General features: G+C 35.2%; 1 protein-coding gene across 2 annotated transcripts; it reads left to right on the top strand.

Annotated features, from left to right (window-relative positions):
• The first annotated feature begins 50,178 nt into the window (after positions 1 to 50,178).
• HGF (hepatocyte growth factor) lies at positions 50,179 to 130,598 on the top strand. 2 transcript variants are annotated; one of them, XM_007076781.3, is made up of 19 exons: positions 50,179 to 50,864; positions 51,098 to 51,253; positions 57,915 to 58,080; positions 62,563 to 62,675; positions 64,159 to 64,273; positions 69,171 to 69,298; positions 74,955 to 75,075; positions 76,462 to 76,580; positions 92,398 to 92,572; positions 95,160 to 95,287; positions 104,068 to 104,170; positions 107,227 to 107,360; positions 113,112 to 113,150; positions 114,372 to 114,468; positions 117,255 to 117,329; positions 118,181 to 118,327; positions 118,830 to 118,936; positions 119,057 to 119,202; positions 126,788 to 130,598. In XM_007076781.3, exons 2-19 carry the CDS (start codon positions 51,172 to 51,174, stop codon positions 126,962 to 126,964), a joined length of 2,172 nt encoding a protein of 723 aa, XP_007076843.2. In that variant the 5' UTR covers positions 50,179 to 50,864; positions 51,098 to 51,171; the 3' UTR covers positions 126,965 to 130,598. The 2 variants fall into 2 exon arrangements, with proteins under 2 accessions (XP_007076843.2, XP_007076842.2); XM_007076780.3 differs by having other exon boundaries at positions 50,180 to 50,864; positions 69,156 to 69,298.
• The last annotated feature ends 13,581 nt before the right edge of the window (positions 130,599 to 144,179 follow it).

The following is a 144,179-nucleotide window of genomic DNA, read 5'->3' as shown; positions in this document are numbered from 1 at the left end:
ATAAAACCTTTGATTAAAAAAAAGATCAGAGACCAAATCCACAAATACATCAATACACAGCCTCTACTGATGAACCCATGGTTCCCATTTAAAGTAAGAGCCCCCCCCCCCCCCCCCCCCCCGCAATGGGGCGCCTGAGTGGCTCAGTTGGTTGAGCGACTGACTTCGGCTCAGGTCATGATCTCACGGTTTGCGAGTTCTAGCCCTGAGTCGGGCTCTGTGCTGACAGCTCAGAGCCTGGAACCTGCTTCCGATCCTGTGTCTCCCTCTCTCTCTGCCGCTCCCCCGCTCATGCTCTGTCTCTCTCTGTCTCAGAAATAAATGAACATTAATTTTTTTTTTTTTAAATAAGAGCCCCTCGTCTGGGGGTGGGGGTTAGCTGGTTAAGCAGCTTCTAAATCTTGATTTTGGCTCAGGTCATGATTTTGTGGTTCATGAGTTGGAGCTCCAAGTGGAGCTCTGTGCTGACAGCACAGAGCCTGCTGGGATTTTGTCTCTCTCTCTCTCTCTCTCTCTCTCTCTCTCTCTCTGTCTCTCTCTCTCTCTCTGTCCCTGTCTCTCTCTCTCTCAATAAATGAAAAAAAAAGAGCCTCAAAATACAGACAGAACACAAACCAGCAATTTCATGATAATCTGAGGCAAACACTAAGAAATTTTAGGTATGAAAGTAAAAGAATCATGAGGGGATGCATATCAACTGTACACGGGGGAAAATATTCAGATAAAACTATTTGCATTAAATATGAGAAAGATGAAAAGAAAGCCTCTGACCACTATAAAAAGAAACACCACCACAATTTTAAGAACATAAAATGCAATATAAGATTAAATCCCCTTATAGAATTTACACAAGATACTGAAAAATATTTTCTTAAAAATACTTTCACACCCAGAACAAATGTTAAGAAACATGAAATCAGTGAAACAAAAAATATATCACAGGAGATCAAGGATGAGATAATGAAACATCAGAGTCAATTAAATATTAGAGATTGTACAACCAAGGAAACAAATTGAGAATCAAAAGCATATCATCACAGAATTAACAAATAAGGAACTATTAGGAAATAATAAAGTATTCATATTTAAAACCTAAAATCATGTCATAACAAGACAATGTTTTTAAGGTAGTTAGATAAATAATGGTTTATTTTGGGTACAGAATTCACACTAAACTTACAGAAAACTGTTTCTGAGAGAGAAAATAAATCATTCTGCAACAAATCACCAATAATTGAATATATAAAACAAGAATGACAGATTCTCAAGGATAAATCTCTAGAAACTCAGTAGAATTAAGAAGGTGACTCAAGAAATCCTAGATCTCAAGATAAATCAAGTAGACAAACAAAAAGATATAGATGCACATGGTAATTAATGTTGAACCAAATATATGTGTGAATAAATACCATGGTGCTAGAACAAAACGTCTTCTAAAATGTTCTAAAATAACATTAAAAAAATAGTATATTTTAGGCACATTCCAAAATACGATGTTAAATAAATAACACCAATGAAATAAAGAGTATCCAGCACAAATACGCAAACACACACAAGCACACACACACACGTATTTACATAAATATGTGTGCGCATATGTATATGTATGTAAATATATTTAATATTCAAGATAGAAAATATCAAAACTGAAGCCATTACTTGTGAAATACTATATGAGATAAAGCTAAACTTGGGCTCAGATGAAAAATTCAGTCTTATACATTAATGCTGCTTAATTTGATACAAAATAAACATACAAGATTAAATTAAGCATTTAATAGAACAAGACACAAACCACAAAATAAACCTAAGGAAAGAATAATGAAGGGTATAAATACAGTTAAAAGCAGTCATAAATTAATGAAAAAAAGAAAAAAAAAGAAAATGAAAGACACTTTTTAGATACATTAAAAAATTTTTTTTGAAGTTTTACTTATTTTTGAGAGAGAGTGGGGGGGGGGGGGCAGAGAGAGGGTGACACAGAATCTGAAGCAGGCTCCATGCTCTGAGCTGTCAGAACAGAGTCCCTTGCGGGGCTCGAACTCACAGACCATGAAAGCCACAGTCAGACACTTAACTGACTGAGCTACCCAGACACCTCTATTTTTTTTTTAAGTTTTTTTTTTGACGTTTTATTTATTTTTGAGAGAGAGACAGACAGACAGACCGACCTTGAGTGGGGGAGGGGCAGAGAGAGAAGGAGACACAGAATCTGAAGCAGGTTCCAGGCTGTCAGCTGTCACCACAGAGCACGTAGATAAATTTAAAATAAAGAAATGAAATAAAATAAAACAATTACAAAAAAACAAAAGTAACAAGGTATAGACATAGGGAAAATTTAAACAGCTTTCCGTGTGTACTTTGCAAAAGGGTAGGTAAACGCAAAAAAAAAAAAAAAAACAAAACAAAACTACAAAAAAAAAAAAAAGAAAAGATCCTCGAATAGAAAGAAATACTGAACAAACCACTGACAATGGAAACAGTGGCCACAGAATCATAAGTCAACACTCTTTGTAAAGTGTCAGGCTTAGACAATTTCCCAAGTAGTCTTTTTTTTCTTCAATTCTTTAAGAAACAGCCAGTGATGTTCTTATTTAGTGTGTTCCATAATATAAAGACAAAAAAGTAACTCAGCATAACTCTGACCATAAATCCAAACACAAAAAGTAAGATTAAAAAAAAATTAAAGAAAATTTGGGATGTATGACAGCATGTTATATAATTTCTCCTGTAATCCTCTATCAGTTTTCAAATAACAGAACCATTTCTAAAGTATCCCTTAAGTTCATTTTTCCTAATTCTTGACTTTAAGGTACAGGAGTAATCCAGGAGCTCAAATTATTTTTCACAGCCTATGACATTTTTTTCCAACCCAACCAAGTTCAAATTTGTATAATATCAAAAAAGTATATAAAAAGTCCCAAATAAGTCCTTTTTCCTTCCAGTAGTTTGCATTTGGAAATTACACACACACCCCACTATATATGAATATGGGAAACTGATAATTAGTGCATCAAGTTCCAAAGTCAGCAAGTCAAATCAACAAATGCTTCTTCAATACTCATCCCTCCTTGTCTGAGTAGTTTACAATCGGTTAGGAACTGGAGAACTTTTAAAAACAGTACATCCTCAGAAGTTATTTCTACATTAGAGATTATAAATGACATAGGAATTGAGATGAAAGAAATAACTGAATTATTAAAAGAGGTCAATATCTTTATTAGGAGGAAATAATAAATTTCCAAATTTTTAAATAACTGTCCCAAAGTAGCTTTATTTTGATCAGGTAGTAAATCACACCTGCAGAACAGCACAGTGGTAAGAAAAGCAAAAACTGTTCATGGGAAATAATTCCCAATTTTTGAAATGCGGTTATATTTTTCTCAATAAATGAGTTAAGCAGATACCATTTGTTGATAAGCATCATATGGGAGAATGGAGTGGTTTGCCATAGTCAGAAAGTAAATCAATCATAGGTTTGAAAATAGAATCCACATGTGCAGACTTGTGGAGCTGGTTGAGCCACAGGCCAACACTCTCTCATCACACCAGATTAGCTCTGCTCCTGTCCAGGAGAAGACTGTTAATGGTGAGTCTGATTAGACCATGAAACCCAATCCCAAGGGAACCGACAGAGACGCCACTTCATGTGCCATTTAAAATAACTTTAGGACCCAGAGGATATCACTTGGTGTTAAGAAGTAAATAAAGAGTTGATTATCCTGAGATATTTACTAAATCCATCCAACCCGAGTAAGCCATGTTACGGATTGTTTTGAGCAATCATGACTATTTTGACCCAGCATATGCAGTACAATAATTTGATAATAGTTACGTTTTTATTTGGGAGACTTTCGTTTTGTTTTATTTTGGTAGAAGGCATCAAAATACCGATATACTGGGACTCTAGCAAGAGACGTCTTTTTCCTTGTATTAGGCTATACTTCGTTTATTTTTTTGTTTTCCTTCATTCATTCTTTATTTCTTTAATCAGTGAATAAGCTGAGTGCCCATTTTGTTCAAGTTCTGTCATAAAGTGAGGCGATTTCTACATCACAGTATAGTGACAGAGACAAATGGGGCACATTGATGCAGACTCTTCCAGTTGCAAATGATGAGAACACAACCCAAACAAAAATGTCCATTACCAAGAATTGCTGAAATATCTGGCGGTATGAATGGCTTCAGCCAAAGCTAAATCTAGGCGCTGAAATAATAGTTTTAGAGTCCGTCCTCTTTCTCTTGACTTCTTGGTCGTTCTTACTCCTTAATGGCTTCACTCACACATTTACATGATGTTTAGCAATTGTGATCTTAGAAAAGAGATACTTTCTTGTCAAGTATCCATATCAGTTTCATAGTGGAATATGGTTTTTACCACTCAGGTCATTTGTTTTCCCTAAGTTACTCAGTGTAGACAGAGAAATTTAGTATTATGTTTGATAGGCTTTGATCTGGGTTGTGTTTGTCTACCCTGCAAACAAGAAAGTGGAGGCAGTTCCCTCTGAAACTCAGGGACTAAAATGGGGAGAAATGATTTTTCAAAAGTTGATTAGAAAGATAAAATATGTTCACTATGGATATTTAAAAGGATATATAGGTATCATAGGAATCATCATAGAAACAGAGGTGAGCTTAATTAAAGCACAAAGGAAGTGATCAATACTCTACAGGGTTGGGAATGGTCAAGGGATGCTTAAGAGAGTAGGTAAACTTTGGCCTACATTTTAAAATATAAACAAGATGTTTAATTTTTGGACCATAATAGTAAGACATGACAGCAAGAAGGGAGAACTTGAGTGAAAGTATAAAGACTCTAACTGCCCTGGGAAGTTACTTGTTATGAACCCATCGAGTGGTAATCATTAATCTACAGGTGGATGTGTCACTATACAACTGTGTCTAGATCACAGTAGTTGTTCAATAAGAGTTTGTTGAGTGAATAAAAGTTGAACAATCTCCAAATCAAATAGGGAAGAAGAATGGCGTGTGGAATTAGGGAGGAGTAGAATAAACATTTTTCCCTTTGGGGCATCTGTCGAGTATATTGATGCTTTCTGCAAAATTAGATGGTAGGACTTGACAGAATTTAATGTTCAGTGATACTAGTTTAATTGCTGGACAAGTTTCTAGAAGAATATGTGAATAACAAGTTAATCTCTTGTGTCTTCAACATCTAGCAAGAAATTTAGCTTTGTGTTCTACTTTAAAGAAAATAATCATTTTAGATGACACCAAATGCTAGTAAAGTCTAGAGGCTGTTTAATGCTGTCAAACATTTATTTACTTTTCCTACAGAGTTAATTTTTGGCCCCATTAGAATATTTTTGCCAATGTTCTGAAGTCATTTGATCATAGCCTTTTAATGTCTTATCTCTTTTTTCCCATCATCTCCTCAACTTCTTTCCAATTCTCTGTCAAGTCCCCAAACTCATGATGTGGTCCTTAGGAGAAATATCCTTGCAATAATGGAGAATCTAGGTCATGCTCCTTGCAAGCAGGTGGCAAAGGCCTACTTTTCACCGCTGGAAGAGATTTTAAATAATTAATATGCTTCCAATTGTCCATAAAAACTAAGTCAATGTTGTCTTTGGTTGTATTTTTCTCCTATTTCCAAAGATATTCTGTCCTAAACTTACCTTACCATCATGGGCGAGGAAGGGAAGGAACAAAAATAAGGAGGAGCCTATTCTGACATCTTGCATTTCAAGATTAAGAAATTTATGTTTTTCTGAGAATACTGTGATGAATTAAGAACAAATTTTCTTCAATTATTAGTCATTTCCTTTTCCATCACATGTGTGTGTATTCCCAATAAAATTAAATTATTATTTAATCTCTGTTTCAAAAACAACTTATTTTAATGTTGTTTCCTCGGGGCGCCTGAGTGGCTCAGCTGGTTAAGCATCCAGCTTTGGCTCAGGTCATGATCTCACGGCTCGTGAGTTCGAGACCCACGAGGGGCTCTGTGCTCACAGCTCAGAGCCTGGAGCCGCCTTCAGATTCTGTGTCTCCCTCTCTCTGCCCCTCCCCTGCTCTCACTCTCTTTTTCTTTCTCTCAAAAATTAACAGACATTAAAAAATTTTTTAAAAATAAAATAAAAGTGTCCTATATTCAACATTTCCCAATATTCTATTAAAACTAATGTGTGCTTAGTATAACAAGTATGTTCTCATTGAGCCTATGCATAGAATGAGGAAATGGACAAAATAAATACATAAATAAAATTCCTGAATCATTTGTCTGGAGCAGTCAAATGCTCTGGTAGACAACTGGCTCTCTCAAGTCTCTAAGCAGGCAATCCATGAAGAGAAAGAGGAACAGCAAAAGGACACACATGTGTTTGGAATTAATAGTGTCCTTCACAAGTTGAAGTATGAAACCAGTGTACAAGGCAATATGCCTTGTGGTGATGGCACTGGGATTTAAATTAATCCAACATATAGTTGATTTCCAGTTTCACCAGTTTTTTTTTACAAGTTTTACTTTGGGAAAATCAGTTAACTTGGTTGAAAGTCATTTTCTTTATCAGTAAAATAGAAATAAATCATCAGGGAATTGTGAGGATTAAATGAGAGAATGCAGGAAATACATTGTAATTACACGTTATTCACATGTAGTACATGTAAAATACATTGCCTCTGTCCTTACAGTATAAATAGGTGCCCCATAAATAATATTATTATCTGAGATTTCTGTGAGGAACAGGTTAGACTTCTGGTTATAGCAAAATCAAATGAAGTGAATGATGTATATAAATAAAGTACTGGTTGGAAGAACAGTTACTCAACTGTAGAGATTTTGAGAAGGAACTTCCCTTGAAGTGTTCTTTTACTTAGGTCCAGGGGACAGGAGATAAGGTATGAACTGTTTAGTTAAGAGGCTGGTATGTGTTTGATGTGGAGGTAAGTACATTTCATTGTCCTAGAACAAGTCTAGTACCCATTGGATCATTCCTCAATCATTCCCAAGTGCAGCAGAATTATCTGAGATCCTTTTAAACAACAGTCCCCATGCTCCACCCAGAATCTCCAGAGTAGAGCTAGATAATCTATATTTATAGCTTGTGATCCTCATTGAGATGATATGGGTGATTTTCTCTGTTCTGATTTTGTGCTTATCACTTCAAGTTATGGTTTGGATCCCCAGCCCAGTCTACCACGGAAAGAGAATGAGCTGGTCAGATGGGCAGTGCTTTCAGTTTCCAATGCAACTGCATTTCTTGTAGTAAACTGATAATTATTCTGGCTTGTCCAGAGTTTACTGTAAGCTAGATGAATATATTTGCTACAGACCACGTGTGGTATGTTGATCAAATGAAGTTTTTACACTTCTCAATTACAAAGATCAGATAATTCCCTTAGGGAACTGTCAGACTGTGAAGACTTGTAACAAGTCATATAACTGGCAGAACCCAGGTGCTTTCTTTTCAAGGATCAATAGCGCTGGCCATAGTGACTTTATGTCCTGTGTTTCTGTTCACACGTCGTACTTTCAGAGTCACCCATGTTATAGTCTACGGGACTGATCTTCATTCAGTGACTAATTTCCTTCACAAATATTGTAAGGGAATTTCAGAAATGAATGCTCTTGGATGCATATTACATGATTTTCTGCCTTCTCTTTGTTCCTAAAGTGGTTCCTGTGTGGTATCGGAGCGGTCAGCTGAGACATAGCACTTTGTTTTACTGCATCAGGTCTCAGTGATGTGGTCAGAGCCTCCAGATATACATTGCCTTACTTAGAAGAAAAAGAGGAATTATTTTCTCACTTGCTTTTTTTTTTTCCAACAAGGGACTCAAGACCATTAAATAATACTTAAAAATAATCCTGCCGCATCAGCAAGCAATCCATGTGTTGTCAGCGCAAGGCTTTGGTGGACACATGATCATATCGCCCGGTGGGGTAAGTTCAGCATGTTGCACTGACCACTGTAAGCAAGTCTCACAGTGTGCCTTCACTCCCGAATCCTGAGAGACTCAGTTCATTCTGAGGACGGGATCACTTGCTTCTCTTTTCCCCTACAAAAAGTTTAATCAAAACCAGGCTCTTTTTAGCATGGCAAAGCCAACTCCAGAAGATAACAAAATGTAAAGATGATACCACTGGAAATATATTTTTGCCATAATGCCTTGCTAAGTTCCCTAAATTAACTTTGGTAATTTCTGCTCTGACAACATATGAAGTTAAACTTCCCCCACCCCATGCTTATTGCTGAAGGGGTCAAGTCTCAGTTCAGTTATGGATGAAACTATTTTGAAAAAGTCTAAGAAGACCTCTCTCCAGAGCACGCAAGGTGCCTACCGGCAGGCTGCCAACAAGCCCAGAGCAACACAGCAAAGCAGCATTCAAGCTGGGCTTCTAAAATTTCTTTTCCTTTCCAAACTTCTTCTAATGTTCAGTTTAATATGTTTTGGGAATGATCCCAAACAGAACGGCTTTCCCTTGGATCTGCACTCTTCTGAGACCCGAGTGGAGGTTGTTGTAAGCCAGCTGATAGGAAGGGGAGATGATGCCTCTTGCCCACTGCAGAGAGTACACTTTGTCCCTGCTTTGCTGTCTGAGGGCCTGCAGTTTCTGTTGTGATTGGTGGAGTGAGGTATAGGAGTTCTGAAGAGAAAATTAATTTAAATAGGTTGCATTTTATGTGACTGTGCCCAGAGTCTGCATTTATAAACTGTTGTTTCTTGAGAAGGAAAGAAAGGCTTTTCAGACCAGTAGTGTGGCATCTTTCAGCCCTAAGGAGGAGAGTTGTGTGTGTGTGTGTGTGTGTGTGTGTGTGTGTGTGTGTTCTGTGCACATATGCTTATGCCCTTAACCTCCTGTTCCCAGGTAAATGCCAAGCATGGTAAGGGTGTTTAACAGTTTTCCTAGGTCATGTGTTGTCTTCATATGCTACATTGATTGCTCCTAACGACCTAGTAAGAAAGGCATTATTAGCCCTATCTCACAGATTAAGCAGAGGGAAATGAAATAACTTGTCCTGGAAGCTGAGATGACATGTGACTAACTGTCTTACTCGGTTGTATATCTACTTTCTATGTTATCTCTTTGGTAAAGACCAGACCTCTAAAATTAATAAATATTTTACAAAGAGAATTCTATGTGCCAAACTATGGAATAGAGGACATCTAATTTTTTCCCTTCAAGGTTGTTGAGAGTAGGATGTTTGCAAACAGTTTGCACAATATCTTTATGATAGATATTACAACCAAAACACGATTGTTTCCCTCAGAATGTGAATGAATAGAGGAAAATGATATAACTAATTTTCAGATGAATAAACATACATTTATACATCTTATTGGTTAAATATGGAAATGCCTGCAGGAAGGTCATAGGTTTAGAAAAATTTCTTACAATGGGGTATCTATTACTCTACTATTAAAATATTTATCTAAGTGTCAATTGAATACAGATGCAGTTTATAATTCCTCTATTCATAAAGTGAACTTGGTACTCGAATACACTGGTATATAGTGAAAGAAAAGAGCATTTTGTAAATCTTTCAAACTATTTCTAGTATTGAATTATTTTTCATATAATTACAATTTTGTGGTTCTATTTTTAATCTTCATGATTCTAATAATCAACAAAAATTAAAGGGGCGCCTGGGTGGCTCAGTCGGTTGAGCATCCGACTTCAGCTCAGGTCATGATCTCATGGCTCGTGAGTTTGAGACCCATGTTGGGCTCTGTGCTGACAGCTCAAAGCCTGGAGCCTGCTTCAGATTCTGTGACTCCCTCTCTCTGTGCCCCTCCCCTGCTCATGCTTTGTCTCTCCCTCTCAAAAATAAATAAACATTAAAACAAAACAAAAATTAAAGCTAAAGTTAAAAATATATTTACAAGTACATTCACAACAATATTAAGACTATCTAATTATTTTCTATTATATCTGCAAAAGCAGGCATCTGGTGTTTTCCTACCTATCTGTTTCTGTGATACTGCCTTGATCATGGGCTCAAATACCACTTACATACAGAGCAGGTGACAACTGGGAAAAGCAAAAGTTCTGCCTGTGGCAAGCCGATGGTAGATCAGGACCAGCAGGTCTTATTTCCAAGAAGACAGAGGTGTTTATCTACTTGTTTGAGGCTCTAGACATCCGTTAACTCCATTTTTATCCAACTTTCTTTTGTCTCAGAATACAACCTTTCTGTTTGAAAACGATTTTTAAATCTTTATAAAATCAAGAGTGTTTGAATTAAAAATGTTTAATTCAGAATACAGCTTGATTTCTTAATTTCATTATCCATTCTACTAATGAATTCATCCCATATTGCAAAACACATTTGTGATTCTCTCATTAAAAAGTAATAGGAGATAGAGCTTTAAAGCTATTATTAAATAATAATAGTCACCAAATGCTCTAGGTACATTACCTAATTTAAGGTCACAAGAGCCCAGTAAGACAAATACTTTCATCACAAGTTTACACTGGGGGAACTGAATTTCAGAGATGACATACGCTTAAAAAGACAACATCAGTGTGATTTGCCCAAGGCCACTGAGGCAGAGTTGTGATAAAACTAACCTAAAAAAAACCAAAAACTGATTCTGTGCTTTCTTTCATATAGAATTACAGAGAGAAGGTCTAAAATATTTAACTAAAAGTTAAGAAATTAGAAAATATTAATAACTGGATTTAGCCTAGAGATTAAGAAAATGGAATAAACACTCTACGAGCAGAGCAATATAAAATGAAATTCTCAAGGCTTAAATGGTAAATACAAATCTTTGAAGATGAATCACATATAGTGGAGAGGAAAAGGACAATAAAATCTTCACATTTTCAGTGACACCAATTTCTTTTATAACAGTGACCTTCAAGGTGAGGAAGTTCTCTGTTGTGATTGTACCACAGTTCCAAAGGCTGAAAAGTGCCCCTCTCTTCTCTTTCTCACTGTTCCATCTCTGTGTCCTCCTAGATGTTGATGAATGATGATAAACAGGACTATGTCCAACTCTAGACTAATGATCCTGTCTTCAGGGCCCTGGACCTGAGGATTGTGGAATGCAAGGAGTCCAGATAGAGGAGGGAAGAGACACAACAGAATGCAAGTATCAGAAATGAGGGGACAAGGAATAGAGGTGGAATAGGGGTAAAGAGGAGCTCTAGAATGCTTTGCTGGGGGTTGAGAAGGACTTCATCTTGTTCTTTCCCCATGATTTATTCTCCCTCTCAACTTTGCTCTTGGTCTCTTTCTTCTTTTCTTTTCTTTTTTTAAATGTTTACTTATCTTTGAGAGAGAGAGAGAGAAAGAGAGAAGAGTGTGAGCAGGGAGAGGAACAGAGAGAGAGGGAGACACAGAACCCGAAGCAGGCTCCAGGCTCTGAGCTGTCAGCACACAGCGCGACGTGAGGCTCGGACTCATGAACCACGAGATCATGATCTGAGCCAAAGTCGGACGCTTAACCGACTGAGCCACCCAGGCGCCCCTGTTCTTTTCATTCCACTACCGAAACAGGAGACTTGTGGGATGTTATGGCCGCTCACAGCCTGATGGTATCTGGGAACCGTGTGCGCTCTTCTCAGAACCTGCCCCTCCTCACACCACTGTCTGTGATGCCATGTTCCTGTTCCCCAGAGGCCTCTTTTGGGGAAGCAGGAGGAAATGGTGCTAGGCAGATGGTGGTTAGTTGCAGGAGACTTATTAGACATTGGTTGGATCATGTTACCCATCAGTTGGGGTAGGTAAGTGATACACTCTACAGTAACCGGCAGGTAAGCCCCATAGTTGGCTAGTTAGGTAGCTGAGAGTAAGTAACAAATGTGTGCATGTTAGTCAGAAATCACCACATATAGTTTATACATTACATAAATATCTTTTTTTACATATATATATCTTTATATCACTAAGAGATAATACAAAATACGAACACACAAAAAGACTTTTTACTTATAGGCTAATTGACTAAGAAGGCGTTTTTTTGCGTTTTTTTGTGTTTTTTTTTTGTTTTTGTTTTTGTTTTTTATAAGTGTAAAGCATAACTCAAGTGAAAAGCTTCAGAAACTTTATTTCGAGCTGAGAAAGGCCAAGGTTGTTAACTCCAGCTTATGGATAAAGAGACTGGTTTTTAAAGTGGCTGAGATACTTATCTGGGGTCACCAGATACTATGTTTGAAAACATGGATTTCTTACTATGGCATTTTATGTTTACTTCTATCAAAATTGAAATGAGTTTAGGTTTGCCAGTGCCCTGTTTATTAATGTCTATGGCACTCATCCAAGTGTCATAGTGTCATAGAAATACTTCTATCTCAAGATATATATATATATATATATATATATATATATATATATATATACACACACACACACACACACACATACTGGATCTTTCAGCAGTTCTCTTGAGTCATATTTCCAACTGCTTGTAGGGTGTTGCCACTGAACTGTCTTGCCACTACATTCAATTTATCAAGGCCTAACTGCATCCTATCTCTCACAGACACTGTTATTCTTCTAGTCATCTGAAAGAGACTAGAAATTTTGGAGTCATCTTTTACTCCTTCTGCTCCTTCATCGTCTAATTATGATCTGTCCCCAAGAGTTATCATCCCTTCATCTTTGCCTCCCCTGCTTGATTCCCACAGCTACCTCACTACTCAGGGCTTTCATCACCTCAGACTTAAATTACTGAAAGGCTCCCTGGCCTACACTCCATCATCCACCACTCTGGCCTCAGATCAGTGGCCCGTTAATATTCTCAGCCACTAGCTAGTCCAAACACTTCTGGGATTCCAAGTCTTTCTAATCTGTCTACTTTCTACCATAGTCTAACATTTACTCTCAGCTTGAGGGAGGCCATTTTCCATCCACTTTCCTACACAAGTCACTTTATTTCTGCTTCCAAACTTTGTCCGGAATAATTTTCTCTTCCCTCCTTCTTCCCTCTCTCCTTTCATTCAAACTATAACCATACTTGGAAACTCAGCTCAAAATCATTGTCCCCCATCTTCTATGATTCAAAAGTTCATAATAATTTCTCTTCTGGCTGAATTCATATGATTTTCATCAGTATTATATGCTTTGGGCCTTCATTGTCTTCTAATGGGTGTGATGGATTTATCTCATCAGAAAGACTATAATACTTATTGTGTAGAACTAATATCACTTGCACCTTTCACAGCATCAAAACAGTTGAAGACACATAAAAGTAATATTTTAGGAACTGACTCATTAAACATGCATTATTATTTTTTTATATGCAGATAGTGCAAGCGAACAAGACATCCCTCAGTATCAAATATCTTAAGGAGATGAATAACTTCTTTAGATTTTACAAGTCTAATAATTTAGGCTTATGTATATATTTATCCTGAGACAAATATTCTGAATATTCTTCTGATGGGGGAAGCATCAGAATAGGAAACATTTTTTACTTTAAGGGCTAGAGATTTACATGCAGAATTATATATTGAAATTCTATCCTATTTTAAAATGTAACTCTGCTGCCTAAGCTGCATCTTCTTGTCTAATTGTCATATCAAAAATAATGAGCCTCTGAATACACACACATGCCTGAATTTCTGCATTTTTTTCACGTCAGCAGCATAATTTCATGAACTAAAAAAGCTAAAAGACACATAGATCCCAGTTAGGTATCCAAATATCTAATTTAAGTTTTTGCCATTTCTGTGATTTATTCAAAATCTTTGTAGGCAAAGGCAGAAGAGAAACAAGTTTTTCTAGTAAAATGAAACTGCATAAAATCCCCAGCAGTTCAAAACTTGGCTTTCTGGACTTTTTCACGAATTACAACTGCAAGTTTAACAGCCAGACTTTGGGGCTTCAATGCACCAGGTAGGGGATATTGTTCCATAGAATAATTGCTCTCCAGGGAAAAGGCATTTCGGTGACTTTCATGTTATAAGGCAGCACGAGCCAGTGGGTCATTAATCATTAGTGAGTGTCACTGAAGAGTTTAAATATAACGAAAAGAGTCCAATGACATTAAATATCAGAGGAAAAAAAAACTGCACAAATTTTCATGATAATCTGACTTACTGACACTAAAGTTCATGCCTATGCATATATGCAAATATCAGGCTTAAAAGAAATCTGATAAAAGAAACCTAAAGACTAATTTATTACATTGAATAAAAATTTATGTCTTCACAGCTGATTCTTTTAGGGTATGTGTAGGAGAACAGCAAGAGGGAAAGGGGCCAACAGGTTCATAATCTGAAATAAAAATGTACCATCTCTATCTTTGAGTTGGTAATTCCTTTTAAGTTGAGTTTTTAATTTATTCATCTATCTAAGCATAGGAAAACACCTGGTGATAAAAAGCAAATGTAGTTAAAATGAAAATAAGGTAAAATGTAATTAAAATAAGGCAAATAAGTACTAACAGGAGAAAAAGAGAGCATTATTTTTTTCTCCCATGATCCTACCTTAAAAATAGCTGCGGCAGTTATGAACTATTTCTAGCTCTACACTCTGTAGCATCTAAGCAGAAAGAGAAAGAGTAGAGTCTCTCGTGGGAAGCAATAGAATGCCAGGAGAACAAGGTTTCTCGTCGCACTAATTTTCAGGAGCTTATCTCATAAGTGACATTGTACAGCATTGATTCAGTTAGTCTTCAGTTTCAAACAGCAGAAACCACCTCTGGGTAACTTGAGGAAATTTACTGAAAAGATACAAGGGAGCTCTCAGAATCAAAGGGAAGGTTGAAAAACCAGGCTTGGACCCAAGAGGAATCAGGCTTTTTAGAGTCTTAGCAGTTAGAACAGTGTGACAGCCTTTCCCAGGCAATGGTACTTCAATGAGTCCACTTCCTTGCTGTCCCTGTGTCTATAACTATCGCAAGGTGACTTGTGAGTTTGACGGCTTCTCCCAGGCACTACTCTAATAGATCAGTCCAATGTTTCCATTGCCCCTGTTTCTTTAACAAGTATTTACTCTGGTCACTTGAGATGTAGAACTGCTTTCCTTCTCTTGCCATATCGTCTACCCCCACCTCTTCCCACTATGTCAATAGCTAGTAGAACTTAGCAGTTCAAAATTAGTATGATCAAGCAAAATATTTTGAGGGGGGGAGAGAATATTGAACTGAAATGATCGTGTAATCTATTAATCCGGTAAGACCACAAATCACTGCACTTAGAGAAAGAATTTTTCAGGAGAAAATGAAACACTTTGAATGGGAATCTCAGCCTTCTCTCCTCCTCACCTCTAACTCCAGGCCAGAGTGCAGGAGTATGGAGGAGAGAGTCAACCTATCGCCTTCAGGGAGGAGTGCTGGGAAGGGCCACCCCTAAAAAAGCAAATGGTGTATCAGACATTCTGAAAAACAGCTCCATATCTGTAAATGTTCAGGATGTGAAGTCCAGTGAGAGACTGACTGTTAAGCTTGGGTGTTGCACGAGTCCCTACCACTGCTGTGTGGGGCAGTGAGAGCATGGCAGGGACATAGGGAACCTCCAGGGACCTCACTGGCTTCCCTGGTGGGGAAGGGAGGCATCTTAACTTACACTCCCTGGAAGGCTACATAAAGTGGCAATTCCGAAAAAGGAAATCAGTGTTGTCTTAAATGAGGGGAAATGGATTGCTGGGCAATCAGTCCAAATGGATCCCTTCCAATACAAGGGAGGCAGCAGTGCCAACAGTAGCAATATCTTATCTGACAATTAGTGGGTGCTTATTATCTGCTAGACGTTGTTCTGTGTGCTTTACATTTGTCCGTCCTCACAGTCTTCCTACGAAGCCAGTACTAAGTTACAACGGGGATCTTAATAAATCAGTTGGACTAATTTACAAACACCTTCACTAGCTGTTATAAAATAAACGTAGAAACTCTTCCTACAGCTGCTTCTCATGAAGATAAAAGCAAAATCAGAGCTCCTTGAATACACTGTGTATGCAATCAAATATATTCTGAAAATATATAGTAAACATATTATTTACAAAACCATCTAGTATCAAGTTCATACCAAAAACAAACCTAAGTACATGAGGCTGCAGTTGAAAATCAGTAACGTTTTAGGAAAAATAAAGATGATTCTTGTTGTTGTTTGTTATTTAGATAGTTTATAATTGCTTTCTCCGTGTATTTTGATAAATGTGTCTTTCTAGTCTAGATAGGATATTTTTATTATTATTATTATTGTGAATTTAAAAAACAAAAACAATAAAAAATCTGTTGCTAATGATTTTATAAAACTTCAGGTATTACCAATTTAAAAGGAAAAGTTCCTTGTCACTGATGCCCAAGTCCTCTGCCAGTCCCATTCCCTAGATGAAAATAGTTTAAGGTGTAATTTCTTAAAATGCCCTTCTTCACAAAGAGCAAGCAGACTGTTCAGCTTCTATCAGATATTTCTAGCCAACAATTACAGCCAAATAAAAGAGAAAGCTATCAATTGATTGAAATTTCATAGCACCAAATCCTAAGTGTCTTTTATATTTTTCTCCAAGATAATGATCATGAAATTATTTACAAATGGCAAGGATAAGAAATTGAAGAAATATATCCCTCTACTATATCCCAATTTCTGTCACTTCTCTGTATTTTTAGTTTTTTTTTTTCCTTAAAGTTAGTTGAAGTTAAGAACCATGTGGGAATTTGATAGTAACTCTGAGTCTTTTTTGCTTTCCTCCTCTCAGGGGAAAAAAAAGTATACGTATATAAATACACCTGCACATACATATGTACCTCCCACACACAAGTCTATAAATAATTTGGGGAGTTCACTGAACCAAAAAGCCATTCAAGTGACAATAGTTTTGTGGTAAGACCTCTCATTTTAATTTGGTATTTTTTTATTCATGAATTTACTTATGGGAATGTGTACTGAGAGATTAAACCAGGAAATATGGCCATCATACGCCATAATGTCCATGATATACGTATAATAATATAACATACAACATTATATGTTTTTTGCTACAAATTTAAATTGTGTCTCTGTTGCACAAATTGTGGTATTATAGTGAATTTCTATTATTGTGAGCACCATTTGAAAAAGGAATTACTGACTACTAGAAAGATTACAGTTCTGAGGTATTCTTCAGTTTTAAAATATGAACTCTTTGAGTAAGGAAATGGGTAAGAATAAGATAGATTAAATGAGACTAAATTAAATTTACTAAATTTTCTCAGCATCCCCAGGCTTCTCTGCACATCACCCACTCTCCTCAATTCATCTACTTTCTATTATTAAAAAGATGCAGGTGTGTGCATGGGGACATAGAGGGGTTCACATTTTCTCATGTCCACAAAAACACCAAAGTATCTTATCCTGAAGTTTCCTCAGTATTTTCTATGCCTGAACCACCTTACTTAAAAAGTGGCTTTCTTTTAGCTACCCAAAACGCATATCTCCCACTAAATCAATCCCACTACTTTATATTGCTTAATTCTTGAAACAAATTATTTGTCAGATGTTTGATGATAAAATAACAAGCAGATCATCCTAAAAAATATTTTATCCAATGTATTCTGCTGGATGGGGCAGATAAGGAGGGGTCGGTTTTCCTTTGTACGTTGGAGCGATCCTAACTTGAAAGGTGACTGTATCAGTAATGCATTTCATTAGAAATTTGTTCCCTGTCTCCACGGAATGTGGAGTTGAATGTCGAGAACAAGCTTTAAGTCCCTGCAGGGAGGGGAGAGCTCCGTAGGCAAAACCCTGCCTGTATACACACGTATATCAAAAATATTTTTAATTGGCTCACCTTAAAAAAATGAATAGATGACCAAAGATGACTAGAGAGAGGCAGAGAAGAAATGACATCGAACAAAGAGAACAGGGTGAACGATGAGGAGAATAAAACCGACCCAAGAAGAAAGCATGAACTTAGAACCAAGAACAGTCACATAATTTGTGGGGCTCAGTGAAAAAAATGTAGGTCCCCTTGTTCAAAATTATTAAAGATTTCAAGATGACCACAGCCGAGTATTAAACCAAGAGAGAGATGTTTTGAACACAGAGGCTATGAGGCTGCACAGATCTCACACCGTGTAGCAGGCCTTCTGTGCTTGGAACAAGGAAGCAAGTTTGAATACATCTTTACAAATTACACTTGGAGAGATTTGAAATGATAATCATTTCCACAGCATACGAATGAGACAAAGAAAAGAACATAAGGAAAACAAGAAAGAACTCGCGAAGCTTAAATACCTTTAAAGACCCATCAAAGCTCTCCTTCAGTCCTTAAACTTTGTCCAAATGTGCTAATTGGCTTTATCTTGGGTGCTGACCTCTGGGAAGCCAGAAAGGTGAATATCTGCTTCCATGTCATTTTTGGCACTTCTGAGTTCATATATGAAAAGTGATTGGATTCCCGTGAAAGCTAATCGCCATATCAATGTCAATACAAGAAACAGGCCACGTCATGACACTGATTTTTCATATCTGAATACGCATCTCCCCTGGAGGCAAAGATGCCTTTGTGTTTCATATGTTGCAGTTCTATTAGGAATTAAAGTATAAATATATTTATTATTGCAAGTGTAAAATTCTGCAATATTACTGATGACTATAAACTGGTATTTTTATGCAAAAAGTAGTTATTTTCAAAGATTGAAAGAGAAAAGTGAACTAGCAATCAATTTGAATATTGAACAAAAATTTATAAGCAGCATCTGTGGAAATCTGTGATTATAGTACAGAATGTGAATGTTATAGATATTACAAGCAATTTTGTATATTTATCTTACTGGAAGCTCATAACAATATTTTGGGGTAAGTAGAAATCATCGTGTACATTAGATATTTGAGAATACGGAGACTCATGGAAGTTAGATTTGACCAAGGTCACCCAGACTGTAAATGGATACAGATGGAACCAAACCAAATTTTGTCGCTCCCAACCTGCTGTTACTTTAAAAAATTTTTTTGTTAATGTTTATTTATTTTTGAGAGAGAGAGAGAGAGACAGAGAGAGCATGTGCATGGGAAAGGCAGAGAGCGAGGAAGACAGAGGATCCCAAGCAAGCTCTGCACTAACAGCAGAGAGCCTGTTGTGGGGCTCAAAACCACGAACCGTGAAATGACGACCTGAGCTGAAGCTGGACGCTTAGCTGGCTGAGCCACCCAGGTGCCACCCCCTCCCCCAAACCCACTGTTACTTGCTTTATACCATCCTATCTTTTCGGGATAACTGTGTATAACTCACGCCAAAATGCTATCTTTATAAATAAATGAGAAAGGGCAATTATTCTTCTTTGAATAATCACAAAGGGAAATATATTCTTAAGGAAATTATAACACTTGTTGTAAGTGAAACACTGGCCCAAACATTTTTACTGTTAAAAGACTCCTGAAAAGATTGTTTCAAACCGCGCTCCTTGCATGGTACACTGAAATGGTTAGGGTATGCAGACGAATCTGGAAGCTGGAAGAATGCTAGGGTACCATCTCTGTTTCAGTCAGAGAACATGGAGTTTTGTCTGCCTTAAATACCAGGCGTATAAGTAAACTTTCTTCTGAAGGAAGAAATTCATGGCTAAACAAAAACATTAGGAAAGGAAAGGAAGGGAAGGGAAGAGAAGGGAAGGGAAGGGAAGGGAAGGGAAGGGAAGGGGGGGGGGAAGAAAGGAAGAGAAAAAAAAGAAAAGGAAAGGAAAGGAAAGGAAAGGAAAGGAAAGGAAAGGAAAGGAAAGGAAAGGAAAACTAATGATACACTAACCATTTTGTTAGTAAAACTAAAGTCCAGTGTTTTATCTATGGTCCCATAGTTAGCAAGTGAACAACCAAATTTTTACCCTGGGTTTAATGATTCCCCTCCATATAGATCTTTCTGTGATAGCAAACTGCCTATGATTTTAATTATAAACTCTTTTTCTCTCAACTAGTTACCTGAAGAATATTATTTCTTATATACTGATGCTGATTATAGTGTGTTAGATACCAGAATTATTATTTTTTTAAGTAAACCATAACCATGGGCTTGGGTATAACAGCATTAAAAAAATGCATTTTCAAACATCTCAGCATTCCCTACCATCGTCATTTCCACAATTCCTATTGTTAGGAATTCCCAACAATTGCACTTTCTTTTATACACAGATACATCATGATCACAAATCCCCAGGAAAAAAAGAAAGTCCCATTTTACATAGTCAACTCTGTGTAAAGCCAGATTTATTTATAAGTGCATAAATCATGCATTCGCACCTGCATAAAAAAAATGCTGCATCGTACAAATGATTTGTTCTTGCCAAGATGATGTTTAATAGAGCCAAACCCAGTAAAATTGTAGTGTTTTCTATTCCTTTCCTCTGTCTGGAGTTTCTTGCATGCATTGCTGGGCCTGTGTGCTCCTATGACATTAATAACACCAGGTCTCATTTATTATATTCTTCTTCTGCACCAGGCATTTTACATATATTATTTGTGAAACTCAACACGACTCTGCAAGGCATTTATTAGTTTCCATATTTTTCAGACGAGGAAAGTGTGCTTTAAGAAATTGGAGCAGTGAGTCACATCGATAATCTCGATGATTTCATAGCTACTTTATCACTGCACCTTCTCCAAGACCTTCTCTTCAGACCTTGAAGGGGAACCAGAGGTGAAATTTGATATTCTCCCTTTCAAGGTGACTTTTGTCTCAAAAATAAAAGTAACTACACTTATTTTAGAAATTAGTTTGATCAGGGGCCCCTGGGTGGCTCAGTCAGTTGGGCGTCCGACTTCAGCCCAGGTCATGATCTTATGGTTCGTGGGTTTGAGCCCCGCGTTGGAGCCTGCTTTGAATTCTGTGTCTCCCTCTCTCTCTGCCCCTTCTCTACTCACGCTCTGTCTCTCAAAAATAAAAATAAACATTGAAAGAAAAAAAGAAATTAGTTTGATCATATATGAAGGAGTTGCCAAATAGTGTTTTTACTCACATTGGATATCTTTGTGGATTTTTGATACTTTTCAGAATCACATCTCCATGAGTAAAATTTTGTCAATAGTATGTCAAAATTTCCTGACCAGAAAGTAACATTTTCTAATATTTTTACTTTGTAGTTTTGTAAAAGAATATATATATATTTTTGTAAAAATATCCATCATAGATACTGATGGGTTTATGTATAGGGATTATTAACTTTATTAGTGATATTGTTTTAAGTCCTTCAAATAAATGCTCATCTCCCTCCCCGTGTTAAAGACCTGCATTTCAACCAAATTGTTCACATTTTTAGTGTCACATCTGTTGTTGAAGTTTATTTTGAATATATTATAAAAATCAAGAATGATTTTAGTGCAACAATACTTATAGTTTTAGGCTTTAATGGCATTATGAGTTATGTTTCCGTATTTAACATTTACATGGAGGAAATAAATGAGTTATCTACTTTTCCACAGATGGATAAGCCAAGAAAAAAACACCGGAAGGCACAGGAGGCAGGGCAGTCACTGGGGAAAGGGTGCTGCAGGGCTACAGGGCAAATGTAAGTGACTAAAATGATCAATAAATTACTTATTCTGGATAATTACATATACTGTTCTCTATTATTTTATAGACAAATCTTCTATTTTATTGTCATATACATTAAAATTCTGTCAGTTTCCATTTTTAATTTAACTTAATTTTGCTGTTTTAGCTTGGTATGTGGTTCTATTACATGGTCTCTTAAGTAGCAGAGGTAGAAAAGGAAATATTCCACGGATTTCAACTGATCCTATTATGCAGGGATGAACAACACTGAAATTCATAGGGTACTGGAGAAACATGTACCTCCCTATTCTATCTAGTTGAAGCACTTTGTTCCAGATAGTCAACGTGTAACTAAAGTAATTCTTTAATATTTTTTTAAGTTTAATGTTTATTTATATTTGAGAGAAAGAGAGAGTGAGGCAGAATCTGAGGTAGGCTCCAGGCTCTGAGCTGTCAGCACAGAGCTCAACACGGTGCTTGAACCCATGAGCCTTGAGATAATGACCTGAGCTGCAGTCAGACACTTAACCGACTGAGCCACCCAGGTGCCCCTGAAGTAATTCTTTAAACTATTGGTAAGTCTTAAATGTTTCAGGTTAGATTTCTTCATTAAAAAAAAAGAAGAAGAAAAAAGTAAATACATGATTTCCTTTAATTAGAAAATCACTCTCTTTGCCACCTCCATTAAAGAATATTCTAAAAAAGAAGTTTTTTTTATACAAGAATTTATTTAAATTTGTCACCAAGTTTTATATGCTTCCATTTTAACCCTCTAGTTAAGTCTAGCCACATTTTATCAATTACAGTGATAGATGCAGAATATTTTATGAGAGACACTATGGTATTGTAAAAAAGTGTTCTGGACTTTGAATCAGGAAAACAGACTTCTAGCTCATGTTTGCCAGTAACTGGCTGTGCACACACAGCAATCACTCCAGTGATCTGTTTTAGTTTTCTGATCTATGAAGTACAGTGGTTAAATTACATAATTGCCAGTGCTTTGTGCTCCAATATTCTAATGAGTCTATCCTTTCCCTCTACCCCACTAGGAAATCAAAACGATGGAGAATGTTGGAAGAAGACCTTCAAATATAAAGTTTTATTTCTCTCTTTTAAAATTGTTTTAATAAACACAGATATAGTGGTCTTCAGAAGGAATCTTTCTCTCATATCTATCTATAAACTTGAGACATTAAATAAATTCACTGTGTGTGTTCTTTGGCAAACTGGTAACTATTAAGTTAATGTGACATTTCCTTCTTATTTTGCTTTTTAGAAAAAAAAGAAATCAGATTTAAAATTAAACATTATAACCCTTATTATTTCATTCTCTGTAACTGCATAAAATGGTTTACAAATGAGATTAGTATGTATTTGAGAGAGAAATTTGCAGGTTAACCTTCTTGATATTAGTTAATTGCAACCTTCTGTGAGTCTATAGTAACCTTATTTCCAGGGTTAGAGCCAGTTTTTTGCATTAGTTCTTCCAAAGGGACCACATGTCAAATATCCTTGGAACAGGGTACAATTTAAATTACTGGTGGTCTACTAGTTATTTTCAGTCTAGGAGAACAAACACCAGATGTATTATAGACAGACTTTAAAGGGCATTATAAAGGGAAGGGGAAAATGTTCTCTTTCTCAAGTTGAGGGATCCACCCATTGTTGCTCTGTATAATAATCTCATTCTGGAAGAATTCAATTCATGTTTATCACCATGTTCTTTGAAATTATTCCATGAATGAAGCCTCTGTGCATAAAGCAACCTCATATAAGCAAGATATAATTCAATCTTGATTCCTAGCAAGTGACTTGGAATTTGCATGCCTAATTTAAACAGAGCCATCGATGATGCATCGTGTGTCAAATCTTATTTAAGGTTGCTTGATAATGTCCTATGGTTTTGTTTGAAAATAAAATGTTTACAGATTCAAAAAGCAGTTTAGAACAAATGTTTGCAAGACGAATCCGCAAAATAAGTTTTAAAGCCCAAGTCATTTTTATTTTTATTTTTATTCTCTGTGGGGCAAAGTTTTCCTCGGGGATTTTGCTGATATTTTCAGCTTCTCTTCTTTATAATCCCTTGTCCATTTTCCTTCCCTGATCTCCGGCCATACACTGCTTGCAGGGTGACACTGACACTCAGCACAGCCATTAACCATGATTTTGCTAACTGCTCAGCGAAGCCTGGTGTGAATTGATGGCCACCATGGCCAGCTGTGCAAGGCCTTTGATCTTTATTTACATTTTGATTTCGTGTTTTGGTGCTGGTGGAGGTTTTCTAACCAACACTGGCTAAAGGGATTTAAAATTCTGTACGGGGGTTCTTTTTAGTCACTGTCTAATTAGTGGAAGTCTGTTCTGAACCTTTTTGATACAGGGCTATATAGCACAATGCAGGTAAGTAACTTCCACTTATTCTTCCCACCCATAAAGAAATACACACACTACATTTTAAGGCAAACACATTTCTTATTGCACCTTGACTATTTCTAACCTATGTCGACATTTCCATTGGGGTAATTTAAATACAAGTTCTTACTATTTGTACCATCTCATGAGCTTCACTGAATAATGCACATTATACACTTCACCTGAAATTTTTTTTTTTGCGTTTTTTCATATAACAAAGAAATGCAGTTCTTTAAAGCATTACTTAAGGAGATAAAGATCAATCAGAAATTTTACTAAAAGTATTTATCTATTGATATGTATGTTTTAAACTTTTAAAAATCAGGAGTAGGGCTTATAGAAAGTATCTTAGAGGCATGGCCAGAAGTGTTATCATTTAAATATGGAAATTTTAAGCTTTCTCATGTATTTTGATTTAGCAAAGCATGTCTATAAATATTGCAATCAATATTTATAGAGCAATTTGTACATCTATATTTTATATGAGATCAAAGACTTACATGGAGCCAAAGGAAATTTAGAAGCAAAAGATCTTCTCTTAGACATAAATAAACATCTACAATATTGAACCTGTTTTGATTTTTTTTTTATGTTTATATTTGAGAGAGAGGGAGAGACAGAATCCAAAGCAGGCTCCAGGGTCTAAGCTGTCAGCACGAGCCCGACGTGGGACTGGAACTCAGAAACTGTGAGATCATGACGTGAGCCAAAGTCAGACGCTCAGCTGACTGAGCCACCAAGGCGCCCTGAACCTGTTTTTTTTTTTTTTTTAAGTTTATTTACTTATTTTGAGAGAGAGACAGAGAGAGCCAGCAGGGGAGGGGCAGAGAGAGAGTGGGAGAGAGAATTCCAGCAGGCTCCACACTGTTAGCGCATAGCCTGAAGCAGGGACTCGAACTCACTAACCACGAGTTCATGACCAGAGCTGAAACCAAGAGTCAGACACTTAACCAACCGAGTCACCCAGGTGCCCCAATGTTTAAGCTGTTTCTTAATGAAAAATTATTGTTTCATGAGATGAGATGATAAGATATTTAATCCAAAATTTATTTACAATAAATCTAGAAACAGCCAAATCTGTAGCAACCTGGTGGTCACCTAATGGAATATTTTGAATGATTCAGTCTGATGTGATTATTAGTTACTGAAAATTCTGGAGATGTAAGTATTCTTTTTTGGTCATTTGAAAGATTACTATATGACATTTTCATTAACATTTTAAGTGGATGAGCAGTGTTTACTGAAATGTGGACTTAGAGCTTTCTCAAAAAAGAATGCGTTTGTTCAAATATAATAGAAAAATCTTTTCTCCCAGAAATGGCCTTTCAATGGGCACTCTCTCAAAGGTTATCGCTTTTCTTGCTGTTACTCCTTAGTGCCAATGGTAATATCTGCATTTGTAAAAGCTGATTAACATCTTGAGTTTTGTTGTTGTTGTTGATTTTATATATTATGTGTGAGGTAGATATAATTATCCCCATTTGCAGACAAGGAAATGAAACTCAGAATATTGTGTCCAAGCACATTGTAAGTGAACCATATGTATTAGGGACACTGTTAATGGCCTTCTTGGAATTGGGATGTGGGCTGGACAACTTCTGAATTCAACAAAGTAATTCAGCAGAGTTCTAGAAGTTTAGACCTCAGAATTAGTAGAAAACTTTAAAAACGTGTACTTCTCTTCATTCATAAAATCTATCATTTGTTTTTTTAACATTCACGTTTTGTTCAACTATTATGTGTCCCCAACTGAAAATACACAGATGATTAATACAGTCCTAACCCTTAAGACTCCAAGAGTCCACGCTATATGCTAACTAATTTGGATGTAAATTTTAAAAAATAAAAAATAAAGTTAAAAAACAAAACAGAATCCAAGAGTCCAAAGTGAGAGAGAGAGACACACTATAGATAAAACCATGTGACAAATATCATAATCAGCTCATTGTACACACAAGGAGGGAAGAACTACTTTTGTCTGGTGAAGGCAGAGAAGATAATTCAGTGGAGGCGTTGGGTTGTACAACAGAATGATTAAGGACTTATAAGCATAAGCCAGAGAAACTGGGAAAAGTGTTCCAGGCAGAAGGGACACCCGACGACGCTAGCATGCAAGGTGCAAGTGCACTTACAAAGCTTGTCAGTAGTTTTGACTCCTTTTGGCATTGCATTGAATAGAAGAATCTGTCTGCAATGAGACTGGAGATTTTGATTAGAGCTGGGTGGGAAAGGGGCTTGTATCCCAGACTCTGGAAAGTCATCAGTTCCTCAGGCAAACAAATAACATGGTCATATTTCAAGGTTGTTCTGTGTGGGATAGACTGGAGGATACCTAATGAAGACAACCAAGAAATGTAGACTATTATTAGAGTAGTATAAGACGAGACTAAAGAGGATGTAAACTAAGTAGTAATGAAAAAAAAGTAATAAAAATTATTTGACAAAATGCATGAACAGGTAGGTATTGGGCACTGATTTAACATAAGACTATTTTTTAAAAAATTAAAATGACTGATGTTTCTTCCTTAGCAACTTTCCACTAGTAGAGATAAGTAGGAGAGGCAGTAAGAATGCATGAAGATCTGCAGTCTCTTTTGGACATTCGGAGGACTTTCAAAATATATACACAGATAGTGTTCAGTGTGGCCAGCCTAAATCTGGATTTCAGAAGTGGTAGGAAGGTGTCATAAGAGTGTAGTAGTCAATGGGACTACAAACTCTATGGTACAAAAAGCAAAATCTCAGTTATTAATGACAATAATAACAACATTGATAATAATAAACAAATGCCGTGTCTGAGATTAAGTTCCTCAGAGGCAGACTCTGAGACAAGGACACAGGTATGAGTGATTTATTAAGGAAGCACCCTGGGGGAAAGTGGCAAGAGAAGGGGGAAGCAGGACAGGGAGGGTAAATAAGCCAAACAACAGAGTGATCACAGGCAAAATCCTACAAAGGGCTGCTTTGGCCTGATGCCTGATGTTTTATTTATTATCATCATTATTTAAAAAAAAAATTTTTTTAACATTTATTTATTTTTGAGACAGAGAGAGACAGAGCATGAACAGGGGAGGGGCAGAGAGAGAGAGAGACACAGAATCTGAAACGGGCTCCAGGCTCTGAGCTGTCAGCAGAGAACCCGATGCGGGGCTCGAACTCTCGAACTCACGACCCCGAGATCAAAAGTTACACTCTCTATCGATTGAGCTAGGCAGGAGCCCCCCCCCCCCGCAAAGGGGCCTCTAAAGTTGCAATTGTGCTTCACGGTTGTTTTCTCAGGCAAGGAAGCCTGAGAACTCTGAGGACTGCTTAGAGGGCTACAAATTCACAAGCCCTCACGGTCACCTTCAGAAGAAGAGTCAGAGGAACTGGATACTGAAAATGAAATCACAGTGGATGGGAAGATGGGAAGGGAGAACACTAAAGGAGACGACATCATCCACTACCATCTAACCCAGTGCTTATATCATGATTTCTTTCTAGAATATGAGGCACTATTTGATGTGAGAAGATAGTATGCAGTGGCTGAAAACTCTGGGGTAGGAATGAAGAAACTTGGCTTTTAGTCTCATCTTGGTCCGATGTAAAGGGATTGGCAAGTTTCCTGACCTCTTTAAACTATGGTTTTCAATCCGATGAACGGATAAAACGACATCAGCCTTGCTGCCTGGGAAGTTATTTGGTGCAATGATAAAAAGTAAGAAAAATTTCAAACCTGAGCTGAAGAATCTTTTTCAAAAGTTTCTTTTTTGGAATGTTATGACTGTTAATAAACAGCAATCTTCAGGGTACCTGGCTGGCTCAGTCAGTTAAACATCCGATTTAGGCTCAGGCCATGATCTCATGGTTTGTGAGTTCGAGCCCCGCATCGGGCTGTACACTGACAATGCGGAGCTGCTTGGGATTCTCTCTCTCTCTCTCTCTCTCTCTCTTCCCCTCTCCCACTTACCTTCTCCCTCCCTCTCTCAAAATAAATAAACTTCAGGGGAAAAACCAGCAATCTTTAATAAAACATATACAAATGGCAAGTGTTGTGATCAAGACCTCTCCCAAATACACGATCAATGCAAGAGTGATTTCAGAACTGGAGAAAGGGGCTCCTGGGTGGCTCAATTGGTTAAGCGTCCGACTTCAGCTCAGGTCATGATCTCGCGGTCCGTGAGTTCGAGCCCCACGTCGGGCTCTGTGCTGACAGCTCAGAGCCTGGAGCCTGTTTCAGATTCTGTCTCCCTCTCACTGTGACCCTCCCCCGTTCATGCTCTGTCTCTCCCTGTCTCAAAAATAAATAAACGTTAAAAAAAATTAAAAAAAAAAACTGGAGAGAAATCAGCTTTATAAGTAATGATTAAAATGTTTCTCCTGAACATATACTCCTGTTGTTCAAACTCAGAAGAATGGAAATTTATTTTCTTCCATAAAATAGCTAAGGACTTCACAAAAGCAAATGCAATGTTCTATTGTTTTCATGATTAAAAGTTCTTTTCATGGTTATAATTCTTCTTTTCATCCATCTTCTGTTGGTTGCAGGTTGGCTAGTTTTGTAGATACTTAATGCTGTGCGACTTTAGGGAATTCAACTCTGGGTCTCAGTTTACTCATCAGCAAAATGGGAGATAATACATTTCACTGGGTCATTTCAATTGTTAAATGAGTAAAATGTCTTAAGCAATATATGGCACAGGAAAAAAGCTCTATAGTTGTGTGTGTATACAATATACACACATACCTATATACACATATAGATACAGCTATAATAAAAGATATATAATTTTTTGTATATTAGGAATTATAACTGTTCAGGGCCATAGAAGGGGTTCAATAAATATATGTTAAATGAATGGCTTAATTCTATCCTATGATTCTTTGGCTTTAAAATAAGAACAGGGTGCCTGGGTGGCTCAGTTGGTTAAGCATCTGACTCTTGAGCTTGGCTCAGGTCATGATCTCATGGCTCGTGGCTCATGAGTTCAAGCCCCATGTTGAGCTGCCCCTGTGTCTGCCTCTCCCCCACTCTCATGCATGCTTTCTCTCAAAAGTAAATAAACTTTAAAAAATATATAAATAAAATAAAATAAAATAAGAATAATTAAAGAATTAAAACTACTATCTCTTCACTTCTCCGCAAAATGACCACTATAGATTGGGTCTGGGTGTGTGATCATAAACGTCTCCTATGGATTATACAATTTATACAGTTTATTTTTTAAAAATTAGATTCAGTATTTTGCTTTTATTTTATGTGTCACATACAGGATACAATAGTTAAAATTTCAGTTATTTATAAAGTAGCTTCTTTTACACATAAGATGGTGCTGGGCCAATGGTCACCATAATTTAGTTAACAAGATGGCTCAGAGAATGCTAACCAAATTGGAAACATTTACAAAACTTAAAAGTTTACACGAGGCACCCCTGGGTGGCTCAGTTGGTTAAATGACTGACTCTTGATTTTGGCTCAGGTAATGATCTCATGGTTGTAGAATCAAGCTCCGCATGGGGCTCTGAGCTGAGCTTGGAGCCTGCTCAGGATTCTCTCTCTCCTCTCTCTGCCCCTCCCTGACACACGCTCACGTGTGCGTGCACTCTCTATCTCCCTCTTTCAAAATAAATAGACATTCTATTTTATTTTATTTTACTTTATTTTATTTTATTTTATTTTATTTTATTTTATTTTATTTTACTTTGTTTTGTTTTGTTTCATTTTGTTTTATTTTATTTTATGTTTATTTTTTGAGAGAGAGAGAGAGAGAGAAACTCCCAAGCAGACTCTGTCGTGTCATTGTCAGTGCAGAGACTGGCATGGGGCTCTCTCTCACAGACCATGAGATCATGACCCGAGTTGAAATCAAGAGTCAGACAATTAACCAACCAAAGCCACCCAGGCACCCCTCAAAATAAATAAACATTAAAAAAGTTTACATGAACTTAGCTAAAGGAAATCTTTTTAAGGTGCTTCACTGCATAATATCCTATTTATGAAATATTTCATTTTGTAAATGTCATATTTTTTTGTATTTGATAGAACCTAAAGTTTTGTTCAGCATTTCATGGTTCCCTGTCTCTATCACTAGGTAAGACACACAGAGGAACTGGTGGTCCAGCCTTACGCTGAGAGTAGTTGGCTATCTGTGTCTCCCAAAACATCGAAGTTTTGCATTTGCTTCTAGACCAATTAAATTCTGGCAGCTATAATTAATTTTACAAAGTCTACTAAAGATCTTTGAGAATTATTTAATCATAAAATGGGACAGAATACCTAAAGTTAGAATTAAATACTATTGGTATTACGCCTATCATAAAAAAAATGCTTGTGACATGGAAGAAGCATAAAGACAGCTGGGCCACATCACAGTTCTGCTCATCCAACTTGACCATGGGTTACCAGGGATTTCAAAGCCAATGCTTTCTTATAAATGCCTTATTCCCCTACATCACCGACCTCATTGTTTAGTCTAATATACTTTCTGCTTAGCCAGTTCCATTCAGGATTTGCTAGTTGCCTCCCATTTGGCTTTGGCAATGCATTCTTGTGAATGGGTGGCATTCTGAAACGTTTCCACTTTTCTCCTGAGAAAGAATGTGAATCAGACCTAATCTAATTTTTACTCAACAGAATTCCATTTTAGTAAGCATTTAAGAAAATAACATAATACTGATAGCAATAATAGTGGCTGAAATCTATTGAGTACTTACTATGTGCCAGGCACTATGATAAACACTGTACATTCATTATTTTACTTAATAGCCATAAAAGAAAAATACTAATATTATCATCATTTTATAGATGAAGAATTGAAGCATGGAAATGGTAAGTAGTTTACTTATAGGTAATGGCAATTGGTAGAGCCAAGATTCATTCCTTCGAAAGCTGACTCCAAAAGATGTAGATAGTTATGTCATGAACTTTTGGGGGTTTAAGATAAACTCATACACTGAGTGAGTAATACTGTACAACTAAATACTGTATTTTTAGTAGTCGCTACAGGCAAATTGGGGAATCAAAAGATAAATGCAAATCTGGGAAACTTCAGAGAAGATGGTCAAGATTTTGCTTCTTTTAGAATTAAAAAAGATCAAGATTTAAAGGTAAGAACATTTGTGTGAAAGAATAAGATAGAAGAAGGCTGAAGCACTTCAAAGACACCAGGAAAATAGCCTGGATCTTTCTGAAGGGCCAAAGCATCAATAGCAGACAGAAATGAATGAATACTTTCTTCTAGCCCAGTGGGTTTCAAATGATTTCCTAGGCCTCTAAAATTCTTGGAGTCAAGTGCTCCCATGCCTGCTTCAACTGAAACTGCTTTGCGTCTATCTGTGCATATGTGTATACAGAGGTCCATCCCGGCAGATAGAGAGCAAGCTTAATCTGGCATCATAGCTAGTCACTTTCCTCTAATTACTTTTCTTGAAAAGTTAATAGCCATACTGGGTGTTATATGTAAGTGATGAGTCACTAAATTCTACTCCTGAAACCAATGTTTTAGGAGTTATATGTTAACTAACTATAATTTAAATAAAAATTTGAAAAAAAATTACATCTGTAATGACCTTTTCTTATAGGTTTATGATTCACAGGAATAGTTTTCATGACATCATATCTTTTGATCTTCCAACTCGGAGCATAGTAGGTGTTCAGTAAATAAATAAAAGGGACCTTGCTTTCTTATTCCCCAGGAACAAGATTTCCAAACTTTCGAAACTTTATTTTCTACTATTGCCTTCCTTCTCCCAGATTAGATCTGAAAATAAGGAAATGTAGAGTACTGGGTCTCTTTCTCCCTGCTTGTAATTATTTCCTCCAATCAAGATGTAGTTTCAAGGGTGGCCAACACTGTCAATCACCCTCTACCCTCCTTTGAAACTCCTTGATTATGGGAAAGTGCTTTGCATGTAATCACTTCAATTACTCAGTAAAACTTCCTGTGTTCCTTCTGCTGTGTTTTGAATTTAGGTTTTTAAAGAGGCTTTGCTACTTTCTCCTTAGATTCTTCTAAAAGTATATTTGGAAGGAATAAAACAAAATGGTTTTTAAGTATGAGCACAGATCTAGTTGTCCAAATTAGCTTGCCCAGCCTAGAGAGTCCATAGGATTGGAGCAGACATTAGGGATGGCAGAAGCATCAGAATGAGGGGCTCTTTTTGCTTCGGGTTAATCCAAGACTTCAGATTCCAGGGAGATTGCAAGCTGGGAACTTGGTAGCAGGCTGTTGCATTCGAAACCATTCATTTTGTTAGAAATTCCTCTGGCATGGACGTCTGGGGTGACTTTATGGGCGATACACTTCTCTGGCCTTGAACTTGGTTTAAAAAAAAAAGAAAAACAAAACCAAAAATGAAAACAAATATAACAACCACAACAAAAGACCCTCTTTGCTGGACCTCCCAGTGTAGGGAACGACAACTTCAAAAAGAGATTCTCTGTTGATCTTTGAGGGCTAGGGCCTGCTCTATGATATTATAGTCACTACGTTGGCAAAGTCTGCAAAGGAAACTGTGAAGGTCCCGCTCACGGTGGTGGTGGTGGTGGTGGTGGTGGTGGTGGTGGTGGTGGGGTTTACAGGATGGGGTGAGGACTCCCTTCCCAACTGGCTCGTTGACTGTGGTCCTTTCAGAATAACCAGTCACTCACATCACACAGTGCCAGGAGTCAAAGATTTCTTCATGTAAACCTCTGCACCCTTAGAAACTCAATCATTGGCAGTGTGATGAAGTCTTGGTTTCACATTCAGTATTATATCCTCCTCTCATTTGAAGATTCACTCGACTACGCTAGCATCATGTGAAAATAAATACATGCATTTATTAAGCACCTATCATATTCTAAGAAGTGTGCTATGCACTGGTGAGACTGAAATGCATGAGATCTGGCTTTGACCTCCAGAAGATCACAGTTTAATGGAGAAGATTCTTCTAATAATATGCTTTGAATCCTCCTTCTACCTTACCCTGAACTTAGACTCTCATTCCCAAGGAGCCCTGTGGTGGAGCAAGAATCACATGGTACTTGAACTGCCAAGACTCTGTTCTCATGACAGTTTCTGTCTCCTCTAACCTTCTCTACACTAAATCTCCAGGCTTTATGCTCCAATATCCCAATTGTAACTTGCTTGATGTGAGACAGCTAAAGGCAGAAGAATTCTGAGTTTTCCAATTAGCATCCAAAGATTGGTGCAAAATTCAAGTGGGAAGAGATGAGAATTTGTGTCAGATGATGACATGGGGAATATGAGGGGGAAAATATTGGCAAAATGTTTTATATCACCTGTACTCTCCTATATTAATTACTTTAGTTCCATAATCAAAAGGGCACAGAAAGGTTACTTAACACTCATTAATTATTTGTTAATTTCTTTTTATGTGATATCTTCCCCTTATTCTTTACAAAAACCTTGTGAAGCGAATACCTTTTTATTTTATGGATTCTCCTTTTATATGGTGGAGGATATTAAAATAGGCTGTCATATTTCTGATACTCTAGTGATTAAGTAGTGGGCCACATTTTAAATTTGTTTTTCTCCTTCTCAAACCCATGCTATATCCATTAGATAAAAATTATCCAGAGATAATTTCTGCTCTGTTTCTCACCTGTTTTACAGGCGAGAAATTATGTTTTAAGGAAATCATATAACTGGTGTAGGTTGACATACCCAGGAAGGTAAGAAGAAAGAGACAGGAGAGCATCTTAGAATAATGGCCAATGCTTCCTGAAAAGGACATAAGTCTCAGCTAATTCAAGATTCTGAATCTGGTGATCTGAAACTGGTAATGTCAATGAAAACATTGTAAAGTTAAAAGGGACAGCAGGTTTAAAGAAGAAGTTAATATGGTGATCTGTTAAACTGACTCTGAATTGATACCCAAATATTCATTGAGATGACCAAAAGGTGACTGAAAATAATTGAGAGGGTAGGTCAGGTGATGGGCTTATTCTGGAAACATAGCTTTAAAATCATGCCTCCTGCTTCCTGTGCCTGAAATTCCCTGTCCCAGATTTTTCAGAACTATTTCCTTAGGATATTCTGGTCTTGTCACCCCTCCCACTTAGTCTTCCCTAGCCCAAACTAAATTTTCCATCCCTACGTACCCCACCATTCTAATGTATCATTGTGCTTGATGTTCTTTATAGCCCTTTTATTTGAAATAAACTTAGTCATTATTTATTTGTTTGCTGTCCTCTCCCACTAAAATGTCATCTCCAGATCACCAGAGACCTTTGTCTATCTTGTCACCAATGTATCTTCAGAGCCTAGAACTATTATTGGCAGAAAGTAGGCGCTCGATGAAGTTTTTTTATGTTAATTTTTTTTTCATTTTGAGAGAGAGAGAGAGAGAAGGAGAGAGAGCACGAGTGGAGAAAGGGCAGAGAGAGGGGGAGAGAGAATCCCAAGCAATCTTCATTGTCAGTGCAGAACCCAATGCAGGGCTTGACCTCACTACCCCGAGATCATGACCTCAGCTGATATCAAGAGTTGCCTGCTTAACTGAGCCGCCCAGGTGCCCTGACACTTGATAAGTGTTTATAGAAAAAAAAAATGTAAGAGAAAGAAGAAATGAATGTACATAATTCAACTGAAATGTTGAGTTACATACTGAGGATTCATAATTTAATGGAGCATATTGCTCATCATTAAGGAGGTAAGGCCTGACAATTGAACAATTTTCTGAGGGAAGGTATTTAGGCATAAGAACAGAATGAAGGACTAAACCCTAGAGAGCAGCCAAAGGTACTATGTGCAATGGAAGAGAAAAATGGAAGCAATGGTAAAATTATCATGGACCCCTAAGTGAGAAAAATGCTTGTGCTATAAGAAAATTTTCTGGCTACTTGCAGACATCATAAAAAATATGCAGGACCTACTTAGATGCTAATTTGTTAACTGTACTTTTGGTTCCAATCAAAGATGAGTAATAAGTTAAAAATTTACAGTATTTTTGCTTTTGACTTCAAACATTCCTAATGTGTTTCTATGGTGATATTTTTAATACAAATTTGCATGTGCTTTTTATATCATATTTGTATAACATGATGAATATATAGTAACAATAGAAAAGAGTATAATACTATGTGCAACTTCTGAACAGTTAAGTGGAATTGTCCTTCTCTCTATCAGAACACAGTATTTGGTCTGTTATACATTACCATCGTCCTCTGAAATCAGTGGCCTTATTTGGAGTTAAGTGTAACATTAGTGGTAGTTCGATAGCTGGAAAAGATTAGCAAAAATGAAAACAATATTTCTCTTGGCAGAAAATTAAAATTACATTTTAATTATTACCATTTAAATTTTATTTTAGTGAAACCTATACTCAATCTGTAACTCATGGGGTAATTATATACTGAACAGTTTAGTCTCCAAATTTGTTTGAGTTTTGACTATTTTATCTTGAATGTCTTTGTTGTTATGATATATTTAATAGGAGGTAAAAAGTTGACTTCTCTTTGTTTTTATTTTAAGAATGAAAGTAAAATAATTTATAAAACGATTCATTTTTTTCCAGAAGTTATTTTCCTTCCTGTCATTAAAAACAATCAGTTTAAATTGTAGATCCATCTGAAAAATCCATATCCTCTGTTTACAGGACTCCATGCTATATAGACTTTTAATCACAGTCTCAGAGAATTAGGCTAATCATGAAAACAATTAATGTATCGCATTAATAAACGCTTGGGGAATTTATACCCTACTGAAAAAGTTTTTCATTCTTAAATCAAATATCAATATATTTATATATTAAAATGGATTTGTCTTTGAAAAATGTTCCACCACCAGAAATCCTTAATGAATAGTATCAAAATTTTTGTAAGTAAAAGTAAACAGTTTTGGGGAGATGGCCTGTTAAGAATAATGACAACAAACCACCAATTACTTTATAGACCAATTGTGAATTTACTACTTGTAATTTCTCTGCACACATTCTGGCTGTGTAAATATATATTCACATAAGTGCATTTATTTTTCCTTAATATTTTCTTAATTTCTTAATAAGGAAATTAAAGAATGGGAAGTGAAATACATTTTATTTCCATAACGATTATGAAAGACTTCTTATCCACTGCTTCATTATTTTGAAGTAGCCACAGTCTGAGTTTCTACCCCTAAAGTCCGCTAAGCCAACATGATCCAAGAGTGATTTACCAAGTACTATATAAATTCAAGACGCAGGTAAAAACAAATGTAAGGCTTCCGCATGGGTGACAGCATCATCTAGCTCATATGCTTATCTTCATCTTGCTCCCTCATTTTCTTGACACATATTTTTACCTCAGTAAGATTTTGATTACATCTGCCAGAATGAGCAGAACTCAGTCTGCAGTAAATCTGTTTTAGAACTTTATTAAAAAAAAAAAAAAAAAGAATGGTAAATATATGACAGATAAATACTAAAGGAACTCATTATTCTACCAGTTAGCTGCAACCTGCTTTCCTCTGCTGTTTAGCTTTTCAAGAGGTTCTTTTTCTTGCTCATTTTAAATTTTATTCTGAAATATGATTTCCCCCCCCGCCCCCCACAGGCATTCTGCCAAACCTTAATAAATTTAGTGAGGTCTGACAAGTCTGTTTATATTTTTGTGAACTATGAAGATCGGGGGTTCCTGGAGTAGATGTGAAAAGAGTGTAAGGTGTCATTTAGTTAATTTAAAACACATTATTGGACAGTTATCCTTGATCCTAACGGTATCATAATTAAATTTCATTCCAGTTGAAAAACAAAGCCTCTGGTTTTAAATGTGGGTAAATATTTCAAAGGCTTTTCTTTGTGATTTATGGATACTTTTGTATAGTTCTTTTGACTTTCATGTTCCAAATGACTTTTCCTTAATAATATGTATTTTTTTTCTAGTTATGGTGGATTTCAATTGTGAAAAAAAAGATAAAAATCCTATGACCAAATATTTATCGGTAAATATTACATAATCAAATTATATGTAAATATATGGGCTGACATAACCTTATAAGCATGAGTTAAAGAATGGATTACATGGGAAAATAACACTTTAAAATTACTGCATTTATGAGGATTTATTATGTGGGAATAGTTTTACTACATTGTTTTAATACTGCTATAAAATATATTTATGTACATTTTATATTTTACTGTTCCTAAAAATCCACAAACTATGTAAGAGAAGTTTCACAAGGCTGCTTGAAGAAGTGATACTAAGTGGGCACTGAGAGACCACAGTGACCAAAATGTGAAGAAAGAAAATTTGCATCTGGACAGAAATAGTATGCTTTGCTCCCCACAGTACCCACCCGAGGGGGTTGTTATGAGAATTAAATGGTATGATGTTATACAAAATTCTTTCCCAGTTCTGGACATATAATAGCCTGTCAATAGATGGCAGATTCTGCATTAAAAGAAGTGAATCCAATTGACATCTCTTTAATTTTGAATTCATGAGCAGAGATAAGCTGAGTTGTATTCTGTGTGGACTGGAACATGTTTATGGGGTTCCATTCTGCTCTGAACTTGGTGATTTAAGAGGCCATTTGAACAAAAGTAAGAGCTGAAAATGAGTAGCTGAAAGGACTGGGATGAGGTTCCTCAGTTGAAGAAGTGGTATATACCTTCAGGTATTTAAAAGGGAAGTCTTATTCTCCTCAACCCTGAAAGGCAGAATCAGGACAAAATCCATGAAAATTATAAGGTGGTAGATTTCAGAGCAGTATGAATGAAGGAGAACTTTCTAACAGTACAAATGCTCGACAGCAGAAAGGACTACCTAAAATGATAGCAGATTTCATTTTTAAAAATTTTCTTATGTTTATTCATTTTTGAAAGACAGAGAGAGACAGAGCACAAGCAGGGGTGGGGCGGAGAGAGAGGAGGGGACACAGAATCTGAAGCAGGCTCCAGGCTTTGAGCTGTCAGCACAGAGCCTGACGCGGGGCTCACGCTCATGAACCACAAGATCATGACCTGAGTTGAAGTTGGATGCTCAACCGACTGAACCACCCAGGTGCCCCGATAATGGATTTCTTTGAAGAAGTCAGAGAAGACGAGTGTCTACTTGCTGAAGGTGTCGCTCACAGCAGTGGATAACTAGCATTTTAGAATCAATGTTTTATTTCAGTGTCCAAGAAACTTGTAACCACTAATAGGGTTCAGAAGAAATGGAAGGTTATACAGATGTATACAGGGCATGGGGCAGACGAGTAATGATTAAGAGAAGTGACTGATCCATACTGTCACCTACCAAATGGAGAAATCAGTTTTATTATTAAGGAACCGATTTCTCCCCATTTTCTTCATTTAATCAAATTCAAATTAGAGGAAAACCTGTATCCTCTGTTGTAGACTGCTGTGCAGTACTTTACTCTTTTTCTTTTTCTCTTCTTCTTCTTCTTCTTCTTCTTCTTCTTCTTCTTCTTCTTTATTTCTTTTTTCTTGCTGTAGGTTGGTGACATAGGTTTGGATTCCAGTCCTACATTTGCATGTACTAAATGTATGTAGTAAAACTCAGTAGTTCATCTGTAAAGTGGAGGTAATAATAGTACTTGCCTATACGTTTGTCATGAGGATTTACAAAAATATTCACAAAAATATGGGATATGCTTAAACTAGTGCTCTGATAAATGTCTGCTATTATTCAAGCTCTGAGTTAATGCATTTAAATTATTTACAGCAAAATCAATAAGGGAGATAAGTTGGTGATTTCCCATGCACACTTCTAAATGAAGATGGTATTTATAGTTACTTTTAAAAATGTTTATTTATTTATTTTGAGAGAGAGAGAGAAAGGGAGAGAGAGGGAGAGAGAGAATCCCATGGATTCAATTCCATAGGACTCAATCTCATGAACCATGAGATCATGGCTGGAGCCGAAATCAAGAGTCAGACTCTTAATCAACTGAGCCACCCAGGTGCCCCTATGTATTTTCAAATTAAAAAATACATATATGTATATAATGAAAAAAATATATATATAAAATGAAAAGAAGAAACTGTAAGCAGTTGAAGAAATTGTAAGCAGATGAATATCACTGATTATCTGTCACAGTGACCAAAAAGTAGGATACCTGAGGAAGAAAGAAAGAGGTTAAAACCCAGTTCTGCTTATTTAACAGTTTAAAAATCATGGGAAAAATAATAGAAGAATGTAAATATAAAATTAAATGTAAAAAATACATGACATAAATTTATATATCTCTAGTGGCTCTCTCAGGTTATCATTGTTAGGCTTATTGGTAGAAGATAATTTCTCCTTTGGATGGAGATCATGTCTCCTATTTCTTTGTATGATCTCATATCTATTAGTACATTGGGCACTCAAAGATTATTAATGTCATTTCCCAGCAGGTGCAAGATTTGGAGTAGGTTTTAACATATGATTTATGTTTGTAATAAGATGTGTAAATACAACAGTCATCCAAGAAATAGTAAATGGGCCAATGAGGTGGGGGGGGGCAGACAAAAATACTTTCAATTACCCACTTTACACTCATAGGTCCTACAGGATGTAGGCCAGGATTTTTAGCAAAATCCATCTGTGGTTGACAGACTTTGTGTAATTCCTCTAACTATTTTTCTGCTCCTTTTAAATAAATTATTTGGCAATTTTTTTTTGTACTGCTACATCAATTTTTCAGTTACATTTTGCACAAGAATTTGGATTTGCATCCCAGAGGAGGCCTTGGGAAGACTTAGGGTATCAGATAAACTTGAACTGGAGGAGTGCCAGGCATATAAAAGAGCCTCCCAACAAGGATAATACTAGTTGTAAAATCCTCCTTCCTTAGGAATCTGAACAGATAAAGAAAAAGACAGTTTTGCAACTTCCCCTTTCAAAGATACAGATCTCTGTCTTTCAAAACAGCACTATTGTTTGCTAATCTTCCTGCAATGTCAAGTGTAATTTTGGTGCTTTCTTCTGATTACTTGAATAAACAGCACATTGCAAAATATTTCTCTGGGACAGCAGTTAATGCATCATTACACAGGGCAAGACAGAAACCACTGTGAGATTAAGATTGCCATCACAACCTAATCAGTAAAAATAATTTTTTAAAACTTCCTTATTATATCATTCAGTCAAAATTTCTTGAATACTTGCTAAATGGAAAGCATAGAAATAGTAATTTGAAAGACACAGGGGAATGTGAGGCTTAACTTCTACCTTTAAGGAGCTTATAGACTACTCAGGGAGCTAAGACAACATGTGTGCATGGATTGTTATTGCTGTTGTAATCACTACTACAGACTTGGTGACTTAAAACAATGCAAATTTATTATCTTTTGTTAGTGCAGGTCACATGTCTGTCATGGGTCTCACTAGGAAAAAATAAAGATGATGGCCTATCGGTGTTCCTTCTGGGGGTTCCCAGGGAAAATCTGTTCCCTTGCCTTTTTCATCTTCAAGAAGCTGCCCCAGTCCTTAGCTTGTGGCCCCCTCTCCTCATCTTCAAAGTTCGCAATTTGCATTTCTCTGACCTTTCTTCAGTCCTCATAGCAAAGTCTCTCTGAACACAGCTTGGAAAGGTTTGGAAAGGTTCTCTGATGTAAAGGACTCATATGATGAGGTAAGGCCCACCTTACCAACCCAGGATAATCTCCCATTTCAAAGTTTTCACCTTAAACACACACACCGAGTCCCTTTTGCTGTGTAAGGTAACATTCATCATATCAAGCAAATGGGACAAGGGCAACTTTGGGGATCATTCTTCTGCCTACCACAACATATAAAATCACTGTAATATCTGTACACCTAGCAGAATGCTCATAGAAAGTTACACACAGCAATTTATTAAAGATATAAGGAAAGCATATTTAGGTTTTAGGAAATACACAGCACTTGTATATAGATTTATACATGTTTATAGAAATATCTCATTGTTTGAAGTCAAAAGATTTCAAGTCAAAAGACTTAAACATATCATTTTAGAATTTCTTTTAAGTATATGCTTATAAATGTATTATTAGGCATTGTTATAATTATCAATGATCAATTCTAACATTAATGCATGTTAGTAGCTCCTCAGCCTTGCTATTACAAAGTATATACTATTAAGATGATATTTTTTAGAGCTGAAATCAATCTCAGTAGAGCATCAGTGGACATGGATCTTGGGTTTTGTCTTAAATCAACGTCTAAAGATGTGTGTCATTGACTAGGGGATCTTTGAGAATTCTGGAAAAGTAGATCTTTGTTTTTAATTTCAATTTTTTCTTTTGTAAGTTGGCTGACTTTGGGTCAATTACAAATCTTAGCAGTCCACTAGTTGGGAAACTGGTATTCCTTAGAGTAGTTTTGGGATTTTTGACCAAGAGATTTCATTTATGCATTCATGTGTGTGTATATGTATATGTGCATACAATTAAATGGTAAATTTACTACTATCTTGTCATGCTGCTTGAAGAGAAACATCACACACTTTGGGTATATTAAGGGAAAATTAATAAAGCCTATCCAGAGTCTAAATAGCTTTTAGTTGTTACTAGGATGTTCTAGACACTGTTTGCTATAAAGTGCAAGGGGGCAATATCTCTTTAATTGTGTACTCTATAGACTTGAATGTCAAATGAGAGGCTAGCTTGAATGATTTGGAAATAGGAAAAAGTTAATATTTTATCATTGAGAAATTGAGTCCATAAGGATTTTTTGGATGAAGCGTGTTGATACTCAATCTTTTTTTTTTTTTAGTTTTTTTTTAACGTTTATTTATTTTTCAGAGAGACAGAGCATGAACGGAGGAGGGGCAGATAGAGAGGGAGACACAGAATCAGAAGCAGGCTCCAGGCTCTGAGCCATCAGCCCAGAGCCCGGCGCGGGGCTTGAACTCATGGACCGCGAGATCATGACCTGAGCTGAAGTCGGACACTTAACCGACTGAGCCACCCAGGAGCCCCGATACTCAATCTTTTAAAAAAATATTTTTTAATGTTTTACTTGTTTTTGAGGGGGGGAGGGCCAGAGAAAGGGAGACATAGAATCTAAAACAGGCTCCAGGGTCTGAACTGTCAGCACAGAGCCTGATGTGGGGCTTGAACCCATGAAACATGAGATCATGATCTGAGCCAGTCAGTCGCTTAACTGACTGAGCCACCCAGGTGCCCCGATACTCAATCTTTTTAACTGATTTAATGGAACAAAACATAAACACTATTAATTTCTGTATGTTATATTTCACTTAAGTAACTTCAAGAAAATTATTTTAATGACATGAGTCCACACAAGAATCCAATGCAAAGTTGATCATGCCCCAAATTTTATATTTTAAAATATCAGAATTTTTTACTTATATGTAATGTTTCAATAGCAATATTTTATCACATGGAATTCTGTGTTTTTTTTCTGCTTCTCTAGATTAGTTAATACACAGATGCAGCTGGAAAATTTAAATTCATATTTAGTGTCACTGAAAATGTATTGTAAAATAATAACAAAATATTAGATTAAATAACTGTTAAACACTAGGGGTTTCCTAATACCATTATGCCAAGAGTGTATCTTCACTTTGCCTTTCAATTTAGGTATTTTCTGTTGAGATATTAAGTGACCAAAAGAGTATCTTAAATATTTCAGTACCAATAAGGATAATAATAACTAAAATTATATTGGGTTCCTAAATATTTCCCACGTGCTTTGTATAACTATTAATCAATCATTACTGTAATTAATAATTATAAAATAAATATAATTATTGATCACTGTCACACCCTTGTTATAATTATTTTGCAGATGAGTAAAGCAAATTACTTGTCCAGGTTTTCTCAGTTAGTAAGTGGTATAATTAGGGCTTGAACCAGTTGGTTTTGACTTTATCGCTTTGCATGCATTAGGAAAATTAAATAAAGTCATAACCAGATGTGTTATATCATAGGGCATTAAAGCTATGTATTGTACAAAAATCCTGAATGAAAAATCAAGCAAGACACTATGTTTTCTTCTGATAAGTAACTCTTAGGATGCTGAGTAAACCACAAGGCTTATAGCACTTTGGGGAGCTGGAAATTTATTTCCGAGGAAAAGGGAAAGAAAACCTGGAAACAATATTAGTACGCCTTTAAACATAAGAAATGCTAGAATGAATATATTATCTTGGGGGTAGACAGAGATAGCTAAAGAAAATATTTTATTTACTTTTAAGAGAAGGCTGTAACCACTCTTATTCATATAAACAAACAAACAAATACACTAACCATGCACAAGAGACTCAGAAAACTCTATGACATTTTTTTCTTTTATCCGGACAAATAAAAAGTAAGTTTAAGATAGTTATAATCTGATGTTCTTCATTGTGGGTGTTCTGCTAAATGTCATCACCTAGTCAATATATGAGGCATAATTCTGTTTTAGAGTCGCAGGGTGAGAACATTTTGTTCATTTTAGAGTTCATTTTTCTCTCTTTATTCAGAATTAGATTGAAACATTGAACAACATACTTCATCTGTCCTTTAAGCTTGGCAATTTCCATAACTTTGCTATTTTTTCCCTAACATTATTGTGAATTATAAAAGCATACAAATATAGCAAGATTAATTAAGGAATACAGACAGTTTCAGGAACCATGAACTTGCGTCTTCATATTCAATACTACATGGCTAGAGAACAGTGATGTTTCTGATGGATTTGATAATCCCTTGGCTCTATAAGTCTCCAGGAATCCAATGAGTGCAAATACTCCCAAACTCAAGAGGTAAGAAGACAGCCAAAGACCCTCCTCAGAATGAGGAGTCCCAGGCTTTCAATTAAGAATTTAAGTATAAGATTAAAAAAAAAAAAAAAACAACCCTAAACCATACTGCCTTTTAAACAAACTAGATCATTTAAACAAACTAGTTTTAAACAAACTTAGTCATTTAAAAAAATCCCCCAGGTTCTTATGTTACATGGGGCCATGCTATCATGGCAGTAAGTAGCATTTTAAGTAATTCATGAGTAGGGCCAATAGACCAGATGATATATAATGTTGTATGTTATAAAGACCCCCCCACCCCCTACACATATACAGGCTTACACATTCACACAAAAGCAGTGCTCCACCAGGTGAAGCCTTTTTCTCTCAAGTCTGAAATGTAATTCCTGGTGTTGAGTGCCATCTGGTAAATGGAGTTGCCCTCAGATATCCCCAAGACCACAATAAACATGCAACATGTACATATAATAAAAGGGAAACCTCAATTTTATTGTGTGGCTTTTAAGATGCTAAATAAATGGATTAAACAGTTGCTTTGAAAAGTACCTTATTGTGAATATTCCTTTTTTCTTACACTAATGATTTTATCCTTGTTGGATTCTCAATTCAGAAAAAAGCAATCGATTCCCCAAGTTCATACATTTTACTAATATGCCAGTGTCCAACATGCCAGGTGTGGAATGCTTAAGCTTTATAAGTTTGGGGGCACTGCAGATTTAACAAAGCAGCCAACACCTGGAAATACATAAAAGCTGGCCTCTAAGCACAAGGTGATGAGTGTTAGTTAACTAGGCCCCCTGGATTCAGAGAAAGGCCCCTCATGGCTCAGAAAAGAAAACTAAAAAGGCAGCATCACAGAGTTTAGCTTTAGCTCAGATTTCCTGGTGTTCTCAAGGCCTGTCTTCTCTATTCCCAAAAGTCAAGACACAGGTTTAGTTATGACTATCCTTTTGATTTTTGGATAATTTATTTTAATCTGTACCACACTATTGCCTTATAGAGACACTGATGAACTGCATGGAAAAAAATGCTGATCTCTGCATAAGTGTATATGATATATTTCTAGAGAACAGATAACCCCGCTTTTTACTCACTTGACAAGTCCTACCTTGTGATGAGGCACTTTAACTATTACTGTCACTTTCCTGGATGTTGCTTTGTGGTCTCACCACAGACTCTGCAACAGATTTCCTGGGAGTGTGGCAAAAGTCATGCATGAGTGAGTGGCTGAGTCTATGATTTGATTGAGTAAACATTAGAGTCTGTTGAATTTAAAAAAATAAAGAAAAAACTGTACATTATGCCTATAATGTGTCCTAAAGTCCTGTCTATTGTTTTCAATTAGGTCATTTTTTTATTTTATAGGCAAAGACTTGCCACAGTCTCAGGACCTGATGTTGGAAAGTACAGATTGTATCCAATTCCATGGAAGACAGATGTTTTGTTAAAAATACCTATTTTACTAAGATTTTTCTCATGACCAATTTTTCTGTGCTTGTGTCTATACTTACTCTTCAAACAATGAGCTGTCTTCAGTCATAGTTACTTTATGTTCAAAAGACAAATTAATTGAAATCCTGTTATTCATGTTCAAACTACGTAAAATGTGAATAGAAAGAAGGGGGAATTTCAAACTAAATGTCACCAATATACAGATTACTCTTCAGTGTTCTCTTTTTATTACATCTTTAACATTGTCTTGCTGTGTTCCTCTTGTTGAGCCTATAATCACATTTAGATGGCATTTATATTAATCATCTTAGACTAGATCAACATTATCTAATAGAACTTTTGGCAATGATGGAAATATTCTATATTTGCATTGTCCGCTAAGAGATCCACTAGCCACACACATTTCTCTATTAAGTACTTGGAACAAAGCTAGTGCAACTTTAAAGTGTAGTTTTTATTTTGCTTAATTTAAGTTTGAATTTACATAAGTGCTTTGAGGCTATCATACTGACAGCATGGATGTGGGCTTTGTGGGACCATTGCACTCACTCTTGAACAATTTTTTCAAATGAATAAGCCACCATACCTGTTTGTTTCATATTTTTTTTTTGATTCTGCTTTATGTATTTAAAAACACTATTTACCTGAGGGCACCTGGGTGTCTCAGTCACTTAAGCGTCTGATTCTTGATGCCAGCTCAGGTCATGATCTCACAGGTTGTGAGTCCCAGCCCTGCAGAGCCTGCTTGGGATTCTGTCTCATCTTCACTATGCCCCTCCCCCTGCTCGTTTCTCTCTCTCTCTCTCTCTTTCTCTCTCTCTCTCCCTCTCCCACCCTCCCTCTCTCTCTCTCTCTCAAAATAAATAAACAAAAAAATTAAAAAAAACTGTTATTTATATGATCCAAAGTTTTAGTTGAACCACCATTCAGTGCTAGACATTAGATACACTTTTATTTATTTATTTATTTATTTATTTATTTATTTATTTAAACTTGTTTTATTTTTTATTTTTTTTTAAGTTTATATCCAAATTAGCATATAGTGCAACAATGATTTCAGGAGTAGATTCCTTAGTGCCCCTTACCCATTTAGCCCATCCTCCCTCCCATAACCCCTCCTGTAACCCTCAGTTTGTTCTCCATATTTCTGAGTCTCTTAGGTTTTGTCTCCCTCCCTGTTTTTATATTATTTTTGTTTCCCTTCCCTTATGTTCATCTGTTTTGTCTGTTAAAGTCCTCGTATGAGTGAAGTCATATGATTTTTGTCTTTCTCTGACTAATTTCACTTAGCATAATACCCTCCAGCTCCATCCACATAGTTGCAAATGGTGAGATTTCATTCTTTTTGATTGCTGAGTAATACTCCATTCTCTCTCTCTCTCTCTCTCTATATATATATATATATATATATATATATATATGCACACCACATCTTCTTTATCCATTCCTCCATTGATGGACATTTGGGCTCTTTCCATACTTTGGCTATTGTTGATAGTGCTGCTATAAACATGGGGGTGCATGTGTCCCTTCGAAACAGCACACCTGTATCCTCTGGATAAATACCTAGTAGTGCAATTGCTAGGTCATAGGGTAGTTCTATTTTTATAGTTTTTTGAGGAACTTCCATACTGTTTTCCAGAGTGGCTGCACCAGCTTGCATTCCCATAGACACACTTTTAAATTCTGTTTTCTGAACATCAATTACCCAATAACAATTTTCTATCCTTGGAATATATATTTCTTCTTCATTAGGAGCTCCTATTAAAGAAACCTGTGTCTGAGTCCATTTGGGCTGCTACAACAAAATGCTACAGAGTGGGTGGCATACAAACAAAAGAAATTTATTTCCTACAGTTCTGGATACTCAATGTTCGAGATCAGGGCACCAGTGGATTCAGTCTGGTGAGGGCCCATTTTCTGGTTCATAGATGGTGCATTTCTGTGTCCTCACATGGTGGAAGAGGCAAGGGGGGAGTCCTCTTTCTGGGGACTCTTTTTACAGACACTAATCCCATTCACAAGGGCTCCACCCAAAGCCCCTACCTCCTAATACTATCATCTCTGGGCATTAGGATTTCAGTGTCTGCACTTTAGGGGAACACAGACATTCAGATGATTGCACCTTGGACTTAAGTCAAGGCAAATTAATGTGTTGGCCAACATTTTATACATACACCCTGAAATGAGCTATATTATGTAAAGGAAATTAATACAAATTACAGTGAATTTTGTAATATTTCCTACATTAAACGTAGTCAACATGAATTATTCAGTGGTGAGGCCTATAGATGACAAAATACCATTTAGAGGGAGGAACAAATAAGGAAGGAAAGAATGAGAAAATAAGGTTGCATGGGAACGATAAGCAATACCAAAAATTATGCAGGTGCTTCTTTCTCAGATGTGGAAGGTAAGAATTGTATGATGACAACGAAAGACTTCAGGTAAGTAGACTAATCACATTTTAAAGCTGAGAATGATGTTGGAAATCTCTCAAGCTAGATTTCTGTCAATGTGGAGACTTGATACCTGGACAGCTGTGGCTTTGAGTCACATTTTATTAACAGTTTAACCTCATGCTAGTTACATATCACCTCCAAATCTCACTTTCTTTACCTATAAATCAGTGACCATAAAAATCCATACCTGTTAGATATATATATCTCTTTTTTTTTAAGTGGGGGGGGGTGGCTAAGTGAGATAATACATTTGAAATTTGGCACATAGTGTCCCATTTCTATGGTAGGGAAACTGAGATATGAGTTGAATTAATTTTCTCAATTAGTGACACATTTTATGAGATAGCTGGGATCCGAAGCCAAGTATATGACTAAACTGAGTCCATGGGAGTAGAAGCACTAAACAGAATGACACCACACATGTGCCAGTCACTTAACAAGTTAAATGATGAGTCCAAGAGCACACAACTCATCGGTGGTCTGCAAAGCACAAGGTCATATCAGCTTCTTCCATTTACAAATGTAAACATCACTTGTGCTTAAGAAACATGGGGCTTGTGAAGACACAATGTTTTAAACTACATGCAGCCTTTTGAAACAGAGAGTACATCAATGTATCTTTTCCCATTCAATCCATCTAGTGTACATGGTTTACGAGAGACCTTGATCTTAGATTTAAAATGATATTATATTGGCAATGAGCATTCATCCTGTATTTAAGTAATTACACAGACTGTAGCAGTTAAAATATTTTCCTTGCAAGATTCTCTGGTTCATCAAAACATTTTCAGATACATTTTGGGGGATTTATTTGTATGAACAGTTTAACACCTAAGGAGTATAAAGGTAATAGCAAGGGATGGGCAAATCATCATTACTATAATTTAGAAAGAACAAAGAGAATGTGTTATCAAGACAAAGTAAAAGAATAGCACAATTAATAATTTATTTCATTTGCATATTTGTTTATAGTTTTGGGAGAGTTTAAGGTATTTATATATTGGTTTATTTTGTAGTTTATTATTGAGCATCGTTTATGTGTTCCATCCTGGGCTAACAGTGGTGATTATAATCTTAAATGAAAGACAGGTGGTTCTTCTCATGGGGCTTACAGAAATTTCTCCATCCTACGGAATGTGACAAACTGTTCAAACCTCACACTTGGATCCTTATTCCTTTGGAATCTTGTGGAAGTTATTTCAGGATAGAAATAGTGTCCTTAAGTTTCCTCAACTATAAAAATGGGAATTATGAGAATCTTTTCTTAATATAAGTTTACTGTAAATTGGGGTGCCTGGGTAGCTCAGTCAGGTAAGCCTCCGACTCTTGATTTCAGCTCAGGTCATGATCTCATTGTTTGGTTTGTGAGATTGAGTCCCACACTGGGCTCTGCACTGTTAGTGCAGAGCCTGCTTGGGATTCTGTCTCCCTTGCTCTCTGCCCGTCCCCTGCTTGTGTGTGTGTGTGCACAGGTTCTCTCCCTCTCTCTCTCTCAAAATAAATAAATAAACTTAAAAAAATTGTAAGTATTAAGACAAATTTTGAAGAGTATTTGTCACAATGCTTAGCATACACTAAAAGCTCATTATATATTAGATACCATTTAACATAGAGAAACCAAACTTGTTAAAAGAGAAATATAAACATAATTATAGATAGGTTTAAGCATTTATTGTATTCAGAATTGTGAAAATGTGTGCCCTATTAAACAATTTTATTCAACTTCCTTGTGGTGCCCTAAATCTCCTACCCAGGATGGAGTTTGCTCCAAACCTATAATGATAATTGCAATCATACTTAAGGCTCTGATTCTGCTTTCTCTGAGAGAGAGAGAAAGTAAATACAAAGATTGGTCGCCTTTATTCTTTACCTACACGTATTTATTTATAGAAGAATCTAACTTCTTTAAAAGGAGTTTGAATGCTTGTTAATAAAGCGCAAGAGTTGCTGTAGGGCCTTTCAAGATCATGGTCAGGCAATACACTGAAATTGAGATTTTCCAAAAAGGTGTATCGCAAAGTAAAAAGGAAAGTAAAATGGATACTTGGGACACTAGAGGGAGGCTACCAAATGACTTTTCAGTTTGCTTGGTTTTGTTTTTATAAGGAGAAAATCATTAAAGAGAAGGAAATGGTAATATAATGTATAGATTGCTCAAAAGTAATTATCTTAATCTCAAGCTTCTCTAGCAATCCTAAACCAAGCTTGTTTTCTGGAGGTGGGAGTGGGCAGAGCTGGAGGAGGAGGGATGAGAGCCATGCAGTAAGGGAAGGCTGTAGTGTGAATGGTTTTAATTTTGCTCACATACACTTCCGTCCAAGCTGTACGTGGCCCCAGGGTCATTTTCACATCACACCCGCTATCTCTTCCTCTGCCCGCAGAGACACTGGTTCCTAGTTGGTGCATCTCAGAGATGCATGGGGGCAACTCTTCCCCTGAATCCATCCAAAATAAAGCAAAATAAATCCATCTTGCCTAAAGTAATCTGAGCATCACCTGGAGATGCAAAGACAAATCCTTTCAATAAAATGAGCGTCTGAGCAATGATCTCACAGATTCTGCAGACATGGGTCCCCCCCACTCCTGCCAATCCACACAAACTCCTTATCTCTCAGTGTAGATTTAGGGAGGCTGGTGGGTGCATTCAGAGGGATGGAACTGGAGAAGAGAGGCATATTAGTTATTTACGAATTAAAACAGATTGAGAAATTTCCAGTGAAAGTTAGTCTTAGAAGATATGTGCACCATATAGACACAGATGCATGAGAGTGGCGCACGCCTGTGTGCGCGTGTGCGTGTGTGTGTGTGTGAGTGTGTGGTATAAGGACACATAGTCCATGCTACATTTATCTGTTGGGGACAGGCAGTAGATAATCCTAATCTCTTAGACATTTTAAGAGAGAGCATGAACACATTTTATCGCCAACCCTCAATCAGACAAGTTTCTTTTATGCACTTCAGGCACATTTGTGGTGATCGCAGAGGTAGTACAGCTTCTGAAAAAAGCAGCCTGCCCTGCGGATATTGGGCAGGGGCAATTTTCTTACCTGACACCGTGGGTGCTTTCATTTTGCTTGTTTATTTTTACCCCACAATACCACACCCTTTTCTCACCTAATGCTTTTTACCTGGGCTGGACCCGCCTGGTTCTGCCTCCTCGCCTGCCTCCCTCCTCTCTGCTCCGTCTCTAACACCCCAAGGAACCTGTGCTAGTGTTTTGAATCCCTAGTTTGCTCTAGCAGTGAAAGTAGACAGATTAGGAGCTAAAGCACATTTGACTGAAAGGCAGCTCTTTGCTTTCTTCTTATGCTGCTTCCCCTTCCTCTTTTCCCAAAGAGACATGTAAACACATGTATTTTCCTGTTTAAATTTAGCGAATTGGTCCTCTGCCTGTCCCTTGATTTAGCTATTGGGCTGAGCCTTGCTCCTCCCTTCCCTACTCGGATAGGAGCCACAGGGATCTGGAGCTCGAGCTTCCAAATTGAGCTGGCCTCAGGCCAGGTGACCTTTTCTTTGTAAGTTTCTTTCCTAAGCAGAGTTGAGGGGGGGCGCGGGGAGCTGGGATCTCTTTGGTGTTGTTGGGGGGGTGGTTAGTGAGGAAAGGAAGGGGGTGGAAGAGAGTAAAGGGCTGTTGTTAAACAGTTTCTTACCGTAAGAGGGAGTTCAGACCTAGATCTTTCCAGTTAATCACACAACAAACTTAGCTCATCGCAATAAAAAGCAGCTCAGAGCCGACTGGTTCTTTTAGGCACTGAGTCGGAACAGGCTTCTCTCAGCCAGGCATCTCCTCCAGTGGGATCCGCCAGCCCGTCCAGCAGCACCATGTGGGTGACCAAACTTCTTCCAGTCCTGCTGCTGCAGCACGTCCTCCTCCACCTCCTTCTGCTTCCCATCCCCTATGCAGGTTAGTCTTCTCTTTTTCTTCTTCATCATTACGATTTTAACTCTCTCCTGCTAACCTTGCCTTTTCCTAACTCTCTCCACCCCATCCCCAGCATCCTTCCTCAGCTCTGTGTGTGGCTTGGGTCCTTTAAATCTCTCCTTATGCTTCCTTTTGATATTCTGTTCCTGTTTGCAAGGCATTTACAATGATAATTAACATCCCCTCAGTGAGCTCCCCCCCCCCCACCCCCCAACCCAATCCCAGGGCTCTCTTAGCCTCTTAGCTGTGGACTGTGGGACAGGAATGAAGTGCTAACACTGGCTTGAATTTTGCTGGTTTGGACAAGTTGAAGGCTGAACAGAAGGTCTGGTCTGAAGAGGGGAGAGGGACTGTCAGTACAGCAGGGACTCACTTCTTTCCAGAGGATATTTTTCCATGACGTTCCACCACCCCACGTCACTCAGTCAACATTCAGGGCTACATGAAGACTTTATACAGGTTTTCATTTGGAGAAGGCAGATTAAGCCCTGAGTATATGCATGTTATAAAAATGAAAGAGAAAGCCTGTCTTCTAAGATCTCATTCTGTCTGGGTATGGATGTCTGCCCTTTGAAACTGCAGTGCAAGGGAGGCAAAAATTGTATGACTCTGATTAAAGCTGCAGAAGGGGTCCTTTCAGCCTCCCATTTTCTCCCCTGAATTTATAGGTTGGGAAGGAATTGCTGGTGAGTTCATACTACCTTCCTGGAAGTGTAGAGATTTCATCTGCCGCTTTGGGAAGTTTTCTGTTGTTATCAGGGCAAGAGGAAACATCTGTATTTGGTCGTATTATCATGGTAGTGGCTGAGATGCCAGAGGGAGAAGGTAGTGAGCACCACGGGTGGGCACAGGGGAATAAAAGAATGGAACAAATGCCCACATGGTAGACATGGCCTTTTCATAACACAAACCAGAGAACCGGCCATATCTTTTGAGATAAGTTAAATATGAAATTTATTGGAACTCTGATCTAGTCTCTGATGTAATGCAAGGGTTGAAAACATCAAGAATTTGCTAACTGACAAGGAAAGACATTCAGCCCACCTGGCTTTCTTCTTCAATCTTGTGAAGTGGTCCTTTTGAGAACAAGACTGTGTGGGAAGGGCCGATTTGAAAACATTTAGGTAAGGTTTCTGAAGAGGTGAAAAAGAAGTGAGCTCAATCAAGCACGTTGTCATGCTTGAGGTATGTCATGCTAAAATGAACTCTCAGAAGACACTGCTGATTTCAGGAGGTTTAGGGCATAAATTGAGAGCATGGCTAATATCTTGAGGGCTTTCATTTTTAAAGATTCAAACGTTGATGGCCTGAAGTACAATATGGTTACCTGAAATCATCTGTGCTAATGTGAGGGAAACACAATGTGGAAAACCCAAACAGTAGATCAACCATAGACAATGTCTATTTGTTTTTGGCATGCATTACGGAGTTTTGGCAGGAGATATACATTCGTAATGATGTTTCACTTTGGCTAATGTTGAAATGACTGCGTTTCCTGAGTATAGGGAGAATGCAGCCCCAGAGTGTGCTGGCAGGCAAGGAGAGGACAATTGGGGATTACAGATATGCTGTGAATAATTCCTGAAGTGGATAATGGTAAAATTGTCATCAAAAGAGGGTCTGGCTTGGTTTGGGTGGTAAGTTTATTTTGATAGGTTTTTTTTTTTTTATGACATTCTCCAAACTGGAGAATATGGACAGTCCTCTTAGAACATACCAAGAAAGTTGGTCCTTTTTTATATCATCTCACATTGAACATTTAGGGCTTTTATTGTTAATTGCTTTTGTTATGCTCTTAGATTTATCCCATGAGTCTATATTTGCACATATTGTAAAATAATACAATGGGAGAATGAAAGTGGATACTTTAATGAGGTGACTATCAATCATGAGCAGGATGTGTTAAGGAGATACTTTATAGAAAAGTTTCTGAAGAAATATGCAATATAGTGACCCCGGCCATCTTTATAGGAGTTGGTCTACATAGAATTACCCTCTATATGCTTCTACCTACACTGGAAACTAATATCCAGTACCCCGTAACAAAAGAAGCACTAAATAAGCGCTTGATGTCCAGGAACCTGTGAGAGATATAAAGATGAACAAATGTGAAAGAAACCCACATTTGTTGAGCAACTGTTATGGGCCAAGCTCTAAAAGAACTTATTTAATTCTGATAAGATTGGCATTATTCTGCTCATCTTACATGGGGCACCTGATTTTAAAGACTTTAATTCTCTTTTCATAGTAAAGGGATAGAGCTGAGATTCTGACTCAAATCTATGAGAATGAAGTATGTGCTGTTTTTTTTTCTTTTATTTATACTGAAGCCAGAAGCCGTGAAATTAAATGAAATTGCCTTTTAAAAATCCATTTTTCTAAGTAATGTAAGAAAAACTCTGTGTTAGGAACACTATTATACTATGACTGAGAGTTCATTTCTAGCGTAAGAAGTTGGGGGAAAATGTGGTATCCAGGCTGAGTATGAAAAGATGGATGGTAGTATGATCGGTACCTAAGTCAGGGGAACACAGAATGACCAAAGGCATAGAGGTGAGAAAGTATGAGCACAGGTAAGCATGTGGGATTGGTGTACCTGAGTACCAAGAGGGAGTACCATGGCCTGTGATTAGAAACTAAAGTAAGGTCGTATGCACAGACATGAATGGTGTGCCAAAGTATTCTGAACATCATGGGTAGCAGTTGGAAATTTTGGAGTTGACAAGATACCTGACTTAAATTGTACTTCAGTGTGGTTTTTTTGGTTGCTGCGTGGAGAAACAGTTGTTGGGAGAAATAGGGAGGAGACCAGACGGAGGCTTCTATGACAATGACAATGACCAAGGAAGCCGAACGAAGGTGAAGAAGGGAGGCCCTGAATCTCACCTTGACTATTGCTCCATTTTCTTTGCAAGAGACTATTTTGCTACTTCTCAAATACCAACTGTGAAATCCAAGTCCTTAGATAACAGCAATGAAAATGAAAATGTGGACTAGTATTTATGATTCTTGTCTTTGGGAAGTTTAAAGTCTCCAGTCACTACCGTTCCCTCCATTAATTATTTGTGTACTTTCATCTTAACATCTTGCCACTTCAAGCTGTTAATCACTAATCATGTGGGTAGGTTTCTCAGAATATGTGGAGCCAGATTCCTGCTTCTTTCCACACCCTGCAAATCCTTTCCTTGCATGATTTTCCTTTGAAGTCAATGGTTAGACCATACAGAGAAGAAAATATATGAGGTACTGAGAGAAATGAGTGTGAGGCCACGGACCAGAGGGAGAAATGTGTCTTTCTTCAAGCACCTTGATACATTTGACCCTACTTTCTGTTTGTAGGTTTTCACTAAGATCCTAATGATTTCAATTCTAAAATAGGGATTTCAGGTTCTTCAAGAAATATAGCTTCCAGAATGTTTTCCTATACTAGGAGAAGTGGAGAAAGGAGTTGCAATTTAAAGTACAAGAAAGCATGACAAAATTGCAGTGATCTCTCACCCTTTGATTTCATTTCAATATTTTGTTTATAAACTCCAACTAATAGTTATGCAGAAAAAATAGTAGAGAAAAATCTGATCCAAAGATATTTTCTTTGAGTTTCTTCCCAAATTAAGCTGGTCTTTTAACTGTTTTCACTAAAACAAGCATCAGTTGCTAATACATATGGAAGAAAAAGTTGAAACTATTTTCAGCAAAGGAGTTTTATTTTCACATTCTGTTTTTGAACGACTTCTGTTTTGAATTTTTCTTTTATTGAAGAAGAAATTAGTTTTATAGATGCCTGGATTACATGATACACAGCTAGCTTCAACTTCACATTTTATAGTAATTTATTACTGACCTAGTAGAAATGACTAAATTATAAGGGAAAGCTTCTAAATCATGAGAAATAAATAGTGAAAGGGAATCCTGATACCTGGCTCCCATTGCCTTTGATAAGCTCTGTAGCCCCAGACAAGTTTTTCACACCTGTCTATTATCTAGTAAAGGAAAATCGTAGATTTGTTTGCTTTTCTGAATGCTTTTTGATCTTTAGATGAAAGGTGGTGATGGAAAAACTTATCAGCAAGCAAGAGTTAGGCTACTTTTGTGAGAGTCACACATTAACACATTTCAATAGGACAACTGAGGATCTGTAGAATTAAACACAAACAATAATCCCACAGAGACCTCTTTCTTCAATACTTGCCTTCATATTGCATGGTATTGAGAAAAGAAACTGGGGCATTGACAAGGGGTCCTCTTTTATTTGATAAATAGTAAAATGCATATCTTAATTTAATGTTTGCCTTACACTTCTAAAATTTAGCTTTATGCTCTTCTCTCACACCTAGACATGTATAATGAACACATGCATGAGGCCAATTTTAATTCTGTATTGTTAGTTAACTGAATTTATTTGACATAGATATGACAAACATATATGTGTGTATATACACACACGCGCGCGTGTGTGCACACACATATATATAGTATATGTGCACATTTCCTTTTAACCAACAGTTTTATTTACTGGATTTTCAGCATCATTAACTACTATTTTTTCTAAGAAATACTCATATGTATATAGGAAATCAGATGATTATTATTCTGTGAAACATTTCATAGCACCTAAGAAATAGTGCACTATGGTCAAAGCAAGAAATTCTTAATGTAGAAATGTATCTCCCATTAACATGGTCCTGTGGCAGAAACCAAAATGTGAAAAGAATTATACCACTTTTTTGCTTGGGAGAATAACAATTTCTTCTCTATGCCAGAAATTAAAGAATGGAATTTCAAAAACAAAGCTAAAACTTTGCATATTAATAACATTTTTTAATCCAAATTAACTTCCAAATATCTACTTAATAATTAAATAGCTTCAAATATAACATAACTTGCATTTTGTAGATTGAGTAATTGGTATATTAGCATTTCAGGTAATTAAACAAAGTCATTTGGCAAGTCAGTAAGAATGCCAGAATTATCATCTGTCTGCCAACGTTATGCAAGGCATTTGGTCCACACTCAATAAATAACATGTTGATAGATTATTTGGTTGATTGCATTTCTATGTTAAAATGTCATTTAAATTATATCTGTTGTACCATAGCCATTCCATCTTGTAGGACAAAGAAAAGTTGAAAATGAAAACATTATTACAGAAATTAGTACCAGTCTTTTGGGGATTGTGTTCTGGAGTTTTACAGAGAACCAGAAATTTAGAGGACTTCATGTTTTCTCTTATTTATTGTGGACTTCAGGTTAGGATAGACATTAATGAATAGCATCTGGATGTTTAATAAACCAACTGGAGCCAGTGGTTGCTGGCAAATTTGAGAGTATGATGCCATTGTTTGTACCTCACTCTGCTAGCCATATTTCCAAATTTTCTGCACAAAAATTTTACCCTCTTTTCTTGGCATATTTCACCACATATAAAGAGCAGGAATGCATTTCCTGTCTTACCATCCAAATTTCTTCTCTACTGATAGCCCTAAACCAGATCTTCAAAAAATATTTGTAAGCCATATTTCTACATACTTTCTTATAATTCTTTTAAAAAAGGTGGCATCACGAGTGTTTAAGAATGGGGGTTCTGAAGCTAGGCGGTTGAGTTTCAAATGAGTTTTGCTTAAGGGGCAATTAATTTTTCGCTGTGTCTCAGTTTCTTCATCTTAAGAATGAAGATATTGTTACCGCTTTTGTTACAAGGATGTTCAAAAGAACTGGCAGGCAGAAGAGAGGCACAATCATGCCTCTCCTTAATACACAATAGGTGCAGTCTCTTAGACATTTTCATTCTCATTGTGAAGATGGCGACCATCGTTAGAAACTAGGTAACTTTGGGCAAGTTGAGAATAAAGAAGTAAGCGCTTGATACTCTGAAGTTATCTACAAGATGAAGTCTTTTAGGATGTTTTAGTTCTGTTTTTCATGTTTTTAATAGGAGGCTTCATGCTATCTAGGGGCTTTGGAGAATACTTTCATGAAGAAAAATGATATTGCTACATTAAAGGATGATGTTTTACACACATTTGATTTATAGTAGTTGGCTTGATTTCAAGACAATTCAGTGATACTAAGAAATAGTGCCCCAAAGCACAGAAAACACTTATGAAGGAAACGAGAAGGGCTAAACTTGAGTAATATGAAATACTTCAAAGAGAGTCAGAAGAATTTATCCACTGTGCCATTTTCTAGTGAGAAGTTGCTCACATGTAATTGAGTTGGCTTATCTAATTAATACTATAACTTACATAAGGGCCAACTGTAGAAGGAAATGACAAATTTAATTATAGAGCATGATATGATAAACCCGGGCATTTGCTTACATACTGTTTGGAGAATATCATGTCATTTATTTCTTTAGAGTGAACTCTGTCCTAATTTTTAAAACCATATTTCATTTTAAAGAATGTAGATGAGTGACTCTACATGACAAGTTATTTATTCTTCACTGATTACAATATTCCTCTTTTGCTCTTAACTATCTGAGAGTATCAATCCCCACCTCACTTCACCCCCAATCCCTGGAGATATAGTATGTTGTCAGATAAAATCACTATCTTGTGGATGATCCTTAAGGACATTTTTTTTTTCTATATGAGCCTTAAAAGCTTTTCCTCCATTTTTTAAAAAAAATTATTATTATTAATAGAAGGACAGAAGAAAAGAAGAAACACACTTCATGAATTCAAAAAGTCAGCAAAGACTACTCTAATTAAAGAAGACCCATTACTGAAGATAAAAACAAAAAAAATGAACACTGCAGACCAATGTGCCAATAGATGTATTAGGAATAAAGGACTTCCATTCACTTGCAAGTAAGTTGCTTCATTTTGTTCTTAGGATAACTTTCCAAATACAGCATCTACTAATTATCATCATGGTTCCCCCCACTTTTTGGATTCATGTAATTTGCCCTTAAAAGTATAAGCTTGACTTGGGTTTTCACTCATTATAACAGGAGACGTTGCTCCCAGTTGATGGAAATGTGAGTAAGGGAGAGCACATAAACTGATACCATTTAGAATCCACAGTGCCTCTGGTTATGGAATTTGTGTTTTCTCATCTTATGAATAGTTGAACTTTAGAAACTAAAATTCAACTAGATTGCCTTTTATCCAACATTTTAAAGTATTCTATTCAGAGTAAACATTTATTTTTTCTTGCAAGAGGAGTGGAGGAATTTTCAGAATATAAGTTGGGCAAGAGCCAGAATTTACTGCAAGTTACGTCATTGTCTTAAGGGATTGAAATAAAAGGTGTTGAGAGAATTAGATTAAAAGACTAGAGGGATTGGTGTCAGCAGCAAAGGCTATTCAAAAACAGTTAGGGGATAGTGATGATGAAGTTTTAGGTGAAAAGTGATGGGGCAATTCAAAGAGGTATGAAGAGATTCCAAAGGCGACTTTTCTTATCTTTTGAAATTCCCTGCCTAACCTCACAGGGAAGAACTCCTTCCTACTTTGCCAGTGAGCCCAAGGATAAAACTCGGGAGTTTCGGGCCATGAAGGAGACAATTGCATCTGAATAATTTTCTGAGTTGCCAGAAGAAAATGCATTTCCCCATTCTTCCCCATAAACATCCCAGCCTCTCACTTACTTGACACCCCTTTATTCCCTATCTCATTCTATTTTGACAGGATTGCATGTGGTATCTTGTCAATTTTGAATTCTATTCATGATCACATTTGGGCAGTGTCATGTCCCATGAATACAGATTTTAGTAAAGTCGAGGCAAGTGACCCTACTTTCATCTTGCCTTTTTTTTTTTTTTTTTAGATAAATGAGTGTTTGGCGCCTGAGGGAAAGAGTATGGTCAGAGAAGGTCCTCGACAGATGTAGGAAGAGAGACTGTCTCCTTTCTATTCATTTATAACTCCTCTGGAAGTATTTTTCTTGCCAAACTGCCACTTTCTGGGAGAGATTTCCTGGCAAGGGGAGTGGAGAATTGACTTTGCATGTATATTCCTGTGATAATTCTGTTTCTTTCCCTGACTTTCCTGCCTTGGGATTGTATAAAATGAATTAGAGAAAACTACTCTCAATCAGTGTCATAGCTGTGTAGATCTACAGTGATGTTCTTTTTGCAATTGAGGAGGTTAGATTTATTGTATTTTCCCCTCACAGGCTTGGGAAGGTGAGTCGAAGGAAATGGGAGAAGTTCATCTCATTATTGATTTTTAACTCTGAATCTGAAAACACACTTTCCTGAATCCACAAGTAAGGAAGGCATTGTGACCTCCCGATTTTCACATTTTTCACGCCTTATCTCTAGTAAACAAAAGAAAAACTTTTCCCTTTGTTTTATTCAAGAGGAACTAAAATGATTTTGCTGCATTAAAGAACACATGTGACCTGATTAAAAATCTTTACATATCCCAAATATGAGGTTTCATACTTTCCTACTATATTCTGGTTGAGTTATATTTAGTCTTCAAATTTATGGCAACCTGTGCAGAAAACCACATGTATAAAACCTTTGTACAGCCAAAGTTCCTCTGCCCAGAAATGTGTCATCCTTCTCACTTGTCTATCCCAAATATACATATGTGTTTGTAATCACTAAATATATTAGTTATTCAGAACTCAATGGGCATACTGTGATACTCTGAAATTAGACTCTTAATGATTTAAAGGATTTTTTTTGCAGGCTTGTTATATGGACTAGAATCACTGAAAAGCAATGGCAAATATGCAAAAATGCTTAGAAAATACCAGTAATACTTTATGAAAGCATCCGTGATTCAACAGGTGCAGGGTGGAACATTCTCAAACACTACCTCCTCTTGAGAAGTTATCAACAATATTGATTTTACAGAGATTGAAGTTCTTTTTTTGCTGGGTAGGAAAGATGACCAGAATGCCTGATTCTAAGCTCCTCGGAAAATTGCTATCCATGACTTGACTCAAGAGAAGAAAATATGAGGCTTTCTTCCTCCATCCATGATTGAGTAACTGGTATTGGGATTGCCTTTCTGACATATATAACGAGAAAACTAGACAAAAAAAATCTACATGTATGAAAACCTAAATCTACATGTATGAAAGGAATATGATAATTAAAATAAGGATAAGATAAAGACTCTTAAAGTCAAACTTAAAACAAGATGCTACTCTAGAATCTGACTGTTTGGATCCATTCTATTTGGAGGCATAAAATGAGACAAGGAAACACTTTTCTGAGAGAATATGGCATTAAATGGAATGAGAGAAAAGGGTGAATGGAGACAGCAAGCTGGAAATTCTGATACCCACTTTTTGGATGCAATCACCTGTGTATTCACAGAGGCAAATCTTGCATGTTCCTGATGGGACTCATGAGTCACCTCCAAGGCATTCTCATGTCAAAGCAATATTATTAATTGATGAGTAGTTATATGTGTGGTTTGATTTTGTTTTTTATATATAATTTTTAATTTATTTATTTTTGAGAGACAGAGCACAAGTGGGGGAGGGGCAGAGAGAGAATGAGACACAGAATCCGAAGCAGATTCCAGGATCTGAGCTGTCACCAGAGAGCCCGATGTGGGGCTTGAACTCACAAACCGTGAAATCATGACCTGAGCCGAAGTCCGACACTTAACCGACTGAGCCACCCAGGCGCCCCATGATTTTATTTTTTAATGTGACCTTAAGTGGCAAGTTATTGATTCTGTAACTTTAAAATTTGTAGTTAGGTTTTTGTTTAGTTTATATGAGCTCTTTATCTAATTACTATGTGTTCAAAGTCATTTAACATGCCCCTCACCAAGGTGCTGTAATAGAGTAATAGGGAATTTAACATGTATTGCATAAGCCTACAATCTGCCAGATCAAAATTCAAGTCTATCATTAGCCAATTCTCTCGTAAGTTATTCTGCCACCACTGCAAAGATATACTTTCATGATTTGCCCTTAATTACTCTTTCAGCTGTAAGAAGTTCTTGTAGGTAGATACTTCAACATATCTTTAAGCACAATGTTTATGAATATAATTTTTGGGGTATTTTGGACATAGAATAAATAAAAATAGAGATAATAGATAAAGTGTTTCAAATAATTTTATAACATATTTTACATGTTTCATAAAAGTTATTTCCCCTTATTTAAATATTTTAAAAGTTGGCAAATTGCTAAGAAATAAATGGCTAATTTGGGATATCTAAAATTATAAGAAAACTATATGTTCTCAAAACATTATATGGATTAGAAGTGAAAAATCCTTATTCTTAGAAATGCTATGTTTCTTTTAATTGGATACTTGTACATGATGACATTGTGATTAGCATGAACATAGTGAGAAAGAGTTTTAGTACCATTTCTTAAAGGAAGGTAACAGGTCAGAATTCCAACTTCATTTTCTACATTGTAAGACATGGTAGCATTTAATATGTTGAAAATTTTATCGTGCTCTTTACTAAGCTCAGTTAAAGGCTTTGTCTACTTCTCATTTTACTTTAGAAAGACTTTTTTTAGTCAACAACAAAATCCAATATAATTAGCTGTAGGAATGGTAATTGTAGGAGTGACACATTTTAGTAATTTTCTTCAAGACGATCTATCAAAAGCATATGTTATGGGTTCTTAATAGATTTCTTAAATTAAAAATTCCTAAGTTAGCAAATCTATTTAGGAAACATTGACTTACATAAACAGCTATCCTAATAACAAGATTTTCATAGCTTTAATAAGCTTCCATGCTTTATAACTCACCAAGAAGTTCTAGAATATGCAAAATTTCCAAACATTTGATTTCAGATCCCTTTTGCTAGTAGAATCTCCTGGATGGTGATTTGTCTAATGCATTTTAGGAAATGTCACTTTAGAATGTACTTTACACAACTACAAACTTTGGAAACTAATCACGATATTTCAAATATAATCATTAGTATATAACTATAAACAAAATCTTCCAACTTGTTGTGTACTTACAAAAAAAAAAGTCTTCAGAAGTAACCCAAGCAGTTGTGTTATATATTGATTTGGCTTGTTTAAGTCTTAATTTGTCTAAACATCATTTAGAATAACATGAGAACATCTGTCTCAAAAATAAATAAACGTTAAAAAAATTAAAAAAAAAAAAAGAATAACATGAGAACATTCCAAACAGTATTCTGATATTTAAATGTACATGTATGAAAACTTAATTTTGTTCTTTCTTTGGCCATCAAAATGGTAGGTCCAAAAATCACTCATATTTTTATATGCATATGTAATCATATATCTTTTTATATTGCCCTCCTTGGCTAAACCATGTGCCCATTCTTTAAAAACTTTATAAATAGTAGTATTCCTTCTTTTCATTTAGATATTTTTTTCAGGGCCTTTGTTTTTGATAAAGCAAGGAAACGATGCCTCTGGTTCCCTTTCAATAGCATGACAAGTGGAGTGAAAAAAGAGTTTGGTCATGAATTCGATCTCTATGAAAACAAAGGTAACTAGTTTCTCCCTAAATGTTTCATAACAAAATAAAGTATAAAATATGTGTAATTTCCTGCTACAGTGCTCTTTCCTGCTGATTTTTTATCATATGCTAGATCTGTTATGCAGTCAATTCTTCCATTAAGACAGATACTAGTGTCTTGACTCTTTTAAATATAGTATTTTAAAAAGAACACTCCCTAAACATTCCATAATTATATTGGCCCCCTCCCTCTTTGTTTATTTCTAGGAGCATCTCCTAGAACTGATATTCCCCATGTTCATTTTAGAAAGTGCCACCTTAAGTTAATAGTTTAAAATATAGTACATTTTGAGCTTATTTTATAGTATTTTAAATTCTAACAACTTTGAATAACTGATGTTATAGTGATGATTGCTGATAATAAAATGTGGAGATTTTGAAACATTAATTGTGACTTTTCCTAATTATATACTTTATAAATCTTTAAAATAATTAAGATGATATTATTTGTTAATGTGTCTATTTTGTTCACTTGATATTGTATTCACAGGTTATTTACTTTGATCCAAAGCAGAATTATATCAATGAAATAACTGGAAAGTGTTATATAAATATGAATTTTACCAAATAAATTTCTTATCACACAAATTAATAATTATGGATTGTATTTATAATAATAGTACTTAATCAAGTTTAACGTTTTCCTAAATCATACTGTGCCATTTAATTTGAGTATTTGGTAATATACAGAGATACTTCCTTGTTACAAAGGTAGATGTTTAAATTAAATTAAAATTAATTTATGGTAGAAAATAAGATGACCTAAAAAAAAGAAAATTAGATGATCTATATACCCAGTAATTCTGTAAATCCTAAACATAACTCATAATGTAGTATAAGACCATTTTTTAATCTTCTAGGTTGCTAACAAGTGTATATGCTGGTATTTGATAGGAATATATGGCTTGTGTCAAATTAATTGCTCTACACTTTTGCAGCACTAAAGTTAGCAAAAATTTAGAAAATAATAATGAACGTAATATAACTATCACTCAGACATACACACACACATATACAAAACTTACACAATTTTACTGAGATAAAAACAAGTCAGTTATTTTATTAACTTAAAGTAACTCTTTGAATTGAATAAAATTTGCAAATTACTTAATTTTTATTTTTAATATTTTCTTAAAATGGTCTGTATATTTGAGCAAATCATTCTGCCAAATTAAATTTGTCTGACCAGTTGAGTATACAGGCTAATCTCCACTAAGAACATGGACTGATCTCTGCTATTTTCCAGAAATATACTCACAAAATTAAAACTCCAAAGTAGTCTTTTTTTTTTTTAAGTACTATAAACATTAGGCCAGAAATGTCAGTATGATTTGAGATAATTTATAAACATTAATTACCTAAAGATTTGGATGGAATTCTTTTTTTTCTTTTTAAATATATACAGAGTATGCTACACATAGTTATAAAACTTTTCTCTGCTTTCCTCTGATAGACTACATTAGAAACTGCATCATTGGCAAAGGAGGTAGCTACAAGGGAACAGTATCTATCACTAAGAGTGGCATCAAATGCCAGCCTTGGAATTCTATGATACCACATGAACACAGGTAAGAACAGCATGAAGAAAAGAGGGGAGAGCCTTTCTTTTTTATATGTGTGCTAGCAATCTCATGTTAGTACTTCAGAATAATCTACGGTTCTATAATAATTTACCCAACTTTACTGAATTGCATCAAGCCAAGGGTTATGTGAATTCATGACTGATATCCAAAGATGACTAAATTTGCCATTAAGTATGGCCTAACAGTATCTCACCTCAAAACCTCATCTTATACATCTTGGTATTTGTGAAGAAGTAATGAAAATGTGATTTAAAGAAAACACATATATTCCCCCCGCCTCTCTTCGCCTTCTAGAAGGTACAGCACTCTGCAGCTCAAGTGGAGCCTTTCACTGTGATATAAATAGGCAGCGGATCAGATTCTGACCTGATCCTGGGGGCTGACTGTTCTTTAACCGTGGTGGTACACAACCTTGGTTGCACACTAAAACCAACTGCTATGAGCCTTGAACAAACCCCGCCACCCAGGCATCAACACACACCAATTAAATCAGAATCTTTTAGGGAAATAATCCAGGCACTGGTATTTTTTTTTTTTTTAAAGCACAGCCAAAATTGAGAACCTCTGCTAATAACTCATGTCACAGATTGACCAGCTTTCCCATTTCACCTATTGCCTAATAACTGGAGAAAACTTCTCATTCCGTGGAAATTAAATGTCTACACTTCAGAGAAGTGTGTTCGTTATAACAGATGAATGCTATTTAAAGATGAGTAAACACAGCATCCAGAGGCTCATTAGTCTGAGAGTTTTAATCATCATGGAGGAGAAACATAGATTTCTAATACCCACTAAGGAACTAAATATAGCCACAGTTTGTCAAGACTTATTTCACAAATAATTTTAACAGGAACTGAAGTAGTTTAAAACAATTCTCCTCTCTGGTTATTAAATGCATTGCAAGATTTAGTGTACTAGGAGCAAGTATCTTGCTGAGCAGTTTATCTTGTTTATCTCATTTAATATCCCAAGAACCACATAGTGAGTAGTTTTATTAATTCTATTTTATATATGGTGAAACTGAAGAAGAAAGGGCTTCAGTAACTTTTCAAGGTCATGAACAACTAGTAAGTGTGATGGCCAGAATCTTGAGCTCAGCCAGTGTCACTGTGTAGCCTGTGTTTTTAACATGAAACAGGGCACAAAACACCGAGCAGTAGGTCACATGCTGTGATCTGCTTTTGCAATAGTGGTGGTGACTTTGCCTTGATTAAATCGCTTTTTATTCTATTTCTTTCATTTTTGAGGGGCATAATTATGCAACATGATTTTATTTCTGTAAACAGAGATGAGTTAATTGGCCCACATAGAAAGAAAAGAAGTTAGTTGCTCTATGCTGGGATCAAACCTGTGATCCGGCCTAATTAACACCAGCTAGTAAGTGGCCAAGCTGATCAGTTTACAGAGTCTCAATAGCAGAAAACAACTAATTTTTCCCAAATTAGTTACTTATGATAATAGACAAATACCTCTGAAATACAGCATTATGCTTATATTACAAAGCAGATATATATATATATATAGATATATATATATATATAGATACACATAATTGTTTTGTTCTCTCATGAGGATTTGCATGGTGTCTCTCCCATGATACTATATGAAGAAAACATTTTATTTAAATACAAGATCTAAGTTTTTCATGAACAAAAGAATAGCATTTGAAATCAATCCTACCCTAGTTGAGTGCACTGGCCTGACCCAGTAGAGGTCTTATTTCAACCCAAATTCTCTATGATTGTGATTCTCTGCTAGAAGAGTAAATGTGAAATAGATCTCCCTGGGAACTGGCTTCTCGGTCCAATCAGCTATTTTACCAACAAACATTTCCTTGTGATATAGTGGTTTAGGGCTGAGAAGATCTTGCTTTTAACCAAATCTTTTTTTTTTTTTTCGTATTCAACAGTAACAATTTTCATCAATTAGCAGCTTATTGGAATATCTGCATGAGAGCTTAACACTTTTAAGTTAAGTGTTACCTACAGATTAACTTTATGGGAAATGGAAAAAGGTATATATATATATATATATATATATATATATATATATATATATATATATATCTGTTTGGAGGAGTGATTTATTGTTGACTCTAGATTGAAATATTTTTCAAGTGGATTAATGGGAAGATGATGATAGATGATTAAATTAGTATAGGAGCTTAGCCAGAAAATCAGGTGACTTGATATCTACATCTACATCCTTCATTGGCCACCAGCATTCATTAATGAAGCAGATGATGGACTAGATCAAGTTTCCTATGAATGCAGTTTATATTAAAAGAAAAGAAAAGGTGGCTAGCACTCAGAAGATCTAATTTATATTTCAAAGTATATTTGGATATAACTCAGTTTTAAATATTTCTTTACTCTCTCTCTTAAAGCCTTGTTAACAAGGAAAAAAACCACGAATAGTATATATGTGAATAAAAGTTTATTACAGAGCCTATTGACTGGGTTTGTATGTAATAGGTTCTCATAAACATTTGTTGAATGAACACATAAAAGTGAAAAGAGCAGGGCTGGCTTCATCCCTTGATCGAGTCTAGGATGCTAAAGAAAAGCAGGCTATCCCTCAGGACACAAAAGAAAACCAGCTAATCTGGGTAAAAAGCCTTATTACACCAAAGAATGAAAGAAGAGATGGCCAGACTGTTCTTTCCTCTGCATGTCCTAAAGAGGAATTTCATACGGAAAGCAATGTATCTTTCCTTTTCAGTTTTCTTTTATAAACTCCAGTGAGAAAACTTTATTCATATTTCTGCCATGTTTAGTTTTGATTTCTACTTTTTCTCTCTTCCTTACTTGTATTTTTACGACTAAAGCATTGACTGACTCGTTCACTACTTTTTCACAGCTTCTCTTTAGCTTTACAAATCCAGAGGAAAGGTATATGTGTGTGTTTGTGTGTGTGTGTGTGTGTGTGTGTAAAACAAATACTTTAGAGAAGTCTAAAGATTGTAGACTACTTTACTAATTATTCTATTACTTCCCCTGAATTACTACTCTATTTTTTAATGAAATAGAGCTATAGGAACATTTTCTTAGGTAAATTTAGGCATTACTTTATGAAAAAAAAATGTGAAGTAAAGGTTAGTTTTGATTCTATCAGAAAAATGAGTATTTTGTTATATTTACTATGAAAAGTTGAAAAACTGGCAAAAAAAAAAAGAAAATTTCAGGCAATGGAATAAACAAAAGGTATCTTAAGTTATTCTGGAATAAAAGGGCTGAAGAAAAAAAAGGACTTCTCTTTCCTTTGAAAATTAAATACCATTAGGAATTGTGAAATCATGATGAGCTTTAATTGTATTATAATTTTTGTCAATCATATGGCCTAATGTCTAATTTTTGTTTCCCCATATTTAAAATGCTAGTGTAGTATGAATATAATAAACTTTATCCAAAGACATTTCGGATTTTGTAGTAATAAGAGTTTCCTTGAAAATGTTTGGTTAGTATTAAGTCTCTTAGAATAGATTTTTTCTTTTTGACCAATATTTTATGTTTTCTGAAGACTTAACTATGGTGTATTTCATGTCCAAATGAAAGAATTTCATTGCAAAATATTGCTTGGTACCCAATGAACATCCATATATATTTTATGTCACATAATAACAAAAAAATGATGATTCCTAAATAAGTTTCAGTGGGTACGAGACACATTTGAATGGTTTTTACTTAGAGACTAAAGTCCTTTTACTTCACTCTAATTTAAACACCATTTAGAATTCAAGAATCAGTGAGAGTAGAAATAAAGCTTTATAGCAACAAATGAACCGGATATTGAAAATGTAACCAGATTTTCAAAGCAGTGTTTAGGGTTATTCACAGATGTATATTCTTCCTTACTTGTGATTTTTTTACGTGCAATCTAGCAGATGAAAGCATCATGAGGCCAATGCCGCAAGAAGTACTAAACAATAAAAGAGGCTTTGGATTCTTCTGATATTGTGTTGAAATACTTTATGCTAATAAGAAAACGATAACTAGGGTATTAGACATTTCAAATGAAGGTGATGCATTATAGTCTCTGCACGCAATGGCAAACTATTAGGAACTAAATCTGGAAGCATCAAACCCCATAGTGCAAATTAGTCAAATTTTTGAAGGGAATAAATAATTCTGTTTTTCACTATGACAAGGTAAAGACTACTAAGCAGAGTGAGCTTAACAATAAGTAGAATTTACTGAATGTTGATTACCCGGTCATCTCTTTGAACTTCTCAAAACATATAACATATAAAGTGTAAGATGTGATGAAGTTAGGGTTATGCTCCGGGTACAGGTTTGCTAACACAGTCTGAGAGAGGCTAAATTACCTGCTGAGGTCTCCAGTTGGGAAAAGAGAGAACTGAAATTTGAATCCAGGTTTAATTTGATTCTAGACCCTTTGTGTTACTTCATCAACCTGTTTCTCAACTGTGCAGAAAAAAAGGGGGGCTATTCTTTATAAGAAAAGCAATAAACAAACAAATAATTATCTCGGATAAACGTTGTAAGAGTGAGATTTCAAGGCCTTCTGCAGTGTTTCTTCCATTCTCTCCTAGGGGCCTTGCTCAAGTGGAGCTTTGAAATTGTGGTTCAGAAAACTTCAGTTAGGTTCTAGAATGATTGGCTCTTAGCAAATCCAGAGATGAGTCATTGTTAATGGTGTTGAATGTAGGAATTCAGTCAGGTGAGTATTTATAAAATTTAAGTATTTTAAGAATGGATGAAAATGAACTTGAGTTAATATATATGGAAGTCTGAGCTAGAATGATTTCTGTACTTCAGGAAAAACATACCCACTAATTAGTAAAATTAATAGGCCAAAAATAAAGTTGCATGCTCTTATACTGTAATGATTATCATTTTAAAACTAGCTTTTTGCCTTCGAGCTATCGGGGTAAAGACCTACAGGAAAACTACTGTCGAAATCCTCGAGGGGAAGAAGGGGGACCTTGGTGTTTCACAAGCAATCCAGAGGTACGCTACGAAGTCTGTGACATTCCTCAGTGTTCAGAAGGTAAATGAACCTGAATGCCGTGTGGGGCACTCTGCTCCCGCTTTCTGTAGAACTGCATCTCACATTAAAGGTTAACAGAAACGAATTAAACCATAATAAATATGTTGTTCATTCAAATGCAACTAAAGATAATTATCTGAGCATTTTTACTTGACGTCTTAAAAACTGATTATCATCAGATTAATGCAAAAGGGTTTGAGTTTGAATTTCAACAGAGCCTGAGGCATCCCTCTGGGGAGGGTAAAAGCTTGGGCTTCCTCATCTACTGTCTTGAGTTCACATACCTCAAAATCTGCTCCCATACACCACCTGAAAGGAACCCAGTGAAGCTTAGTTCTTTAAGAGTAAGGCTAATTCCATCCATCTAGCACCTGTTTCTGCAGAAATTTTGTCAAACCTACTCTGAAGTGGTGTGGCAAGAGTACATGAACCCAGAAGAGAATATGGGAAGGGGTCGCTGAAAGTTCAATACCCCCCCCCCCCCGTGTGCCTTTTGGTGAGAAGCAAATCTGACACAGAGACTGACACTAAACACCACTGAGAATAGCATCTGAAGAGATCAAAGCAGTAGTAGCTCCCCAGCTGTCTTGAAGGCAGGCACCCTAAGTCCACGCCTGTTTTCACCTCCTCTCGCAGCATAATGGGGCACTGTCCCCACTCTTGCACTGGAAAACTGCATGCCTGACAAGAAGGAAGAGTAACCACTTCAGCATTGGATGTGGTTTCATTTTTCTTAGTTACCTGGCTACTGAATAGCTGGCTTTTTAGTTTTGTCAGAAACTAAGCTTCTAAAAATCCAAAGGAAACACGGATTAAGTTCTGAGAGAAGTTTAGTAGGATTTCGACGTACTCGGGGGTAGGGGGCTGCTGGAATGCTGTCCAACTTTTATAGTATCTGTTTGTTATTAACCACATTTTTTTGGAACTATTTTTCCATATATCCATTTAATACCAGGTTGATATTTATCACATAAAAAAGGCCATTGTTAGCTTAATTGTCACGGAGAAGGTGAATTTGTTTTCTGTTGTTAGTTAATTTAAAATTCTTGACTTCATGTGCTTAGAGCCAGTTCCATCTGTGTTTGTAAATTCTTACTTTCCATTCCGTATCATATTCTGTTCACTATAACTTCTTCATTGTTTTCTTCTCTTTTAAAAATAATAAACTGATCTGTGATAACGTTATGCACAAGTCTGTTTTGTATGAGTAAATCTGTAATTAATATTTGTTTTAAATTTACACATGGAAGAAAAACCCTTGCTCTTTTGGGAACTCTCCAATATCACAGTTTTCTGAGGTTGAAAGTCAATTGCAAGGAGTTTTGTTCATTTTTTTTTTTTTTTTGACCTGAGAAAGTGTTTTCAAGGGAACGTAACTTGGTCCAACTTTAAATAGCTTAATTAGCATTTATGTTACCTGTCTAGTTCATGTGGGAATGAGATTTCTCAGCCCTGGTTTATAACAACCTTCATCAAAATACACTGGCATAGATCTGGACTGATAGACAACGTAGAAAAAATGTGCTAGAAAAGAAGTAATTGGAAAAATCCTGTTTCCAGTTATCCTCATCACATTAGAATGTTCATCTCTATTATCCTTTAATAATCTGAGGTCACTACACCTCCCTTAGAAAAGGGCATTGCTCATTACTATTAATTGCACATGATGCTGTTGGTCACCGTGGCATTAAAGGTTGCAGATATGCTTTTTCTGGAAGCAATTAGAAATATGACAGTATTAGAATAGCCCTCTTATGAGTGAACAAACACCTACCTGCCCTATAGGCTAAACATATCTCAGGGAGTGTGAATTGAGCTGTGATATTTAAATTCACACTATACTGAATAATCCTTTAGCAGGATTTTACTGAAGAAGATCTAAAATAAAAAGCACTGTCAATAATTAATAGGAAAAAAAAACCCAGCTGTTTATAACATGGATAATACAAAATATACAAAATAATGTAAGTGTATTTTTTGAGATTTTTGTAACCATATTTAACTGTTGACTAAATAATCTTCTGAAATGCATCTGAATGTTTGGCTCATAAAAGAAATATACCTGGTATCCAATGATTAATGTTATTTTTAAAAATTTAATCTTTGAAATATATTAAGCATTCCTAAAGAAAACAAGTACTTTTATCACACTTAGAACAATTATGTAAAGAAAATAGCATTAATATTATAACTCAAATACTGTAAAAAACTGAGGTATCTAAAATCCAATTTCTTGCTTTAACATTAGCTTCAGTTATTGAAACAGATGTCTTTTTTAATGACTGTCAAATAGTCAAGTAAATATATTTTATTAAATCATAATCATTATTTTTAATGCCTTACACTTAAAATCTCAAATACTTCTGCTATAACTTTATGTGTACAATTTCATATTCTGTGGAGAAAGATCCTTAAAAACAAAGATTTAAATGAAACAATTATTTATAAATGTGGCTTTGTGAAACGATCCATGTTTCAAACATTCAGCTTTGCTGAAGTAAGCACCGGCACGGATTCTCAAAATAGTTGTTTCAGTTTTAGTCTGTAGAGTCTGTAAACTCAGATCACTTGTAGTTTTATGACTGAGAAAAACAGAACACAATAGGTTTTGAGTAAGTTGGTTAGTATGATGAGAGAGATACTAAATTAATCTTATTTATATTACAATCCATGTGCAGTTAATATGGTTTTCTACTTTCATTTAGGCCAGAAATATATTTAAGAAAATCATTCTAGTTATGAATAGGAACATTTATTTAGTTTGAGTTTATGTCATCTAGGACAGCATTTTGCTTTTGTTTTCTGTTTTTAAGCGATAAACTTGCTAGAACGGTTGAACAGTACACTGGCAAAAACAGAGCCCAAAGGAAATAGATCAAGAGGGCCAATCCTCACCTTCTGCAGTGTTGTATAGATCATAACTTCCACCTACCTCCCTGAGGAGATGGACTTGATCTCCATCCCTACTGCTTGACTTTGAGCTTGGACAACTTAGAAGTTTCTTAGAATACTGGAAGTTTGAAAAGTGACTATGAGTTTAAAATTTGGCTTTCTTGAGGTACTTTTTATAAGTAACCTGATGGTTTGATGCAGTAGTAAAACAACAAACTTTTCAGCCTGGGTAAGATGGCCAATCTACCTGCTTTCCTTCTCTCCATCCTCCAATAGGTGACAATACAACAGGGGCAACCTATTGTAAGCAAGAAGGCAGAGGGTAATGAAGATAATGCTATAAAAGCCAGGGAGATCGACTTTCTAAAATTATTGCTATGAGTCTTTCTTAAGAGTATGACCAATTAGAACACATAGGAAACAAAAGCATGGGACAAAAAGATAATTAGGAAGAATGGAATGAACACTGAACTGTGGGTCAGAAGACCAGTGTTCCAGGCACAGGTTTGACATTTTCTGTTTTAGGTAAGTCCCTTAAAAATGGTTTGAGCCTTGTTTTCCTCATTGCAAGGATCAAATGATGTCTTATATGTTAAAAGTACTGAGTACTCAAAGAACTTGTAACTATAATATATTTACCATCCCAGTTCTATCACAGAACACATTTAATTCCCACCCCATCAATGACTTTCATTGCCTACCAAAACCTAATGTTATTCTTGCTAACTTTTATTATTTTAAAAAAATAGCTCCATAGGTTTGTGACTGAATCCATAACTCTCTCTTCACTTTGCTATAAATGTAACATAGTAAATTTATGTTTCTGTACCATTTTATGTTATTTTGCTCCATAATGGCCTATCCAAATCTCATCCATCCTTCAGTCTCCAAGTAAAATCTGTTCTCTCCTAAAAAGCCATTGCCACAAAACACTTAAGACTTTTCGAATAGAATGTATTATCCACACACTTGCTACTTACTATGACCTACAAGGACCAGAATCATCAGCATCCCCTGAGAGCTATTGATTGATGCCTCAATTCTGATCTTCTGAATCAGAACTTGCTCTATAACAGGATCTCACAGTGACTTTTATGTACAGTAAGGTTTGGAGAAGCACTGATCTACTACACTCATTCTGTAGAGTGGTCATCTTATAGAATCACCTGTTTAATTTGTGTAACTATTTTTCCTTATGAAAATTAAAAATCCTAAAGTCCAGGAAAAATGTTTTATAATAATCCCCACAATACAGCTTCATAGAAAATAATTATATGTACTCTCATTAGAAAGTGATATACTCTCATCAACTGCATCTGCTAAAGAATACATTATAGATATATTCTGATTCCTGAGTACTATACAAGGATAGAAATTGTACATGTAGATACTTATTTCTTATGTGTGACCATAGTATTATGTTTACTTTTTCATTAAGTACAAAGGAGCAAAGAATGATAAATGCCACATCGTTTTCTGTGAAGATATCACTCTTGGCATTCTTTTGAAAAGGGGAACTAAATAAGTCAGTGGCCCATTCGAATGAAAGCTGAGATGTGTCTGGGGAATACTGGAATCACACGAGAGGAAGCTGAATTGGTCCCTTGTCGTCATTCATAGATTAAGCTACATTAAAAGAAGTAGATGGATCAAGCCAAAAGGCCTCATGTTCTAGAAAGTTAATCTAATGTCCTATTAGATTATACAAATCAAAGGTACAGAAGTGATTATTCAAATATTATATCCCAAATTATTACAGATACTCATTAGGCTATATACCAGTGGATAAAGCTAAACATCCGTATCTTTTCCCTGCTTTGGCTAAAGTTAGATGATCAGTAGTCACAAGATACAAATGATGTGTTCGGGGAAGTTTGCCGGATTCGTAAGAAAGCCAACCAATGATTTATTCCACAGGATGCCTGCTGTGCTACAAATCAACCTGTCCATTTGAGAAGTCTCGTTTTCAGCTAGCTGATGTGATTCAGAGTTTTCAGTGTGACATAAGAGGCGAGCCAGAAGAGAACTATTAATTAACCTCACAGAATCATCAGTAGGGTCCTGCATAATTACATGAGCTTATACATTATAAAAACACTGAGTACAAGGAGTTCAATATCAGGTCATCTTGTAGCCTAGGCTAGTTAAGAATGTAAGCCTGCCCAGGTATTTGACATGGTTATTCAGTAACAGAAAGAAGCCATCATTTGTTCTTTTAAAATAACCCCATTCTTTGAATAGTACCAGATTTAGGTTTGAAGCTGATCTCTCAAGTTTATCTGGTCCTCACTTTGACATTAACTGCCGGGGTATAACCTGTACTCAGTGTAAGTTGTATATTTCCTACGTATGTGTTTGGAGAGTAAGTTGAGAGAAGAGAATTATTCTGTTGTCAGTACAGACACTGAAATTCTTTGCATTTTAGACCAACAAAGGGCAGATCCCAAGGGCGTATCTTATATGTCCAGTCTGGGTATCTTTTGGACAGTTACTGAGAAATTAGAAAGGCAGCATCCTGGCCTTGTGGTAAGTTTTTATGACATTAACTATACAAATCCCATTTAAACTATATGAAGAGTTCTGTAGGGAGTATTTTATGCCACTCTTTATGGACATTAGACCCCAATTCAACGTTAAAATGGTATGTAAGTTGTTATAAAAATCTTTTTGCTAAACAGGTGATTTACTGTTCTTTCAATGGAATGGTGGTGTTCTTGATTTTGCTGTCAGAAGCAATTAACATGCCGTACTTTAATTTTATTAGTTGAATGCATGACCTGCAATGGGGAAAGTTATCGAGGTCCCGTGGATCATACAGAATCAGGCAAGATTTGTCAGCGCTGGGATCGTCAGACACCACACCGGCACAAATTCTTGCCAGAAAGGTAAAATACCACCAAATCATGCTTCCAATGATTCTTTTCACAAAGTGTTATTTGCTCCATGACAAACTGCTAGAGAAATTCTCCTTATATTATGATTTCTGGATAGTCTTGGGGCAAAGGGACTTCAGACGAGGCATATGAGAATGCTGGCCCCACTTCTGACCGGTCTCTGCTGAGGAGACTGAGTCCCTGAAATCAGGATGGTCCGAAACAGAGGAGCATCAGTGGGGGGCAGAAGGGGAGCACTAACAGAAGCTTCCTCTTTCCCTTCCATGGCAGGAAAAAGACAGAGATCCATTAAGTAATGACCACAGTCCAAGCTATGGGAGGAGGCATTATTGCTAAATACAGGCCAATGTCCTTCTAAAGCCACATCTTCAATGACTTAGGTAAAGTGGGGTCACCTGTGTGACACCATGACATAGGTCATGCCCGTAGACAGGGAATGAAAGATGGAGCAAACAATTCTTAGGCTGCTTTATCCTAGTGTGTTTTGAAATCGCCAGTCTGGAGAAGTCAGGCAACCACGTCTACATTTCTCCTCAGGAACAGGTTTTGAGCTTAAATGGTTAAAAAAAAAAATGTCTACTATGGCTCATTCCTTTCACATGAAATATTTTAGTTGACAAAAATGTCTTTATTTTTGTTATAAAGAATGAAAATGCAATTGTAAGGGAAGCTCTGTTTCCATCTTTATGAAAGGTGTTGTTCTTATCTTTTTGTTTTTCTCTTAAATTAAACTCCGTGTGTGTGTATGTGTGTGTGTGTGTGTGTGTGTGTGTGTGTGTGTGTGTTTAAGTGAATCTCTTGTCCTTTCAGTGAGTGCAGGAGGAATATGGTAGCAATTAAAATCAAGTCACCAATTCAGGACCCTGTTAATTTAAAGGGAGGAGGGTACAGAGAAAGTGGTGTAATGGAGTTTCTCTCTCCCATGGTGGAGGTGAGGGCATGACCTAGAAGGGCTCTATTTTCAAAATTGATCTATCATTAGTAACAGAACTATTGAAACCTAACTTTCAGTTTGAACTTTAAGCCTGCCCCAGAAAAAGACCTGTTTTCTTAATGAGCAGGCTACATGAGGTCGTGTTTATGTAATCTGTCCTTAACTGGGCTTTGTGAGAAGGGGATTCAGTTTGGGAGCTCAACCTGGTGGACAGGTACCAAATGAATCTAACTTATTAGCAAAGGGATGTGTTCTATACTTACTAGATAACATTGCTAACATATGCAATAGTTGATAATCAGCAGTTCTTGTAAGGTAACAGGAAATCTCTTCTTTCCCCAGCTGGTAGTATCCAAGCTCCGTCGAAAGTTACTTTGTGAACTGAGGGGTGGGTGGTGCTTCCAGGCAGATTTACATGACACTTTTCTTGGTGTGGTTTGCAGATATCCCGACAAGGGCTTTGATGATAATTATTGCCGCAATCCTGATGGCAAGCCGAGGCCATGGTGCTATACTCTTGACCCTGACACCCCCTGGGAGTACTGTGCAATTAAAATGTGCGGTAAGTTAGGGTCAAATTTATTGCTTCCTTTTCCTCTCAGCCTGGATCTAAGCAGGCGATTATTAGTGAGACAAGTTAACAACTATTTTACTTGATGCTTTAATGGGTGTAGGCTTTAATATTTTAAGAATGCATTCCATAATTCTATCCAAGGCTTTTGAATTTTCAGAGTCATTGTTTTGAAAGAGATAAGTGTGCAAGTGAACACAAAACATTTATGCTTATGATGAAGGCCTAAACATTCTTATGTTATTTTAAAAAACATCCACAGAGGGAGAAAAAAGATCAGGGACTGTGTGCAGTATCATAATGTCATTAGGGCCTTAAAAGCTAGGACCTTAGATTTTTACCTTCCAACCCGGTATCCTTTCCATACCTTTCTTCCCCAGACATAACATGAGCTGTCAGCTGACTGTGAGCCTCTTCTGGTGAACAACAGAGGCTGCGGTGAAAAATAACAAGTCTAATAGAAGAATCTCAGAGACATCTTTAATCTCTAGTAGCTGATCCCCACCCCTCTGGCTGACCTCGTACGCAGCCTGTATTCTGTTCAAACCTGTCTTTTAGCTGTGCTGTGGTCATTTTCTATATACTGGCCTTTACCCAACACTCCTGAATTTATGGTAAAAGCTTCTTACCTCACTTGCTTTATGGTAGCTCTTTAAATCTGTATGCTTGGTCCCCTCCTCCATGGTTAACTTACACAGTTTCACTCTTTGAAATAATACTGGATAGTTAGATATAGGCATGCTTTAATTTCTATGGGTACAAGTCTTATTTTTTCAGCTGGATCCTAAAATGCTCTAAGACTAGTAGAATTCCATGACTTTGCTAAGGTATAATAACATTGGAAATGGGCTTGGCAGCATAAAGATATGCATATAGAGAGGAATGTACAAAGAGAAATAATCTACATAAGATAAGGTACCAGCACCCTACATGATAAGTGGACAGTTATGAGGATAAGGATAGGTAGTTGCATATCTTCCTAGAGCAGCATGATGGGGATATCCCTTTGAACAAACCTAATTCAACATTATTCACACTGTGATACTGCCAAGGTAAATCTCTCTCCACCTAGACCTGCTAATAAGAGGAAATGTTTTGGACAACTCAAATAAAGCCCATAGAAGGAGGACATGTCTGGCATGTGTGAAATAACCGCAGACTCTGGTAGACTTTCAGTGTGAACGCAATGTTCTAAGGAAACTGAAATATCTGTTTGGTCCCTTGGCATAAAAGATGACTTCTGTGACAGTGTTTCTCTGTATACATTGAGGTAGTTCCACTCATTGACTTCTAAAATCTCATTAAGCTTCCCACCATTTTAGACTACTTAGATACAATATACCAACTGTTTCCCTTCCATTTTGTGTGCACAAATATTTGCTTTTAGGCACTCCTGTAAATCGTCTCAGGAATAGGATCAGTATAAATACATACACACAGACACGATCACATGCATAATCATCTGCACAGTCACTGTTGCCCTCCTATTTTTTTCCAACCAGTATTTGGTGATTTTAAAAGACACTGTGAGAGAAAAGAAATAAAATAAATATGATGCTTCCTAACTACCAGATAGATTTCTTTTTCTCTTCTGTCCAAAGAAGTGTTGGCTAATTATGCAACTAGCATGCTGTGATTCAGATGGCTTTGTTAAACAGAGAATTGTGTGTATAGGATGGTAATGCTAAGAAAATGGTAGTAGAACATGTAAGCCAAACCCATATAGTGAAGAATAAAATCATTTCTTAAGCATGGAGAATATTTCAGAAATATTTCATTACAGGAAAGCTTTTAGTTTGTAAAAGTATACTTGGAGACTATACTCTTATTCAGATGAATGGAAGTTGATATTCTGCAATTCTGGAAAGCATAAGAGATAAGGTTTTGTGAATATTCTTGCTTACATTTATAGCAAAGCATATAATGCAAAAGTAAGACATTTGGTGGTGCTTTCAATGGTGGAACAGGTTTATATTGCTGCATAACAATTTACCAAAATGTAGTGGCTTAAAACAACACACACTTATTATGCCATAATTTCTGTGGGTCAGAAGTCCAGGCATGACTCGGGTGGATTCTCTGCTTAGGATCTCACAAGGCCATGACCCAAGTGCCTGCCAGACCTACTCTCTCATTTAAGACTCAGTATCCCATTCCAAGCCCAGCAGTTGTTGGCAGAATTCTTGTGGTTACAGCATGGAGGTCCTGAGCTCCGAAAGATTGCCTGATGTTTCCTACTCTACGACCCTCTCCACAACAGAGAATTTTACTTCTTCAAGGATAATGGCAGAGTTTTCTGCTAGTTTCAGCCTCTGACCTCTAAATCCTCTTTTATTTTTTTTTAATTTCTTAATTTTCAAAATTTTTCTTTATTACACAAATCCTCTAAAAGCCTTAACATTAACTTCAAAATTTAACAATAAATCACAAGATATTTTAGAAAAGAATTTTTGTTTGTCAAGGAGATACAGGGACAAAACAATAGCATGGAATAGGTGTAATATAATGTAATAGACATTTTGAATAGCATGCCACTTGAGTATTCATGTACAATAACGGCAATTTCTAATTAAAGGGCAATAGTTATTTTAAAGCTCTACATACTCTTTTAAAGAGCTCATCTGATTAGCTCAGGGCCACTTGAAGTAAGCTCCCTTTAATTAACTTAAAGTCAACTGATTAGGGACCTGACTTATACCTGCAAAATCTCTTCACTTTTGTTGTACAACATAAGCTGGTTACCGAAGCCTCCAGATTGCTGTCTGTGAAGCCCTCGGGAACACAAAACTCTCAAAGGGGTCTGTGGACATGGACAGCTTAGAGGCTCAAATTCTAGCTCTTTTATTTCCAGATTAATTCTTTCCCCAAATCTTCTGCTTGAGATGTACATGTTCCTAAGGAGTTAGTCAAGTTCAAAATCTTACCTTCTCATTCACAATTACTCTTTCTTACTTTCCCGAATAAAACCAAACTGCCCATCCTTCCTGAATTTTATTTTGGTACATTGTCCTGGGGTGTAAAACCTTGGGGAAACTAAACAAAGAGACCTTTGCAAATGCTATATATTCATGCTGCCTATCATTTATGTACTACTAATAATTACACAACTCTATCTGGAATATATACATACATACGTGCAAGTGTGTTCGTATGTGTGTGTAGGGTACATGTGTATTTATCCCTTAGAATACTATGGTCACAAAAAATTTAAATAAATTTCAAAATATAAAAATCTTTGAGAAAAGTATGATGGGGTTAAGAATAAAAGACTCTCCAACATAAAATACATTAAATTCCAGGGGCACCTGGGTGGCTCAGTTGGTTAAGCATCCAACTGTTGCTTTTAGCTCAGGTCATGATCTCACAGTTTGAGTTTGAGCCTCGCATTGGGCTCCATGCTGACAGTGTGGAGCCTGCTTGAGATTCTCCCTCTCCCTCTCTCTGCCCCTCCCCTGCTCACTCTCTCTGTCTCTCTCAAAAAAAAAAATAAATAAAGTTAAAAGTAAAAAAAAAAATCAAATAACATTCTATGGGTAAAGTGGAATAGAAATACTAATTCAAGGAGAAAAAGAGTTTGATAATATACATTTATCCAAGAACAGGTAGATATCAAATCACTCCATTAATCTTTTTTAAAGTGCAATATAAAAATTTTGGTGTAAAAATGACAGTAGTTAACATACACTAGAAATCAGATCTTTTGCAGCTATTTAAACTTACCATAAAAAATGTGGATGTCAACTTAAAAACGTGGGAGAACATAAATTTTTGTTTTCAAAATTCTCTTAGTAATGGGAATACAAAAAACAAAAGCAAAAACCAACACACCTCCACCAACTGAAGATCACTATATATTTCCAGTAATTGGCAGGAGAGTGCTGAGACAGGAGGCAGGTGGGTCTGATAAGAGCTGATTGGAACAGGCCAGTAATGTGAATTAATGCCGTAAACAGTGAGCATAACAAGGTGAGGAAGGATGTGAATGATACTGAAGAGTCTGAATGTCCAATATGTAATGACAAATTGGATATAGTGGGAAACGAGATAGGGAAAGAGCAAAGTCTTACATATTTCCTAAGTTACTGAGTAGATGATGCATATTTGAGAGAGATGTAACTTTGAGGAGGAAAATAAGAAAGCTGAGTTCTGCTTATGCTGAGATGTAGGTGCTCGATGTCTATGCTCATAGCACATCCAACTTCAGTCTTTTCTGAAGGTCTTGAAAAGTCATAAGTAAATAGTGACAGAAAAAACTTCTCCAGAACAGCAATTCCAGGGAGCACACAGAAAACACAAAGAAGATTGTCGGCCCCTTTTGCATAGGAGTTATTCAATAAATATTTACTGACTAGCTCTCATACCTCAAAAATTTTTCTAGATTCTGGGGGTATAGAAGTGAACAAAACACACCAAGGTCTATGATAAAATGAAATTTCAGAGCACTAGCAAGAACTAGTAAAGTAAAAGCTGACATTGCCGTGACATTGGCATATTCACACCTTTCGGAGCCAAGGTTTTGATGACTGCTATCTGTTCCTTTTATTTGTTAAAAGCTGAATGAGCCACAAATTAGTTCCTGTCCCTTTGCTCCCAACCTTTTAATCTTAGAATCAGTGGACATATCCCAGAAAGTGAAGGATGAATGTTGCTCATCACCTGACAAATGTGGCCAGGACAGGCCTTCTCAGTAAACCTTTGCACCATATTCCTCAGAAAGCGATTTCTACCTAAATGGCAACAGTTCACAAACATCTTGGCTATATACCTTTTAAAAAATAAATTACAGGGACGCCTGGTGGCTCAGTCAGTTAAGCGTCCGACTTCGGCTCAGGTCATGATCTCATGGTTCGTGAGCTTGAGTCCCACATCGAGCTCCATGCTGACAGCTCAGAGTCTGTAGCCTGCTTTGGATTCTGTGTCTTCCTCTGTCTCTTCCCCTCCCCCGCTCATGCTCGCTCTCTCTCTCTCTCTCTCTCTCTCTCTCAAAAATAAATAAACATTAAAAAATTTTTAAAAATATATTACAGTTGTATTTGACAATTAATATCTCAATAAAGCTGAAAAACGGTTTCAAAATTTTATGAATAGACTATGTCCTTCTGAATGCATAGGGAACAGCATAATGTGCATGTCTAATTTTCTACTAAGAATCACTGAATCAAAAGCACAGGGGTAGAAAAGAGGGAATTGAATACTTTAAAGTTGCCGTAAGGTTTAATCATACTTAAGCTCTGGAACCACACGTGATGTAGTATGGAGTGGGCAGATCATCTGAAGGGGCAAGTTTAAAGTCCAGGTGCTGCATCATGAAGCTTTCCATTTCTGAGTCAATAGGGTTTCTATCTCCGTCAATCAGTGCAGAGACTTCCTAAAGGAGGGAATACGAAGAAACTCAAGGGCAGATCCCATCTTCTGGAGGTTAGTTATCCTCATCCAGAGAGACCAGGTGCTCATAGTTCTTCAACATCACATCCCTGTACAAAGCCCTTTGAGCAGGGTCCATGCTTTCCCACTGCTTCTGAGAGTATTCTGTGTCCACACCCCTGAATGTCTTCCCATTTCTTACTCCTATTTTGTCTTCTTTCTACTCTACCGGGCTTTCTTCTCCAGTAACATGAGCATATGCAAAGCAATCATTCCAGGGGTCAGTGTCACTCAAATTTAGTTTTGGGTCAAATCCATCATCGCCATGTTGAGGTAGGCCCACTGAGTCCCATAAGGGGAATCATTTCACAAATTTATCCTGAGAAACTCTGAGTTGAGTGAGCAGAACTGCATATAAGTGAATTCTAAAATGGCGGCTTGAAGGGGCTAGTGGGTGTCTTTATCAATCTTCTCCCTTAAAAATTCCATGACCATCTTTCACATGTATTCCACAGAGTGATCTTTGCTCTGCACTATCCACTTCTGGTTCTACCTGGCTATATAACTTTTAACAGATTTCCAAGTATATGGAACTTTAGACATTGCAAATATATAACAAGATTGGGAGTCCTGTATAATACCTGAGTGAAATTCTGATTTTCTTATGGTTTTCCACTATAATAACTTTATATTCTGAATAACAGTTCCATAGATTAGTTCACTCCTTTTTAGAGAGAAATAATAATATTTGTTTGGACTAATTATATTTTTCTGAAGTGAAAATACTTCTCTGGCAATTGAAAAGCTATAATTTGGTTGATTGTCATAGAAAATCTTCTTGATTATTTAAATCAGTTATTCAGAAACTTCTTGGACTGAAGATATCTTTACATTCTTTACCATTATTGAGAGCCCCAAATTGTGTATGTGAGCTATACGAATCTATATGTACTGCATTAGAAATTAAAATGTAAATTTAAAGAATATTAATTCACTAAAATAGTGACGAGCTCATTGGATGCTAATAAATACAACATATTTAAAATGAAAACTATATTTGTCAGAAAAATAGGGAGAACAATGGCAGTGTTTTAGATTTTCTGCAAATTCAGATTTTTTGCAAATTTCTTCAATTGATACCTTAATTAGAAGATGGCTTTGTGTTTCACATTTGCTTTTGCATTCAGTTTTCTGGAACATTAAACCTCAAGTGCTCTAGGAATTTCACTGTATAAAACAAAAATGACATGTTAGAATTGTCCTAATAGAGTGTTTTGATCTCCGAGATCTCCCAAAGGACCTCTGGAACCCCAGGTGTTCCTCTGCAAACAGCTTTTTTGCTACATGTCAGACCTGTAAGGCTGATGTGGTCCCATTAGGATATACATTAACTAGCATATACCTGTTGGATGGTCAAATTGTTTTCCAGTTCTCACCAAGAGCAAATCACCTGGTTGGAGATTTCTATCATCTATCACCTTTTTCTGATTTTCTTCTTTTATCCTGTAGGATGGTCTAGTCTGCTTTTCAAGCTCTCTTTTGTATGACTGATACCACCATTACATCTAAGGTTCAAAAACCTAGAATGATCCTAGACATGATCTTTCCTTCACTCCTCACATTTGACCCACCACTGTCAATTTTATTTTGTATATACGTCTCAAATCTAACCATTTCACTCTCTCCTTTTTCCATTAGTGTTATTTTTCTTCTTGAATATTTAAATTGCCTTCTGAAAGGAGATGAATCCATATTCACTAGTTTTCCCGTTCAATCCCTTCTTCATACTACAAACAGAATGATATAAAAATCTGAGTTTATCATTTCCCATCCCTAGCAACACACACACACACACACACAAACACACACACACACACACACACACACACCAGTTAAAAACCTTTCAATGATTTCCTTCTACCTTAGAACAAAGACAAAGCAAAACCATCTTTTACTTCCCTACCCATATCTCTAACCTCATATACTACCACATTTCTCTCCAAGGTTCTCTATTCCAGCCAGAATAGCTTACTTCCTATGCTTCATATTTTCTATATTCTCATTTATATTTCCTTCACTCCTAACTTCTTCTCTGCCTTGAAAATTTTTTATTCTTTTTCACCCAGTTGACAGCTACTAATTGCTGAAATTTCCACTCAGTTACTATTTCCTCAGTTAGCATTTCTTCATCTGACTTCTCTGACTTGGTCAAATTCCTTAGTATATATTTATACCATAATAAACCTCTCCTATGTGCTTCTCAGAGCCTTGTCTTTACATTTGTTTTTGAAATTATTTGATTAATAGCTCTATCAAAATTTGTAAGCTCCATCAAAACACAGATCATGTCTCTTTTTGGGTCAGCACATTGCCTTAGACAAGACGGGGATTCAACAAGCATTTGTTGAATGAATGAATGTTACATTCCTATATAGTGGTAGTTTTTCATTTGTGTGTGTTTGTGCGTGTGTGTGTGTGTGTGTGTGTCTCCTGGAATGTCTTTTATGCTTCTAGATTTTCATATGACAACTTAGCTTTTCTCAGATATTGCCATGCATGAAGATTTGTTTAATGCTTTCTTCCTATCAACTCATCCTGAACTCATCCTGAGGTTTCATGCTTCCCTGAGATACTTTTGTTCATTTGTTGTTAGTTGTCTGGTGAGCTTTTTCTTTACCAAAAAATAGACATATTTTGTCATGTTTTGCCTTATTTTTCTCCTCCATTTTCTTCTTTTTTTAAAAATTCTAGACACATATGTGTCCAGAGCCATTTTATTTATTTTTAACAACTTTACTGTGGTGCAATTAATATAAACTGTACATATTTAATGTATACAATTTGATGGATTTGATCATATGCATATACCCATGAAACCATCTCCACAATCAAGGTAATAAACATATCAATGATTTCCAAAACTTCTTCCTGCCATTACTCTCCTTTTTTTAATGTATGTGTATGAACATTTAACTTGAGATCTACTCTCAACATTTATTTTTTAGTATACAGTGTCGCACTGTTAACTACAGGTACTGTGTTGTTCAGATCTCTAGGTCTCTATAATTTACTCATTTTGCGTAACTAAAACATTATACCTATGAAACAACTCTCCATTTCAGAAATGTTACCTAGGCAGATCTTTGATAGCTAAGATTTCTATTCAAAGTATTGTTATAGACTGAACTATGCACCCACCCCCTGCCATACACACACACACACACACACACACACACACACACACACATTCATACATTTAAGCCTTAATCTTCAGTGTGACAGTATTTGGAGATAGGGCATTTAGGTGGTAATTAAGGTTAAATGAGATCACAAGTGTGGGACCCCAATCTGATAGGATTAGTGGCCTTATAAGTAGAGTAAGAGATCTCTCTCTCTCTCTCTCTCTCTCTCTCTTTCTCTACTGCTTATGAGCACACAGTGAGAATGTGGCCATCTACAAGCCAGGAAGGTACTCTCACTAGAAACCAACTTGGCTGGCACCTTAATGTTTGACTTCCTAGCCTCCAGAATTGTGAGAAATACATTTCAGTTGTTTTTAAGTCTGTGGTATTTTGTTATGGTGGCCCAAGCAGACTAATACAGGTGTGTTTGACAATAAATAAAAAGAATCCTTCCTTCTAGTAATCAATCTACATTGGTGTGGTTTTAAGAGAATATCTAACCTTGTAAAATTGAGTGTGTTTATATGTTTGGAAAAGAATGTTAGCACATTATTTTCTTTCTTAAAGAAAGCTGTTTATTTCTCAGAACTTGTTATTTTATCCAAGGCTAGAACAGAGATTCATAGAAATGAAATCTCATTGTATTCTGAGTCAGACAAAAACAATGCCATCAATACCCTTTCTCAGGGGAAAGATCTTATACTTGGAGGTCTTTTTCAAGTCATCTTCTAAGGAATAAGAGTATAGAACCGAAGACCTTTCGTGAAAGTCTTGTCTCTTGAGCATTTTATACCAGTAAAGGCTTGGATAAAGTCCAAAGAAAAGTTTCAGATAGGAATTCTAGGCTCATAGGGAAAGCAAACGTGCAAGCAATTTGAGGTTTGTACTTTGGAGTCTTTATACTACTTTCCCATGTCAATTTTAAAACAAGAAGCTCTTTAAATTTTCATTGAGCCTGATCCTGCCATTTGCGGACCAAAGAGCACAAGTCTGTTGATGGGAGAATAGCTTTACACACTGTTCCCAATCTCTAGGGACCACCATAAAGTAAATCCTATGTTTCAGTTGCTCTTCAGTAGCTGAAGTGGGAATAGAAGTGGGTTGTGCAGAAGTATTCCAAGGAATAATGAGGTATTTGTCCAATGGCCTGTGGAGCAACTTGCTCCTAGCTATAGGCAAAGCAACAGTGTATCACCACTGGGATATCTAGATTTTGGGGGAGAAAGGGGACTGTAAATGTCAGGGTTTACTTATCCTTCATGGAAAGCTTATGGAACTCTGTGCATGGCTGTCTGTAATATGCATGTGCACTTGTATTCTCCAGTTGCCTCTCACAGACCTCCATCAGGGCTCTGAAGTTTCTCGACAAAAACTCAGAGAGACTTCCACAGAGAAAATGGATCAGATTCATTATTTGTCATCTTATTCTAGTGGTCTTTCTGTTGGGTGGCAGGATGTCTGTCCCAAGCATCACATAACAGTTAATGTTCATTCTCTCAGAAAATCTATTCAAACCTTAAAGTCCCCACCAGATATTATAGCAATCAGATCATAACACATCCATACCAGCAAAGTGAAATTAATGTTCCAAGAGGTACCCATTATATTTGATTATGTTGTAAAAGAACAGTGCAAAATTTCAGTAGTCAATGTTGTTTTTATAAAAAGCATTTCCAAACAGAAAACTTTATGTCAATCATCAAAGAAAAAACATTTCTTCACTCATAGGTCATGAAAGATCATACAACTATCTTTACATGTGCTTCCAAAGGGTGGCCACCACAGGCACACCTAAAAAAAATGCTTTATTTGTGAGGAGCTCTCTTATTTGTGAGTTTCTCGGATTTTTCAGTGTGCTTGGTAGACACGAAATTGCAAACATGTTTGTATATATGAAGATATACACATGTTGCCTTGGCTAAACTTGATCAACTGCAGCTGATATTTAGGGACGTTTCTGTGCTTCTTTTCTTTACCACTTTGGCCACGGGAGACCTCAAAGTCTTCCCTTATTCAGGTCCCATGTTATAAAGTATTAAGTCCAGAGGACTAGCTTTCCCAAAATTTAATAGCTTTTTCCAAATCAACTGGCATGAAATATTTGTTTTGTTTTTGCATCAAGTTTTGGTATTTATACAGTAGGACAGGTAAAGGACTCTATTTTATTACAGTTCAGGAATAATTCATCTTGTTTGAGTAGGAAATATGTACGTAGGCAATAAAGAAGGAACATTTGTATCACAGTTAAATGGTCTATGAAAAATCATTCACATGATCCTCATCAGATAATATGTGTTCAACAGCTGTATGGAATTTCATAATAACTCCTATTTAGTGGTGAAAATTATTTAGTTACCTTGTTGTACTAATATATCTTTTTTTGGCCTATGATATTTATTTTCACCAGAATTATATAGCTTTTCTTTATGAAGGCACTTTTAGCAGTTGAATGTCGAATGGGATAAATACAGACTCACTAACTTCAGAGAGCACTTTTTGAAGAAAAATATTATCTCAATACTGCTAGTTTGCAGTTAAAATCATAACCATCAAATTGCTTGAGGTATATATTTCAAAGTTACGGATACTTATTAAAACAAAAGTAAACAAAAAGAATACTATTAATTATATTTTTTTATGTCTTGTTGAGGCCTGTCTTACTTCAGGCTGTTATAACAGAATACTATGGACTGGGTGGCTTATAAACAACAGACATTTATTTCTGACAGTTCTGGAGGCTGAGAGGTCAAAGATCAAAGTACTAGAAGATTCCTCACATGGTGGAAGGGGTGAGGGAACTCTGTGGTGTCTTTTTTATAGGGGCACTGATCCCATTCATGAGGCATCTGCCCTTATGACCTAATCACCTACCAAAGACCCCACATCCTAATACCAGGACATTTATGATGAGGATTTCAACATATGAATTTGGGGGAGACATAAATATTCAGTCCATAGAAAGGCCTAATGAAAAGTTATATTTATTCTGTACTATGTTGTATTTTTATTAATGTGCAGTAATTTCTGTAATTTCCAAAGGTTTGAGTTTCCACCTCCAAATTAGAATCTGTTAAATAATCCAAATTGTTTACAACAAATCCAAAATTGTGGGTTTTATTTACTCATTTTAACTAACACTGTCTTTAAGTGAGTATTTGGTGGCTCCTTAAATTTATATCAAAGTTTTTAAATTATACTAATGGAAGTTTAGAAAAAAAACTGTTCAACAAAATTGTCCAAATGAGGATTTTATGATTGCTACTTTTAAAAGTGAAAGAATCTTTAATTAAATCTTTTTTGAGGAAACTTTGCAGTTGAGGTACAAAGTTAGTACCAACAATTAGGTCTCTAAACTTGACACTGAGATTTTAGTGGATGAATCAGCAGTGAAATGTCTTCCACAATATCCACAATATTCTTATTCAAGGAGTCTTTTTTTTTTTTTTTTTTACTTAGGGTTTTTGAAATTTGAAAACTTTTCCCTCAAATTAGGAAAATTTTCATCTTCAACTAGCTTTAAAATTTTATGATTCCTCTTAATATTTTCTTTTTTTAAAGTTTTTTGAATTTATTATTTGAGAGAGTGTGTGCATGAGTGGGGCAGGGGAGGAGTGGGGGAGAGAGGGAGAGAGAGAGAGAGAGAGAGAGAGAGAGAGAGAGAGAATCCCAAGAAGGCTCCACACTGTCAACGTGGGGCCTGACTTGAGGCTTGAATGCACGGACTGTGAGATCATGATCTGAGCTGAAATCAAGAGTGGGGCGCTAAACCTAAAGAGCCACCCAAGTATCCCATCCTGTTAATATCTTCTAAACATGAACATGTGGTTACTCATTGAATTTTCTAGGTATTGAGTTCCTCATGAATTATGATAATATTTATTTAATTATCTCCCCTTTTATAAAAAAAGTTCAATTAAAATTGTTTTGACATTAAGTCTCTATGTATGGTTTCAAATTTTAACTGTCATGGGTTATTTCTACAAAATGTCACTTCACAAAGGTATTTATGAAAAAAAATTGATGATCCAATTATTCTTGTCTAATAACACATTCTAGAAATTATATTTGTTTTTAATCTTATATTGATATCGTAGTGTCCAAGGAGCAGAGTTTGGTAATTTCTGATGGGCTCAGCCTCTAGCTATGTTCTCAGTGAGATGTGATGGACACATACCTAAGCAAAGGCAGGTGTGATTGACATTGAAAATCGTCAAGTTTGGGTTTTTTGATTACATATTCACGATGTTAGAGTAACATTTGAGAAAAATGGACAGTAATAAATAAAACCAAACACACACAAATACATAGGAAAGCAAGACAGTAAAGTACGCAAGACAGGCAATCAGGTCTCTGAGAAGAGCAGTTGAAGTACTTTTGTTCTGTGCCCTAACTCTGACTTTACTGCCGTGGCCTGGGTTCTGCATCCTGAAGTCACAAGTTTGTTTCCCAGGAACTTGTGCCCAACAGGTGGGGGATTAAAAACTTTTCTTCTTAAAATGTTAAGCTAATGAATTGATGGGTCTCTGGAGACATTTGTTTTTGTCTTTTTTCACATCATAGTTTTGTAACTAGATATAAAATATGTCAGTACCAGCTTGACCTTTTAACTGTCTAAAGTTATCACCTTTTAAAGATGTGCCCCCTGCCCCCAACTCAGTATTCTCAACTCATTTAACAGTTAACTCAAATAATCAGAAATACAGTTGCTTGTTGGTATTTCTTTTGATAAAATATAGTTCCTGAGGATGTATACAATCCATCTTACTGTCTATGCCATCAAATAACTTTAATATTGAAATCATAAAGGACTTGGTTAAGTAGCACTTTTTCTATACAAGTCATTTCTTCCAGGCCAATAATTTTTATTATTCCTGAATTACTGTATGTTACCAATATCAGTATATATTAATTCTCAGAAATCAACTCTCAATGACCACTTTACAGATCAATCTCTGGACATTTTACTTATCTCCATTTCAAGTTCCTTTTAATTTAACGTATTTCTGAGACAATTTTTTATTCCCTAAAGTAGATATATAAGCTGCCAAGGGGCACCTGGGTGACTCTGCTGGTTAAGCGTTGACTCCTGATTTCTGCTCAGGTCATGATCTCACAGTTGGTGAGTTTGAATCCTGCATCGGGCTCCATGCTGACCTAGTGGAGCCTGCTTGGGATTCTCTCTCCCTCTCTCTCTCTCTGCCCTTGTGGCTCTCTGTCTCTCTTTCAAAATAAATAAACTTAAAAAAATAAAAATAAAAAATAAAAGTGTGGAAGAGATACATAAGAAATAAAAGCGTATTTTAAAAAGAACTGTTATTAGAAGGGCAATTCATGGAAATCTGTTTATACAACCTAGTCGAATGGTTGAAGTGGTCACTAATTACTCTTCCTCCTTTTTCACGGAGTTTCATAGAATAACGCCAAACTGAGGCTCCACTTAGTTTGCATGGAACTCAATGAAATAAAACATTAAGTCCCATAAGGTGGTGATTATTTGTAAGAAATAAATAAATTTAAATAAATTTGAGGAGCCATTTAAAAAGAATTTACACTATTAAATATGGAACTTTTATAGACACCCTTAGCCTCTGAAGACACGTCTAATTCTGAATTCTTTTCAGAAATGATATATATAATTCCAGAATGTATGAATCAAAGATATTTATTCAAATCCGAAGCTGTTGTAGAGTGTGGCAATGTGAGTTTTATCCAGAAGCATCATTAATGACCATTTAGATTGTAAAGGAAACTGAGGAGTTTACATTACTTTACTCTATTAAGCCATAAATATTTTCATGATATTTTGAGAAGGTGTGTGGATTTTAGTTGCTCCTTAAATATTTTCAGTTTCACTTGAATTAAAATTAGTGAAATTTTAATTTTGTACTTTTTATACTTTGTTACTGAGATTTTTATGATCTGCATGGAATGTGGTAAGCATTATATTTGGACTAGGAAAAAAGCATGAAATAAATCTGCCTAGGAACAACTGACTTCTTTTAATGCCAACAAATTGATTAAAACATTAACATAGCTTAGAATATATTTATTACACTGGAGGATTACCATTACCAGTGGTTAATGCCATTACCAACTTTTGTATGTATTTAAACAAACTAATTTTCGGAACAATTGTATAGCCATTTCAGAAATACTGTCTATTCAGCATATGTTAGTTATAGTGACATATGGAAGTAAAATGCCTTTAAAGATTTTTTCAAAAATACACTATTTTAGTATTTGAATGAAAATAAACTTGGAATGGAGATATTAATAACAATAAATTGACTTAAAACAGTGTCAACACTAAGCAATTTTAGTTTTGAAAGAAAGAGAGAGAGAGAGAGAGAGAGAGAGCGCGAGCAAGTGGGGGATGGGCAGAGAGAGAGAGAGAAAGAGGGAGAGAAAATCCCAAGCAGGGTCCACACTGTGTGCACAGAGCCTGACGTGGGGCTTGAACTCACAAACTATGAGATCATGTCCTGAGCCAAAATCAAGAGTCAGACCCTTAATAACTGAGCCACCTAAATTGATTTTTTAAAAGATAACTTCTCTGTAGATCAACTTTTCCCTTTCTTACTTTTTTTATGACCAAACTTACAGCATAGTGCTTTTTAATTTCCCTGATTGTTCACGGTAGTACTCATAGATATTTTTCAATTTCTAAAGTAGGAAAAGTGATTATAAAATATATAAAAATTAATAAATAGAAAGATTGTACATCTAATATTAATGAATGAATAGACAGAATCAGGAAATTTAAGTGCTATTAGATGACGTTCTTTCAAACTAGTCTAGATAAAGTCAAGCTAGAATATTCTTTTTTTAAAATGTTTATTTATTTTTGAGAGAGAGAGAGCATGCATGCTCTCAGGGGAGGAGCAGAGAGAGGGAGACACAGAATCTGAAGCAGGTTCCAGGCTCCTTGCTGTCAGCATAAAGCCTGATGCAGGGCCTGAACTCACAAACCGCAAAATCATGACCCGAGCCAAAGTTGGACATTTAACCTACTGAGCCGCCCAGCCGCTCCTAGAATATTCTGTTTCATGAGCAGAGAAATTCTATAGTTGAGTCCACCATGTTAACTCACTCCTTTAGGCTGAGTGAGGGAGCAATAATGATAACTGATAATGATATTCTACTCAATTATTATAAAAACCTATGTGACAGAATACCTTAGTAATCCATATGCAAAAGAACATTAAGAGATGGATGAAAGATTTAAAGATTGTACTTAAGTTTAATGCTGTTTTTACCACTAGCTCACAGTACTATGAATGACACAGATGTGCCTATGGAAACAACTGAATGCATTCAGGGTCAAGGAGAAGGTTACCGGGGCACCATCAACTCCATCTGGAATGGAGTTCCATGTCAGCGTTGGGATTCCCAGTATCCTCACCAGCATGACATAACTCCTGAAAATTTCAAGTGCAAGTGAGTATATTAGGCACATATAAATTTCAGCAGGCTCTCAGGAAACGAGGAAGAATGGTGACTCTAATTCCTGTGTTAGTAATTCTTAAACTTTAGTGTGCCTAGAGATAATCAGGAGTTAAAACGCAGATTCATCCACGCAGATATTTTGATTCCTTAGATATGAGATTTGGACCTCAAATATGCATTTTAATAAGCACTCTAGGTGAGTTTTGAATTCGATAGTTGAAGTACCATATTTTGGAAAATGCACCTCTAGGTTTCTGATCACAGCTTTGTTTTTGCAGGTACATTTCATAACTCATTTAAGGATAATGATAGCCAGCCAAGTTTCAAGCTAGTGCCTTCTTAAAATTTCACATTAATTTTAGGGGAGATTACATTTTTTTTTCTTTTACAAAAAGAGGCATGCCTTCATTTCAATCAACATTGTAAACTGATGTGTTTTCGGCCTTGAAGAAATATTATTTTTAAAGTCTCAAATGAATGTTTTCTGCTGTTTCTAGATTCCCTTTAAAGAGTAGGAAAGTAAAACAATTATTTAGATGAATCAAGCCAAAGAAACTGCTCTTGAATATCAATTATATTGCCACTATGTACCTTCTCCATGGCTGTTTTTTTTCACCGCTTGACTTTTGCTGGACAGAACAGCCACAATGCCATGTGTTTTTAAATTGTCCACCTTGTTATGAGGAACATAAAATGATTGCTTTTGAAATTTATAACACACGTGCCATTCATAGTGGCTTTGCCGAAATAGCACCTATAAATAACATATATTGGCTTTATGTAATTGGCTTTTAATAAGAGAGCTTAACATTTCAAGATGGAGAATTATGAGCATGAGTTGGCCCATCCACTGGAGAGAGGAGATATTTTATAGGTTCGTTGCTTGTTTTAGCTAATTTAATGTATTTGCTTAGATAGTAAAAACATAAATATTTTTTTCATTATTTTATAATAACAAATGTTTACTTGTCATTGTGGGTTTGCTTCCCTCATTTACTTCAGAGTAATTCTCTCTGCTCCTGACCCCTGTGTTTCACACCTCAGAAGTAAATACCAAAGTAGAGAAAGCAAAGAGAATGAGAAGAGATTAGTTAAGAGGCACAAAGGAGACAGTGTCCATGTCATTCACATATTTTGTTAATTTCTAATGACTGGTGATAATACTCAAGTAAGAAACTGTGTATGTACAAATACTCAAAAGAATTTAACTAGGCAATTTTTCATCTAAAAGAGCAAATTTGTGTAAAATTATGTAAAACTCAATGCGCATATTTTATACTGGCACAAATTTTTAAAATATAAGTATAAATTGGTTAACAGAAATAAAAGATTTTCTTCATAATAATTTTATCATTTCATAAGAAGGCTAATGGCTTTAATAAGGGTTGTAACTATGATCGCTTGCTATGCAGTGGCTTTGGCTATTAGCGATCACTGTTCTCACGATCTTACATAACCCAGTTTGTATCGGGACCTATTTTGACTAGATAACCTACTAACTTGTTGGTTTTATAACTGAACTCAAGTTTCTTCCTTAAAAAAAAAACAACAAAAAACTTGTGTTTCTAATGGTGAACATGAAGATTACTATAATTGTACTTCTGATTGGACCTAAGTGATACAAAGAATGCAGTTTCCAATAGATTGAATATTAATCTTGTTAAATTATTTGTCAGGGCATCTCTAAAGAGAAAGCCCATGTTTGCTTCAAATTTGAGAGCATTTGCTTGGGAGAGCAAACCATAAATTACATGTCTTATGTAATGTGAACCTTATATTAAGGTAAAATTCTTTTATATATAGGGAATATTAATATAGACTTTTTCCTGATTAAGCACTTTAAGTGTCTATTAAATCACTGCTAACATAAAGGATGTCTATGCAATACACTGACGATTTCTCCAACAGTTAGGGTTTCTATAGAATTAAGAGAATGTTTTACAGAAATATTTATAAGATTTTATAAGATTTATAAGATTTATAAGATTTGAGATCACTTTTATAAATCAATAAAGCAGCGTTCTGGAATGGAAAGAAATGTATGCAGCAAATTAAATCAAAGGAATACAGAATTCAAGAAAATGAAAGCTATTGTGTTTGTGTGTGTGTGTGTGTGTGTGTGTGTGTGTGGGTGTGTGTGTGTCAAATGTTTGGATAGGTAGAACTTTCATTTTAAATGAGAGATACATGTTGTTGCTACATTATATATCGGCTGTGAAAACGTAAAAATAATAGGCCAGTGTTTACAAATTATAATAGTTGAGAGTCCAGGCGTTGAGAATGAGTAAGAAAAATGAGGTGGTGCTATTCTTCCCTTTCATGAGGCAGTAGTGTTTGTATGGAAGTCCAGGCCTGTGGCATGAAAAGAATACTGACCTCTGACAGCCTTTATTTCAGTCATATGGGCGGTGTCAGTTGTGTATACTGAATTCTAAATTGTTATAACTCTCCTAAATCTAAAACTTAGAACTCTGTTTATAAACATGCATGCATTCGGGGATTCTAGAAATGTAATAGCGCTTGTTTCCCCATTTGTAAGAACTCAGGCAATCTGCATTAACGCGCTTATTCTCAATAGGGACCTACGAGAAAATTTTTGCCGAAATCCAGATGGAGCTGAGTCACCCTGGTGTTTTACCACTGATCCAAACATCCGAGTTGGCTACTGCTCCCAAATTCCAAAATGTGATGTGTCAAGTGGACAAGGTAATAGCTGACATTTTCAGGGTGGGCACGATTAATTTCAGGGTTAATGCCTAAAGGGAGAACACATTTCACAGCAGAGGACCTACTTCTTGTTGCACTGGTTTTTTGCTGGTTGCAAACAAAATCACCAAGTCTGCAGTTGAATTTCTTTTACACATTCATTTGTTCAACTTTTATTTGTTTATCTGAGTGCATACTAGTGTCAGGCACAGTTTTAGACACTGGGGATATACTAGTGAGCAAAACAAAATTCTCTCACTCCATGGGACTCCAGAAATTCCCGCAAACAGACAACGAAAATAAATAAGCAAAAGGGAAGTGGGAATGATAAGTTCGTTTGTGTAAATGCTAGAGGGAAAAATTTCCCAGAGGTAGAGGAGACGGTGTTGCTATTAGATTTTAATGGTATGGGAAGCTCTTACATATCAAGGGAACATTTAAGCAGGACCTTAAAGGGGTGAGGGAGCATCATGTACCATGTACATGTATCTGTAAATAGCGTTCTAGGTAGAGGAAACCGCAAGTGAAAATGCCATGAGATGGGACAGTGCTTGAAAAGGGAAAGGGAAGAAACACCACATCACCGTGGCTGGTACAGAACAAGCAAGGGAGACCATAGCAGAGGATGTGGTTAGAAAACAGTTGGGCTAAAATCACATATGCCTGGGAGGAATTGGAAGGTTTTACACTTTTACTCTGAAAGAGAAGGGACTCTGTTGTGGGGTTCTGAAAGATGTAGATGATCTGTCTGGTTTCAATTTTAACAAATGAGTATGGCTGCATTACGGAAAAAAGCTAGAGATTCTAACAAGGGCCAAAACAGGAAGATCCATTGCGTGTTTTCAGTAATTCAGTAAAAAGAGGAGAGCGATATGGACCTGGGTGTTAGCAGTGGAGATTATGTGTAGCAATGGGGTTTGGGATAAACCACCACTGACTTGTAAACATAGATGCCATTGAAGATAATTGTTTCAGGAAGCAGTAGTACAGAAAAGTTAAAATGATTTAGGTTTAAAAAAGAAATCATTTGTCAAAGATTAATAATAATGTTGAAATCTGGGCATTTACTAGTACATAATGAATTCAGGGTTATGATTTTTAAGCAATCATATTCTTTCCCATAAATTTAATCATGGTCAGTCCTAAATCATCCCAAGCCAAATTTAAAGTTCATCTCATAGATTTATTGTCCTATACATCTCCCATCCTTTAACTTTTTCTGCAGTGTCATTTTTTTTTTTTATGAACAATTCTGAAAAGTTATAGAGGGAGGAGGGGTTGAGTCTCTTTTCAGTCAATTTCACTGTTCTTTGGCAGATTTCAAAGGTCATTTGGAAATAAAGTTGAAACCAGTGTTTAAGTGAGGTTTAGTACCAGCTGGATATTCTTTGTCCCTGTCTTGTTCATGTAAACAAGCACTGCTAATTTGAGACACAGGCAAATGAAAACAATTGTTTAAAAGGCTTCTTATGTATGTTAAACTGCTTTTATATCCATATATATCACTTACCAAAGGCTCAAGTAATAAATAGAGAATTTTAGATTCTAAAAGTTAAGCTGATGATGTTGCTTATCTCATAAATCTACAAATTAATAGATGAAGAAATTAGTTTCAGTTTTATGAATTCAGATAGCTTGCCTAAATTCTCAAATAGCACAGCTGGGATTGAATATAACCTTCCTTGAAATGATCTTTCATTACTTTAAAAAATATATTATTTTTAACGATATATTATACCTGATAAGTGCAACATTGTGTTAAGCTCTGTAGGGCAAGTTAAAAACCAAGTCCTACTTAAGAGACACTGTTAAGCCAATTCGACATAGAGCTGTGAAATTATAATGGTTATGCCATTATATGATACTGCCAAGCTAATCATTGGCATTGTTAAATATGTGATATGTGTGCATGCATGCACATAAACACACACAGAAGGATGTTGTTATATTTTCCATGTAACAGAAAATACAAACACGTATAGGCTGTTATTAGAAAAGATTTTCCTAAATATTGAACATCCGAATTAGCATAAAATCAAATGCTCTTCCAATTAAATATTGAATAACTCTATTGAAAACTAAAAACTGAAATTACAGACTTTCTTCAAAAATGCTTTTCAAACACAACTTATTAGATTATATAACACACACTATAAGCAGTAAACAGGATGCAATTCATACCTTTAAGTACTTATATCAATATCATAAATAATGAAGACAAGTAAATGAAATTTCAAACTTAAGAGTTGGGGGAAAAATAAACCAAAAGCAGTAAAAAGAATATAACCAAGTTAGAGCAAACATTAATAAGGTCTAGAACTAATGAATAAAGCAAAATAATGGTTCTTTGAAAAAAATTAACAAAATAGTCAGCAGCTAGTGAAAAAAAGAAGACAAAATATAAGAAAAAAAAGACAAAAATATAAAATAATAATTATCAAAGGGGAAATAAGCATTGAAACAGGAAAATTAGAAAACATGAGACTATTTTATATAACCTCATGTAAGAAACTTGGCAAATAAAAAAAATGGATAATTTACTAAGAAAATTCTAATTACGAATTGACCCTGGTCAGTTCAATTAGTCCAAGAATTAGACCTATTCTTAGGGAAGAAATATAGAAATGTATTAATGAACCATCCTATCAAAAATATACTGTGCCTAGGTGCATTCACAGGCCACTTAATCTCAATGCTACATAACTTCCTATGTAGCTTAACAAATACAGTAAAGCACAATAAATTATATGTGAAACTTCCACGAGGAATGTTGAAATTATAATATTAATATCTAGATATTAATTATAATATTAATATATATTAATATAATATTAATATCTATTAATATAATATTAATATTAATATCTAAATATGATGAAGGTAGCAAAAAAAACAATAAACTTATCTCATTTGTGAATATAGAAATTTTAAATGAAATTTGAGTAAACACCCAATAAAGTGACTTAAAATATAAAACATAATGATTGAGTGGAGTTTAGTCTAAGAACAAAAATGACTTAGTTTTAGAAATCCATTAACATAATTCATCTTAGACCTAAGAAAAGCAATCATATAATAAATGTAAATAAATTTTAAAATTTCTGTTACAAAATTTACTCCTTTCTCATAAAAACATTCAAATGAGATTTTCTGGAATATACACACACTCTACACACATATCTGTATATCCATATATATACAAAGAGAGAGAGAAGCTGAGACAGAGCCTTCTTTAAAATATATATTCACATTTTAACATATACACATAGACACATAGACATCCTCACATACACAGACACGTATAGACACAAACACATATATAAGTATATATTATATAGTTAATGGGGATATATGTAGTATACAATTGATGAGGAAACATTAGAGACATTCTTATGAAGGTAAAAAAGAAAACAAGAATGTATATTTTCTTTACTACGTAACATTGTAAGTACAAGTTAAGATAAGTTAACATATTCCTCTTTAACACTGTATTGGAGATATTATTCCATATAAATAAAAGATCATATTGATCTTTATTTATGCAAATGATATAAATAGTAATATACTTAGAAAATTAAATTCAATAATAAAAAAATCACTAAAGTAGCATTAATATATGAGTTTGAAGATTTAAGTAAAGGGAAAACTATATCTATAATAGTAATAAAGCTGATGGAAACTTAGGAATAAATTTAGAAAGAAATGTGTAAAATCTGTGTAATAAAATTTTCAAATCACTACTCAAAGCCACAAAGGTGTACTTTAAACATGGAAAAACATCCCTTGTTCTTGATATGAGAACACAACATCATGAATACATCAATTCTACCTAAGCTGATGTACAAATTTAATGTGATATTAATAAATAGATCAATGTCTTTTTCTGACACCAACAAACTGATTCTGCAGTTCTCTTGGTAGAGTAAACATAAGCATACATAAATATACTATGGAAAATCTTGAAAAATAAGGGTGATTAGAGATAATTAACTTTATACATATTAAAACATTTTATAAAGAGCTGGTAATTAAGACTGTAGTTCTAGTACAATGAATAAATTCGCAATTGGAACAAAACACACAAATGAGAAATAGACTCCTTAGAGAGATTTATGATATTAAAAATGTGACTATACATAACTGAGTAAAAAATGAACTTTTAAAATATAATAATGGGTCAATAAGGTAATAATTTGGAAAAATGATAAAATTAAATCCATGCCTTACACCATTACCCCCAAATAAACTCCAAATATATAAGAGATCTGAATGTGAAAAAGGAAACCATATAGATACTAGAAGTAAACTCGGAAGAATCCCTTTTTAACCTATATATGGTGAAATGATTTTTAATTAACACTCAAAATCTAGAGGCAATAAAATAAAAATATGATAAACTACACTGAAAACCTACCATGGCAAAGCATACACAAACACACACACAGACACACACACACACACACACACACACACACACACACACACACACACAAACCCATATTAAATTCAAAAGACAAAAGACAAATTTGGAAGTAAGTGTTGAAATGCATATTATAGGTAAAGAGGAAATATTTTTCATATATAAAAATTCTGAAACCAGTGTAAAGGATCAAAAAAGTTAAGTAATGAACAAAATACATAAAGCTATATATATTTTACAAAATACATAAAGTTATATATATATGTAAAGTTATATATATATTTAACTTTATAACTTTATGTATTTTGTTTGTATATATAAAAATATATATAAATTCCCTCAAACACAAGGAAATTATGCTTAATTTCACATAATACAAAAATAAATATAAATATTGAAATTTCTCACATTATGAGACTTGTATTTCTCACATATAATTTGCAAGAATTCAAAAGCTTGACAACACTATCTTTTTGCTAAGCTGGTTATCCATTTCCTTTTGGGGAAAGGAACTCTCATACATTGCTCTTAGGAGTTCAAAATGGTAAAACCCATGGAACATAATTTTACAATAATTAAGATTACATATGCATTCACTTTTTGGCTCAACAATGTACTGTTTGAATATACAGCTCCAACAATATGCAAAAACATAAGCATGAGTTGTTTATTGCAGCATTTTCTGTAATAGCAAAACAACTCAAATGTACTTTGGCAAAGTCACACAATGAAATATTATAAATTTGCAAAAAGAATAATAAAATTTTCTGTGAGCTATATGAAGTGATTTTCAGATATATTGATAATAAAAAAAAGCAAAGCACTAAAGTACATATTTGGTACTCTGTTAGTAATAAATAAAGAGACGTACTACTAGCAATAAAAATGGGATGTAATAATACATATATAGAATATACATAAAAATAATATGTGTATTTATATTACAAATATATATTTGATTAGTTTTGCCAAAAAAAGTGAAGGAATTATACAGGAGTCATAACAAGATGTTAATGAGATTGGGTTCGTTGGTAATGGTAGGTAGTGGGTAGAAATACAATGATGCAAAGGGAAAGGGAAAAATGAGAATTCTCTGAGATATATTTTCATATAGTTTTAACCATTAAGCAATGTTAGTGTTTTCAATGTTCAAAAAGTGACCTCAAGAGGAACAAAAACAATATGCCTCCCTCTATATAAAATAGATACCAATACTACAGAGAAGGAAGAAAGACTAAGTTAACTTCTGGACATGATTTTCTGGCAGTATATGGCCTCACTGGGATATATTTAGGGCTAAATAACTATAAATAGATTTTGAACTTTAAAGTGTAAGTTTTTGTTAGTATTGGGACATAGTTTTGAAATTATTTTGTGTACATTGTAGAATTGAGAAAATGGGCAAACACAATGTTACCTGGAATGAGGTTTCTCACACTAATGGAATGGATGGAAGGAAGAACTGTGGTATTAGACTGAAGTTAGACACACACACACAAACACACACACACAAACACACACACACACACACACACACACACACACACACACACACACACACTACCTAGCTCTATCAAATAAAAGGAACTAGAAATGATGGCACCAAATAGAAATAAGCACATTTGGCCCCGATTTCTTGTCTTCTACTTACTTTCCATCCCCAAAATAAACAAGAGTTCCTTAGAGAAATTGATGATGTTAGGAGGCCCGGGACAAAGAGAGTATAAGGTGAGGCTGGAATATCTTTCACCAGCAAGTTAAGAAGTTATAAAAAATTCATGTCTTCCTCTCAAAAACCTATAACCATTATCTAACCATGAGGAAAACATCAGACAAACCCAATAAATGGACAGTTTACAAAATACTTGACCTATTTTCCTTAAAACTGACAAAGTCATCAAAGAAGAAAGCCTGAAAAACTGTCATATTTAGAAGAACCTCAGAAAACATGACAACTCGGGGCGCCTGGGTGGCGCAGTCGGTTAAGCGTCCGACTTCAGCCAGGTCACGATCTCGCGGTCCGTGAGTTCGAGCCCCGCGTCAGGCTCTGGGCTGATGGCTCGGAGCCTGGAGCCTGTTTCCGATTCTGTGTCTCCCTCTCTCTCTGACCCTCCCCCGTTCATGCTCTGTCTCTCTCTGTCCCAAAAATAAATAAAAAACGTTGAAAAAAAAAATTAAAAAAAAAAAAAAAAGAAAACATGACAACTCAACATAATGTGGTATCATGTGGAATCCTAGAATACAAAAGAGGATATTAGGTTAACTAAAAATATTTAAACAAAATGTGGTCTCCAGTTAATAATGCATCAGTATGGCTTAATATTTAAGACAAATCTATCATACTGATGTAATATATTAAAAGTAGGGAAAACTGTCTGGTATATGAGAAGTCTCTGTACAAAGTTACAACTTTCCTGTAAGTCAAATCTATTCTAAAATAAAAAGTCCCATAGCCTGTATTCAAATAAAAGGGTGATGGTGGTTAGGAGCATCTCTTCCTCTGACACAGAAAGCGTATGTGCAAAAATTCAAAATGTATAAAATAATAGTACTAGCATACTGTATTGCACAATTGTTTTCTTCAGTAAGAGTCTATCTAAAGAATTTACTACCTAACAGCCAAAGACTTAAACTTTCCTAACATGGGGGGGATGGAGGGGAGGAAAGCACTGTCAGAGGAAAATGAATTCACTCGTATATTCTGCATATGTGCAAGTATGAGATTTTACAAATTTATGCTTTCTGAGAGCAATTTTATTGTGTATTGGAATGACTATGATATTATCTGTATCAAATCCTATCCTATTTTAGTTTTATATTTAAGCCCAAATTCCTTATAGTGCTACTGCAAAATGTGATCCATGGATATGAAAACATGGCTTTTGAATATGCTTATTATATTTGTTTTTCATTATGTTAACTGATTCCTGAACATATTATTAAATTGTTTATGTAAAATTGTTATTAGGATTTATACCTATTTATTATGATTATACAAAGCATATTTAAAGCCAGTGACAATAGACTATGGTTTACCAAATTTAAAACAAATAGTCTTAATGTTGATGTATATTTGTAGATAACATTTTATAGTCAAATCTATAGTGCTCATTCATATAAAAATCAGGAATGTTTAATCGATAGTCACTTTGAAAATGTGTGTTATTATTTTAAAATAAGGAAAGTGTTTCTTTTCAAATATAGAACTGCAACTCATGTGTTTGGAAGACCATGACTTCCTTTTTGTGATATTTAAAAATTAGAAATATTGACATTTCTATCAATGTTTAATAAAACACAAATTATTCAATTGAAAAAAAGTGAAAAATAAAACCACATGGGACACATTAAAAGACATAAAACCAGCTTAAAATGGCTTCCATCAATCAACTTTGAAACAATTTTGAGTATCAAAATCAGCAATGGGAATAGATCATCATGTTGAGTAAAAAGAGGACACATAAGTCTATGTGTATATTACCACTTCTACTACAGACATTTTATTGCTACTACTGGTAGTAGTTGAATACTTAAATAGACGTAGTGGGGGAGAAGAAAACATTCTCATTTACAGAAAAATGACAATAAATAAAGAAATGCAGGAAATTGTAAAACAATTATTTTAAAACCAGCATAGTAATCACTGATTCATGCAAAAGCAACCAAAGTAGGCCAAGCCATTTATGAACATTTGTTTGGCAATAAGATGCTGACTCAATCTGAAAGGTCCCCCAAATTTTCCTTTACATCAGTTAACCAAATTATCAAACTCACTACCAATAATGGAACATGATAAAATATGTCACATCACATGATAAACTGCTGTGAAAAGGACAAAATATCATCTTTGCCATAATCCTGCCTTTATCTTGATTTTAATCATGAGAAAATAATCAGACAAAATGGAATTAAAGAGCATTTGCAAAACAGCTGGCTTGAGTGACTCAGAATGTTTTCTCAGGAAGACAAAATTCAAAACACAACAAATGTGACGGGTATATGAGTGTTCATTATATCATTCTTGTGACTCTCCTGTGAAGCAAATTTTTTCAGAAGAAAATGTTGAGAAATAAATATACCATTGCAAAAATTCTCATTTATTTAGTGTCCCTATGGGCCACTCATTTAATTTTTTCTTTGATTGTTTTAAGTGTGTAGTGTGATATATAAACCCTTATTTCGAGGAAGAAAACTTTGGTTGAAAATAAAGATATTTTAATCTGAAATACAGAAGTATCTTTGACTTATACTGATTTCAGAGTGTGTTAACTTTTATGTTGACTTTCATGCTTGTAAAAAATCTTTTTGTTCTATACTTCCTTGTATTCATTAGACTTCCTTCCATATATTTTATGTTTAGATTGTTATCGTGGGAATGGCAAAAATTATATGGGCAATTTATCCAAAACACGATCTGGACTAACATGTTCAATGTGGGAGAAGAACATGGAAGACTTACACAGGTGTGTAAATTTCTTTCTTTCAATATATAATATGTAGTGATAACAGCAGATAGTATATTCAGATACGCACATTGCTATTTCTTTCTAGTCTTTTCTATATTATATTAAGGTCATAAAAGCTTTAGATTTGTCATTCTGTGCAACTCAATTTAGCATTTTCCCTCCATGTAACAAACCTTTAGATAAGTAATTCAATCTAGCACATTTTTTATTGGACATTTACTATGTGTTCTGTTCTGTGATAGGTGCCATGGGAAAAGTTAACAAAAAGTGGGCATAAGTTTTGGCTCCACTTTTAAGGATGATACGGTTATATTGGGAAGCAACTGTATGACTTGATAAGACTGTATAATTAAGTGGCAAATCTGAGACATGGTTGCGACATAAAACTGATTTTTAACAAATATCTCAGAATATACGTACTATGAATAAAAGGAAAAAAAGTTAGTGTCATTTGATCGTATTTGGCCACCACAGTCCTATGTGGAAGATATTTCTATATGTGTGAATAAGGATGTAAGGGCTCGGAGAGGTTGTTATTTGGCCTCTAGTCCTATTTTAATTATAACTTTATTCTCTTTGAAAATGTACTCACTAGTGGATGACATGGTTTCATTTAATATACTTCACAAGCCAGTAGAGACAGTTCTAAAGCAGTGTTCTCTAACATAAATATGCATTTCACACATGTAATCTGCACTAACATTCACATTTAAGGAAGTAAAAATAAACAGGCAAAACTATTTTATATAATACATGTTACTAATCCAATGTATCCAAAGCCTTTTCCTTTCCATATGTATTCAATAGAAAAATTGTCAATGAGACTTTTTACATGTTTTTCATATTACAGCTTCAAGATCTGGTATATATTTACAATTAAAGCATCTCTCAATTTGGACTAGCCACATACCAATTCTTCAGTAGCCCCATGTGGCTAGTAGCTACTGTACTGGGCACCGTAGCTTTGGGATTTCAAACATAATTCTAGCCTCATGGATTTCACACTCTGGAAGCCTTCCTAGAAAAAGGGACATTAATTGGGACATATATGTTAACTAGGAGTTGGTCAAAGGAAGTGTAGGAGGAGAGTACCTCAGGCAGAAAGAATAGCTTGTCCCAAAGCCCAAAGATTGAAGTGTTGAAAATCAGAAATAATTTTGGTAAGGTCGGTCAATATCCACAGATAAGAAATTCTCCAGTAGCAAGACCATATATTGCCTTGTAAGGTGTGTTAAAAACTTTGGACTTGGGGGTACCTGGGTGGCTCAGTTAAGTTTCTAACTCTTGGTTTCAGCACAGGTCATCATCTCATGGATTGTGGGATCAAGCCCCATGCTGGGCTCTGTGCTGATAGCATAGAGCCTGCTTGAGATTCTCTCTCTTCTCTTCTCTCTCTGCCCGTCCCCCACTCATGTTCTCTCTCCTCTCTCTCCATCACTCTCAAATAAATAAATAAACTTCAAAAAAAAAAACCTTTGGATTTTATCGTAAGTATTAAAGAGATTCATTACAGAATTTTAAGTGAGAATTAGTGTGATTAAGATTAAATGCTATATTTCAACACTGATATTTTTGAAGGCATTTTTAGAAATATGGTGGGGTGGACCTAGCTTTTATGGACTTGTGACAGACAAGTGTACCAATTCTGCCTTCAGAGATTTCACATTGGGAACTTGACGTTTTTATGATGGAAGAATTTATACTGCAGAAATCAGCAAGGACAACAAATAAAGACTTCATATACATCTCAGAGTGCCCTTTTAAACATTACCAGCATACCACTGGAAGTGTTTATTTAGGGAACTCATGGTTATAACTCTTAATTCACTGAGTTTGGGTTGGACCTTCAGAAATAGTTAAAAGTCATTTGAAAACAATTTGCAGGAACTTGATGAATGATAAGTTGCATGTTACCATTTTGGTTTTAAGAATAACCTACAACTGAGTAAGGACATAGTACGGAATGGTGGTTTTGAAAACTGACTCTGGAAAGAGCCAGGTGTTCAAACCTCTGCTCTACTGCTTATAAGCCATGTGACCTTAGAAAAATTAGCTTCTGTGGATTACTATTTCCTCAAAAATAAGATAGCCTGTCTCATTAGGTTGGTCTAAGGTTATATATGTAAATCACATATAATAGAATCTGGCACACAGTAATTACTATATGTGTTTGCTGTTGTCATTAGTCCAGGGAATGAACCTAAGTTTGGAAAGATAGTCCAACTTTCCCTGTCCAAGATCTTTCCGTTGTTTTGAATGACCCATGAATTACAATCAAGCATAGTAGTAATTGATAATCCAAAACAAATTCAGTTACTTGTACAGTTTTCATGACTTGGTCAGGATGGCCATTTGGGATTTGGCTGTATTAAGCTCATTAAATAAATACAAATATTGATGTTATATGAGTGGGCATGGCCTTACAAAATAACATAGAGAGTTTTTGCTTTTCTTATGTAATAAACTTAGTAAGATGTAAAATGAGAAAGTGTTACTCAGTTATCTGTCCAAAGATCATCTATTGTAATTATATAAACAATGATATTTTAGAGTTTATTTCATTAGCACATTACTATTAATTTTTCAGTGTGTCTTTCTGTCTTTTCTTATAATGATGTTGCTAGTCATGCTTCTTACGTTTTTGAAACATGAAAAATACTTTTGCAATAGCTTGCATTTTCTAGGTGTTTTATAACCTTGATTTTCTTTGCCATCTGCTGTTTTTCTGGCAGTGTTTCTCCACTTCTATGAATAGGGGTATTGTTACCTTACCACTGTAATTATTAAATAGAAGCAAATCACAAAACCTCTCATCATTTTATCTGTCTAATCGCTTAGCCATATTCCAAATTCCTGAGTTAGAGCACATGATTCCAAACTGTAAGAACAACAAAATAAGTCTAAAATAAAATAATTAAAATTCACACCAAAGAGAAGCTCGTGTTGTTTCTATAATGGAAGTTACATGCTAGGATTTTATCTTCTTGGTGACAGTTTGTTTCTGTTGGACAAACTGAGCATCTTGTGATCTTCAGAGCTTGTTGTTTATGCAGGCATATCTTCTGGGAACCAGATGCTAGTAAGCTGAATAAGAATTACTGCCGGAATCCTGATGATGATGCCCATGGCCCCTGGTGTTACACGGGAAATCCTCTCATTCCATGGGATTATTGTCCTATTTCTCGTTGTAAGTACTTTCAGTGATCTTCTTCAGGTGAAATATTTTAAATACACTGAATCTCCACTAAATTGATACCTTAATCAGAGGTGGAAATATAGGAGGGCTGGAGTCAATCCTAAAGTGGGGATGCATTCCAGACTGACGGGCAGACACACACACACACACACACACACACACACACACATCTTTCTTCATCTCTTTGTAGACAAAGAGACATTCTGATGACCTTTTAAATAATATTTTCCTCCTCAGAAGATTCTCATTTGAAATCCATACGCAATAAATGGTCATGGTTCCAATATGACTGCACCATAAAGACTTCCCTCTCAATACTAACTGTTCAGGCTGTGAGTATAGCAAAGCTCTTACAAAGCCCCCATCCAGTAACAGACCCATAGACAGACCTGAAATAACATTGCTTTCATTTTCTTCTCGTGCCTTACCAAATATTAAAAAGTCTAGAGCATTCTCACCACATTTCTGAGTCAAAGATGATTTTGTTAAAAGAATATCAGTGTCTAAAGTAAAAGATATATGTAAAATACATATGTCTGATATACCTCATATAAAAGGGCTCCTATATATCAATAAGAAAAAAATGTCACACTTTAGGAGAAAAATAAAGAAAATGAATCTTAAAGAATAAGTATAATTAAACAAATAAACAAAAATCGATTAAAACTTAATAGAAAAATTAAATTATAAAAGCATAAGATCATTTTCACCAATAAGATTGGCAAATAAGAAAGTAATTATTTATGCCCAATGTTTGTGAAGGTCTGGCTAGTTAAAATATTTCAATACTGTGAAACTTGGTGAATTGGAAAGCTTGCCTGGAAGTCAGCTTAGAGAAATGTCTTGGGAGTTTTCAATCTTGGCACTAGTGACATTTTGTACTGCATAAATCTTTGATGTAGGAAGCTGTCCTGTGCAATATAGAATGTTTGGTAGTGTCCCCGGCCTCTATCCAGTAGATGTCAATAAAAAAATATTGAGACTCAAAAATTATCTCTAAATATCGCCAAAAGTCCCCTGGGGGACAAAATCATCCTAATTGAGCACCACTGAATAATATATATTGAGATGGAAGTATATCCTCCATGTGGTATTGAGTGAAAAAGCCTTATTATAAAACTGTGTCAGTAGCAAAAGACCATCTTACTAGACTACATATCTCATAGCTCTGTTTATAGCAAACATCTTTAAACATTATGTTAAACTATCTCACGTCTACAAAAGGACACCCTTTATTTTAAGAATGTTTTTCTTGGTGGGTGGGGGATGAGTGAAATAGGTGAAGGGGATTAAAGAATACAATTATGATGAACACTGAGCAATGTATACAATTGTTGAATCACTATATTGTACACCTGAAACTAATATGACACTGTATGTTAACTACACTGGAATTAAAATATAAAAAACGCAAAAAAAAAAAAAGAATGTTTCTCTTGTGACATAAGCCAGTAGCAAGTACCCTGAAAATAGGAACAAAAGTACCCATTTTAAAGGATTAAAATGAAGAAATGATGTTTGCTTTAAAACATGAAATACAGCAGCACCTGGGCGGCTCAGTCAGTTAAACATCCGACTCTTCATTTCAGCTCAGCTCAAGATCTCAAAGTTCGTGAGTCTGAGCCCCATATGGGCTCCACGCTGACAGTGTGACCTTGCTTGGGATTCTCTTTTCCTGTCTCTCTGCCCCTCCCCTGCTCATTCTCTCTTTCTCTCTCTCTCTCTCTCTCTCTCTCTCTCTCAAAATAAATAAATAAACTTAAAAAAAACATGAAATACAAACACATAATTTATGGCAAATTAAACAGATAATTTCTTACCTTAAGTGGAAACACTAGTCATGTTTCTTTTTTTCTTTCTCTTTTTAATGATTATTTTTGAGAGAGGGAGAGAGACACACACAGGGTGGGAGTGGGGGAGGGCAGAAAGAGAGGGAGATACAGATTCAGAAGCAGGCTGCAGGCTCTGAGCTGTGAGCACAGAGCCTTACGCGGGCTTGAACTCATGAGCCGTGAGATCATGACCTGAGCAGAAGTAGGATGCTTAACTGGCTGAGCCACCTAGGCACCCCAACACTAGTCATATTTCTGAAATTTTATCATAAATAGGCAAACTTCTTAAATATGATATTCATCTAGTATGGTTATAAGTGACTTGTAACTTCCCAACCTATTTTTAATAAATAAATTCTCTATAATAGTAAATAAACACCTTATATGCTTATAAATAAATTATATATTATTATATATGTTATTATATTACATATATTTATTTCATTAGTTATAATCATAGCCTTTCAAATTAATTAGTGCGTTCCTAATTTTCTATTTTTCCCATATTAGGGTTGGCTTAGGACCTTAAAATGTTCTTCTTCAGAAGATGTCTTTCTAGTTTTAGCAGTAAAAAGCAAAGAAACCTACCTATCTGGCACATAATTTTTTTTTAATGGTTAAAGGATTATTCTTTATAAACATTAGCTTTACCTGGTGGTATCTTTCTGTGATGTCTCTATGATTAAGAATGATGGAGACTAATAAAATATCCAGTGGTCTAGGAAGAAGGGAAAATGTCAGGCTTCTAAAACAGTTCTATTGCACACCGGGACATAGTTCAGAGTAAAATGGTCCTGTAGAATCTCAGAGAAGCGTAATTTGGTTTATAAACCTAACTGACACAGGACTCTAATAATTTAAAAGTTCTCAAAACATATTTTCAACTAACATTTTAAAACTAAAAGTTAGTAATGTGCTATTGAAAGACTTCAGAGTGTTGCTAGTATGTGATTAAATGCTATTGCAAATAACTCATTTTTATTTCAATATATTCTGAACATTAATTTCAATAAATATTTTTACACTGTCATTTTTCTAACTAATATTTATAGCCAGGATTTATTTATATTTTCCCACTGGTGAAAGGCTAATAAAATTTATCTTTAGAAGATTTGAGTTCTTATTTATTTAACTGTAGAGACTGTATAAATCATTTTCACACTGTACATTTGTATTAAAAAACATGCAAAAGTTTTAATTTCTTTTTAAAAAATGTTTACAGAACAATACTTAACATACATTTTTAGGATTATCAGGTATGTAAAAATAAAATTGTAGAAATGCCTATATATTTACCTATGCACATACATACTTTGTAGATCTTAGACAAATCTTCAGTATTAAATACTTAGAATGTAGTGGTTAAGAGCTTCAACTCCAACTTCCAGGGTAAGAATTTCAGCTCTATTACTATAAGTGCCTTGCACAAACTTAACTTCCATCTCAGTTTGTATTACTTATTCACTTATTAATTTTAAACTCAGTTGCTAGTGTGTACAAAACCCTATGTTATAACATGCTAGGTATACAACAATAAAAACAATATTTTTTTTACCTTCAGTTATCTTTCAGTGTAGAGAAGAGACATTTATGTAAATATAATTTAATAAATATATATTCATATTAAAATATATAATGAGAATGGGAACATAGATATCCACCTGGAGAAATATGTGATGTCCATAAAGTTTTGAGCTTGGGTTGAAACTAAGAATACATTACAAGAAGGTTCTTTTCAGTAAGAATTCATATTTGGTTCTGAGGCCATATAAACGTAGACACATACACATTTACCTACTCTTCCATAGGTAAACCCTTTATCAATGACATGTTTCCCTTCAAGTTTAACTTGAATCAATACAAAAGATTTGTATCATAAATAAGTATATTTCAGATTTGAGTCCTGTGGTGGAGATAGTATGGGAAAAGCAAAAAGAAGAAGCAAGAATAGTATTTGATGGTAAAATGGAAAAGGCCTAGAGAGCAGTTTCTCAAAGTTTTGCTCAAAGTGTTCAACAGAAGAATGCTTTTTAAATGCTTTTAAATGCTTTTTAAAAAACTCATAATCTAGTTACCAATTCAGAATCTTCAGAAATCTGATTTTAAGTGGTATTTCAGCTTATTCTAAAGCATGAGAAATATTGGTTTAATGGAAATATATGTATATAATAACTACGAGTAATTAAAGTCCTAAATATACAATATCTATAAATTTTTAAAAATGTAAATATTGTAGTAAATTACAATAATGAACTAAGTATTTTGTTGACCTATTAACTTGATGCTTAAAAATAGGAAACTTGATATACAATAAGGATAGAATGGTCAGTCTAGTGTTTTTCAGCACAACACCAGAAGGACTAAATATCTAGTTTTTAAATTTAGAATTTTCAAGTGATTGATTGGAGTGGAATAACCAATATCCTTGATGTTTTAATGACCATAGTTGGCCTCAATCTTAATTTGTACTATGAGCTAAAACACTGACTTCAGCTGACTCTAAGACAAAACCCTCCCCAAGGATAAGCTAAAAAGGGAAATAATGAAATTTATATGTTTGCCTTTACCCTTATTCATTTTAAAATATCTAGATCTGGAAAACTAACATAAATAACAACCCTTTAGCATATATTAATTCTTATGAGATTTCCCATAAATAACAGTCAAATTTGCATGTATTACAAAGGAATCCATATGCCCTTATTGTTTTGCTGCTGGTTTATTTGAGCTCAGGGCATTTCCTGGGATTAACAACCAGCTGGGTCTAAATAGTGCCTGACTAAACTCTATACCATGAATTCTGAACAGTCAGACATTAAACTACAGGAAATGTTGCATGCCTCATTCATTACTGCATAAGTATTTTCAAATCCTAGCATCTTCCAAGCTTTTCTCTTTGCAGAGATTAAACCCTGGTAGGGAGGTTATGAAAAAAAAAAAGTAAGTTATGACATTTTAGTTAGAATTAACTTGCAGTTCCCAGTGTTCTTTTTTCCCATACTTTTGTTTTTGTTACCATGTGGAAGAATCAGTATTTGAAATATTCCAACAAAACGCAATTATATTTTGTCATCCCTCTTTTTCCATTAGTGACATTGATTTCTATCTTCTAGAATTCTTTTAAAAAAATTTTTTTTAACGTTTATTTATTTTTGAGACAGAGAGAGACAGAGCATGAACGGGGGAGGGGCAGAAAGAGAGGGAGACACAGAATCAGAAGCAGGCTCCAGGCTCTGAGCCATCAGCCCAGAGCCCGACGCGGGGCTCGAACTCACGGACCGCGAGATCGTGACCTGAGCTGAAGTCAGACGCTTAACCAACTGAGCCACCCAGGTGCCCCTCTATCTTCTAGAATTCTTAAAAGAGTTTTCTGAAGCATGCGGTGTTTCAGTTATCCTCAACCATATAACAAAATAAAACTGATTTTCAGAAAAACTATAAAAGGTCCAAATTACAATAAAAAAACAAAAGCAAAAACAAACAAGCAAACAAAACACAGTCAGTCCATATGACTGGCTCAAGCAAACAATAATAAGCATTAGTGCTATTCAATGGAATATTCATTGTGTATCATGTTGGGCACCTCTGGGACATTTCTGTAGAATCAGGCTGCTCCGTGAGGCCAGCAGTGTAATCTAAGCTTCCAATACTCATCAAACCACACACCTGAGTGTCTCCACAGCCATAAAATAGGGCTTTCCTCACAGTACCCAGTAAAGTCATTAATACCCAGTAAAGTCATACATTATTACTAAAAGCATACTATCACATTTTATCTTTAAATAAAATGTTGAAATTTTAGTAAATTATCCAATTCATGGATATTTGGATTTTAATATATACTTTTGGTTCTATATACCAGAAATATGTATGAATGAATTATGTATATATGTATATATTTATTTTACAGGTGAAGGTGATACCACACCTACAATAGTCAATTTAGACCGTAAGTAATCTTTTGTAATATATAGTATATTCGAATCTCTATGTGTCAGAAGTTATGTCATTATTTTCTTCATGGAAAATATCTTATCACTATATTAACTTCTGTCATAAAAATAAGTTAAGCTATTTGTTTTTATTAAATTCTTCTCTATGTGCTTGTGTAAAGGGGTTACAAAGGCAACTACATACTGAACATCAAAATTCAATTCTCTTTCAGAAAATATAAGATGTTATACTTAACTTTGAGAAGAGCATTTATCTTACTCATAATTTTGGGCAAAATGGACATTAATGGACCTTCACCATCCTTTAAATTAAATCAGGATGCTAAAGTCAGAAAAAAAATAAAACCAGAAGGTTGGAAAGTTATGCAATGTGTCTACCTGCTCTATTTTTAAGGCTCTTGACATGCACCACTAGGTAAAAGACGATACAAACTGAGAGGTTCGGTTAATATTCAATTTATGAAAATCTTTTTAGAACTGCTTGTTTTTGATTTTCACATATGTCTTGGGCTGAAGGAAGATACTCAAGTGTTTTGATTTAAGAGACCACCTGCTCTGTCTCAGCCTGAAGAAGCAAATGGAAATTTTAGACCATGCACAGGAATAGAAAGGATAAGGCAAGGAATCCGGAGAAGGGTCAGGAAAAAGTTGACGCCAAAGAATTCTGCATCATGTCATTTGGGTTTAATGATTTGGACATAATAATTTTGTCATCTGGATACAATTTCAATAAATGCAATGCTGGTAACATGTTTCAAAAGGCTCTACATTCTTATCATAAAAAAGAAGTAATAAAAAACAAATATAGTTTTTTTTTTTCATTGAGGCTATTGATTTCCATTGATATTCAGAAATGGCTACTATAAAGAACATTCTTCCATTTTGTATAGAGGTTTGTGAAGGAAATAACAATTAGTGTTATATATGAAGAGCCTATACTTAGTGCTTGGTGGGCAAGGCCACTCTCACTATGGCAATGCTGTCTACCTTGAGTTAATTCATTTTTTTATGTTACTTGTCTACTTAGATGAACATAGCAAACATTTTAGGCCTGTTTTGACACTATAGTCATAATACTTACCTTCTTTCCTCCAAATGTTCTTCTGACAACCTTACAGTAGTTACATTTGTTTAAGTACCATGCTTTTAAGCAAACTGAGAGGCACTGATTATTGCAAGATGTTTTGTCAAAATGTTGTCTTTGGTCCTCTTTTTAGATCCCGTAATATCTTGTGCCAAAACAAAACAACTGCGAGTTGTAAATGGAATCCCAACGCGGACAAATGTAGGATGGATGGTTAGTTTGAAATACAGGTAATTATTAATAGACACAAATCACATGTATTTGAATTATTTGCAAAGTCATATTCCCAACAGGATGGTTGTACCATCCATATAGGCACCCATATGAGGGGGGCACAAGAGGAGACTGACCAGATTCTGCTTGCCAAATAGCTCCGGATTTTACAATTTGTGCCTTCAGAGACAGTGCCTTTTTAAATGTTCATGGAGGTTCCCTATGTGTTGACACTGTCTCTGATGACAAGTGACACTTCATTAATTTTTTTTTAATTTTTTTTTAACGTTTATTTATTTTTGAGACAGAGAGGGACAGAGCATGAACAGGGGAGGGGCAGAGAGAGAGGGAGACACAGAATCTGAAACAGGCTCCAGGCTCTGAGCGGTCAGCACAGAGCCTGACGCGGGGCTCGAACCCACGGACCATGAGATCATGACCTGAGCCGAAGTCAGACGCCCAACCGACCGAGCCACCCAGGTGCCCCTACACTTCATTAATTTTTAAGAAAACACAACTACACAGAGAATCTACTTATACCTTGATATCACTGAAGCAGTTATAAAACACATGCAATTAATTCCCTAATCTAGGATATTATGACTTTATTTTCTAACATGCTTATGTGTAATCATATCAGAAACTTTATATTTGTTTTTAATTTCTAAATTTTTTCATTTGCATTCTAATGAAAATAATAATTTTAAGTTATAGAATAGTCTATCATTGAGAAAAAGATTAACCAACTATATTGATGCTGGATAGCCTAGCTATTATACTATTCAGCATGGATGAAAAATTCTTGACATGTCTATTTCTCATATCTCATGATATGTTTTCAGTAAAATCATTTTGGACAATATGCTCCTATAAAAATTAAAATCACTAGTTATGTTGGAAGAATTAAATATTGAAAATAGAAGTTAGTTGAAATCTGATCTTACAACTTCCTATACATTACATATATTACACCATTTGGTAATCTGAATGTTAAAGTACCTTTGTTTTTATCTCTCTTGGAACCTCATTATATAGTCTATCCCAAAATACACTCATTTTAGCCCCATTTCCCCTTGTTTTCAAGACATTCCATGTTTCTCCCTCCAAGCCTTTAGGTTATTGTTCTCACTACATGTTGTATCTTTCTTCCTCTATTTTATGTCTGGAAAATACTTCTCATTCTTCAAATACCAACTCAAATATCTCCTCTTTTTGAAGACCCTCTATGTTCCTTTACCTCTAAGTTTCTAGTAGAGGTAGAAAGTACATCTTTTGCTACAATTAAATCAGGGATATTGAAGTAGAATAAAGACAACTTGAAACTGAAGTTCTTTTATGAATAAACTAATTCTTAGCAAGCATGGCATTCATAAATTTGATATAAATATAAATCAGACTCTAGATACTGGGTAGAAGATGGCCTGAAGTTTTCTTTTAATATGCCCTTTTGCAGAGAGTAAGCCACCAAATTTGACAAATATTTATGTCAATAATTGTGGTGTAGCTGTCCTAGGCGTGTAGTACTGAAACAGAATTGTGAAACTCACCAGAATATTAGAGCTGACTATGAAATATAAAGATTTAATGAAGACTGTCAATTTTGGGGAGAGAGTGTTTCATTTTCTTTATGATAAATTTGTTCTAAGATTCCACATATATGAATTAGTTACTGATTCTTTGCAAATCTCATAACTCCAGAAAAAAAAAGAGGCATATACTTCTAAATTTATTACTGACCATGGGAGGATGAATAAGAATAGTCCTCTGGAAGTCTCCATCCTTAGAGGAGCAGGTGAAACTCTTTTCCATCAGATCAGAGTACTATAAACTTTTAGAAAAAAATATATATTTTTTCTTTTAAATCCAAGTCCTCAGTAAAAACAGCTGTTTAGTTATTCTTCCAAAACACATACTGAGAGGAATAGAAATTAAAACTCGATATACACTCTTAGCCTCCTCTGTGGTACTGGCCATAAATAATTGTGGTCTTAGTCTGGGAACCTTCTTCTATTACCCTCTGAAGCATTGAACATCTGTACTCTTTGGAAATGTAAATTGGGAAAGTTGTGTTTTTTTCCATTTCTCTGCCAAAAAATAATGCATTTACAGATTTAGGATATCATCAAGTAAATGTGCTAGTATTTTTTATTCCCTACAAATATTTAATAGTTTCTTAGATGATTTGTCTTATAAAATTGTTTTAATTTTATAAGTGAAATTTATACTGCTTGCTTTAAGCTCAACAAATTTACTCAAACTCCACTATATTCAAAGTTAACATTTCACAAATAAATAATGGTAATGAAAGAAGGGAAATAATGTCCAAATATATATTGCCGCCATCAGATAGTTTTTAGGGTTTAAGTAAAAACTCAGGGTTGCATTTTTATAATCAGACATTGAATTTAAATAGGTCTACATTGTTTTTGTCGTTCTTTTGTGATTTTTGTTCATGCTAAATATTCTATATTTGTAGTACATACTTGCTCTCACAAGGATAGATACACACACATGTGAATATGTGTGGTGGGAATGGATCTCAGTGTGTAATGATAGGGCTCATTACTCAAAAATAAAGATGATTTCGTATTTGTTATCACATGAGGAAAAAAATGCTAATGCTTCAATCGTCAAATATCATCCTTCCAGTAAAAGAGTTATTCATTTTATTCTTGCTGAGCTAATTTCTATATTTTCCTCTCAAATGCATTTATTTTTAACAATGGAGCCATAGGTTTTGCATTAATTGGCAGGCACCCTTTCTGCGCAGATGTTACTTGTTTCTCTTTCCTCTTTCTCATAGAAATAAACATATCTGTGGAGGATCATTGATAAAGGAAAGCTGGATTCTTACCGCAAGACAATGTTTCCCTTCTCGGTAAAGTGTTTCTGAAACCAATATTTGTTTTGAGCCTTCAAAAATATGTAGGGTTTCCATTTAGCTTTTAGGCTTAAAATGTGTATTCATTTAACAGATTCACCAACAAGTGTTGAACAAATTATGTACTTTCTGTTTTTAGATTTAGCTTGCAAAACTTACTTTGACTTAATTGATATTTATGTACTGGGTACTACTTCTGTTCACTTCTTTCTACAATTGGCATGACTCTCGTTTGGGAGAGAATTTTGCTAGAATTATGTAAATAATCTTTCCCCCCACCTCCTACTTGCACTCTATATTTCCAGATAGAAATCCTTTTCTTAGTTATCAGCAAATTTCTCTCAATTCTCACTTCTCCTTTCTTATGCAGATCCAGGCTCAGAAGCATCCTGGGATTAATTTTTAATGAGAATTAGCCTAAGGAAAAGTTAAGGAGGTAGCATTTGTAAACTTACTTCCTGATTCTCATCAAATTCACTTTGATTTTGTTGGTATAAATTCTCAATCCCCATTAATAAACCAAACATATACAAAGCTAAGAAGGAAAATCTGCAGAAAATTATACTTCATGTGATGTGCTTCACCTGAGAATTTTTCACGTGTGACTAAAAGAGTTTTTTTCTTAAATAGCCATTTAGAATTTGAGCAGTTTGAAGGCTCTTTCTCCTTATGTGTGCTTGCAACACTCAGAATCTCTCATAACAAATGTGTTGCTCTTTATTATACTTTGATTCAAATTTTAAATTTAGGTTATGTATCCGCCCTATTTATAAGCTAAAATGATCATATGTCTGAATAATACTACCCAATTTAAAATTGTATTTTACATTTTAATTTTTTTTACTTAGAAACAAAGACTTGAAAGATTATGAAGCTTGGCTTGGGATTCATGATGTCCACGGAAGAGGAGATGAGAAACGCAAACAGGTTCTAAATGTGTCCCAGCTGGTATATGGGCCTGAAGGGTCAGATCTGGTATTACTGAAGCTTGCTAGGTTAGTTGCTTGAGAAGGTTTTGTATTTTTAACCCACACTGGAATTATTGAAGCTTTTTCTTTAGCCATGTGGCTATTCTTTCTCTTTCACGTAAATTTATTATAAAAGCATATGTCACATGTCATGTGTGTGTGTGTGTGTGTGTGTGTACAAAGAGACAAAGACATCTTAAAAATTCTCAAAATGAATAAATGAAGTTTGACCAAGTCTGAATAACCTGCTCTAAAACCAAAGCTTAGGGAGTAATCATTTGGTAACTTTAATAGGTAAAATAATGTTTAAAAAATACAGCGACCACTTAGCAAGTAAATGACTCATTTCTCTGCTACCTACCCCCACCTCTACTACCTACATTGGATTAGACACTCCCTTTTTCTTTTTTAAGAAACAAGACTGTTTATTCTCTCTTAATCTCATATTAAAAATTAACACCAAATTTCAATGTGTTAATTTTGTGTTGATTCAATCAAGGGTATTTATCATTGTATTTTCCATTTTCAGGCCTGCTGTCCTGGATGATTTTGTTAGTACAATTGATTTACCTAATTATGGATGCACCATTCCTGAAAAAACCACTTGCAGTGTTTATGGCTGGGGTTATACTGGATGTAAGCTATTTTTAAAAGATAAGGCAATATCATATGTTTTTATGTAAAACAATTCTATTTGTTTCCTTTTTCTCACCTTACCTTGTGCTCATTAACTGTGCATTTTTTACACCATTCTAGCAATCAACTCTGATGGCCTATTACGAGTAGCACATCTCTATATTATGGGGAATGAGAAATGCAGCCAATACCATCAAGGGAAGGTGACTCTGAATGAGTCTGAAATATGTGCAGGTGCCGAAAATATTGTGTCAGGACCATGTGAGGTAAAAGGTTTTTTTTGTGTGTTTGTTTTTGTTTTTGTTTTTTTAAGTAAACAGTATGTAATAAATGTCATAGTTTCTCATGTTTGTTTTTTGTTTCTTTTTTGTCTCTTTGGTATCTTGGTCCATTTTTCTCAAATAAAAACCCCTGTATACCAGTTTGTTCTAAGAGACAGAAATTGGGAAAAATAACCTTTCATTATTCTTCTACACTTACTTTAAACAGTAAGAAAATCCATGTTTCATTATCAGCAAGCTATGATGACATTTGTCTCTCAAAACAAAAAACAAATACAATAAAATAATGCAGCCAGAACTCTAATGGACAGCTGTTCAAATTAAAAGTATTCAATACACAGTTTGATACAATAGTTTGCATTTTTCTAATGTTTTTCTAACGTTATCTGATCTTCCCAAATTCTCCCTAAATGAACCCCATTAGTAATTTTGTTAGCAGATACAGGCCTGGTTTTAAATTTTTAAATGTGTTTTTGGTTAAGCCAGTGTGCGCGCACGCGTGTGCGTGCGTGTGTGTGTGTGTGTGTGTGTGTGTGTGTAAACAAATTCTATTTTAAAAAACCAAAAGGTCAAAGTTTGTGGTTTCAAGAGCTTGGACATTTTCATTTGTTAGGCAACTGTTCTTTCAACTTGGCAGTTTTCCTATCCCTATTTTACATAGACAAGCTGTTAAACCATTATTTTACATGTATTTTTTTTACATTTTGTTTTTAATTTATTTTTATGCACATTTTGTACTTTTAAAATTATTTCTGAAACTGAGAATATTTTTTTATATTTTTATTAAAATATTTAATTCCAGGGTGGTTAACATGCAGTGTTCATTAGTTTTGGGCGTACAATATAGTGATTCAACAATTCTATACGTTACTCAGTGCTCATCATAAGGGTATTTAATTCTTTACACCAATTCCACCCACTCCCCCACCCACCTCCCCTCTGATAACCACAGTGTGTTCTCTGTAGTTAACGTTTTGTTTTTGGTTTGCCTGTTTTTCTTTGTTTTGTTTCTTAAATCCCACACGAGTGAAATCACATGGTATTTATCTTTCTCTTACTAACTTATTTCACTTAGCATTATACTGTCTAGATTCATCCATGTTGCTGCAAATGGCAATATTTCATTCTTTTTTTATGACTGAGTAATATTCCTGTGTGTTTGTATGCACGTGTGTATATATGTGTATGTGTATATATATGTATATATACATATATATGTATATGTGTGTATATATGTATATATGTATATGTGTATATATAGATATATATATCACATCTTTATCCATTCATCTGTTTATGGGCCCTTAATACTGCTTCCATAATTCAGCTATTATAAATAATGATGCAATAAATGTAGGGCTACACATACCTTTTTTAGTTAGTGTTTCAATATTTCTTGGGTAAATATCCAGTAGTAGAATTACTGGATCATACAGTAGTGCTATTTTTAATTTTTTGAGGAACCCCCATACTGTCTTCCACTGTGGCTGCACTAGTTTGCATTCACCACCAACAGTGCTAGAGGGTTCCTTGTTTTTCCACATCCTGGCCAACACTTGTTATTTCTATTGTTTTTGATTTTAGCCATTCTGGCAGGTGATGTCTCATTATGGTTTGATTTGCATTTCATTTCCCTATTGATGAGTGAAGTTAAGCATCTTTTCATGTATCTGTTGGCCATCTGTATATTCTGGAGAAATGTCTGTTCACATCTTCTGCCCATTTTTCAATTGGATTACTCGGTTTTGGGGTGTTGATTTTGTATAAATTCTTTCTATATTTTGGATACTAACTTCATCAGATAAGTCATTTGCAAATATCTTCTCCCATTCATTAGGTAGCCTGTTAGTTTTGTTGAATGCTTCCTTTGCTGTGCAGAAGCTTTTTATTTTGATGATTGATGTAGTCCCGGTAATTTATTTCTGCTTATATTTCCCTTGCCACAGGATACACATATCTAGAAAAATGTTGCTATGGATGATTTTAGAGAAATTACTTCTTGTGGTCTCTTCTAGGATTTTTGTGGTTTCAGGTCTCACATTTATTTCTTAATCCATTTTGGATTTATTTTTGTGTATGGTGAAAGAAAGTGTTCCAGTTTTATTCTTTTGCATGTAGCTGTCCAGTTCTCCCAACCCATCTGTTGAAGAGATTGTCTTTTTCCTATTGCACATTCTTTCCTCCTCTGTTGCAGATTAATTGACCATATAATGTTGGGTTTATTTCTGGGATCTCTGTTCTGTTACATTGATCTATGAGTCTATCTTTTGTCAGTACCATACTATTTTGATTACAACAGCTTTGTAGTATATCTTGAAATCTAGGATTGTGATACCTCCAGTTTTGTTCTTCTATTTCAAGATTACATTGGTTATTCATGGTCTTTTCTAGATTGTTTTTTCTACTTCTGTGAAAAATGCTGTTGGTGTATTGATAGGGATTGCATTAAATCTGTAGATTTCTCTGTATAGTATGGACATTTTAACAATATTTGCTCTCCCACTCTATAAACATGGAATATCCTTCCATTTCTTTGTGTCCTTGATAATTTCTTTCATCAGTGCTATAGTTTACAAAGAAAAGAACTTTCACCACCTTTGTTAAGTTTATACTTAACAAAGTATACTTTATTTCATTACTTTTTGTGCAATTGTAAATGGGATTGTTTTCTCAATTTCTTTTTTCCTGCTACTTCATTATTAGTGTATGGAAATGCAACAGATTTCTATACATTGATTTTGTATTCTGTGGCCTTACTGAATTTATTTATCAATTCTAGTAGGTTTTTGGTGGAGTCTTTAGGGTTTTCTATATAGCGTATCATGTCATCTGCAAATAGTGAAAGTTTGACTTCTTCCTTGACAATTTGGAGGCCTTTTATTTCTTTTTGTTGTCTGATTTCTGTGACTAGGATTTCCAACAGTATGTTAAATAACAGTGGTGAAAGTGGTCATCCCTGTCTTCTTCCTGATAATAGAGGAAAATCTCTCAATTTTTCCGTATTGGTGATGAAATTAGCTGTGGGTTTTTCATAGATGGCCTTTATTATGTTGAAGTATGTTCCCTCTAAACTTACTTTGCTGAGGGTTTTTATCATGAACGGGTGTTGTACTTTGTCAAATGCTTTTTCTGCATCTATTGAAATGATCTTATGGTTTTTATCCTTTCTCCTGCTCATGTCATGTATTACATTGTTTGATTTGCAAATATCAAACCACCTTGTATCCCAGGAATGAATCTCACTTGGTCATGGTGAATGGTTTTTTAAATCATTAATTGTTGTATTTGGTTTGCTAATATTTTGGTGAGGACTTCTGCATCTATGTTCATCAGAGATATAGGCCTGTAGTTCTCTTTTTTGCAGTGTCTTCATCTGCTTTTGCTATCAGGGTAATGCTATCTTCATAGGATGAATTTGGAAGCTTCCCTTCCTCTTCTATTTTTTTGGAATGGTTTGAGAATAGGTATTAACTCTTCTTTAAATGTTTATGTAGAATTCACCTGTGAAGATGTCTGGTCCTGGACTTTTGTTTGTTGGGAGTGTTTTTTTTAATTACTGATTTAATTTCACTGCTTGTAGTTATTATGTTCAAATTTTCTATTTCTTCCTGATTCAGTTTTGGGAGGTTATGCACTACTAGGAATTTATTCTAGGTTGTCCAATTTGTTGGCATGTAATTTTTCATAACATTCTCTTATAATCCTTTGTGTTTCTGTAGTGTCTGTTTCTATTTCTCCTCTTTGATTTCTGATTTTATTTAAGCTCTTTCTCTGCGATGAGTCTAAAGGTTTATTAATTTTGTTGATCTTTTAAAAAAAACCAGATCCTAGTTTCATTGACCTGTTCTATTTTTTTTTTTTTTTAGTTTCTATTTTGTTTATTTCTGCTCTAATCTTTAATATTTCCTTCCTTTTGCTGGGTTTGGGTTTTGTTTGTTTTTCTTTTTCTAGCTCTTTTTTTAGGTTTATGGGTAGGTTGCTTATTTGAGATTTTTCTTTTTTCTTGAGGTAGGCTTGTATTGTGATAAATTTACCTTCTAGAACAGTTTTTGCTGCCTTCCAAAGACTTTGGATTGTTGTGTTTTCATTTTTATTTGTCTACATGTATTTTTTTTATTTACTCTTTGATTTCTTAGTTGATACATTCATTCTTTTAGTAGCACGTTATTTAACCTACATGTATTTGTGATCTTTTCAGATTTTTTCTTGTCTTTGATTTCTAGTTTTATAACATTGTGGTTGGAAAGATGCATGATACAACTTCAATCTCTTTGAATTTGTTGATACTTGTTGCCTTATATGTGATCTATTTTGGACAATGTGCAGTGCAAGTGAAAAGAATGTGTATTCTGCTGTTTTAGGATGGAATGTTCTGAATGTATCTGTTAAATCCTTCTGGCCAATGTGTCATACAAAGCCACTCTTTCATTGTTGATTTTCTGTTTGGATGATCTACCCATTGATGTAAGTGGGGTCTTAAAATTCCCTACTATCATTGCATTACTATCAATTATTTCCTTCCTGTTTGTTATTAGTTGCTTTATGCATTAGAGGGCCTCCATGTTGGGTGCATACATATTTACAATTGTGTATCTTCTTGTTGAATTGTTCTCTTTATGATTATATAGTGTCCTTCTTTGTCTCTTGTTACAGTCTTTGTTTCAAAGTCTATTTTGTCTGATATAAATATTGCTAACCCAGCTTTTTTTTTACTTCTATTTGCATGATAAATGCTTTTCTATCCCTACACTTCCAATCTACATAGGTCTTTAGGTCTGAATGAGTCTCTTCTAGGCAGCATATACATGGGTCTTGCTTTTTTATCCATTATGTCTTGTTTTTTAATATTTTTAAATTTTATTTACGTATTTTGAGAGAGATCAAGACAGTGCAAATTGGGGAGAGGCATAGAGAGAGGGAGAGAGAGAATCCCAGGAATACGCCACACAGCAGTGTACATAGCACAGATCATGAACACAGATATCACCAAACTGTGATGTCATGACCGGAGCCAAAACCAAGAGTCAGGAGCTTAACCCCCTAAGCCACCCAGGTGTCCCACCACCCTGTGTCCTTTGACTGGCATGTTTAGATGTATTTTGAATATAAGAGACATAGTCTCCAAGCCTAGGAGCTATGGAGTTGTGGAATACTATATGCGGTAAGGCATGGGATAAGTTCAATCAATAATGAAATATCTTTTCACATGTAGGAAAATACTCTAAATATGGAGCATAAATATGTATTGACATACATGTGTTATATATATTGCTTTAATATTATCTTCCTGAAAAGAAAATATTTACTAAGTTGAAGAGTTTTAAAAACTGCTTTAAAATGATATTGTCAGAAATAGATTATGTGTTTATAACCACTTTCAAATTTGGTGTTTTTCCAGTAAATCAGTATTACTGTGTCCATTATTATAATCGAAATCCTACTAGGAGAAAGATTTATTTACTTATTTATTTGTTTGTTTGTTTGTTTACTTACTTACACTAAGTAAACACAAAGTTTTGAGCTCAATCCAATCTTCACGACCATTTAAGAAGCTATGCACTTCTCCCGCCCTACTGCCATTACTCAAAATGTTTCGCAACTGCTTATCAGGAACAGCCTGCAGTCTGATTTATCATCTATATATTCTAAGATTCCTAACTTTATCACTGAATTGAATTATTCATTACACTATCATATATGTATTTTATCCATATTTTAAACAATTTTTTAAATGTTTACTTATTTTTGGTAGACAGAGAGAGTGCAAGCAGGGGAGGGGCAGAGAGAGAGAGAGACACAGAATCTGAAGCAGGCTCTGGGCTCCAAGCTGTCAGTACAGAGCTCGATGCAGGGCTCGAATCTACAAAGCACAGTATCATGACCTGGGCCAAAGTCGGACACTTAATCAACTGAGCCAACCAGGTGCCCCTATTTTTTATCCATATTGACAAGACAATTTTAAATTGATTCTGCCATGTCTCAAAAATGTATTTATCCTCTAGAATGTTTTTTTTAATATGATTTATATTTAAAACGAGGTAATATAATCCCTGAAGCCACTGAAATCTAAACAGTTGAAGAAAATCTCCCAAATGTTTGTATAATAGCAATGGAATCACATTTAGTGAAAGTCTTCCAAAGTGAATTGCTTTGAAGAGTTTGTATCAGTAATCAATGGTAAAACTTCAGATTTATTAAGTCATGTGGCATAGCTTATATGAAATCTCTTAGACTAACATATTTCCCTTGCTGTTTTATCACCAGCTTCACCATCATATAATGCTGATAGCTCTCTTACACCTGTATTTTCAAAACTAAATTTTCAGTAGTCTAGTTTTATCTCAGCACATCACTGTTATGGGAAATTTTAGATAGTCCTAAACACTCTTCTTCACACAAGAGGTGCCAAAAGCCAGTCACTGCAGTCTTAGGAGGCTACATGGTACATGTAAATGATGCAGCACATTTGTAATGATTATACATAATAACAAGCATAAATATATACATTTTTATAAAAACATAACACAAAAATCAGTCTATCAATCTATTCATCTTTCTTCTATCATCTGATGATAAAAACAGGGTAAGCACCTATGCTTTAATATAATAGGCATTTGCACAAAAAGAAGAAAAGAAAGAGAGAAAGGTCATGAAATCACAGGCTACCTTCCACGAAGGGGAGTATGAAATATAAAAAATATATATATAAATTTAATTACCAACACCAACAGGAAATACAGGAGTATTCTTTCTTTATGCCAAGAAAAGTAATTTCTGAACAGTAAATAAAATTATTTTATCAATTACAATTTATATTTAACTTGTTAAAATAATTCTGGGGACAAGACAGAAGGAAGAAAAACAAAAAGCTTTAGAAATAAAAGAAGATTTAATGCAATTTAATCATATGCATTAATCATAACCTGTATGATTACAGGTGTGGTACAAAAGTACTTGTATTTTTCTACATTTTCTAAATTTTCTATGTTAAACATATTCTGAACATCAGAAGAAAAGAAAAGTAAATATAAAGTCTACCTTCTAAGTAGCTATCAGTGGCTTTGTGTTAACTAGTCCGCATTCAACAAAGACAAAACCCACTTTAGAAGATGAGTGAAGGGGCACCTTAGGGGCTCAGTCTGTTAGCATCCAACCCTTGGTTTTGGCCTCTCACCTACTGTGCTATCAGCACGGAGCAACCTTGGGATTCTCCCTCTCTCACCCTCTCTCTCTCTGCCCCTCCCCTGCTTGCTCTCTCTCTTAAAATAAATAAACATAAAGAAAGATGAGTGAATATTTTGTATAAGACAAGTCATTCTTAAATGGATACTACACACGATAGAACACGATAGAGAACTTTTGTACTTCTCTCAGTTTTACATGACTAATTCTGTAGAAATACAACCAAAGGTTTAGAACATCTATTTCCGTCTTCATAGCTGCAGTTATTCTTTTTGTGTAGATGTGTATATTTGAGATATCAATCTATATAGAAAATATTAATGAATTACTAATTTTTGTTTGTAAAATAATACTTTTTTGTTGTTATTGTTGCACGTCTTCTTCCTAGGGAGATTATGGTGGCCCACTTGTTTGTGAACAACATAAAATGAGAATGGTTCTTGGTGTCATTGTTCCTGGTCGTGGATGTGCCATTCCAAATCGTCCTGGCATTTTTGTCCGAGTAGCATATTATGCAAAATGGATACACAAAATTATATTAACATATAAGATACCACAGTCATAGCTGATGTAACTGTGTTTGAAGCTTGCATCAGTACAATTTCCTTTTACATGAAGATTTCGGAGAACATGGAATTAAAATGTCACTGAAAACAATCCTGAGACAACTACTTGAGTGTCATGTTTGTTAAGATACTCATTAATATTTATGGGTGTTTTCTGTCGTTTCGTTTGTCAGTGTTATTTTGTAAATGTTGAAGTGAATTAAGGTACATGCAAGTGTAGTAACATATCTCCTGAAGATACTTGAATGGATTAAAAACTGCAAAGGTATAATTGCTGGATGATAAAAGATTTAATGGAAAAGTTCAATTACTCTCTCTACGCTGCTTTCCAAGATTAATTTCTTAATAATGAATAAACCATGAGTTAAACATTATTTTAACCTCACAAAGACAATTTATACCAGTGCCCTTAAACTGTAGCTCTATATTAAATTATATTACCTTTCATACGCAATACACTATATTTCATTCATTCCTCCTCACTGTGTATCTTGTAATACTGGTACACATACTTTTTATGAAATCATGTACCCATATAATCCTACCTGGGTGCACATGTGCATGCACTAGAGTTCAAATCGTGGTATATCTAATGTAGCCTCTAAATATTTTGAGTGCTTACCTATACAGTTTGTCCTTAAGAGGAAACTATAAATGTCTAAAGACCAGTAGAAAATTTAAGGAAAGGTGCAAGACAGAAGTGACCAGCTCATTCTCTAGAAATAATCTGCAGATGATTTCTACTGGTTGGCATTTAAGGTGTGGTCATGACCCACAAAGTTAAGTAATGCCTAATCTAGGTGTTTAAACATATTTATCATCCTAGTCATTGTGTAGTTTATAATTCTTAAAAGGAAGAGGGTAATATGTGTATTAGTATTATTTCTTTCCTTCAAATTTAGGGACACTTATTTATGAAAGATATTTTTAGATCTACTTTCCTAAAATACTTTTTACTAGTCTTAGATAATTGTGTAATTGAAGCTTAAAAATATTTCGGTCTTTAAAATGTATTTAAGTAGGTTAATTATAAGACTTGCTGGGTGATTGGCTTGTAGTTCGCCTTCTTTGAATTTTTAAAGATTATTTCAGAGGAAAATTTCCATGTATCCCCAAAGACTTATAAAGAGACTTCCATCAAACTATGCCTTACAGTACATATTGAAGAAAAAAATCAGAATACATTTCTTAACCTGGAACTCTTTTAGCCTAATAAAACTTTATTTAAGTAAAGGGGAAAAAATGTAATAGGAAAGGAAATAAACTAGCTTGTCTAAACTCTGAATTTAGTTATATTTTTAAAGGAGAGTTAAATCTGCTGAATGAAAGATTTTTATCAAGGTATCTAAATTTTGTCTTATTTCATTTTACAACTTTGGCATCTTTCTAATGCCCTGGAGAATATTCATTTGAATTTTGTATTCTGTCTGATAATACCAGATTATCATGTTTATTACTGTATTTGACATGATTAGCTAAAAAATCATGTATTTGTCAAGAAATGAGATCACAAGGACGAATAGGATAGGCTGTGAATTTTCACAAAACCATCCCGTACAAATTTTAAAATGATTATTTGAATGCTCCCAATCCGGTATCACCATATCTCTCATGTGTTTCTCTTGAATAATGTCAATTAAGGCCAGAGATCCTAATCATGCTCTAAAAGTTTCATAGGACACTGTTTAATCTTGAGTAAATGCTCTTAAATTTACTTGAAAACTTAGTCCACAGAGTATAGGACAGCAAGTCGAGAAATGCCTATCCAAATTGTGCAATAGACACATACACACACACACACATATATGTGTACATATATATATGTGTATGTGTCTATTGCACAATTTGCATATATATGTATATATATGTACATGTATATGTACATATGGTCAGATATGTGCTGGTATCAAGAAACAGGGAAAGCAAAGAGACTTCCAAAAAGCTGTCAGTCCACACCATCTTATTTGATTGTATTTTTCTTTCCTTATATGATATATCATTCTAATCCAAACACTAGGAATTTCAAAGGTATATTGTCCAAAAATTATTTTTCAGTTTTTTCTTGCTGAACTGGCAAAATTTTATTCAGTCATATATTAGCGATATTTGTAAAACATTTATGAAATTCTAATACTTTTAAAAACTCATATTTTAAAATATTTCTTTTACGACTTTTCTTCCAAATTTCCATGGAACGAGAGATAGGGATTCCCTAGATACAAGATGAAGCTAACTTTGTAGATATTTTGAATTCACTGTTTTCCATTTTCTTAAAGGGTGAAAACATACCACCCATGAAACATCAGACATGGTACACAAAGCAGTTATAGCTTTGGGAAGTTCCCTTTGTAATAGAGGGAGGTCAGCAGAACTGACAATAAAAGGAAGATGAACAAGATCCATGTTATTTTAGGTGGTAGGACAATGGATAATAATAATGTCATTTTTCTCTGGTGAAAGATACTATTTCCTGGGCATTCTTTTCTTAATAAATGATAAAAAATGAAAAATCCAAGTTATCCAAAATCCATTGTATTTTGAGTAATGGACGAAGGGAGCTTTTAAATTAGAAGTTTTTAATGCTATTTTTGTTTGGGTTGTTTGAATAATGGTTATGTGCAGTTGTCACTGTGGACATTTTCTTATGTCTTCCAGGAATAGTAATGTAAAATTAAAATATTTGTCATAATGCCTCTGCCGTGCAGAAGGGGTGATAATCCTTTTGTATACTTCCTTAATTTTATTGTAAAATATGTAATAAGTTTTACCTATTTGCTGTGGGCAGGTCCCCAGTAAAATGGTTTATATTGAATCAATTTCTAGTATTAACAGGCTCTTGCTTGCTATCTGAGTGTTTCAAACTGTGGGAAATTTGAGACACTGGAAGGCAAGAAAAATAACAGTAATGGCATGTGATAGCAAAATTGTATTTCACTTATTCCTGTGAATATTTCTTGTTGGTACCAATGGTACTATACAAAGTGAATGTTATAGCCGCAACATTCTCTTGGGGGGAAAAAAGAAGCACTGTCAAGAAATTGTTGTCAGACATTTTGTTGTTGTTGTTGTTGTTTCTAAATATCTTCATTTCATTTTTTTTTTAAGAAATAAATACTGGTATTGCAATATAGAAATCATGAGGTAAGGAATTTTAATAAACTCTCTTGCTAAAAACTTTAAATTGATTAACTAAGGTTCCAAATATAACTACTTTCAATTATATTACATATTGATAGACAAACTCATTTGAAGAAAAGTCAATTTGAATAAAAAGACATAGTTGTGTGTCAATACCTCTCACAATAAAGTTCAAAAAGAAGTTATCTTTTAATGTTCAACTGAGTTTTGTAGTAAGAATTTACTAATACAAGAAAAATGTTAACATTTTCTGGTCCCTATAAATCTTGACAGTGTAATTTTAAGTAGGTTCATTTCCATTTGCACAGAAAGTTTCTATCTTTAGGAAACTGAAAAGGGAATACTGTGGATGTTATAACTGTTTGTCTTGGTGTAAATAGGAAATTGATAAGCTGCCTATTGAGTGGTATGGCTGGATGCTTGCCCAAAAGGGGACACTGTGGTTATGACTTGTATATAAAGTTCCTGTAGTTAATAAAGTTGCTATTTTTATAACCATGATTATATTATTATTCTTAATAATAATAAAATATTTTATCAAAATGCTTCCTTTCTCTTATTATAATTATACACATGGACATATTTGAATCTGTTCTAGGGCTTAGTGCAGAAAACAATGATCTCATTGACAGAAATTACATATACTTTGTTGTAAGAAATCCCAAAACTAAGACAAATAGGCATTAGTTTATTCCAAACTTGTATCCGTGGCATTATCAGTGGTTGTCAGTAAACCATTCATCTCTATGTATTTCGATTTCCTCCACTGTAACATGTAACTATTTAGTCATTTTCATATTTGCTAGAATGGTGCTATGATATAACTTGCTAATATAAGAAAAATGTTGTCATGAATGATTACCTAAATTCCTTTATCATATCATTATATATTACAGAAGTAATTGCAAATGATTCAAATAATCAATTTGTATCTACCTTTAAAATAAGCATTAAATTCACAATAAATGTGAATCCAATAGATGTGCCTAATTCAAACTGAAAGCAGGTTTGGAAGAACAAATTACCAATTCATCTAACCAAAAGAGCTCTGTGACACTATTGATTTTTCAACTTATATTGCCTCTTTCCCAAAAAAGTTGCTCGATTAATTTTCTGGCATAGATACCTGTCTCAAGTGATGATTACTGTATTTAATTCTCTAGAATTATAGTATTATAATTATTATACCATAATAGTATCTGGTCTTCTTAACGATTATTAGCTAAGTAGAATATACGCATTTATTTATTTCTGGTAGCAGTATTTCTGGTAGAAGTATCAATTAATATTTCAAATACATATATATTCAAATACATATATTCAAATACATATATTCAAATACATATATTCAAATACATATATTCAAATATATATATATATATATATATATATATATATATATATATATACACACTCCGTTCTAAATGTGTACTCTGCTTTTTTAAGTAGAATAGTCCAGGAAAGCTTCTTTAAGAGATAGTATTTGAACAGGGTCCTCAATGAAGTGAAAGAGCAAGCTGGGTAAATATCTAGAGTCTAATAAATAAAACTTGAACGATATTTTTGTTAGTTTCTTAATATAGTGTATTCATTTACTCTTACAAACCGTAATGCTTTAATTAGTCCCGTTTGCCAATATCCTGAAGAGAATCACCTTGGTTTGCATTTCCTCAATGTTTTAGTCCAGGAGTTTCATTGCTGTTATATTTCATTATTTTCTACACAGGCACCATCCTTAATTTACATAACCCTAAAAGTGCTTTCTATGTCGTTTTACCAAATTACAACCCCTTCATGTAAAATTCAGCTTAAAAGTCTTATTCTACACAGTCTATCTATCTAGTTGCTTTTATTTACAAATGTCTCAATTGCGTGTGTTGTTTAGGAGAAGGGAAATTTAAAATAACTTCAAGATAAAAAGAATATTTATAGTAATTTGGCCAAAGTTTACTGTCCTATGAAGAATATATTATTGCCTAAAGCACATCTAAGCAAGATGGTAAATCCTGGGCAAAGGAAATAATTCAAGAGAAGTGTGAGATTATAGATTATATGTATTATTTTATGCTTTTAAAAAGGTAAAGAATAACAAAAAAAAGCCCTATCAATCTGACATATTATCTAATTCCAAACTGACTCCTGAACACCCATCACTTTATTTTCATTATTATATTTCACATCCTAAAAGTCTTCCCTTTTTTTAATTTAATTAATTTATTCTTTTTAATGTTTATTTTTGAGACAGAGACAGAGCATGAGCAGGGGAAGGTCAGGGAGAGAGGGAGACACAGAATCCAAAGCAGGCTCCAGGCTCTGAGCTATCAGCACAGAGCCCAATGTGGGGCTAGAATCCACGAACTGTGAGATCATGACCTGAGCCAAAGTCAGGCACTTAACCAACTGAGCCAGGTGCCCCTAAATGTCTTCCTTTTTAAACTTCATGTTTGTATTCAAACCATCCCTGCAAGCACCAAGCTTTTCTGTAACACCCCAAACCTTCAAATGTCATGGAATTTCCCTTGGGAATCCATCTTCAACATCTTTTTTTGTTGTTGTTGTTAAAAATGTTTTTATTTATTTTTGAGACAGAGAGACAGAGCATGAGCAGGGGAGGGGCAGAGAGAGAGGGAGACACAGAACCTGAAGCAGGCTCCAGGCTCTGAGCTGTCAGCACAGAGCCTGACGTGGGGCTCAAACTCACGGACTGTGAGATCATGACCTGAGCTGAAGTTGGACGCTTAACCGACAGAGCCACCTAGGTGCTCCCATCTTCAACATCTTTATCTAGAAGTTATTTCTTCAGTCCTATTGCTGGGTGTGCTGATGCTTCCTTTCCACTTGTTAGAAGAGTCTGCCTATGTCCGCGTGAGATTTATTTTGTTTTGTTTTATTCTGCTTTGTTTTTAATGTGCAAACTGCCTCCACTCACTTTGAGCTTCATCAGCATTATTTTGTTATTAAGCTTTGTATATTTATTTTTCACAGTGCTTCCCCCATAATGATACCCAATAAATATTTTATAACACCCTATTTAAATTTCTAGAATCCACCCTATTTTTGAAGGTTTATCAGTGTTATGCAGAGATATGTAAGTTTTGTAAAAATTATGAAAATCTCCGTGAGGGTTAAAACTTTTAGGGTTTTATAATTTTTTAACTAATTAATGTAATTAATTACATTATTTAGATTTGACTTAGTAAGTGGGACTATTTTCAATGGTTTATTGTATTTCATACACTAGAGCATGCAGCTGGAAAAGAGAGGAATTATTAACTCTGAAGAGTTTATGCCTTTATATTTGTAAATGCAGTCATTAAAAAATGAAAATGTAGAACTTGATTGTAGTTTGCTAATGGATGCAGGTGTTTACTTCATACAACCTGATACAGTTTTGATTGTTTGTGAACATTTTCCCTTCTGAGTTTCTTCCACAAAGCACTGATATCATATCATTGAGGGGAAAAAGATCATATCAATTATTGCAAAAATATTCTGAGGCAACAACAGTCTACTCATTACTTATGTGCAAATATGCCATCTGCTGTGCATTGAGAAGTTTCACAATATTGTTACTCAATTAACAAAAGATTTTCATTTGATGAGTTTTCTTAACTGAGAGACTTCAACTTGGGGAACATCTTGTAATGATATGAATTGGGAGAAAAGGCAGATGGATTTTCATATTTTTTCATATATATTTTAAAGTTTTACAGAGATATTGCCCAGTTTTCAAAACTCTGATGTTTTAAGTGGCTGAAATTCAAATGCAGGATAGTTTAGAATATATGATTATACCCTAAAACGAAGATTTTATATCCTATAAAAGGAAAACAGTGAATAATTTAATAAGTGAGAATTTGGCACAATGGAATGATAACAGTGATTAAGGATCTTTAGAGGGGAGAGAGAAGGTGCAAGTGTGATTTAGTATCTTTCTTCAGTTGCTCAAAGAATTATTCTGAGAGGAAATGCTCAGGTCCTTCCAGTTAGGAGAGTAAGAATTTGGGGAAAAAAAAGATTGATATTTAATTCAGATAGTTTAGGTCCTAGACAGAATTTTCTAATTCTGAAGGCTTGAAAACTTCCATGAAAACTCATGGAAATTCTTAACTATGGATATTTCTTAATACGGGAAATATTTCTTCAATGACTTGGGTAAGTTTTACCCAAAGTGGCCTCTCATGGAACACTATTCTGCTGGACACTTTAAATATGTAATGAAAACAAAATGGTTGGGGCTTGAATAACTTTTAGAGATGCTGGGATACTTTATACAGGTCACTTTGCTGCAGAGTTCTCAAGGACATTTGAATGATCATGTGCATTTTGAAGTTCCATGAGGGAATAGGGTATGGCATATTCTTCAAATATGCTATACCACAGAACCCCATTAAAAATATGCAGACAAGAGTTACACCGTTAGCACAAGAGACCTGCGAAATACTGTCCAGGAAAACTTGATTTGCATATTTATTTTCTGAATAGGAGGCAGTGGTAACTATGTAGTTTGAGATTTCTCTTGTGTTTTATAATCTACAATGATCTGTCTTTTCTAAAAAACAAAACCAAAAACATCTCCCAGCAATCCTTCCATTTGGCAAAGTTTTGCTCTTTTATACTCAGTTTGAGTAAAATTCAGATACTTTAGAAGCATTGAGGCATATTTATCTAGACATATATATTCCATCTACTTGACCTCTCATGTCATTAATATAAAAGCAAATTGACAACACAAAAATATGAAGGCAATACTATTTCACCACCCACAACTAAAAAAAAGACAAAAAAAGACAAAACAGCTTAATATTTTTCTGTCTTATTGGCCCTCACAATGTCCCCTCATCAGCTGAAATTTCCAGTTTGGAAATGGGAGAGCTAAGGGGGAGAAAAGATGAGTGAAGTTTATAAAAGAAAAGAAAATGAAAAGAGGAAAAGGAAGGGAGAAAAAAAGACCGGAGGATGTTTTCTAGGGGTCCTTACATGTACCCAAAGGTAAGGTCAACATTAAGATCTAAAGCATATTGTTATTAGTCTCTCTCCTTCTTAGTCATAATGATTTGTATTTTCCAGATCCATTTGTAATCATGAAGTGCAATGAGTCATCCCTAAATAAGCAAACATAGAGTATGAGCATAGATAGTCTGCATCCACAGTCAATGTCCCATTTTTATTCTTTCATTTTCTCCATCCCTTTTTTATTTGCTGCTTCTATCAGTTATATCTTAACTGTGATCCAAAGTAACATGGAAAAACAAAGCTTTCTCTATACTAATGTTGCTCTCTGAAACATTAGAACACTCTTCTCAACTTCAAGGGCTTCAATATCTTTCTATTGCCATTACTTGAAGGTGAACTTGGCTGGCAGTTCAACAAGGCAGCTAAACAGGAAAGAATTGAAGTACCAAATGGACTTACAAAGGCAAAAGCTAATTGTCTAGTGGACATCACTGCTCAGATGTGCTGTTGCCTCTAAATTAAATGTATCCAAAACTAAACACCAATCCCTTCTTCCCCTTCAATCTTCTTCTCAATAAAAGTCACATTCATCTGGTTTACTCAAACCAGAATCCACAAAGTTAGTTTTTATCTATTTTGTGTCTCCCTTTCTATATCCAAACAAACTCCAAGAGATCAGTTTTATTGCCTGAATATACCCTACATCGTTCACATGTCTTCATTTCCAGTGGCTCTATCTTGGCCCATGCCACCATTTTCTTTCTCCTTCATTACTACAATAATATAAAAATATTTTTCCATATATACTCCAAGCCATTTTCTCTCCAGTTTCTAAAGTACACATTTTAAAATATAGCTTTGTCATTTTGCTGCTTAAAATCCTTCAGCTATTTCCGCTGACCTACCAATACCTACATGGTCTGTCCTTGACTGTTCAACTCATCCATCACCTCTTTTCCTTTTGCACACTACATTCCAGCTACGACAGACTCTTTCCATTCATAGAACAGGCTAAGCTCTTTCCTTCCTTTAAGCCTTCCTATTTCCTATTCTTTCTAACTGTAATTATTCTCCCACCCACTAGTTTTTGCCTAATGCCTACTTCATCCTTCAGCCTAAATGTTATCAATTATCCCCCTGCTCATTCTCCTGACCCAGTTACACATCACACATCTGAAAGTATGATACACTTCTATTTCAGAACACTTACCTCAGTTAATTAGATATTTGCATATATGTATAGTCAGAGCTATTAGACTGTAAGCTCCATGAGAACATATAGGCTAGGTTTAAAATCGCCACACATTTAACTTCAGTACTGGCTAAGCCCTACATGATAAGTATTTGTTAAATGAATGCATCGGTAATTATCTGTTTACAAGGTTCTCTTTGTCCCTCTATTCAATTCTAAAATATAATGACATATACGATCGCTAAATTTTATTTACTATTAAAATAGTAACATCTTCAGAATATTTTCAAGGTCATGTTGGGGAGGTGGTTTCTACTAGCTTTTGTCATAAACTTTTGTTTTATGAGAGCAAATATTTATTGATCATTCACCATGACTGTGGTAGGTACTGGGAATATAACAGTGAATAAATAAAACTTAGTTGCTATCCTCCTTATAAATACAGACAAGTGTAGGAGACACGCATAAAACAAGAACCTGAAAGTGGTAACTGAGAAGTGCAAATAGCTGTTGGAACACAATGCAAGATTTTGCTGAGCTCTTTGGCTCATCTTTCCTTAACCTTTTTATGTTGTTGTAGCTTAAATCCTGCCAATTTGAATATTATTTTTCTATTTTTTAAACACTTCTGTCATTGCGTTACTAATTTTTTAACTTAGAGTTTCTTTTCTTTTATCTTCCCCTTTCTTTGTTCCATTTTTCCAGCTTCCTAATCTTTTTAATCCTGCCTCTTCTTCTTTACATTCCCAAGAATCTTACGACATTTTTAGTAGATTCAGAGAGGTTGATGCATTTATTATCAAGAAAATAGCATAACTTCTCAAATGGCGAGAACAATAGCAATTTTTGAGATGAAAAAAACTATTTCTTCTGCTAGTGCAAGACTGATAAATGTTTTATCATCATAAGTTTTTAATTGTATTTGAAAAGGATCTAATAATAATACATAATGCTTATTCAGGGCTTTCTACTTGCCAAGCTCTGTTTTATCTCATTTAATCATCATTACAATGTTCCATAGGCAAGTTCTACAACTATATCCATTTTAGAGAAAAGGAAGTGTTCAAGTAACTTGTAATAGGAACGCATTTGGGGCATATTTTCAATATTAAATCTGCTTGACCCTTTCCTTCTATTCTGGTGAATGAACATTTAATTTAATTATTTTCCCAAAAACGTAGGGGAAAGGGGAGACTCTTAGTTAAACAAGAAAATGTTGCCATCATCTGTGCAGGATATGAGCAAGAAGCTATTCAGAGGTCAAGCTGTTTTTCAAGCACGCCTGGCCCAAAGCTCTGTGAGGCATCAACTCAAAGGACCATGGCCTCCTCAGCTTCCAATATGAATGGCTAAAATAGGAGTTACTTGTAATAGTAATTACTATGGAGTCGAAAGCTAGGGGGTAAAGGGGCTAGTTTAGAAGGGGAAGCTTCTTTATCTTAAAAGGGGGAGGGAGGATATAGCTATTGATAAAAGCATCAAGTTTGTGAGATAGAAATAGCAAGAACCTTAGAGAAACATTTAGTGGTAAGAATTTAAAGGGTCCTGTATTGGGGGGAAGGGGAAGCCCAGAATTTATTCTGAAGCAAAGAAAAGAATTAATGGTGCCTGCCTTTTATTGTACATACCAGAGGGTGTTTTAGAAAAGAGGGAAAAACCTTCAAAGGCCATTATAATATTTACATACGGCCACATCAGTCCCAGAAAAAAATATGACCTACATATTTAGTTTTTGCATTATACTACATGAAATCAGTAACTTTGACAGCTGCAAAGACATGCTACCTACCTGATTTACAGAGGAAAAAAAAAAAGAGAGAGAGAGAGAAGAGAAAAGTGAAACAAACTGCACAGGGTCACACACCTAGGAAGCAGAGCCAGTCCTGGAAACAAAATTTACTCCTTTTTTAATTCAACACCTTGATCTTATTATTTACTTATTTTTAAACTGAGATCATAAACATAAAGAACATAATACTCAAAACCTCAAAAGGACTGTAGTACTTAAAAAGAATTTTAAAAGAATAGTTAAAAAAAAAAAACAACTTAAAAAGGCTGCCCCAACACAACTGAAGTCCTCTTTACTTTATAGCCTAAAGGGATGTGGACAGAGGCCTGGCAGAGAGAGCTAATCCCAGGTAGAGATCTAGCAAACTCCTCCATAAGGAATGAGTCAAGGTGGATGTCATTTGGCTTCCTTCCTCAGCTCATTTAGCAATCTGACCCCATCTCTGACTGGGAAGAAGCCTCCTAAGGACAAGCTGGGGGATTAATTTTCTCGCAAAACTGAAATTAAAATGCAAAGGAACCAAAAGCACATGTTAACAAGCAGTTGCATAAGATGGAAAGAGCGTAGGACCACCCTTCCCAACCCGTGGGAATAAACCAGCTGGGCTAACCAATTCAGGAATCTGCAAGAGCGCCTGACCTCGACAGGTGATTCTATTTTTTAAAGCAGTTTTAGAAGATTGGTTGTGCGGCAGACTAGAATTGCTTACACTTTCTGAAAAGGGGCCAGGGATGTTCTGCGGCTGTACAACACATGACTTTGAAACACTAGCTCTAAGTTTCCCAAACACAAGTGTATACATTGGCATTAAAAGCTTATTAAATAGTACTGACAGAACCTGATATTACACACATGACTTATATATGCCTCAGCCACCTTAATTCATCAGTCTGAATCTTTAAACTCTGTCTCTATGTGCCTTGGAATATCATGAGCATTCTCGGGACATTCACATGTCTAAAAACATAATAAAAAGCCACCTTAGTCCAATGATCCTGTCTGGACACTGTGTAGTGTCTTTCCTTCATGAATAGTTCTGATGGGGAAGAGAGGTAAGGTTAGTAAATGTGTTCTCTGCCCATTTGAAGTTTTATCCCTTCAGCATGTAGTTAATAATGTACAGTTGCATAAACTTGACCTTGTGGAATTTTTTTTTCCAAAAGACAAACTGAAATGGGGCATGTAGGTGGCTCAGTCAGGTTAAGCGTCCAACTTTGGCTCAGGTCATGATCTCATGGTTCATGGGTTCCAGCCCCACATTGGGTTCTGGAGCCTGCTTCAGATTCTGTGTTGCCCTCTCTCTCTACCCGTTCCCCAGTTGCACTCTGTCTCTCTCTCTCTCCCACTCGAAAATAATAAATAAATGTTAAAAAATGAAAAAAAAAAGACAAACTAAAAAAATGTTGTTTTTATTAGCCTCCCAATAATGTGGCATGCATTTTAGTCAATTGAAATTTTTGGACCTTTCTTATAGTGTTGTTATGCTTCGAGTTTAGTGGATCTAGAGTCCAGAATGCTCTCCTGGGTTTTACTCAGAAACACTTCTGTACCTCTCTCCACCTGGATGTACAATAGGTACTTCAGATAACATATTCAAACTCACACCATGCGGTTTCCCTCTAAACCTGATTTTCCTTTATTATTTTCTGTTCTGTATTTCAGTTGTGTGGGGAGTAAGCTTAGGAATTCTCTGGGCTAGCATGGATAGGTTAACAAGGCATAAAGAATTAGAAAACCATAGATACCCACAACCAAGTTTGGGTAAACAAGATTAGGTAAACAGGTATAGAGAGGGTGGGGCAAAAGCCCCGGTATAGAGAGAGTGAGGCAAAGGCCCCAATATGGACAAAGGTATAGGAGGTAAACAAGATTAGGTATTCAGGGCGGAAACACCCCCCCCCCCCCAATTTAGTACTATAGCAGAAGGCTGCTTTCACAGGAAGGAAGGTAAACAGGTAATATGGCTATAGACCCCTGCAGGGCAAAGCTAGTTAACAAAAGACAGGTGCCTTGTTGACCCTGAGGTAGCTTGCTCTCTCTTGTCCCACGAAAGCGGTGCCTTATGTCTGCTGTAAACAACCTTCCACCAGGCTTTGGGGTGCCAAGATTTTGTTTTGTATTAACCCAAACCCCTAACCCCATATATCTTCGAAACCCTCTTTCCCTCATGTCCGTGAGTTAATGTTCACAGATTTGTCTCTTTGAGCATGTCCATCACCATGTTTGTAAGCCTTCTGATCCTAATAAAAATGGAGCAAGAGCCCTTAACTGGGCTCTTGTCTTCTCCCAGACATTAGCCATCTCTCACTTTTAATCCTGCGTCTCACTTTCTTGCTAGACAAGAAAGAACTCTAGACCCAGAGTCTACGACACTGTGGCAGTACCATGTGCAAACCACCAAAACTAGAGTGAGAGCCCTGGTTCCTCCCGTGCTTCTCTCACTTGTCCACAGCTCAGACAGCTAGGTCTGCTGATTTGGACACCTAATTATGCGTTGAAAATCATCATTCTTCTTCTTTTCAACCTCCTTTTCCCTGGGTGAAGCCGTCATCATTTCCCTTGACTGCTTCAGTTTCCTAAAACGCTGAATCCACATTGGTTCTCCCTGAAGCCATCATCATCTGTGCTGTTACAGTGATCTGCTTAAAAGCCATATGAAATGGGCAGCCCATGCCTACAGTCATTATCTGGCTCTCCATCTGCCAGGATACAGCCTATATCCTCTAGACGAAGCTACTCAGTGACCTCAGAGCTCACTCAATACCTCTTCCCTCCTTGTTAAGGTGCTTCAAACAGATGCCATGTTAGCTGCTTAGAAAAAAAAAAAAGAAGTGATTTGTTTTGTTTTGTTTTATTGTTTGTTTATTTTCATTTATTCCTTTGTCTCTTGCCGCACTAACTCTGTCATGGATGTTCGGTCTTCCTGAAATGGTTCTCCCTCCTTTCTCCATTATTTGCTATATTCTACTTAAGTTTTTGAGTTTGACCGTAGGTGTAACCTCTTTTTGGCCTTTATCCCAACCAGCTGGCTGGCTGGGTCCCACTTTCTTGTTCAGTTCCTGCCAGCCTGATTTTCTGGGAGCAAAACACTGCTCTAGATCTGTTCCATCTGTTTTTAGATGGATATCCTTAAAGAACCTATTTTCCCTGCAGCAACAGGGTGGGGAGATAACAAACTCGTATTATTATAATACTGAATTAAAGCAAGTACTGACATAATTATCTAACTCACCTAGTGATAAAAGCATTTTATTGAAATGACAGGGTGAGGCTATGTGCTAGGTATTCTCCTCAAATTTGTGAACAATTCTCAATAGTCAGTAAGAAGGGAAAAGAAGACTTAAATATTTTCTTCAGAAAAGGAAATCTCTTTTAGCAAAGAGTTTGCTAGTGTTTCCCCCAAATCCATTCTCCATTTTTTCCTTGGTAATAGAGTCCCTAATATTTAGCTGGGCATGTGGACCCTGACATACCACATATCCTAGCCACCCTTCCAGCAAGATTTGGCCATGTGACTGAGTTGTGGCCAAGGAATTCCTGGGAAGTGTTATTAAAGGGAGAGGGGCCTCCTTCTTTTCTTCCTTCCTCCTTCCTGCTATTTAAATATATTTTACTTTTTGTTATGCATACTGTTACCGTAATCAATTTTCTATACTCTGTGGGAAGAAAATGTACAATGAACAAGTTTTAAAGAAGACAAGAAAAAAAAAACCTGAAATAATATCTTCTTGAAATTAGGAAGACAAAATTATACTTATCTCATCATGAATACTTCAGGTAACACTTGTGTGATTTGATGAGATACTGGATAGTTATGAAAGAGCTGGATTTTATGCAGGACTGAAAATGGAACAGTACTTTTTAAACATTTTCTAGGGGCACGTGGGGCTCAGTCAGTTAAGCATCCAACTTTGGCTTAGGTCATGATCTCACGGTTCGTGAGTTCAAGTCCCATGTCAGGCTCAATGCTGACAGCTCAGAGCCTGGAGCCTGCTTCGGATTCTGTGTCTCCCTCTCTCTCTGCCCCTCTCCCGCTCATGCTCTCTCTCTCAAAAATAAGTAAACATTAAGAAAATATATATATATATATAAAATTTTTCTAGCAACTGTTTCAACATATTTATATTATTGTGATAAACAATGCAGTATATTAAAAAGTACCACTACAGCCTGATATTTCATAGGAATTTCTTATATGAATTCTGATTCCATATAGTTATGAGAAAGGGGGTTTTATTTTATAATGGCCAAATTCTTAATTTAATGTGTATATCTAATGTAATGCCAACTTTTTAATTATTAAGTAGACATTTCATTTGGAAAATATTTATCATTAGTTAATCTACTTCCAAATAATGGTGTGTTATATACCCCCAAGTTAAAACATATTTATTAAAGTTAATATACAACAGCTAATATTTTTTGAGTGCTTCCTATATCCCACTATACTAAGAAATGAGAGATTTCTAATGTCAGCTTCAGAATAATCTGTATATCCTCATTTTACCTGCAAGTTAATGAATGTTAAGAGCTAGGTATGGTGATTACCATTAAGTGACTGCATTCAACCCATGCTCTTTACCACAGATTTTTCATGCTCCGCCATATATATATATATAATATATATATTCTTTATATATATTCTTTATATAAGAATATATATTCTTTATATGAGATAGCAAAAACATCTATTTTGATAGATATACTAGCATTATTGCTGTATTTGTATGTTCTGCCTTCTGCATTTTTAAGCATATAATTCAAGGAGTTAATTCATTTTCTGCTTGTTGATATTTAGGGAAATTCCTTGCAGCAAGGCCACAAACCATTTATTCAAGAATATAAAACTTGGCCCTGTTCTAAGTTATAATATTTGTTAATTAATTTAACCTGCCCATATTTATCGAACAGATGTTATGTGTCAGGTACTTTTCTAAGCACTAGGAACAGAGTGGTGAATAACTCAGGCAGTAAACAAGTGAAGAAATTCTACAAATATAAAAACAGTGATTTTAGAAGTGAAAATAAAAGAGTAGGGAGACAGAAGAAAAGCCTGAGGTCTTACATCTATAATCCGGGAAGACCTCTCCCTTCCTGAAGATCATGTTTGAGTAGAGACCAAAAACAGAAGAAGGAAAAAAAGCATCCTCATGGGGAAGGAAGCGCTAGCAAAGGACATGGAGTGGCATATGCTTGGAGAATGAAAGCAACGAAGGCGCCTGGTGTCTGGAGGAGAGTCTGAAGAGTAATGGAAGATGGGGTTCATAGGTAGACAGGAGTCAGATCATATACAGAGAGCTTTGTAGCCCTTGGTTAGGAGTTTGTTGTTTTTAGGATATTTTTTTCTAAATGTACTAGGAAGCTCTGCTTACTCAGCTTGATGGAAAAGCCTGAATCTGGACCATGGCCAGTCATCGCTGCAGAAGGGACTCAGAGCTGCTGCCCAGAGGCAACACACATCACGTCTGCATTCAGTTCAGTGATGAGTGTGTGTCATGTGGCCAAGTCTGCATCTGTGAGACAGACAGTGTAATCCCTCCTCAGGGAGGGGGAGGGGCATTTGTGAATAATAACATAGCCTACCACATTAACTGTCTGTTACTTTGACGATCCTTTGGAGTCCTCAAGTAAATTCTGTATACTTCACATAAAAAAATGTAAATCATACTATTTAAAAAACACTTTCCCAATTCTGGAAAAAAAAATGCTCCAACTATTTCATTGAAACACATAGATCTAACAAACAGGTGAAAATCTCTATTTATTTAGAGCCTCAGATAAAAAATTACCAGATTATTGAGATGACCATAACTGAAGCATGAATTTAAGCTCCCATCAACAACATATGAAAACCTAAGTGTCATTGGAGCATCATTAGTAGTTTGCTTTCTGGATTCATCTATTTTGGTTTCTTCATATAGTGTAACAGGAACACCTTCTCCTGCTTTGGCTTCCAAGAGGAGCTAGAATTTGAATACAAGCCCCGCTAGTTCTGAGGATGGCCCTTTCCATGCCCTCGTTACTAGCAGTGGATATGTGGGTAGAAATGAAATAAAGGTTTTGTCTCGGAAACCACTAGGATATTCATGTTGTTCAACACCATGGCATTACTATGACCGAGCCTACCTTGATCAATATA

Source organism: Panthera tigris, chromosome A2 (assembly GCF_018350195.1).
Source record: "Panthera tigris isolate Pti1 chromosome A2, P.tigris_Pti1_mat1.1, whole genome shotgun sequence".
In the NCBI taxonomy this organism is placed as follows: domain Eukaryota; kingdom Metazoa; phylum Chordata; class Mammalia; order Carnivora; family Felidae; genus Panthera; species Panthera tigris.
Note: the sequence above shows the minus strand (reverse complement) of the source record. Positions and strands in the feature narration are given on the sequence as shown.

Excerpts from the sequence above, each read along its gene's own strand:
- HGF (XM_007076780.3), top strand. The coding sequence starts at position 51,172 with ATGTGGGTGACCAAACTTCTTCCAGTCCTGCTGCTGCAGCACGTCCTC. Across the intron at positions 118,328-118,829 it reads GTATTACTGAAGCTTGCTAG|GCCTGCTGTCCTGGATGATT; the intron begins GTTAGTTGCTTG and ends TTCCATTTTCAG. Across the intron at positions 118,937-119,056 it reads TGGCTGGGGTTATACTGGAT|CAATCAACTCTGATGGCCTA; the intron begins GTAAGCTATTTT and ends ACACCATTCTAG.